Genomic DNA, 144,179 nt, shown 5'->3' on the forward strand with positions numbered 1-144,179 from the left:
TTTTGTGGAGTCGTCCCTGGTCCAGAGCAGTTTGACAGGCTTCAATAGGGAGCCCACCCTTCGCGCCCCAGGATTTCTTCTAGGGCACTTGGGGGGCCCTACCTCCGCCTGTCAGCTCTTCTCTCTCCCCTTTGCCTGGGGAGAGGGTTCCAAGCCTCCAGACAGCTGTTTTTCGGCTGTTCTGGGGCTTTTATGGAACCGGGGATCGGGCGCTCATAAAAGAGCGTCTTCAAAGCTCGCGGAGCCAAGCGGAAGTCCTTGTTTTCTCATATTGAGTAAAGGTAATGGTTTTTCTGTCCAGTTGTGTCTGATTCTAGGATGCGGTGTTCATCTCCGTTTCTTGGCAACGGGACCCAGCGTTGTCCAAAGACATTTTTCGTGGTAATGTGGCCAGCCAAAGGCCCATGAAACACTTCCATGTTATCTTCCCACCAAAGTGGTACCTATTAATCTACTCCATTTGCATGCCTTCAAATATCTAGGTGAGAAGGAACAGAGGCAGGAACAGCAGCTCACCTTGTTGCATGATGCTTGGGTCTCAAACTTGGGCTGTCAGCTTTCCAGCTAACAAGCTCAGCATCTTTAACCACTGAGCCATCACATCCCCTTTCTCAAATTACTTTTTCAAAAAGAAATTAAAGTGAAGAGTATGTCGATTACCTGCAGTGGTGGGATTCAAGTAATTTAACAACCGGTACTCTGCCCTAATGATTTCTACCAACAACCAGTTCACCAAACTGCTCAGAAAGTTAACAACCAGTTCTCCCGAAGTGGTGCGAACTGGCTGAATCCCACCACTGGTTACCTAGTAGTGGAAGAATAAAGCTATCCTAACAGACATATATGGGATTGCCCTATTAATCTGAAAGACAAATGAAATGAAATGAAAGACAAATTCTTTAATAAAAGACACATAAAAGGCTCTTCAATCACTTTAACGTTTAGTTATTTCCCTACAGAAGACAAGAATAATTAAAATAAACATGAGTTGGAAAGACATTTTGTGTACAAACTATAAGCAAGAAGGAAGTTATAAAGCAAGTTATTATCCCACACAGCACATGTGAGATGTGTTTTATTACATTTTTAATTTTTGTAAGAATTGTTTTTTAAATTATTGCCACAGTGGTACTATATGCGATGGTATAATAAATTTAATGAAAAGTCAAATACTGAGATTATTTTGCTGCAAACTACACTAATTAATTGCAAAGCTAACTAATGATGTTAAATATATGAATTAATTGGTTGCTGTATTATGTACATTGCAAAAGAGATTGCAATTACTGTAATTGCTGCAGTGATTTAAATCATGATGTTGTCAATATTTGTCTAGGAGCAAAGTAACTGTTCTAAATCGAGGTTAGGCTAAAGTTTTTTTTTTTCAGGGAGGGTCACATTTAACACAAAGAGGGGAAATGCTGCGGTATCTAGAAAGATGATAAAAAGTGTGAGTCTATATGCTGGTTATAAATATGATTGGGCTAAGATCTTCTGGGTTCTCTCCTTCCCAGCTTATTTCTATTTTAGAGCTTCCACTAAAATTGATCTTGGTTTTTTTTCATTTCAAAATCAAAAGTTATTATTGGTTTTCATCAGTTGTGATTGGAGGCCCCAGAGATCACAAAAATAGGGTGTATGGGCCCATATAAGTTGTCCATCACAAGTGTGAAAAATGGTCATAAGTCCGTTTTTTTCAGGGCCGTTTCAACTTTGAACGGTCACTAATCAAATGGTTGTAAATCAAAGATGACCTGTATAGAGAAGATATACCTGCCTCTGCATCTGTTTCCTCCCATCCTCACCAGTGGTGGGTTGCCCCCGTTCAGACCAGTTTGGAAGAACCAGTAGTAAAACCAGCGGGAGGCTCCACCCACCGACCTGGATGTCATCAGGAAGCTTCTGCACATGCGCAGAAGCATGTGCATGCAGTCCTGTTGCGAACCAGTAGTAAATGTAAGTAGAACCCACCCCTGATCCTCACCCTTTCTCCAGAGGATAGTTTCCAACAGTTCAGCATTTAGAAGGAGCACATAGTAGGAGCCATTGCTACAGGCCAGCCAGAGGAGGTGGCTGAATTCCTGAGTTCTTTAAAAATACTTTATTTGAGTATAAGTACACACACATTTACTTAAATCAGGAAGCTTCCCACTGTCTGTTTTTTTTTAAATACAAGGCAGCAAATCTGAGATTAAGATTTAATCTATTGTCGTCATGTCTCGTTTGGCCTTTGATGATATTGTAAGAAAAGTAAAACATACTGGAGAAAGTTAGAAAAGAACATTCCACTGATTACGGGATTCAAAATTCTGGTGATGTTTATTTTGGAATTACTAAAATGAGGAACATATAAACAACTTGTAGAGTTGCTATGGACAACTCCTGAGCAAATCCTGCAGGTTAAAACATGGACATGGAGAATTGGAACAATTTGTCAGGTTTCAGGACTCTGTGCCTGTGAATACATAGATAAAGTTGCTGAAAAAAAAATGTGTATGGATCAGCTTCTGAAATGATATTTCACAGCTGTGGAATATCACCATTTTGTTCTTTCTGAAGACAGAAAAAAACAATTCTGTTCTTCAAGATTCTTAATTGTTGTAAGGATTGTGTCATGAAAATTAAGAGGAATCATTTGTCCTTGAAAGCCTAAATGGAGTTTGAGATGAAGACGAACAGAGCTGAAATTTGCCTTTTGCATACAGGTAACCCTCAACTTAAAAGCATTCATTTAGTGACCACTTGAATTTACAATGGCACTGAGAACAGTGATTTATGACCATTTTTCACACTTATAACTGTTGCAGCATCTCCATGTGATCAAAATTCAGATGTTTGGCAACTGGCATGTATTTATGATGACTGCACTGCCCCGGGGTCATGTGATTATTTTTTGCGACCTTCTGACAAGCAAAGTCAATGGGGAAGCCAGATTCACTTAACAACCGTATTACTAACTTAACAACTGCAGTGATTCACTTAAAAACTGTGGCAAGAAAGGTCGTAAAATTGGGCAAAATTCACTTAATAACCGTCTTGCTTAGTAATAGAAATGTTGGGCTCAGTTGTGGTCCTAAGTCGAGGACTACCTGTATAAATAATAAAGATTTTATTAAAACTGCTAGCAATCACAAACATGTTACGGAAATGCTTACTAAGCCAGCAATAAATGTTAGAGGCAAGGGGAATTGCCAATAAGCTGCACATGTGTTGAAACAGGCCATGAAAGTTAGGGAATCCATTAAAGAGGATAAAGGCCACCGAAAAGGGGGATCAGAGTTAACCAGTTGCCTCTCTCTCCAGCTCCTCTTTCCATAAACTACCTGTAAATTGAGAAGGGTTCTAGTCCCAAGTCTAACTAAGATGTAGCTGAGGTGTAGCAATGCCTGCAATTAGAGCCATGTGTTAAGCTGAAGCTATGATCTACGGGCAAATTCCAAAGGAGCTACAGTGACCTGAAATATGACTTTTATTTTCTCTCCGTCTTCTGAGGCTTCTCCCCATCCCTCATGCATCCCTCGACCTCCCTCTGGGCTCCAGATGTCTGTCATTAGACAAGCAGAGGTCTGAACATTCCCTTTGATTGTTCTTGTGTTTTAAATGGTTGCTTCTCTGGAAAATGGTCAGAAAACAACTGCCACTTTTTCTTTACTTTTTCAAAATCGTTATTTGCTAAAAGGGCACAGAGAGTTGATGTTGTTGAGAATTTCTGTTGTAAATTGAAGAGGAACAACAATAACAAAAAAAAAAAAAAAAGGAGGCGAGGGCTGCAATTGATAAAAGCCATGATCTGTTTTAAGTAAATCATGTCACCCAGGTCTTTAAAAAAATAGCCTTTTCTCTGAAAAGGGGAGGAAAATACACAAATCACAAGAGGGTCCTGGATTTCCAAATTAAAATAAAAGGTCTGGATTCAGAAGCAGCAGACAATAACAGATCAAATGAAACTTTCAGGAATACACAATTAAAAAGGGCACACACATATACACACAAGTGAGGTTGACTCAGAAGAACTGTGATTACGATTTTACAGAACTGCTTCTTCCTGAATCATTGGATCCATTTCAAAAGTTTTAAAGTCTTCATTAGAAAACCAGGTTCTAATTTTTGTCAGGTATGGTAACAACTGACCCAGAGCACAGTTTTCACACCTGAAAACTTTTGCGAGTGCCATAGCTGAACCGAACGTTACATATAGTACTTACCACTGTACCACTCTGCCTCTTTTTCGGTCTGAGAAGACAAGGGCTGCTTATCCATTCCAGTTAGGCTTTTTGTAGCTTGAAAAACAATGGAACTTCTCAATGGCTGTCTTTGGCAGACATAGAAATATCTACTTTTTTTTTTTTTATTACTGATGATACAAGCCTTAACAATTTCTCTAACTTGCCTATCCAGCTCCAAAACTGCATTCCTGGGACTGATAATCTGTCCTTATAGTAACCCACTGATTAAAAAATCCTTTACCTGAACTGGAAGTTGAGGATTATTTACTCCCGTGGAATGTGCTTCATCTCAGCCTAGACATAATAGCATTAATTTAATATTCCTGGCATATTATGTTTCCTGTTACCGCCCAGGCTGCCCATGGCAAAAAGCTAGGAGAGGTGAACACTAAATTGCTCTTCAGTAAGATCATCTGGCCTTTGTCTCTGTGCATTTAATTTTGCACAGTAAGCGAGAAGAGGACGTACTTGCCTTTCAGTTCCCATGTCTTCAGGGAATGAAAAAAAATATTTAATATTCCTAGTCCATCACAACTCCTTGGGACGGAATCATTTGATGGTGGAGAGGGTGCTCTGCATGGTATTTCTTGTTCTGCCTATTGCACAAATCAAGCACAACTTGGATCTATTGGACTTGAGCAAGAGAAAGTTTAAGGGAAAGGACAAAACAATTAAAAATAAGAGGATACTTTGTTCTCTGGGTTTTGGTATTCTGATTAGAAGGACAATGGAAACATTGAAAATTGTGAGGTGACAGTAAAGTGGAAGAGTGCGGGAAGGCAATGGAATGGTCACCATTTGAGACTGTGGTTCCCCAAATCCTTTGCCATTGGCCACGTTGGCTGTGCTTAATAGCAGCTTAAATCCAAATTCTGGAGATTTTCTTTGGCAGAGGTATCCCACGTTTTCATGATTAATTCTCAAAGCCATTTCTCTCAAACACAGAGAGTATATAAAGAGCTCTATATCCCAAGAAGGCTCCAGATCAGGGGTTCTATTCATCAGGTTCTAACAGGTTCTGGTAATGGAAATTTTGAGTAGTTCGGAGAACTGGCAAATACCACCTCTGGCTGGCCCCAGAGTGAGGTGGGAATGGAGATTTTGCAATATCCTTCCCCTGCCATGCCCACCAAGCCATGCCCACAGAACTGGTAGGGAAAAAAATTGGATCTCACCCCTGCTCCAGATGTTCCTTTCCTCTAAGGGTATCTCAAGAGGAAGCGTTATAAAATAATCCAAGATGGCAGAAATAGCTGCATAATTGAATCCCTACCCCTTTTTATTGGGCCCTGTTTTCCTCTCAGGAAGACCACATTGAGAAGGGATGTCTCAGCCAGCTGGCTGAAACTGTACTCATGCATTTATCTTTTATGTAATGGGATGTGAGAATAACCTTGGGAGACAGGAGGGAGGGATTCAGCCTAGACAACTGTCTGATAAGAGAAATTGACGTCCAAATCTGAAGGATGGGGGTGGAGAAGGAACTCTCCCTAGTTATCTGGAAAGTAAAGGCAGAAGAGGGGAGAAGCACTTTCAAACTTGCATAGTTCTGTTTCTGTAAGCTTACAATAAAGGTAGTATGAGTACTTATTGTTTGGTTTCCTGCCTGAATTGTCTCAAAGGACTAAAACTTTAAAAGAATATGTCATCTTAGGCTACCAATGATGTATACAATCATTGTATAGAATGTGCAAAGATGGAAAGATTCAGCACTCTCCTAATGATTGGTGAAAAATAATGGAACTTGTTGAGGTGGCTAAATTGAGTTCTTTGATCAGAGAAAAGACAAAGTCTATGTTTATTGCTGACTGGAAACCCCTTACAGACTATTAGTATAAAATGAAAAAAAAAGAGAGCATATGATTTATGATTTTGATGATTGGTCAGGACAGATTATAGAAAGAAGAGAGTTACGTTGTAACCATAGAAAGTAAATTTATAGTTATACTTTTTTTCTTTACTATTTTTTTCTTTCTTGCATTTTAGCTTCTCTTTGATTTCCCCCCCCCCCCCACTTTTCTTACTTTATATTAGTTTGCATTTTTAATCTTTCTTTTTTAAAAAAACAATCTAGTAAAAGTATTTTAAAAAGACTTGGTGCATAAGAGAAGCAGAGTGGTATAACAGTAAAACTGTTGCTTCTTGTCTATAATTGCTCACAATTGTTCATCTCTCAATTTTTTTTCCAGTATAATTTTCTTTTATTTTGTGTAGTTATAGAATCGTCCTTTTTCCTTTCTTTTTTATTTATTTATTTTATTTATTTATTTGTTCAACTTGTATGCCGCCTTTCTCCGAAGACTCAAGACATCAGACAATTGACGTCATGGATATTGAGCAGTGTGGCATCTACATAGAAAGAAATGAAGTCAACTCAGAAGAGGGTCTGTGTTTCCTATATATCATTGCTTATGTATCCAATACAACGTATATTTAGTATACAGCTATCTGTCATGGTTGTTTAACTGTACAGTGGTATACAGATACCTGAATCTGGTGAAACCTCTCTGCATGTATTGAGTAGATGGGGAAGTGTATACTCTAGTTCAGGGGTGTCAAACTCATGGCCTGCGGGCTGGATGTGTCACATGCTGGCCATGCCCACGCCCGGTTTAGCTAAGAGGAAAAAAAGACATAATATGTCATGTGACAATGCCGTGACGATGCGAGTTTGACACCTCTGCTTTAGTTGCTTGATTTGAAAAATAAGCACAAAAGGAGGCAATTTTACAAACCAAGCTCCTGGAGAGGGAAGGTTTAAGTCTTTCTCACCTGTTCATTTAGATGACAATCATAACTGGTCTCCTACATTTATATAGTAGACTTAGCAGAGAATATCTGCATATGATGCTATTGCCTGTGATCACCAAGCCTCTTGGATCAGCTGAGATCAGGCTGGGGAACTTCTAACAACTCAAGAGCTATTCTGACTGTGGCATGGTATGTTGAAGCTTGCACACCAAATATGTAATATCTGTCAGGCCAAATTTAGAGAGCTGAGAAGTTTTAAGAGTTAAGAAAGAATACCTTACAACTTTCTAATACTGAAGCACTCAACCAGCTTCTTAAAATTCTTCCCAGTCCTCCAAACTGAATAAAAGCTCAAATGTTATGCCTTATCTGCTTGAGAAAGGGGACACTGTGGCTCAGTGGCTAAGATGCTGAGCTTGTTGATTGAAAGGTCGGCAGTTCAGCGATTCAAATCCCTAATGCCGCGTAACGGGGTGAGCTCCCGTTACTTGTCCCAGCTTCTGCCAACCTAGTAGTTCGAAAGCATGTAAAAAATGCAAGTAGAAAAATAGGGACCATCTTTGGTGGGAAGGTAACAGCGTTCCCTGCGTCTTTGGCCTTTAGTCATGCCAGCCAAATGACCACGGAGACGTCTTCGGACAGAGCTGGCTCTTCGGCTTTGAAACAGAGATGAGCACCGCCCCCTAGAGTCGGGAACGACTAGTACATATGTGTGAGGGGAACCTTTATCTTTACCTATTTGCTTGAGAAAGGAGCCCAGGGAGCAAAATAATAGTAATAATAATAAAAAAAAATGGCAGACTGCATATTTCAGGCTGTCCTATTTGTCCCCCTGCCTTAGATGGTGCCAACAGAACATCTAAAGCAAACAACTATTAACTTCAATTATCTTCACAATCTCAAGCAATTTTACACATATACCACAAAATTCAGGCAAGAATGACAGAACCTCATGAGATTCCAATTCCCTTTTTAGTTTGTGTTCTTTATTTTTTATTTTCTGTCACAATACTGTAGGATAATGGTGCTCGTTGCATCAAAAGATTACCACTCAATATATCTTGTGGATATGCATTTATTCTGAACAGACGCCAGTGGGAGATTACAACATCAGTTGCCTCTGATAGAGTCTACAGGTAGTCCTTCACTTACGGACACAATTGAGCCCAACATTTCCATTGCTAAGCAAGATTGTTACTCAATGAATTTTGCCTCATTTTACAACCTTTTTTTTTACCATAGTTGCTAAGTGAATCACTGCAACAGTTAAGTTAGTAAGGTGGTTAAGTGACTTTGGCTGGATTCCGCGTTGACTTTGCTTGTCAGAAGGTTGCAAAAGATGATCACATGACCCTGGGACACAGCAAACATCATAAATACATGCCAGTTGCTAGTGTCTGAATTTTGATCATGTGACCATGGGGATACTGCAAGATCGTAAGTGTGAAAAGCAGTCATAAGTCACTTTTTCAGCGCCATTATAACTTCAAACAGTTACTAAACAAATGGTTATAAGTTGAGTACATACATGTATTGATCTTGGGACAGGATATGACCAAGACATAAAGAAAGAGTAACATTAACATTCCCTTCTCATTTGAACCCCTCTTCAAAAAGTCAAGAGACGATGAGAATAAAAATGGAAACATTTCACCTCACATATTTATCTATCATATTTAAGAACCACCCATCTCCCTCACTGAGATCTTGTTAATTGAAGCACTTTTATGAACCCAATCAGAAACACTTAACCAAATGTATATTTTTCTCAGTGCTGTGATTGGAATAAAAAAATGTTCAGATCATGTTCTTTAGACTTGTCTGACATTCAGAACACCAATGAGTCTGTTACTTCATGTAACAGTAAAGCAATGTAAATATAAATACTTGTGCCCAAAGGAACAAACACATTACCTAAAGATTTTTTTTTAAACAAAAGAAACCATTTATGTGGTTGAAAGAGATCAGAACCAAATAATGTTTGGGCAAACACAATCTCCCTTAATGAAATGCAAATTAGACGGAGAGTACTGCCAAACAATGTTTTTTTTCCCCTTTCAAAAAAAATAAATGTTTTCCAAGGTTTCCTATTTCTCTCTCTCTCTCTCTCTCTCTCTCTCTCTCTCTCTTTCTCTCCTCCTCACTCTGCCTTGGATAAGTAGCAATAGCAGAAAAGTACATTGGACTGATGACCAATCTGGGAAACATTAGCCAGCTCCTAGTCTTAATGAATTGAGGGGCTCTTTAAAAACAGCAACCAAATGCTCCGTTCAGCCTGGCTAGGACTCAAATGCTTTCAGCCCCACTAGGATCGCAGCCAACCATTCTTAGTTTGTTTTCCTGAGGTTAGCACACCAGTGTTTGCAAGGAGGCTTTGGAAAAAGCTGGATCTAAGACCCATCAGATCAAAAGGTTGACAGCCTTCCCACATGGGACCCATGAAGGATTCCTTGGGGGAGGTCACAAAGTAATTTTTCATCTGTATTTCGCCCTATGTTTATTTGAGAGACAGAAATAGTTTTTGCTTGGAGGATGGCAAGATGATGTACCCTTGGCTATTCTGATTAGACAATAAGTCTTTGAACAGAATAATTTCTTGGGAGCTGCCATTTGTGATCTATTTGTGAGGCTCCACATTTGGTAGGAGAATAGATTTATCCAGCCTTTCTTCCTCCAATATGTCCCCATCCTGATATATTTCAGTTTGCAGAATTCCCAGACTTGAAGGTCAAAGGAAGCCCTATGTTTCCTTTGATCCTTCCTTTTTTTTGGGGGGGGATTATAGTTTCAGCTCCCCAAATTGGGAAAGTGGCCTTAAACTTTTTCAAAGCTGAACTCACCAAGATGATATTAGTTTGCTCGAAGCTTTTGGTATCTCCTCTACCTCCTTATTCAACTCTCGCTTAATTAGCTGTCTTTGGATATTAAGTAGATATTATCATACATACAGATAGTCCTCGACTTATGACCACAATTGAGCCCAAAATTTCTGTTGCTAAATGAGACATTTGTTAAGTGAGTTTTGCGCCATTTTACAACCTTTCTTGCCATAGTTGTTAAGTGAATCACTGCAGCACTGCAGCTGTTAAGTTAGTATGATTGTTAAGGGAATCTGGCTTCCCCATTGGCTTTGTTTATCAGAGGATCACTAAAGGTGATTACATGACCTGGGGCACTGCAACTGTCATAAATACATATCAGCTGCCAAGCATCTGAATTTTGGTTACATGAGTGCCGCAATGTTGCAATGGTCATAACTGTGAAAAACGGTCACAAGTCACTTTTTTTCAGAGTTGTTGTAAATTTGAACGGTCTCTAAATGTTGAGATTAACTGTAAGAGGCAGAGGGAGTTGTTCACACCTTATTTACACCTAGGCACCTACAGAAGTGAGGGAGTGGGACATAGCCATTAGTTCCATTCCAGTTGCTTATATGCTGTTATTCATAGAACATAAATGGTCGCACAATCAGTACAATATCCATAGATAAGAATCTACATGTGAATGGTTGAATACATTAGTGTTTGCATGATCAGGGCCCTTCTTCATGCAGTATGAAATGACATGAAACACATTCTCCACTTATACATTTCAACTGATTGAACTGCAGATGTTGAGAGTGATGGATTCTCCACTTATACATTTCAACTGAACAACTGCAGATGTTGAGAGAGATGGAGACACTGTGCTCTGTCCTTCCAGGGGTGAAAAATAATGTGGAACAAAGGGGTGCACAGGTAGCTGGAGGAGGAGCTGTAGAAGGCTAGACAAAGACGGAGCAGTTGCATCTTTAGCCATCTTTGGCAGGAATATACCTGGTAACAAATCACATGGAACATGCCACGGCCAACTCACCACAGCTAATTTGCAGTGGTCAACTCACCATGGCCAACTTTCTGCAGGACAACTCGCCTGCCATGGGACAGAGTTACATTAATATCAAAGAAATGCAAAAGGAGGGACAAAATGAAATGTGAACGACAAAAATTAAAATAATTTTTAAGTAGTTTAAATAATGAAATCGAATTGTTGAATAGTCCCACAGCAAATTGGCTGCAGCAATTTGGCCATGGCAAATTGGCCGCAGCAAGATGGTGAGTTGTCCCATTCTGGTGTTGCCTCCCTGCAACACTGCTGACAGTCACGACTGGCTTCTGTTCAGTACCTTCTCCCTGCATATGATTTGAGAGGGGAAAATGTTGGAAAAATGAAGGGCTGCGAAAGGGGCCGTTGTGCTGCAGCCTCCATGGGGAGTTCAGGTGACAAAGGCTATTAGGTATGCAGGAAACATCCAAGAAAGCAGACTAGAAACTTGAGCTATGTGCTCTGTTTTAAAGCCTAAGGACTGCCATAGAACTAAGGTTGTCCTTGGCCCCCCTTGCTCCTCTATAGAGATTGGGGGAATTGAGCTGTAAGAAAACAATGTGCTCAATCCCTGTACTTCAGATATGCAATTATTCAATCTCTCAGTGGCAACAACTGGCTCTATATAGCCAGATTAATTTGAGTGCAAAATAAATTCCATAATGAGAAGCAACTGCAGATGCCCCATAAAGCTATCTTTGCTGGCAATGCTGTTGCCAAACTGCAATAAATTTAATCCTGGTAACGACTTTCTAATTACTTTAATCCCTCTCATAGCACATCACACAAAATAAGAAAGCTTCATCTGAGTAGTTTGAGATTTTGATTTTTAATATAAAATAATTTTTCTTTTAAGCCACATTGTCCTTCCTTCCTTCCTTCCTTCCTTCCTTCCTTCCTTCCTTCCTTCCTTCCTTCCTTCCTTCCTTCCTTCCTTCCTTCCCACTGATATGTTTTCTTGCAAATGATTGTGGGGAGTCATCAGTCTGGGTTGTTAAGATTACATCCTCCCCTTTCTTTGAGAGAGAGGTACACTATGTGTGGGAGGATAAACCTCATAACCGTAATCTGTTCTGACAAAGCTGATCAAGTCATTGCATGCTTATTTAGCTACACAAACAGTACTTCATAGTAAGTGGCTATTCATCACATTTAGCTCCACTCTGTCCTTTTCTTGAATTTTTTGAAAGTATACAACTAGTTGTGCCAGGGAAGAAATGCTACATGAACTACCTAGCATGGATTTGTTTCTCATGTGCTAGATGTGTGACCAGAAGTGCATCTTTTCCCAGAGGCATAATTAGAAATAAGTACACCTACCTTTCTCATGTCAGGATTGAAATGGCTAGTGGTTCTCGAAACCATTCTCAGTCAGACAAGTACACAGGATGTTGACTGCTGGCTTGTGGCACCTTGTCCTGTACCAGCATTAGAGGCTGAATATGCCTGGTTTGTGGGATGCGGTGACTCAGTGGCTAAGATGCTGAGCTTGTCGATCGAAAGGTCGGCAGTTCAGCGGTTCGAATCCCTAGTGCCGCATAATGGGGTGAGTCCCGTTACTTGTCCCAGCTTCTGCCAACCTAGCAATTCGAAAGCATGTAAAAAATGCAAGTAGAAAAATAGGAACCACCTTTGGTGGGAAGGTAACAGCATTCCGTGTGCCATGACCACAGAGACGTCTTCGGACAGTGTTGGCTCTTCAGCTTTGAAATGGAGATGAGCACCACCTCCTAGAGTCGGGAACGACTAGCACATATGTGCGAGGGGAACCTTTACCTTTACCTTATGCCTGGTTTATGCACAAAACAGCCTGGAAAAACAGAGATCACTGGAGGTTTTTAAGAAGGCTCTCCAGGTTCTAATTCTAAGCAAAAACCCCTAGAAAGCAAGTAAAATAATGAAGTAAGGAGGGATGGGAAGGAAGACAAACTCAAACACCAAATAGGAGACACAGGAAGCATACCCGGAGTCAGGCATAACGATCTCAAGTGCCTATATACAAATGCACAAAGTTTGGGGAACAAACAGGGCAAATTTGAACTATTAATACACAAAGGTACTGTAGATATGACATAGTTGGAATAACAGAAACTTGGTGAGACAAAACCAGAGGTGGGATTCACTTACCTTCCCTACCAGTTTGCAAATGTGAACGCGCACAGGAGCTTCATCACTTGAGACTTTCAAGAAAAGATTGGACTGACCATTTGTCAGAAATGGTGTAGGTCTCCTGCTTGGGTGGGGGGTTGAATTAGATGACCTCTAAGATCCCTTCCAACTCCGTTAATCTGCCTGTCTGTCTGTCTAAGAGACTGGACAGCCACTTGCCTGAAATGATAGAGTCTCCTGCTTGAGCAGGGTTGGACTAGAAGATCTCAAAGGTCCCTTCCAGCTCTATTCTGATTGATTGAGGATCAGAATGTGGCCACGATCGTGTGGACATCAGCCTTAGTCATGACTTATTTACAGTGTAACATAGTTCATTCTTATTGGCCTTGTTATACATTGGGATTAATATTGCCGAATCTTTTGGAAGATAACCAGTCTGCTCGGTGAATATAAATAGGGATGCTGACTGAGGCACCCACCAGCTGCAATTCTTTTTCATTATTTCAGGCAAACACCTGGAGCCTTGTTCATTTAAAAAAAGCCTCGGTGGTGCAGCGGACTAAAGTGCTGTTACTTAGCTGCCAGCTGCCTGCAATTAGTGCAAATTTGAATCTCACCAGCCTCAAAGTTGACTCAGCCTTCCATCCTTTCGAGGTAGATAAATTGAGGACCCGGATTGTGGGGGCAATAAGCCAACACTGCTTTGTGGGGGGGGGGGGGACGAAAGCCCTAATAAACAGGTATATACAAAAAAGTATGCAGGCTATTGCTATAATACATTGTAAGCCGCCCTGAGTCTACGGAGATTATTTATAAATAAATAAATAAATTTAAATAAATAAATTATTTAAATAAATAAAATTATTAAATAAATAAATTTTAAAAAAAGAAGCAGTAGCAAACCATTTTCATATTCTTGCCAAGGAAACCATAAAGACCAGCTCACGATGCCACCAGGAGTTAAGCTTGTCTCAATGAAAATTCACTTTTAAAAAAAAAAATCTCTGCAGCCTTTTATTTTAGAACCACAAGCACTTCTCACACATCCTGGGAACTATTGGCGTCCACAACTGACATTTTGATGGAAAGTGTGGATCAGCAGCAAAAAATTTATGTGTGCTGTTTGATTCTACAATAACAGTCATGATTTTAATCTCCCGTCTCCTCAGTTCCTAGTCTGAAGAGAACTTTCTTTGGGATCCCTTTTTCTGAGATTCCCCTCAACTAAAGTGCGATAAATCAGGAAGTCCACTGGAGAGATGGTTGTGTAATGAAAGCAGGACACTCATTCACTCTCCCAACCAAATGTACCATCTTCATTTTGTACCTGCCAGGCCACCACTGCTCTTCTATGGGATTTTCACTGACATATTCTTTTCTTGAAAAATGAAAATGTTAGTAGCAATTGCCTTCCCATCAATGTGAATGAAAATGGATAAACAAGCCAAAGAAAATGTTGGTACAGGCCTCGTTTTCTCTCATTTGCCAACCAGGCTTGAAAGAAACAAGAGCCTGGGTGCAGGGGGGGAGGAAAAAAAAGGAGAGGAAGTACTAACAGCAGGATGTACACAAATAAGCCGTCAACCATATGTTTCCTATCACAAAGGTCAAATGCTAGGTTCTTAATTAAGAAATCTGAATTCTATGTCATCAAGACAGCCTGGGGCAATAGGTTATGTTCTCCCAAATGTAACACTTAATTGTTTACTAGCAACTTACGATGCTTTGGAACTTCAGGCGGTGGGGATATTTGGGACAGCAATTAGATGCCTATTTGAAGAAATCTCTTTGAGGCATTGGATATTGTCAAGCAAATTCTCCTGTATTAGGCACAATTAAGGCTGCGGTTGCCAAGCCACTAAACAATTCGCCCCGACTCACCCTCAACAATCAGCCCAGAAAATATGAGGGCCCTCTGCTGATGCTGAAAACAAAGCAAAGCAAAGACCCTTTTTAAAAATCTTACAGTTTCAGATTATTTTAAGTAGTGGGTGTTTAGATGTCTCAATATAAATATATCTCATCCTTATGAACAAAATGTGAAACAGGCATCAAAAAGGGAATTTCAAGGCTAAAAGCTAAGCAACTTTCTCCAGTCTGGCAATTCCAAATGAGGAGAGATATATTGGCTGAAGAATTCTGGAGACTGTCCTTTCAGGGGTCAGTGGGGAAGGCATTAATAGATGTATGTGCTGTTAACTTTTTGTGGGATTTCTGAGCAAAAGGCTGCACTGAAAGTCAGCCTCAGGTATATTCCTTGTCATGCACTGGAGTTTAAACCTTGATCAAAAGTGATCATTAAAAATAGATTCCCAGGTAAAACCACCCAGAAAACACAATCGAATGAGTGAATAATACTTTATTGTAAGTCAACACTAACAGAACCTTGCATATCTGAAAGTACAAGAATTTGGGGAGGTGGGGGGACTGTTGCCTTTTCTTCTTCCTTTTTAAAATATTTTTTTTAGAGTTCACAAATACGAAGATAAAAGACCAATGCCAACTAAGAGAAATATGAAAACTAGAGAAAAAGAGAACTGATGGCGAAAAATGTAAGAAACACAGATATACTGCATAAAAGATGACTCCCCCTCTTTCCAAACTAATATAAACAACTTCAGTAATTTAACACCATTTCCAATATGTCCATAAAAATCTTATTCCCAAATCTCATCCCTTATCCATAATCAAATTATAAAAGTTCATCATTCATTTCTAATCAACAAGTCTATTAAGAGCTACCAGAAATAGTAATTTATTTAACCTTAATCCAATGATTCCATTTTGTATTCCAATTTATCTCTTTCTGTAAGAGCAAAATAAATTTCTCCCCATTTATAAACAGATCTTTAAACCTTTAAACATTGCTGATCATTTCTGATCAGGAAGAAATTCCATTAATAACTATTATAAACCATAACATATATATTAACCCTGATCAAAGAAATCCAGTCTGAATTCCTTTACTTGATCTTTAATCCCATCAAATCATGTCTCACAAACTGATTTCTCATCATTTTTTCTTTATCTTCTCTTAGGGACAACTTTGTTAACATGTCCTTTTTGTAAATCCAGGCTAAGTGGCTTTCCAAGTCAATTGTCTGATTTATTATTTGTATGTTTCCTTTAATTATTAAGATATCAGCTGATTTCATTTGTTAAGCCATTGTGGCATTTTTCTCCATATCACTCCTATATCTTCATATTTTTCAATCTATTTTTAGGTCTGTAACATCATTTTCGTTATCACCTTTTAATCTGGAATCAGCCTCAGTCTCTTTTTTTAATTCAATAAATCTGTTGTTTTTGTATGCTCTCTGTTATAGTTATGAAAAATCTTGTAAATGATTTTTGGGCACTTTGTTCCCAAACAAGCTTAATTTCTTCTAAAGTCAAAGAATATTACTCCATTGTATTAATGGGTCTCTAACCATTAGTTCTGTCTGGTTCTCTTTAGTTAACCTTCAAGTGCTCTCTTATCATCTGTTTATTTCCCAATCAACCAAACTTTTCAGTGGGAGGATTTCTTACAATTAATTTCAAAATGTTCATTTTTTTTTTACAAAATTTTAAATATCGCACAGGAAATATTCTTTTAAATTGATCTTATGCTTTAACTTTCCAAAAATCAACATTCTCATCCTCCTTTTGCTTTTTTTCTCAAAAAATTAAATTTTCCTTTTTAATACTTAACCCATGTTAGATGGGTTGATCTGTAGTTTCCTGTTCTGTTCCCCCCCTCTTTTTTTTTGAAGATGGGAATCACATCAGCTCTTTTCCAATCCTCCATTAGTTCCCCAGTGTTCCAAAGAAAGATATGGTACAATGGTTATGAGATGACATCTTCCAGCTCCTGTAAAACTTCGGGATATAATCTTTCAGATCCCGGTAATTTATATTCATCAAGATCAGTCCTGTGTTCTCTTACCATTGTCTTGCTTATTTTAATTTTTATTTCTAGTTGTCTTTTAGGAGCCTATCCATTCACCAGCTCCACTTTTTGCTGTGGTCATCAGCTCTGCAAAAGTGGAGCCATCTTCAATCCTCTATTGCTGTCCCCAGAAGTCTTGAACTTGGGTGAGGAGGTGCCTTCTGAGCCTCTTTCTCCACTGATTGTGCAGCTATGGGCTAGGCCGCCCTTTTGCCTGGTCATTCCCTAGGCAGCATCTCATTCCTACCTACCATTAAAGGTAAAGGTTCCCCTCACATATATGTGCTAGTCATTCCCAACTCTAGGGGGCGGTGTTCATCTCCGTTTCAAAGCCGAAGAGCCAGTGCTATCCAAAGACGTTTCTGTGGTCATGTGGCTGGCATGACGAAATGCCAAAGGCTCATGGAACACTATTACCTTCCCACCAAAGGTGGTCCCTATTTTTCAACTTGCATTTTTAATGTGTTTTCGAACTGCTAGCTTGGCAGAAGCTGGGACAATAACAGGAGCTCACCCTGTTACATGGCACTAGGGATTCGAACCGCTGAACTGCCGGCCTTTTGATAGACAAGGTCAGCATCTTAGCCACTGAGCCACCACATCCCATTATATGTAAATATAATATAATAATAATATAATAATATAATAATATTATAATATAATATAATATAATATAATATAATATAATATAATATAATATAATATAATATAATATAATATAATATAATATAATATAATATAATATAATATAATATAATATAATATAATATAATATAATATAATATAATATAATATAATATAATATAATATAATATAATATAATATAATATAATATAATATAATAATAAATAAAATATGGTATGTAACATACCATTACAGTTAGTCCAATAACTACAAAAAGATATAGAGATGATGACTCTGAATAATTTGGGAACCATATATTATATACACAAATATCCTAAATGATTTGCATTCTGTGAAAGTCTACATGTAAGGCCTGGTGTGCTGAAAGTGTTCTTAAGCCTCTCTTGGCCTCATAAAAAGACATCTGTGTGGATTAGAACAGCCAGAATTTCACACAAACCAGGCACTTCACAGTTGCCTCCCAATCACTTTCTTCATTAAATGAGGACTCCATGGAAGGTGCCTTGGTCTGAATGTTGAAATGAATATCTGAAAGTTATTGCCATTGACATTAGAACCCTTCCTTTCTCTGGGGCTTGACAATGACCCAGCAGGCATGAGCCCACCCCCTGTGGTTAGCCCGTTAAGGTGAGCGCCATCCTCATTCTTGGCAAGGCATAACCTTTTGCAAGCGCCATTTCTTAGTCAGGGAGTCCAAAGAAAACAGAACTCCCGGTTGGTATTTAATGGAAGTCTGCAGAAAACTTGTCAAAATATACCACTTCATCTGTCAGATACGTTGGGACAAGACCCCTACAGTAGTTTTCAGAAACTGAGCTCAATTACTTACACTTTAAATTATCTTTAATTGTTGCATGTGAGCTACAGGGAGAGAGAGAGAAAAAAAATCTTCCTCTGAACCAAGACCCTACCTATTAAGGATCACCTCATAATTGCAGCTTTAATAAGTATACTGTAGCAGGTCAGTGGTGGAGGTTAGCATGGGTTATAACTAGGTGAAGCCCACTGCTTAATATGGGTAAGTGAAAGTGACACATCACTATAGCTAGATCAATTACATGTGGGTAGTTTAGACTGTAAACTTTCTAGTGCGTGTAATTACCAAGCCAGATGTTTTAATTTAGACTTTTTCCTTCCATTCTGCCTTTGCCCTAAAATCCAATTTCTCCTGTCATTCTTCTGCCTCTGACATGCAGAAGAACAAATCACTGGCTAGAATAAAAATTCCCATCATTTCCCCTACACTCCTATTGCTACTCCAGATGGATGCTAAGATTTGCACAGGTAAAACAGACAGGGAAGGAATGCCAAAAGAATTAGGATGAAAGTTTGCCAGCTTTCATTTTTCTTGCAGATCAAGTGGAAAACTCCATCCAAAGAGGTAGATCTGGTAGAAGAGGCAAATGTAACAAGGGCAATAAAAACCCACAAATGTTTGTTTGTGTATGTGTTTGTGTGCACACACATGTGAAGCTTATAGAACCCACCCAGAAGGGAAAACATGAAAAATTGACCAGTGTTGTCAATAATGCAAACAGAACAATTCATCCTCTTCTCAATAAAAAGGAGAAAGAAGTAAATATAATATAATGAAGGGAAAAAAAGTATCCAAAACTGCTAACTGGTACTGCTCCCTTTAGGCCATTTTTTTCCCTGTCAATAAGATTGAAATTTACCCTCATTTCCTCTACAAGAATCTGGGAAGATTCATTTATTACCACCACTGAACTGAGAAATACTATTTATTTGATGCTTCCCTTTAGATTCATGGAGCCCAGATTAGTTTCTGACCAATAATTATTTCTTAGCATAGGGTCTGTCAGCCTCCTCTGGAACCACCTGTGGTCTGCCGAACAAACACCACATGCACACACTCATAGGTGAAGCTATCCGGTTTAATTGTAGTTTACACGGTGGTCATACAGTAAGCGCTGAAGTTTTCTGATGAAAAACAAAGTCGGAGTCGCCCGATTCCTCCGCTTATCTGGCTTTATAGAACGCCCCCAAGCGCCCCACCCTTGCTCAATTGTGCATTTAAAGTGACCGCGCTATTTACTCCTTCAGTTACTTCCGGATCTCGCTGTCCCTCGTATTGAAGGGCGTTTGTTTCCTTTGACATCGTTTTATTGACCCTGTCCCCAGATTCCCTATACCGTCCACCACCTGATATCACCGTGCCCTGCTAAACACTACAACACCCCGCTTCACCGTGTCTCTGTTCTTCTGTCTTGTCACACTCCCCGGGATCATGTGTCGAGGGAATGGCTGACACTCGACAGGAGCACACAAGCATACATTGTTATGTTTTGCTTCCCTCAACCAGAAATGAAATTACAAGGATGCTAATAGCCCAAGTAGAAACTATGATGAGAGCAATTTTTCATTTTTTTTCCCTATTCTCTGAGAATACCTTCTGTTATGATAGCTGTGATGCTAGAAGCATGTTTGGAACATACTCTTCTGAACATAGGGATAGCTGGAAAGACAATTTTTCTTAAATTGGCTCAAATACTAGGGGACTTTTTCTCCAGCGTGAGCCTGGTTTTATTCTGCTGGAGGCAAGTTAGGGCCTGCCTGGTACAGATAGCTCACAACAAATACATTGTCTAAATACAATAGAACACAGTGTGCAACCAGATATTTCACAGTAGAGGACAAATCAGGAATGTGGAGAAGTAATAGACGAGAGTTCTTCCTGACTTGTGAGGTTGCTCCAAATCCTTAAGAAAATGAAACTTTATTCATAAAGCTTCAAACACTGTTGGAAGGGTTATACAGAAGTGAAAGGGGTAGCAACTGAATAATCGTTTATCCTTCTACATAAACTTTCGCCTTCCTTCCTCCCTCACTCCATAAAAAAAAGAAGTTTTCACCAGATAACATCTGGGGTCTGCTTGACTTTCAAAGAAGGGCCTTGGTACCACAACAAAGGCATCTCCACATAATGAGGGTCTTCCAGTTCTGGAGCTCTGAAGAGAGTCCTCTTTGTAGATCCTAAGTTTCAGACAGGTAAATCTTGAGAGAGATGTTCTTTCAAATGTCAGTATCCTAAGTTCTTAAGAGCCTTAAACATCCTTACTAAAAACTTGAAGTCCAAGTAGTAATAAGTAAGTAGCAGTGCAATCCTTTAAGACTAGTATTAATATTAAGGTGCTAGTTCTGAGGGACCATTTCTCATCAATCATTTCTTATCCTCGGTATGTGTTGGGCACATTCCAGGTCTTTTCTATTAAAGGTGATTTTATTCTAAATTCTATTGTCATTATGTGGGACTGAGACAGCATGCCACCATGCTTCTCCACTCCTGGAGCAGCATGCCCCAGAGATAAGGAGTGTGCCTTCTGGTGTTCTGGAAAGCTCTGAAATCTGACTTTAGTCCTTGGTCTGGGATTGATGTATTATTGTTTGTTTAGAACCCCTGATTGTTCTAGTCTGATTGCTTTTTTTGGTTTGAAGGCTTGCCAGTTTTTATAGGTTTTCCAATTTTGTGCACCTCCCAGAGGCCATGGAATTGGGTGGCTCATAAATACAAAGAAAGAAAACCAATACATACCCAAAAAGTATAATACCTTCAGATAATATCTTGACTGCTGGGTTCAACACTAGCTGCAATATCTAACTTATTTGGGAGAGAGCCACAGAGAGTGAATTGTTGTTGTTGTTAGTTGCGAAGTCATGTCCGACCCATTGCGACCCCATGGACAACGTTCTTCCAGGCCTTCCTGTCCTCTACTATCCTCTGGAGTCCATTTAAGCTCACGCCTACTGCTTCAGTGACTCCATCCAGCCACCGCATTCTCTGTTGTCCTCTTCTTCTTTTGCCCTCAATCTTTCCCAGCATTAGGCTCTTCTCAGTGAGTCCTTCCATCTCATTAGGTGGCCAAAATATTTGAGTTTCATCTTCAGGATCTGGCCTTCTAAAGAGCATTCAGGGTTGATCTCCTCTAGGACTGACCGGTTTGAACACCTTGCAGTCCAAGGGACTCGCAGGAGTCTTCTCCAGCACCATTGTTCAAAGTGAGAGTGAATTACAGTAATGCAAATAGAAACGTACTGGAATATGACTACTGCTGTGGACAAATTATCTCTGTCCAGGAAAGGTTGATGTGATTAGAATGCATTCTGTGCCACCAAATGCATTCCAACCTTGAGGGATTTGAATAAAGGAGGACCCCAAGGCTTCAGGGAGAGCAAACCCATCCAGAGCTGGAGACTTACTCAATTTTTGGTAGCCAGCTCTTAGTGCCTCCCTCTGGTCAGAATTCAGCTTCAGTTAATTAACTCTTAACCTTGCTATAAAGGTCTAACCCAGGAGGAGAGTTTTACTAGGAAAACTGAACAGTAATTTTACATCGCACTAAACCATGTTTTCTTTAACCCTGTTCATAAACCATAGTTATGTAACTTGTGTAAAATACTAACCCAAAATGCAGCAGAACTACAGGAAAGCATGACAGAACATGTGAATTAACTCTACAAAGCCTTTTCTTCTTTTAAAAAAAATGTCGCTAAGTATCATATTATGGATGCCTGCAGAGACAGTTCTCATAAGATTATAATCTTGGAAAAGTTCAAGGAGAAAGAGAAAGAGGATAGACAGCAGCAAAACGGATGGATTTTATTATAACAGTAATAAATGCTCCACTGAGAGACCTAAGGCCAAGTGAAAGAAAGACAATTCTAGAGAGAATATTTCCGTCAAGTCGCTAAGAGTCAATACAGGTAGACCTCAATTTATGACAACAATTGAGCCCAAATTTCCATTGTTAAGCAAGGCAATTGTTTATTGAGTTTTGCTGCATTTTATGACTTTTTGCCACAGTTGTTAAGCGGATCACTGCTGTTGCTAAGTGAATCATACCGTCATTAAGGAAATCTGGTTTCCACCATTGACTTTGCTTGTCGGAAACTGGCTGGGAAGGTTACAGATCATGATCACCTGAACCTGGGACAGTACAACTGCCATAAATACATGTTGCCTGCTAAGTGCCCGAATTTTGATCATGGGAATCGCTGCGATGATCCTAAGTGTGAAAACTGGTCATTAGTCACTTTTTTGCAGTAGTGTTGTAAATATGAATGGTCATTAAATGAATGATTATAATCAAGGACTGCCTGTACCAACAATCAATAAATGCATCATATATACCATGTTTCCCCAAAAGTAAGACCCTGTCTTATATTTTTTTGAACCCCAAAATAAGCGCTTGGCCTTATTTTCGGGGAGGTCTTATTATTTTGGAGCACGTGGAGCAAGATGGGGCTCCTCTTGCCATCTTACCTGATTTCCAGCTCTGCATTTAAATATTTTTGGGGAAGGCTTATTTTTTGGGGGAGGCTTATTTTAGTGCATGCACTCAAAAGCCCAATTAGGCTTATTATCAGAGAATGTCTTATTTTCAGGGAAACAGGATTTTTTTTTTTTTTTAAAAAAGGGGAAATTCCTTTGAAGTACTATAATATCTAAGGGTTGTGTTATAAACTGGCCATGGAAACTGCATGACAGGTTCTGAATTGAAAAATAGCAATAGCACTATTACTTAGACTTATATACTGCTTCATAGTGCTTTACTGCTCTCTCTAAGCAGTTTACAGAGTCAGCATATTGCCCCCAACAATCTGGGTCCTCATTTTACTCAACTCAGAAGAGGGAAGTCTGAGTCAACCTCGAGCCAGTGAGATTTGAACTGCCAAATCTCAAGTAGCCTGCAGCACTGCATTCTAACCACTGCGCCACCATGGCTCTTAGAAATTAGATACAAGAGTCACCTGATTGATAGTTTAAAACTTAAGTTCTGAAGATACCCCTGACCTTTATCAGTTACTGAAGGCTTGGGGAGAGGGGAAGATTAGGGAGCTTGTGCAGCTCACTAGCATACACAGATTTTTCATCAGCCGGAATAGAGATACGGAATAATTAATATGCTTGCAATTGATAATACAGGAAATTATGTTTTAAACTATGATATCCAACCATCTGGTATGAGTCAGATGCCCGATGAGTCAGTGAGGTTTATCAAGATGGGACACTTAGGTATAATAAACTAAAGTAAGGTAAAGTAACTAAAGACTGAAATGTTGAGATCAGCACCTAGCTGACAGCTCTCAACAAGATACAAAACCAGGGTGCTGCTACCCTACTGAGATTAGATTTTGGGATTAGTTTCAGCATTAGGAATGTGAGGACGCCTCAGGTAAGTGCAGAGAGAAAGTATCAATTTTCAATACATTTTTTAAAATTCAGATTTTCAAATGCTTTCTAGTTTTGCTGGAGCATTAATATCATACCTTCCCGGGGAAAATATAGCTAGACCTGATGTGAAGCATTATGTAGCAGAGAAATGGAACAGACTTATCTAGTTAAATCAAGAGTATGAGAATAGGCCCAAATGTGCACTTCTTTTTTAGTATCTAGTTTCAGCCTACCCTCTATGAAAAGTTCCTTGGTACAATGTTCCGATGAAGGGAATTATATTAGTGCTAGGCAGATTTGATCTGCAAAATGTGCTTAAAAGCACACAAGAGCCCAAATATCACACCTGTCTGCAACACCTAAAAAAAAAAAAGGGGGGGGGGGGTTCCAGGATTGTATAGTAGCTGTAGAAAGCAGCTGTGTAATCCTTTTTGTAACAATCACAGAGCATTTCTGCCTGCTCTGAAGTACTTTTGGGAGAAAAAAAATGTGAAGCAGAGCACAATCCTACAATTACTTTTCCATAGAGTCTATTGGCTATCAATGCACCAATTTCTTTGCACATTCTGGGCCCCTATGAAAAATGGATCAACATTGGAAACCATTTGATGTTTTCATGGATGATATCATGCTTTTTGGTTCGTGGTCAAAACCTAGTGTTTATATACAGGTAATCCTTGACTTGCGACTGGTCGCTTACCAGCCATTCAAAGTTGCAACGAACTTCCCCAGGGCTACTTACAACCTGGATTTGAAGTTCTGATAGCTGCCCCCCTTGGTCATGTGATCACATTTTGGGTGCTCGGCAACCAGCTCACATCTACAACTATTAGAAGGATCCTGTGAATATGTGACCAGAATTTATGATGGCTTTTTTGGAAACTAGTTTTTACTTCTGGTTTCCAGCAAAAAATGCTCATTGGGGACAACAGATTCACTTAATGACCACCATGTTCACTTTGTGACCATTCATTCACTTTATGACTGCTGCATTTTGCTTAACAACCCATTGCCAAAAAAAGTCATAAAATCGGGAGCAATCATGTGATGGACATGACTGTAATTCCAGGCTCATTTATGGTCATAAGTTGACGACTTTCTATATTGTGGTCTTGATACAGAGATACCTGTATAGTTTGTTCTCTGTAAACTTGTCTGACTGAATAGTCAAAGGCTAAAAGTGGTTATCTAAGGCTATCCTTTAGGCAAGTGATGCAAAGAGTCTGGCTCTCTGGTTTTCATTTCCACCTCTAGGCCTTTATTTATTTTATAATATAATTTGCATACTGTTTCTGTGTGAAAGGACTTTAAGCAATTTTGAATTGGAGTTTTTGGAGTTTAAGGAGACTACAGCAAGATAAATGCGACAATTCTGGTGTAATCAGACAATAGAGAAATTGCATTGAACTGCAGCAGCTTCTTGGACGAGAAGCAAAATGTTTTCAAAGTAAAAAAAAATCAAGAAACTCCAGTTGCCTTTTGGAAAAAAAGCACCTTTGGGACAGCCATGGCCTGGATGATTGAGAATCTCCACAGAAGGTCTTTCAGTTCTATCTTTTAACAGTGTCACTGGGGAGAGTCAAGAAAATGATTTTTTTTTCACTGTAGTAGGTTGTCTATGAGAGTATATGAGTGGGAGAATATTAAGAAAAGGATCTCCAAATTTTGGGCTTAGACAATTTAGAACTACGCCGACTTCAGTCTGACCTAAGCATAGTACATAAAATTATCTGCCACAATGTCCTTCCTGTCAATGACTACTTCAGCTTCAACCACAACAATACATGAGCAAATAATAGATACAAACTCAAGGTAAACCGCTCCAAACTTGATTGCAGAAAATATGACTTCAGTAACAGAGTGGTCAATGCCTGGAATGCACTACCTGACTCTGTAGTTTCTTCCCCAAACCCCCAAAACTTTAACCTTAAACTGTCTACTGTTGACCTCACCCCATTCCTAAGAGGTCTATAAGGGACGTGCATAAGTGCACCAGCGTGTCTACCGTCCCTGTCCTAATATTCCTTTTTACTTACTCTTTTCATGTATTCAAATTATGTTTATAATTTTATCTGTTATCTTATATATGCTTGACAAATAAATTTATGATATGATATGTTCAGTAACCTTCCCCAAACTGGGGCTTTCCAGTTATGGTGCTCCAATGTAGAACCTTCATATAGGACTTGTTGGGAACTGTCATCCATCAGTAAATAAAGAAGTGTAATAAGATATGTCTGCAATGGTTAAAGTGTTGTTTGATTCTGCAAGTATTCTTGTCTCCAAAAGCGTATTGTTGTTATTGCTCAGAAGTACATTTGGGATAATTCTCTCTGTTGTCAGAAGCAAGGTACACTATTGTAATAAGGTTACCATCTGCATAGTTCAAAATTTGGTTGAAAGTTAGAAATCCTAGATGACTTTGATCTCCAGCCTCAGAGTAATGAATATGATGTTGGAGAGATACATGATGATTTGGCTTTTGTTCTTTCACTTTCCTTTTTATCTGAAAGTCACCTTTCTACTGGTATTGTTCTTAGGGACATTCAAATGCTAAGTCATTCAGAGAGTGCTGGTAGAGAGGCTTTTCCCTGACCTTTTCAGAATACAGCTCTGAAAATTGATATTGTTTCTAAACCCATTATCGAATTCCCTTTTGAGCGCAAACGTTTTCCCTACACTATTATCAGAAGTATTTTTTTTAAAAAAAAACAAAAACCCATAGGTCAGTTTAAAGGCAAGTGGCAAAATTTCTGTTGCTGAAACAAAATAAAATAGAGAATAAAAGAAGATGTAGTAGATTGGGGGGGGGAGAAAAGGGAAGGTGTTTAGCAGCACAACGGATGCATCCAAAATGGCCACCACTTTCCCACACGTATCAGTCAGCCTTTGGTGTTCTCAGGAGGCCAATGTGAATTCATTGGCCTTTCAGATCAAATGTCTGCTATGTAGAAGTGGGTAAGAGAAAAGAACGGTAGGAGAGCGAGGGGAGGAGGGGGGTTGTTTGTGCTTTTACAGCACAATCATTAACATCTCTAAAGCTGTGTCTTGCAATCTAATCCATGTTTTTTTCACTGTAATGGATGGTCACACACTGATTTTATCTGCAGACAAGGAAGGAACTGCCGTTGTAGCCCTTTTCTTGGAGAAATGGATTAGTAGGTGCTCTTATCTTCAGGAGGAACTGGAAATCATCTGGAGGGGTAGAATTATAGGGGTGTTCTCTAAATCTTAGACCAATATAAGTAAAAGGAAATATCAAACTCTCATACTAAGCCACCCATCCAGCACATTCCCTCATACTATTTTTTTTTTTGGAAGAAAAATGCCTCAAATGCCCCAAGCGTTTGGATGGGACTGAATGAGAACTGTAGAAAGATCGTATAAGATGAAAATGACGGTTGAATGTAATAAAGGAATTTTGTGAAAGGCTGTGGTTAGACTGAAGTATTTGGAAATTTAGCACTGAATTAACAGGAGAGGCTCTAAATCATCTGAGCATGGATTTTTCACAATGCTGAAGAGTAGGACAAACAGATACACATGTATGGATATACATGACTATCATGATACACATCTTTGTCTGTGTGATTCCCACCATCCATTTTTGGAGGACACTTACAGTTAAAAGAATGATCTGACTCACTATTTTAAGCCTAAGTGCCCCGTGTTTTAACTAAGTGCCCCTTCCTTCCCCCAAAGGATGGTAGGAATCACACAGATATAAGACTGTCACAACCTAGGTGTTTTGTGTGTGTGTGTGCATGGGTCAGTGTATCCTAGTCTCCAGTACAGTTATAAATTCAAGCTAAGATGATTTAGAGAGAAGCTAAGAAGATTTAGTTGTTTTGAAGCTTCACAGCAATTCTTGTATGGTACAAGATGGAAATATATACCTATATTTATGATTCCTTACCCCATGGCATCAGATGATTTCACCCAGCAGCTTCACATAGATATTAAACACAAAAGAGGAGAATGTTGAATGCAAGATTGATTGGAACTGTCTCTAAAGGAAGGAAGAAGAGAACCAGCCCAACACAGTACCACCCGCTCCCAACTCCCAATCCAGTCCTGAAGGATATCATTATCAATAGAATCAAAAAGAGGGGGGAAGGAATAGTAGTAGTTGTTGTTGTTTATAGGGCATTTCTGAGTAGAAAAAAAAGTTGAATTTGCAGGGAAGGGTTGTTTGGTGTGGTAGAAAAACACAAATAAAACTATTTTGAGGAATGTAGGAAATTAAGTTGGTTAATGGATTATGCAGATCTTTTAACCATGTTTAAAATAACCCCCCCGCACTCCCCCGCTTTTGGCAAGTGACAGCAAAAAGGTTAAGCATCACTGACCTAGATAATATTCTTCCCCTCCTCCTTGATGCCAGAATTAAGACAGCATTTGTCTTGAATGAATGATAGGCAATTCACTACCTTGGTACCACAAACAATTACACTCAGATAGAGGAAGCCATTGAAATACAAACATTAATTTAGCAACCATTCAAAGTTACAATGGCACTGAAAAAAAAAGTGACTTATGACTCCTCCTCACACTTATGACTGTTGTAGCATGGTCACATGATCAAAATTCGGATGCTTGGCAACCAGCATGAATTTAGGATGGTTGCAGCATCCTGGGGTGATGTGATCATCATTTGTAACTTTCCCAACTAGCTTCTGACAAGCACAGCCAATGGGAGAAGCTGAATTCATTTAACGACCACATGATTCGCTTAAGAATAGCAATGGTTCACTTAGTAACCATGGCAAAAAAAGGTTGTAAAATCATGTACAACTCACTTAACTTGCTTAGCAATGGAAATCCTGGGCCCAATTGTGCTCATAAATTGAGGACTATCTCTATGGCATTCTAGTTCAGAGTGACACCTGGGTGCCATACTATTTATTACCCTTCCCTGCTTATATATTTTGTTCATAGAGAGGAAGCTTTTCTATTGGTCTCTTCTATCTCGACAAGAGGAAGCTGACTGGGAAAACAGCAGTAGCATTTCTCCAGACTGAATTCTACTGATGATCCCATCAGTGCTGGAACATATAAATGCCACACAGCTATAGACTGCAGACATCATGTGCTCCTGTCTGAAGAGTCATATAAAAAGAGTTTCCTTAAAATATAAAATTAGTTGTTTGCACTTGATGTCAGTACATTCTTATTTTTAGGAATTAATTGCTGTTAAAAAAAACTTTAGAACTAAATACATATCTTTTTTTTTCAGACCACTGTGTAGCCAAAAAAAGTTTTCTAAGGAGTTTCCTTTGGGGAGTAAATTGACATTTTAATTTTTTTAAAAAATCACATTAACTTTTTCAAGTTTCTAGCAAATGGAAAAATGGCTTTTTATTATTTTATGACACACACAAACAGACACACACACATATACTTTGCTCTGGATGTTTTATGACTGCAAAAACAGAAATTGCGGTTTTAACTGTTAAGACTTGATGCAAAGGGCTATGGAACCTTTTATGTAACCTGATGGCCTGAATAATTATCCAAATATTTTGCTTTCCACCCTTTCTAAGTTTTTGCATGAGGGGGAAAAAAAGTATAGGCAACCTCTCAACCACAAAATAACAATAATAAAAAGACCCCTTCACAAAGCCTACTCTCATTACTACAGTAGGTCCTGTAAGAGGGAATCTTGGTAGCAAATTTCTGCAGGGTATCAGAAAAGGACCCTTATCATCTACTGCTCGGGAGAAGAGGGAGGCCTGGGGACTGGGCAGTTGTGTGGAAAAATAGTATTACCAACTGGTCATACTAGCAGTAGCATAAAATAGCCACTGAAGGGCCTCCAGACATAGAGTTCTCTGGAAATTACCCTTAGTGTATCTGAGACGAAAAATATATATCAGACTGCTCTTTCCACTCAGCTGAATAGAGCCCAATGCATTTGACTATCATTTCTACGTATCAAAAATCTTGAGATTCTCTAGAATGGCATCGTAGAGACAAAGACAATCCATTAGGAAGTGTCAGTTTGGGGGAAGCTAGTGCAAATCACGTTATTATTGTGCTTCTACCACATATACGTCTGCAAAGGAAATCTGAGATGCTGAGGAAAGATATGGTAGATTTCTTATCCATTCTCCAAGGATACTTTCCCACTTGAGAGATAAACAATCTACAATCTCACTGCTGTGGGATTCATTTTATTTATTTATTAGATGTTGTTCCCGCCTTTATTGTTTTTATAAATAACTCAGGATGTTGAACATACATAATTTCTCTTTTTTCGTCCTTTTTTTCTCCACTATAATCCTGTGAGGTGCGTTGGGTTGAGAGAGACTGGCCCAAGATCACCCAGGCTGGATTTCATGCTTAAGGCAGGACTACAACTCACAGACTCCTGGTTTCTAGGCCAGTACCTCAACTACCACATCAAACTGGCTCTCAAACTGAGATTACATAGTTAATATAATTAAATAATACATAGATTATTATACACTCTATTTCTCTTAGCTTCCAAGAACGTCTACCTAAAACTGCTGTGTCTTTTTTATGTTGAAGCAATATACACCCTTTATTATAAAATAAAATAAATAAAATGTTTGTGTGTGTGGAGAAATGAAAATCAGAGAGCCCCTTCTCTGCATCTGCTCTGCGTCTTGTAGCAATCTGCTCTCCAAACATGACAACTGCCACCTTGGTTTCCAAAAGATTGCCATCCCTAATATGGACCAAGTGTCCTTCTGTCCACCCTCCTCCTGGGAAGCCAATAGCGTATAAATATTGGCAGTCAATCAGTGCCGCTTCTCCAATCCTGTTTTACAGATACAGGAGGGGAAAAAAAAGTCAGTCTCTCAAAGAGATCCCTCTGCTTGATTTAAAGAGCATAATGGAATAGCTGTAGCATCTTGACTATAGCAGAAAAAGGGAAACCACAAATTAAAAGAGATGACAGTTCTTGCTAGTAAGTAACCACCTAGTTTGCACCTGGAACATTAATAATGTATTGGCAGTCTTCGATTTATAACCACAATTGAGCCCAAAATTTCTGTTGCTAAGTGAGACAGTTGTTAAGTGAATTTTGCCCCATTTTGCAACTTTTGCCACAGTTGTTAAGTGAATCACTGCAGTTCTTAAGTTAGTAACAAAGTTGTAAAATGAATCTGGTTTCCCCATTGCCTTTGCTTGTTAGAAAATCGCAAGAGAGGATCACATGATCCCAGGACAGTGCAACTGTTATAAATAAAAATCATTGCCAAACATCTGAATTTTGATCATGTGACCATGGAGATGCTGCAACAGCTGTAAGTGTGAAAAACAGTGATAAGTCACTTTTTTCAATGCTGTTGTTAAGTTCAGACAGTCAGTAAATGAACTATTATAAGTTGAGGGTTACCCATACAACGTTACCCTATATTTGCTCATATTTTTAAATAGAAATCTATGAAGCAAAGCTGAACTTTGGGTTGATCAGTTCAGCCGCATAGGAGTTAATGAAGGCCTCCAGTGTTGTCAGACACATATATGTGACATCAGTGCACCCAGGTGTATCAAAGCCTCTCAGTACTTATGAGGCATGATCTCACTAAAATGGTCACCAAAGATAGACAGACAGACAGACATGATAGATGATGATAGATAGATAGATAGATAGATAGATAGATAGATAGATAGATAGATAGATGATAGATAGGCAGGCAGGCAGGCAGGCAGGCAGACAGACAGACAAATAGACATGAAAATAATATGACTGAATGGGAGCAGAGATAAAAAAAAATAACTTTTGCTCTTTGCTCCAATGGTCCTCCAGATTTTCACAGCCTAGATATTATAGCCCTGATAAAATGACTGTAGTTCTGGATGGATTGTCTTTATTCAAGGGTCTTCACATGCAGGATGAGATGTGTGATGTGGATAAACAATAATAATAACTTTATTGTCATTGTACGTGTATACACAATATACCCATAAAACGAAATTCACCTAACACCCAAAGACCAGATCCAACACACATAATTTGATTTGCTTCCCATTCCACTCTATGATGGCACTCAAGGAAGCAATAAAAGGATAGCTCAGCAGAGGCTCTGGCAATGGATTCCATAGGATTCTATTCCACATGACCATTTGTGACCCTGACCAAATCATCTAGGGCCCACTTGACCTAAATCCCTGTGGAGGGCTTGGTAGTAACTCCAGCAGAGCAAGATCAGCATCAGAGAGATAGGACCCAAAGTATTCAGACTCCCTTGGGACACATAGCTGAAGACTTTGGAGTAGTTGAATGCAAAGGACTGGATGAATCTTGTGTAACACTCAATGTTTAAAATAGCTGTCCTAGTTTTGCACCTTCCTAATGGAATCTTAATAGAATCCTAATGGGTCTTAATGACTATAGTGTCGACACATGTTTTCCCAGGAGACAAATGAGGAGAATCAAAACTAGTGTACTATTTAGTAAAATAGGGGACTCCTGTAGAAGACCATTGGGATCAAAAGAAAATGCCGCCAAATCAGCAGTTCCTTCAATGGGGTGGTAGGCAGCAAGGAAAATCATCCTACTTGGATTAACTACTTTGGCTGCTTCAACATTTTTAGCCTTTGGCCATTGAATCAGTCGGAGGAAGTTCCAACGCTCAAGTGACCATGTTCTGCTGATTAGACTTTAATTGAGACTTTTGCCAAATGTGGATCTGTCACCATTCCTAATAACCCCAAGGAAGATTTTAAAGGCAGCCGAGGGAGACGGCTCCCCCGGTATCTGCTCTGTGTTCTGATTCTCCCACCAGGTGAACACAATGCCAAACAATGTCTTGCCAATGCCTGCAGGCTGAAGCCGGGCAGCTGGCCATTGAGGAGCCAAGACCCCGGGGACTTCAAAGGGAAGAAGTTAATGGGATGCTCTATGCTGTGGCTCGTGGTGCCTGGGGTTTCACAGCTGGGCTCTGGCCATGTGATGATCACTCACTCTGCTTGCTCATTAAAATTGTGGCAGTAAAGGAACAGAATGCCCTGTTAGGAGGAGATTTATTGGATAACTCTTCCCTCGGGGACAAGGTCAGGCCACTACAGACACTACAGAAGCCAATGCAGTTTTAACATGGATCGACATCCCAAAGTGGCAAAATTAAATATCTGTCCTCAGGGAACATCACCCCCCTCTTTACCATGCCTTTTGTCATTTCTTTTCCCAGTTATGTACATTGGAGGGATTCAAGAAGCCTCTGTGTTGGAGTGGGAAGGGACCAGTGACCTTTTCACATCACTCTCTCAATCCGTGAAAGCAGAGGAAAAATGCCTGCAGTAGAAGAGCAAAGCGGATGCCTTCGTCACGGGCAAAAATGGCCTCACTTCATCCCATGCAGCAGAAAGATGTTGGAATGATTTCAAATACGCCTGGATCAGGATGGCTGCCATCTGCTAAAAGTCCAATATCGCACAACAAAAGTTTGGGGTGAAGCAGATTCTTTTTTGGGTAATGATGATTTCACCAAGCCATATTAAATCCCTAAAATTATAAATCCCTTGTGTTCCCTTATCTGAAAATGATCTAAATAGCTTATTCCAAAGAAAGAGCTGACTGCCTCTCTTCGCCAAAGAGTCAGAAAGGGGAACAGAGGATATACTGTATATGGAAGGATCCAATATTGATTCCACTTAACTAACCCAGATTAATACTACATCTTCCACAGTGGCAGTCACATTCAGGATCAGTACAGGTAATCTTCAACTTTCAACAATCCATTTAGTGACCATTCAAGGTTACAATGGCACTGAAAAAAGTGATTTATGACTGTTTTTCACACTTATGACGGCTTGCAGCATCCCCATGGTCACGTGATCAAAATTCAGATGCTTGGCAAATGGTTCATACTTATGACTGTTGCTGTGTCCCAAGGTCATGTGATCACCTTTTGACAAACAAAATCAATGAGGAAGTCAGATTCACTTAAGAACAGTGTTACTAACTTGTCAGTTGCAATGATTCACTCAACAAATGTAGCAAGAAAGGTTGTAAGATGGTGTAAAACTCACTTAACAAATGTCTCATTTAAAATAAATTTTGGGCTCAATTGTGGTCATAAATTGAGGACTACCTGTAATTTATTTGTTTAAGTTTTCTAGTAATCCATGGACTCCACCAATGGCAGAAAATATGGTTCATGAATTTCATGGTACTAGTAAACCCAAGAATTTTTCAGCCATTTTGTTGCCTTAGCTAGCAGAACCAATAGTCTATGTCAGATGTAAATGCCTTATTCCCTAATGTGTAAATAATGTATATATGGGACATCGGGGGTTAACTTATTCTTTGGTTCCTAATGTATTCATAATTCACCACTCCCATTCTTGGCTCCACCCTTTGTATATATAAGGAGCCACCTTCACCATTTTCCTCGCTTCTATCTGTGAATATTCAGTGAATATAGAATGCCTGTTATAATTAAAGAGAAATATATTTAAACCTCTAACTCTTATTATCATTATTGAGTCTGATCCTAAAAATATTGCAACAAGCTGGTAGCAGAGGATGGTTAATTGACTCAATAAATACTTAAAAATGTCTAAGAAAGATAGGCCCAACACCAGGACCTACAGCAAAGAAATAGAAACTGAACAAGAAATAATCAACGAATCCGCAAACGCGATTTCGAGAGAATCCGAAGAATACACCACTGAAGAAGAAGAACTAATAAATGAAAATAATGACCAGGAGGAAATCGAAATAGAAAATAACGAACTCAGGTCAGAAATATTGAAGCTATTAAAAAGCCAGAAGAATGATGAAAGCCTCATCGCGAATCTCCAAGAAATGCTGAATAACAGCGGAGCAGCGAGAGAGAAAAACATCGTTAAAGAGAGACCCAAAGACCAAAAAACTGTGAGTGATATGACTACAGAGAAAGTCGTTATGAAAAAGAAAAGATGTGATCCCGCGCGAAATTTTGAATGGCAGCCATCTTGGTTTCAACAAGCCTCCAAAGTGAGCGAAGCAGAGCCAATCAAAATGCTCAGTTCAAAATTTCTGGCGCGAAAAACGTTATCAGACAACGAAAGTGAAAAGGAAGATTCAAACTCTTCAGAAGAACCAGAATCAGAAAGTGAAGACAACTTAACGAAATCCCAAGTAAAGTCAGCAATGAAGACGCTTTTTGCTGCATTTGGGCCAAAATTAAAAATTTCCAAAGCGCCAACGAAGAAGCAAGCGAACAAGCCGATACCTCAAGACCTGCACGCTCCCATCCTGACTTCGAGAGCGACGACGCCCGAGCCCAGAGAGCCATGTCGATTCCGCCCTACACCGCAGACCGTATCAAGTACCAACGCACCCAAAAGAAAGAGAAGAGCAGTCGCCGCCATCAGAACTCCTAAAACCGAGCCAGAGACCGACTCGTCTGAAGAGGAGCGGAGCGAGCGAGCTGCAATGGAGAGAACCTTCCACGACGACGCCAAAGAAGAAATGAGCAACGCGCATGTGCGAAACTACGTAGACGGTCCGGAAAGACTTGAACTGGCCAGAGAACCGTGCAGACTCGTTGCGAGCATCCCCATGCCGTTTTGCAATTTCCTGCACTTGCGAGACCACGGACTACCTCAGGTTGTAAGTAATGGACAAAATAATGTGGGAAACTTACCCAGTGACTTCCCAAAACTTAGAGTTGATGGCATTAATTTGCAAGAATGGTATCAACAGCTTCAGGTTGTCTTTATGAAAGAAAATTTACTATTCTTTATCACTAGTCCTCCAAGAAGACCTTGGACTTTAAAAATAGATTGTTTACATCATAGAGCATTTTTCTTAATAATATCTAGCGTGTCTCCTGCAATGTATCATAGCATCAAACCAAACCTAACTGTTTCAGAAATAATTCAATGCATGTTTAATCTGTTTCACAGCGATAGTGTAGCTACCACTACAAGAATGTCTAAGGATTTCTTTTCTTCCAGAGTAAAACCAGGGGTTTCCATAAGTGAGCATTTGATATCTCTAAACAAAATAAGAGCTGAGCTGCATTTGAGGGGGGAAGTGATTTCAGATCAAACAATGAAAAGTGTTATTATCAATTCACTTGATTCATCATGGGATAGTTTTATGTCACACTTAGACACCATCAATCTAGGATATTTATCCATAGAAAGTCTATCTAACAAATTGATAGCAGAAGACAATTCAAGAAAAAATCGTTCCAGCAATCACACAGAACACAAATCTTTTAGGAAGGTAGCTTTCCAAGAAAAATATAATGAAGCTTTTAAATGCCATAATTGTGGGTCCAGGGAACACAATAGAAGAGACTGTCCCAAAATCTCAAAGGAGAGACATAGGTCAGAATATAGGAGCAAATACAATTATAGACAGTCTTCCACAGATAGACATAAATATAGAAGCCCACCAAATTACAGAGAAAGTAGAGGGGGTAGAGAAAATTCAAAAGAGAGAAAATCTGGTTCACTGAATGGACTAAATAAACAAGACAGCACTAAAACACAACAAAATGAGAACAATAATTGGCTTATTGATTCTGGGGCAACCAACCACACCACTAATAACAAAAATATATTGTCTTCATTTACAGAAGATAAGTTTGTAATAAAGGTAGCTAATCAAGAAAAGGTTCAAGTATTAGGCAGAGGAAATGTGACCTTGCCTGGTCTAGGAAAAATAGAGGGGGTATTGTTAATCCCAGAAATACCTCATAACATACTAAGTGCCATAAAACTAAGCAGAGATTCTGACATCAATATAGTTTTCTCAAAGGGAAAAGCAACTTTAGAGAAGGATAAAACAAATGTAGGCACTGTGATGATTAAAGGAGGCCTACCCTATCTGATAACAAAAGAAAGATGGTTACATAACATTGATTCAAATATGGAAGATTGTATTGAGGCAGATGATGAAAATATTAGTAACAGTGACAATGATGAATGTAAAATATCTCATGATCACGCAAATACACACAATGAGAAGAAACCAAGAATAGGTAAACCAATTCATGATGAGTGTGCTCACATCTTACATAGGAAGTTAGGACATGCAAGTTTTCCTGTAGTACAAAAAATGACTGAACACGCAGAAGGTGTCAAAATAAAAAATTGTGAAAATTATTTGGAATGCTCAGTATGTAAATCCACTAAACTAAAAACTAGTCCCAGGCCAAAAAAATCCAACAGATCAACTAACAAAATTTTTGACTTAGTACATATGGACTTAGTTGGTCCATTAACTCCATCAATCACTTATAGAAAACGTTACTTCCTAACAATAGTAGACGATTACAGTCGCTATGGTTTTGTTTACACATTAAAACACAAGGATGAAACCTTTCAGAAATTTAAGGAATTCTACAAACGCATAGAAACACAACATAATATCAGAATAAAACAAATTATGACAGATAGGGGATGTGAATTCATGTCTAAAGAATTCTCCCAATGGTTAAAGGATAGAGGAATGCTACATTTCACGTCTAGTCCATTTTCTGCGTTCCAAAACGGGATTGCAGAGAGAAAGAATTCCACACTACAAACCATGATTAGGTGCACATTAGAGGATGCTGGTTTAGGCAAACAATTTTGGTCAGAAGCCTTACATTATTCAAATTACACTCAAAATAGAACCTGGTCCAGTATTGTGAATAAAACACCATATGAGGTGATGTATAATAGGAAACCTAAATTAGCACACATGCACATATTTGGAGTCACTGCAGACGTACACATACCTAAGCAGTTGAGGAGAAAGGGAGAAAACGTATCCAGAAGATTAAGATTTATGGGATATGAAACTGGCACCAAAGGGTACAGATTCATTGATAATAATAACAGATTTATAGTCTCCAGAACAGCTGTGTTCCATGAACAGGCCAATTGGTCTAAATTACATCTTAATGAAATATTTCCAAATAAATGCAAAGATACAAAATCTTGTGAGGAAGGGACAATAGAAAATCAAAATGTCAACAAAAATAAAAACAAAACCAAAACTTGGACAAATAGTCAGCACAAAATAAAGACAGACACATTAACAAAAAAGGAAGCAAGATATTTGCATGACAACCATAGCAAACCTGAAAGAGCTATTAGAAACAATAGAAATCAAATACCAAATAAATACAGAGATTACATAATGCATATGGATGGTGAACAAATAACACCTAATACATATGAGGAAGTATTAAAACTCCCTCGTGAAGAAAAGGAAAAATGGGAACTAGCTATGAAAAAAGAGATGGAAAGTTTGCAAGGATTAAATGTATTCACACCTGCGACTGCACCTAAAGATAAAACAATTATAGGTACCAGGTGGATTTATAAAATTAAGAACCTAGAAGGAGGCAATACTCTATACAAAGCTAGATTGGTTGCACAAGGTTATGCACAAAAATATCCGGAGGACTATACTGACACATACTCCCCCACAGTGAGAACAGAGAGTGTTAAAACAGCTCTAGTAGTGGCATCTGCACTCAATCTTGATGTATTTCAATATGACATACAGACTGCGTATTTACACGCAAAACTAGATAAGGAAATATATGTAAGAGCACCTCACAGTCAATACACTAATAAGAATGAAATTTGGCTATTGAACAAGAGTTTATACGGATTAAAGCAATCTGGCAAAAGATGGTACGATTGCTTGGTAAAAGTACTTAAGACCATGGATTTCAACGCTACCACTGCTGATAACTGTTTCTTTGTAAAAAAGAGTGATGATTACATTGAATTTGTGTTAATTTATGTAGATGATATTTTATATATAGGAAAACACAAGGAGAGAAGAGAAACCTTTGTAAATAAGCTAAACGAACATTTCTCGTTGAAATCTCTAGGTAAAGTAAACAAATACCTTGGTGTACAAATTAACAAAACTAGAAGGGGATTCAAACTTACTCAGAAAGATAAGATTATTGAACTTCTAAACAAATGCAATTTAAACAATGCCAAACCCTGTGACACTCCTATGCAAACTGATTTCCTTAGAAACACTGATGAATCTTCCCCTGAATTCAAGGACAATACATTTTATAGATCAGTCATAGGTTCACTTCTTTATATATCTAATTGGACTAGGCCAGATATTGCATTACCACTCAATTTATTATCAAGACATGTTAGCAAACCAACAATGTATCATTGGGAAGCTGTCAAAAGAATTCTAAGATATCTGAAAAGTACATTAGACTTTTGCTTAGTATTAGAACCTAGTAATGATAAAGAACCAAAGCTTACATGTTACGCAGATGCGGATTGGGCTGGAGATATATCATGCAGAAAGAGCACTTCTGGTTATATTTTCCTATTAAATGACTGTCCAGTTTACTGGTACACTGGTAAACAAGAACTGGTAGCCACTTCAACCACAGAAGCGGAATATGTTTGTTTGTCCAAAGCTGCAAATAACCTTGTATGGTTTAATGATTTGATTTCAGATGTCTGGAAAAAACCTGCTTTGCCTTTTGTTATGCATGAAGATAATAAAGCAGCCATTGAAATATCTAGATCCGATGCCATTGGACAAAGGTCCAGGCATATAGATATAAAATTTAAGCATGTGAGACAATTGTCTCAAGATGGATTTATCAAAGCAGTGCATTGTGATACCTCTGAACAATTAGCTGACATATTGACGAAGCCTCTACCTTCTAAAAAGCACAAATATTTAACTTCTAAATTATATGTCTTATATTGTCCTGAATCTGAATGTAATTGGTGTTGTATAGCGAACCGGCATTTAGAGGGGGATTTGTCAGATGTAAATGCCTTATTCCCTAATGTGTAAATAATGTATATATGGGACATCGGGGGTTAACTTATTCTTTGGTTCCTAATGTATTCATAATTCACCACTCCCATTCTTGGCTCCACCCTTTGTATATATAAGGAGCCACCTTCACCATTTTCCTCGCTTCTATCTGTGAATATTCAGTGAATATAGAATGCCTGTTATAATTAAAGAGAAATATATTTAAACCTCTAACTCTTATTATCATTATTGAGTCTGATCCTAAAAATATTGCAACAGTCTACTCTTACGTCTTCTTGAGTGAAATATCTGAGAACCTAAATAGAACCTACAAACATTGTGGTGGCCTTAAACAGTCACAAATTTATTAGGCAGGATTGGACAGTTATTCCCGAAACCTGATTCCTAAAATGGCTTCAATTACCAGTGTGGAATAATTAATTTATGGATTTGAATGACTGCTATGACAGCATTATTCACTTACTTCATTGCAATCTATGTTGCTGACTAATGCTCATATCAACACCTCTGAAGCAAGCATCAGGCCCTTCAACCATCTGCACATTAGTTTGATTTCTCCAAGGAGAACCTTTCCAGACCATTTGATCTAATTGAGGTAGTGGAGAAATTATTTTAATGCCAAAATACATTCCCTTCCCAAATCACTCCTCTTGTTCATGTTATAAGACAATAATATTTATGAAGTTCCTGACAGCTAAATTTTAAGGCAGCAAAGCTCCATTCTTTAGTGTTCGTTGCTTTCTCCATAACTTGATTTGGAGAAACCATGTTCTAAATGTTATTTAGTATCCTCCTTAAATATCAGGCTTGGCTTCCTTCATAGCTATAAAGTCTGACCTAACACTTTCCATATGAGATTTACTTACTCCATTTTCTTCTTTGAATCTCACCTGGGTATAATGTATACATAATACCTCAATATTTATTAAAACAACTCCCCAAAATGGAAACAAACATTTTTACAAGCATGTGTTCCTGCTTACTATCAAGAGCCAGAACTTCTTGGGAAAAATGGTGACTGTAAACGACTAAGATTGTACTTATGTGGTTTTGATGAGACCTTTTTGGAGAAACCATGTTCTAAATATCGCCTTTATTTTTCCTTTCTGTAAAACATATCGGCACACAGTAAGAGAAAAACTTCTGCTTATAATTAACTAATTGCCCAGATATGGACAATCAATTAACTTTTCAGTGTCTTTTTTTGACATGAAGACCATCAAAATAAGTATGAAATAAATGGTCATCTAGATCAGTGTTCCCCAACCTTTCTGGCTCTGCAGACCGGCAGTGGCTGTGATGGGAAGGGGTGGTTTTGCATGGGCAACCTAATATAAGCATGTGTAAATTGAGCCTTGTGCACTTAACCACTGCTTCCATGGCCCAGTTCTCAACAGGCTGTGGACCGGTACTGGTACTGGTCTATAGTCTGGGGCAGTGGTGGGTTTCAAAAACTTTTATTACCGGTTCTGTGGGTGTGGCTTGGTGGGTGTGTCATGGCTTGGTGGGCGTGGCTTGGTGGGTATGGCAGGGGAAGGATACTGTAAAATCTCCATTCCCACCCCAATCCAGGGGAAGATTACTGCAAAATCCCCATTTCTTCCCAATCAGCTGGGACTCAGGAGGCAGAGAATAGATGGGGGTGGGACCAGTCAGAATTTTTACTACCGGTTCTCTGAACTACTCAAAATTTCTGCTACCGGTTCTCCAGAACTGGTCAGAACCTGCTGAACCCCACCTCTGGTCTGGGAGTTAGGGACCACTGATCTAGATAACTTATAAAAAAACAGCTGATAGAAACTACCTTCCTTCTGTCATTAAAACATTGCTAGTGTTTTTGAAAAACTTTTTCAATAATAAAAAAAAAAACATTGCTAGTGAAATGTAGTATTCATCGACAGGTAGTCCTAAAGATTAAAGAAATGTTAGGATTTATTTGTGTATTAACACAGAAATATTGCATGGGGTAAGGAAGACAAAGAGAGGCATGGTTTTATGGAAGTTGTACCCTAAATCAATTGATTTCCTTTCACATGGTTTATTTTCTCCTTCCAGGATTTTATTTCGGGTTCTTCATAAAACCACAGGGAATCAATTTATACCTTTGATTTTCATGTGTAAACCTTGCATATCTACTACCGCCATCAAATTTTTATCGGATGCTTCACCCATCAGGAAGGGAAAAAAAAAAAAGAACGAATAAGCATTTGTGTGTTTAGCCACTCAGAAAAAATGGGACTGAATACTTCCATGGCCAGTGATGCAAGACAGCCATCAGAGTTGCACACAAAAGAATGACAGAGTCACAGGGGGTACCATTTTATTGAATGGTACCCCCCCTCTTTTATTGAGAGAGAGAGAAAACATTTTTTTCCCAAAAGAATTTCTGAATTTGTATAGAAACAAGAGAAGCTTTTGATAGATCCATTTCATCTCTACTTTGCTCATGTTTGATACCTCAGGGAGATGTCCTTTGTATCCTTTGAAAAATCATGTTTTCATTTCATGTTTGCAGGCAGTTCTGCTGTACATCCAGCAATACAGTTTTTTATTCATGGTTTCAGATTAACAGAGTTGGAAGGGACCTTATAGGTTATCTAGTCCAACCCCCCGATCAAGCAGGAGATCCTACACCATTTCTGACAAATGGCAGTCCAATCTCTTCTTGAAAGCCTACAGTGATGAAGCTCCCACAACTTCCGAAGGCGAGCTGTTCCATTGGTTGACTTTTCTCACTGTCAGAAAGTTCCTCCTTATTTCTAGGTTGAATTTTTCCTTGGTCAGTTTCCATCCATTATTCCTTGTCTGGCCTTCAGGTGCTTTGGAAAATAGCTTGACCCCCTCTTCTGTGCGGCAGCCCCTCAAATATTGGAACACTGCTATCATGTCTCCCCTGGTCCTTCTCTTCACTAGACTAGCCATGCCCAGTTCCTGTAACTGTTTTTCATATGTTTTAGTCGTCAATCCCCTAATCATCTGGTTTCTCTCCTCTGCACTTTTTCTAGAGTCTCCACATCTTTTTTATAGTGTGGTGACCAAAACTGGATGCAGTATTCTAGGTGTGGTCTTACTAAGGCTTTATAGAGTGGTATTAGTACCTTTCTCTGCCCTGCCCACTTCACAGATGCAGTAGTAGTCTGCAGTAGTCTGAAGTAGTCATAGCAAATCCATTAAAACAATCAACCTTTTTTGACACCTTCTGGCATTATCTTGAAGAGCCTTTCCTCTTTTATTAGAGTTTTCTCTCTTTTTAGTGTTTTAACCACTACTTTTTTTTCTTGGGTTTCAGCTGACTGAAGGGCTGTGCCATGTTTCTTCAGATTCTAAGGACCACCAAATGAGTCACCCAATGCTCAAGGTATATTTTTAGTTCTACAGTTGTGCCAGTCCTAAGCTTGGCTGACAATGAATAAACTAAGGATGTGTGAAACCCACAAAAGGAATTTCTCTAACCTCAAATCATCATTTTCTAGGGGGAAATTCTTGTGCAAATTGTGTTTATATTGCAATCCCTCCACAATTTATTTATATATATTGTCTTCTTATCCATAACATGGTAGTACACAAACAGCAATAAAGAGCTGTTGCAGAAATTTCAACTAAATAGCATTCAGAATAGAGTACAACAGGGCTTCGAGTAAACAGAAATTTTGGAGATCTTAAAAATAATAGAGCAGTTGAATTCCACTTTCTGGAAAAAAATAACACAAATTACAAAGCAAAGAAACCAGGTGGATTTATAATGGGAAAGAATCTCATAGCTCCAGCACTATATTTGCAATATAATCAACTGCTATGAATGCATATATTATCGCAGCCTTTCCCAATTTGCCACCCTCCTGATGTATCAGGACCATAAACTACAGAATTACCAAGGAACAGGGATGATAACAGTTGCAGTTTGGCAGATCGAATCTCACCAGGCTCAAGGTTGACTCAGCCTTCCATCCTTCTGAGGTGGGTAAAATGAGGACCTAGATTGTTGGGGGCAATTATGCTGACTCTGTAAACTGCTTAGAGAGGATTGTAAAGCACTGTGAAGTGGTATATAAGTCTTAAGTGCTAGTGCTATTGAAGTCCAAAAGACCTGGTTGGACAGAGTTGAAATAGGACAGTGAATCATAAGCTAAGCGTGCCAGCAATTTCAAGTCATTATTTCCGGTAAAATCCTAGATGGATTCAACATTTTGCTAATTGTCACTTGCTCTTCATTATAGACTTTGTAAAATTTGTAGTCTTCTACTCCTTTCTTATAATCACACTTCATTATAGAAAAAAGAGTGTACAGATGAACATTTCACCTAAACATAAATATTCATGCCCAAATAGATAAACATGCAATCAGCTATTTCATACCTATGGCATGCATTGCCATAACATCCACAGATTCAGTAGTATTGAGAGGATCTAGCTGTTTACCTATGTTAGAATGCAATGATAGATACAGGCGTATGTATGTATGTATGTATGTATGTATGAATGTATGTATGTATGTATGTATGTATGTATGTATTTATTTAAGAGATATATATGGCTGCCCAACTCAAGAATGTGACTCTGGGAGACTTAAAATAATTAAAAAATGAATAGTCAATTCTGTTATTTCAAGGATAAAGACAAGCTGTTAAGAAATATTAATCAATATGCTAATCAAAATACTACTGTAGGTTGTTAAAGAAATTAAGAGTGTTAAATTCTAATGTAATTTGTGGTTAAATGCAATGCAAGAATTGCATTTAAAAATTGCGGAATGAGAATCAGGATTGGGTCATTCACTTTCAGGCATGGGAGTCCTCGACTTATGACCACAATTGAGCCCACCATTTTTGTTGCCAAGTGAAACATTTATTAAGTGAACTTTTCCCCATTTTACGATCTTTCTTGCCACAGTTGTTAAGTGAATCACTGCAGTTGTTAAGTTAATAACATGATTGTTAACTGAATCTGGTTTCCCCATTGACTTTGCTTGTCAGAAGGTTGCAGAAGCTGATCACATGACCCCAGGACATTGCATCCGTCATAAATATGGACCAGTTGCCAAGCATCTGAATTTTGATCACATGGCCACAGGGATGCTGCACCAGTCGTGAGTGTGAAAAACGGTCATAAGTCACTTTTTTCAGTGCCATTGTAACTTTGAACAGTCACTAAATGAACTAAGTCGAGGACTACTTTGATTTCTTTCTCAGCCCAACTTATCTCAAAGAGTTTGTGATCGTGTACATATAAAATGAAAACAGACACCTGCCTCTCTATGAGCATCTTGCATTCCTAAAGAAAAGGTGGAATATAATATCTACCCAATGAATAAATAAACAGACATGAAGTCACTGGGCAAGTGATAAAAATTTTGCATATAAAATTAGTTTGAAGTGCTGTACTGGGATGGGTTCTACTTACCTTACTACCAGTTCTCATCGCATCCGCGGTCCGAACCGGGGGCAACTCGCCACTGTGCTGTACATAATATAATGGAGTATCAATTCACTATCTATCTATCTTCAACAACATCATCAGCATCAATTATCAATCAAAAGGAAGGAAGGAAGGAAGGAAGGAAGGAAGGAAGGAAGGAAGGAAGGAAGGAAGGAAGGAAGGAAGGACAGACACCTGGATTAATACAAAGAAAAGAGCAGAGCAAATAAATATACCTTCAAAGGGAACCTAAAAGTCGATGTATCAAGGGTTTCAAGGCAGAAGACACTGTTGAGCACAGGAACTATCTGCAAGATAAAACGATTGTATACAACCATTGTATGCCTTACAGTCTTTACCATCAATTTAGTTTCAATTGGTAAAGGTGGCACTTCAGGTATTGCAATTGTACAAAATCATATGCAAAAGTTCCAGGTTGGCTTAGCAGTTAATCAGCAATAGCCTGGTTGCTTCCACAGAATGGTACCATGCTATCCAGAGACCCCAGTCAGAAATTGGCCACCACAATTGTGTCTCAACTGCAGCTTGTAAATCAGTTACAACTCTGCTAATCTTCTATACTCATTTCCACAAGCAAAAAGTTCTTCACTCTTTCTTTCCTACTGCTGCTAGCTTTTGAAATCCCCCAACTGTGAGAATTCATTTCTATTTTAGGACCTCAGGACCCCTTGCTTAATCTAACCAACACAGTGGTGGGTTTCAACCGGTGTTACCACCGGTTCGCTTTGTGCGTGCAATTTGCGTGCAATTTGCTCGCATGCACGCCAAACTTGCGCTCTGCGCAAGCGCATTCTATTTCAGAACAGCTGAGGCATGGCAATCCGCTCTGCCATGCCTATCAGCTGGGCTAAAAATGAGCAAATATAGGTAGGTATAGAACAGGGGCGGGTGGGAGGGCCCAGCTGATAGTCGGAGCGAACTGGTTCGCTCTCACCTCACCATCGCCGCTACCGGCTCTCCCGAACCAGGGAGAACCGGTAGCAACTCACCACTGAAATGACACTGAAAATGAACAGAGAAACAGAATAGCCATCCCTATTTCCTCTAGCAATCTGTTGGTCTTTCCCTCAGTTTTAATATTAAGCTGAACTTTAGATTTAAATGCCACCAGTTTGCCCTGATGGAAGAATCGTTTTCAGTATTTGGTCATATTTAAGAAAGCGGGCTGGTTGTTCTTTCTTTCAACACTTCTCTCTAATTTATGCTGGTTTTGTCAACCTTCAAAGGATCCACAGATGCTGCCAACTGTAGGTAATGAAACTTGAGCCTGGATATCTATATCCATGAGCAAGGTTTTCAAGGCGTGAATGTGTTTCATGGCATTCCTATAAATGAATTTTGAGAGGTGGCAATGGACTGCAAGATAGCCCTGGCAGATAACTGATCTATTGCAAAATGGCTCCATGTTATGAATTTCTTCACAGAGATGTCACAATAGAGGCTATCTACTGGCTTAGAGGCATTTTTGAATTTCAGATTTTCTTGTATATTTTCTTAAGAGTGAAAGGCTTTTTCTGTGCTTCCCGCAGGTCATTACAATTCTTTTGAAGTGGAATTTGTTCAAAAGAGTTAAGAGGTACTATTGGTAGAATGGTTCAGCTTCTTAAGTTCTTGCGATGAGTATCGCCAAGGTTGCTGGTTTCTTAGTGCTGCTTGAGAAAAGCTGGGAGGAGGGAGGGGGAGTTAATAGCATGTTGTTTGCTTAAGTTCTCTCAATTAGCAAACAATTCTTGCTGAAAGAGGGACCCAGAAATTCCATGCCCCGAAGTAACAGCCAGTGCGCGCTGCAAATGTTGCAGCCCCCTGCGAGGAACATTTTCATCTCTCTAATTCTGAGCATTACATCATGCCAAGTGCATCCTGGGAGATATTGTCATGCTAATGAGGCAGCCCGGGAGACCCAATTCTCCTGCTCCTTCAAGAGACATTCCCACCATGCCCCGGTCCTCTAGTTTATTCAAGCCCAGCTGAATTGCCTCCTGAGAATAAAAGACAGAGCCTTAATTAAGTACCACACTCTGTTCCCAATCACAGCTTGATTGTTGTGCCAGCTTGCTTCTTTGCTAAAGATGAAATGCCCGAACTTCCTATACTAGCTTCACACAGGGGAATAGCAGTAAGGGCCTCCTCTGCTGGAATGAAATTTTATTAAATGACTGTGCTACTAGGACAAATCCTAATGAATCCAGGGCTTGGTGGAATAATAATAATAATAATAATAATCAGCAATTCTAGCTTATTTTATTAAGAATGGCTGGATGAGTATTTTCAAAGTAAGGCCCATTTTACAGCTGAAATAAGCATAGATCTATTATATCAGGAAAAGGAACACATATAAACAAAAGATAAAGGTGATAAGCTCTTAGTATATTTAACTTAAACCTAAATTCATTGAAGAACGTCTCTCATTTATAAAGGATATTTCTTTCTGGAAATATGGATGATATGATTGGTGTACAGTATTTACTGTACATTTATATTACATTTTGCTTTTGCCTAAAAAACTCAGGCTAAAAAAACAACAACATTTTTTTTTCCTTCTCCATCTTGAATTTTATTCTCACATAAAACTATCTGGTATTCTAGAGAGCTTCATAGCTAAGTGGAGTTTTAATTCCAAATTATCTCAAATTTTAGTTCTTCATTCTGGCACCTATTTCCCCCCCTCCTTATTAGCCATTTTTGCAAAGCTGACATATAAAGCAGAAGGGCTGTTGATATTGCAGTGGACAGCACACCATCCATTTTTAAAGAAGTAAATGAAATTTGCAGTTTAGTGGTCCCTGGGAAGACATTCCAGGCATCATAGGATAATTTGAGTTTCCTCTCTAAGGGGGCAAGATAATTTTCTCCACAGATGGGGAAAACGTATGTTAGATTCATCCTTTAACCTTTTTGACTTCGATTCTTTGCAACATCCAGGCTCACATGTCAAAGAAGGCCAACAGTGGGTGTGCAAGGAAAAGTCTATGGATTTGCATGATCCAATGCTCCCCCAAGCATTTTTTCAACATGCCCAAGATCTTCCGTAAAGAATATCCTTTCTTTGCAGGGAAATAAGAGAAAATTGTATCCAAGGTGTCTTTTGAAGATAAATCACAGATTGATTTGCTAGTTGTAAAACATAAAGTGCCTTTCCCAGGAAATCCTCCCTTATATATCTTCTTAAGGAAAAAGAGAGGGAGGGCGGGAGAGAGAGAGATTATAAAATACATAAATGATACTTTGGGTTCAAGCATGCATACACACTGTCTGATTTTCTTTATCTGAGTAATTTATATTTGCTTTACTCCCATCTGGCAATTGCTATAAATTGTAGATAAGAAGTTGTGGCCTCAATCTCACTGATTTGCATTTCTCTTTATTCCTACTTCCCATTCCTTGCTATTAAAAGCTGTTTGATGGCAATACAAAGACCAGAGTGCTTCACTGCATGCACATTTTGTTTTTTTTAAATGCTTCTGAGAAAAAAATAAAGGGGTCAGCTGGAGGTGTGCATCAGAATACAGACCGACAGAGTTGGAAAGAACCTTGGCGATCTTCTAGTCCAAAGACAATTTTTCCACAGCCAGAGGAGTGGGGATCTTTTTGGGTTTGCTCACTCACCAGCTACTCAACTCCAGCCGTGTGGCCTGATTCCTAAAAGGCCATGGGGGTCGGGGACCCCTGCTTTGGAGAATAGGTCAACCCCCCTCTTCTCTGTGATAGTCCCTCAGATATTGGAAGTGTTATTATGTCACCCCTAGTCTTTCTCTTCTTTAGAGAAGAGATTCTTTAGAGATTCTTTAGACATACTCTGTTCCTTCAACTGTCCATTGTATGTTATCTCCCAAAGGTGCTTTTTCAAGAGGCAACTGGACTTTCTGCTTTTTCTTTGAAGACATTTCGCTTCTCATCCAAGAAGCTTCTTCAACTGCTATATATATAGGAAGTAGCCAATGGCAAGCCACTTCTCAAAGTCTTGCCAAGAAAACTGCAAAGACTAGTCCAGGCAATTGCCAGCAGTCAACACTCATTCAAAGGACTCCCATGCCACCCCAAAAATTAAAGTTAAAAATTAAAGAAAGAGCCTTGGTAGTACAGTGGTCTAAGGCACCCTGTTATTAAGCTGGTTATTAAGACCAGATGCCTGCAATTACTGCAGGTTCGAATCTCGCCAAGGCTCAAGGTTGACTCAGCCTTCCATCCTTTCTAAGGTAGGTAAATTGAGGACCCAGTTGTGGGGGCAATAAGCTGACTTTGTATAAATATACAAAAGAATGAAGGCTATTGCTTAGCGCATTGTAAGCCGCCCTGAGTCTCTGGAGAAGGGCGGCATATAAATCAAATTAAAAAAAAAAGTACTATATCATCAGAAATGCCCCTCCAACCTCTGGAAAAATGTGGAGTATGGAGAATTGTGCCTATTCTGCAGGCAATAAAGGAGGAAGATAGTTTAGTAGCCTGGAAGCTGTTAAATTCATTGGTTGGAAGCAGATCTAGAAACTTAATGGTGGGGTAAGTGCTTCACAATTAATCATTGGTACATTTGCTTATCTGAGGTAGCAGATCAAGCAGGGACTCAGGTTAAAAGTTGCCCCTCCTTGTGATTTATTTTAATCCAGGGATTTTGCTTATAACAATAAGCAACTTTTCTTTTTTTAAAAAAAAAAAAAGAAGTGACTTTAGCTTTTGTAATAAATTACATACTGTTTAAAAAGAGTTCCAATATTTTATCCATAGATGTAATAGACAGACACATGGTTGTAGGATGAGTCATGTAATAGTACACATCATTACAGCTTGGTATGTAATCTATGTTTCTGTAAAGGCAAATAATATACTGACATGCAAATACCAGTGACAGGAGACAAGGAATGAAAAAAAGAAAAAAGAAAAAAGAAAGATGATTCAAGATGCTCATGGTGCAAGATGGTGCAAGATGCTCATGGTGTTTTTTATATGAGAATAGAAATTGCAAATATATATTTTAGTCATCTCAAATTGATTGTTCCAAAAATGACTTACAGGTGAAACTCGAAAAATTAGAATATTGTGCAAAAGTTCATTTATTTCAGTAATGCAACTTAAAAGGTGAAACTAATATATGAGATAGACTCATTACATGCAAAGTGAGATAGTTCAAGCCTTGATTTGTAGTAATTTTGATGATTATGGCTTACAGCTCATGAAAACCCCAAATTCACAATCTCAGAAAATTAGAATATTACATGAAATCAATAAAACAAGGATTGTACGTAGAACAATATTGGACCTCTGAAAAGTATAAGCATGCATATGTACTCAGTACTTGGTTTGGGCCCCTTTTGCATCAATTACTGCCTCAATGCGGCGTGGCATGGATGCTATCAGCCTATGGCACTGCTGAGGTGTTATGAAAGACCAGGATGCTTCAATAGCGGCCTTCAGCTCTTCTGCATTGTTCGGTCTCATGTCTCTCATCTTTCTCTTGGCAATGCCCCATAGATTCTCTATGGGGTTCAGGTCAGGCGAGTTTGCTGGCCAATCAAGCACAGTAATCCCATGGTCATTGAACCACGTTTTGGTACTTTTGGCAATGTGGGCAGGTGCCAAGTCCTGCTGGAAAATGAAGTCAGCATCCCCATAAAGCTCGTCTGCGGAAGGAAGCATGAAGTGCTCCAAAATCTCCTGGTAGATGGCTGTGTTGACCCTGGACTTAATGAAGCACAGTGGCCCAACACCAGCAGATGACATGCCTTCCCAAATCAACACAGACTGTGGAAACTTCACACTGGATTTCAAGCATCTTGCAGTGTGTGCCTCTCCATTCTTCCTCCAGACTCTGGGTCCTTGGTTTCCAAATGAGATGCAAAAGTTGCTCTCATCAGAAAAGAGGACTTTGGACCACTGAGCAACAGACCAGTTCTTTTTTTCTTTAGCCCAGGTAAGACGCTTCTGACATTGTTTGTTGTTCAGGAGTGGCTTGACAAGTGGAATACAACATTTGAAGCCCATGTCCAGGATCCATCTGTGTGTGGTGGCTCTTGATGCACTGACTCAAGCCTCAGTCCACTCCTTGTGAAAGTCCCCAACACTTTTGAATGGCCTTTTCCTGACAATCCTCTCCAGGCTGTGGTCATCCCTGCTGCTTGTGCACCTTTTTTTTCCACACTTTTCCCTTCCACATAACTTTCTATTAATGTGCTTTGATACAGCACTTTGGGAACATCCAACTTCTTTTGCAATTACCTTTTGAGGCTTTTCCTCCTTATGGAGGGTGCCAATGATGGTTTTCTGCACAACTGTCAGGTCAGCAGTCTTTCCCATGATTGTGATTCCTACTGAACCAGACTGAGAGACCATTTAAAGGCTCAGAAACCCTTTGCAGATGTTATGGCTTACTTAGCTGATTAGAGTGGGACACTTTGAGCCTAGAATATTGAACCTTTCCACAATATTCTAATTTTCTGAGATAGTGAATTTGGGGTTTTCATGAGCTGTAAGCCATAATCATCAAAATTATGACAAATGAAGGCTTGAACTATCTCGCTTTGCATGTAATGAGTCTATCTCATATATTAGTTTCACCTTTTCAGTTGCATTACTGAAATAAATGAACTTTTGCACGATATTCTAATTTTTCGAGTTTCACCTGTATATATAATTGCTTACTCTTTTTGCATTTCAGTCTGTCTTTCCTACTATTGTCCATGTTGGGAGAAGCCTGGGATGGAGATTTGGGTATTAGGAAAATAAAATATGTATCTTTTTTGATGTCTCTTCTTTTTGTATCAGCAGAATGAAGAGCAATTGGTTGAAGCATTGAATGATGCTGTTGATGATTGATGATGATTGCAATGTTATGTTTCTAGTACATTCTTTCAGCATTTTTAGTCCTATCATTTGTTACCTGTATACAAGAAGCAGAAATTTGATGTTCTTAAAATACATCATTTTGGAATCAATTTCATAAATGGTATGCATGTATGTTCATTTGGAAATAAAGCAATTCAAATATTTCTACTTTCCCTACATTACTAGGATTCAAGCCAGCTAACATGTAAATACAAAAGACTGTAAACAAGGATCATATTCAGCAAACAAGGATAGTTTGGTCAAGCCGGCTTTCCTGAATGCTCTGCTCCAAGAGCCAACAATTGTCCAGTCTTAGAAGGCATATAGTGAACAGCCCTTTACAGGGTCTGTGAAATGTATTGGCTTGGTCAATGATGATGGACAATGCGAAGATCATGTAATTAACCGTTTATTAACAACAGCTGTGCTAACTGCCACAGCTATAACTGAAACTGCTTGGAACTCTGCCTGACAGCTCTTATCTAGCCAGCTGTCAGGTGGCTTAACCAATCAATGAACAGAACATTACTTTAACCAATCAACAAACAGAACGTTACTTCCTACTTCAGCAGACTTAATACATTGCACCCCTTTCCACCTGGATGGCGCATGTGTAGTCCTGGAGGTATGCCAGTTGGCACTGGCTTCTGATCAAACGTCTTAACCCTGCCTCACTCACAGACTCTTGTGAGGAATTACTTTCCCCAGCAGTTCTAATAACTACAGGTACGTTACTGCTTTCGACCTGTGTTTCAATTTCTCCCTCGGGGTTTGTATTGTCCGAAGTAATCTGTCGGCTCAAAATCTGCTGCTCAGCGTCTGGTAGCTTCTCAGCTTCTGGTATGCACCTTAACCCCGGGCTGAAACTTTTTCCTGCCTGGTTCTCTCTTTCTGTTATATTGTGTTCAGTACCTCATCTGACCTGTAGCTGGTCTTGGTGACGTCTCCAAACCTTGCTTTGTCCCATATCAACCTTATATGAGCATGGACCTGTAATATCCACCACCTTACCTAGTAACCATAACGGCTGACCCCCATAATTCCTGGTGTACACTTTATCACCCACACCAAAAGGTTTAGATGTCCTACTTGAATCCAAAAGCTTGGCAGGGGTGTAACGGGGGTGTAACCTATCCAAAATTGTACTCAGCCAGCTACCCATCAGTAATTCTGTCGGACTCCGATTGGTAACCTGACAAAGGGTGGTGTGTTGCACTAACATATACTCCACTATACGGTCATACCATTTCCCTGGTGCCTCCTTTGCGGATCTCACAGCCCTTTCTACAAGGCCATTACTGGCCGGGTGGTAAGGAGAGATAAGAGCATGCCTGATACCTAATTGGGCAAGGAACAACTCAAATGTGGTAGAAGTTAATTGGGGCCCATTATCTGACACCAATAGGTCAGGCAACCTGTGGGTTGAGAATAGTGTATGAAGGGCCTTTATGACGGCCTCTGAGGATGTTGAGTGCATAAGTATCAGTTCAATCCATTTAGAGTACGCGTCAACCACCACTAAAAAAATTTGACCATGAAATGGCCCCGCAAAGTCTATATGAACACGGGCCAGCGGGATCTTCCCATTCCCTGGGCTTACCCTTAGGGACATTGGCCGAGACTCTTGACAAGGGCGGCAAGTGGCCACCCATACATTGATCAAGAGTAGACCACCAGAGATAGGTTCTAGGTAGAGCCTTCATTCAGACTATTCCTGGATGTCCGGAATGCAATGATTTTCCCACAGAATCCCGTAAAGATTTTGGAATCACCACCCTGTATCCCCACAGTAAACAACCCCCCATGGTAGATAATTCCATTTTACGGATAGTGTACGGTTTCCACTTCATGTCCTTCAGCCTTGTAGCCACCCCCTTAGCACCCAGTCCATGACTGTGGAGATCTCTGGATCATGGGATGAAACTCGAGCAATGTCAGCCACCATCAAAACAAAAGGTGAATCTTCAATCATCAGGACTGACGAGGCGGGAGCTGGGTCAGAGAGCAATGTTGGTACGGGGCACTGGCTGAGGGCGTCAGCATGGGCCAGATTCTTGCCTGGCATGTACAGGAGCATGTAGTCATAGGCGGATAAAAACACAGACCACCTGGTGAATCTCGGGGATAGGAATTGCGGAATTTGATGGTCAGCTGCTAGTAGACCAAGCAGAGGCTTATGATCCGTCACTAGTGTAAAAGGTTGACCATATAGGTAATGATGAAACCGCTTGACTCCAGCTACCAATGCTAGAGCCTCCTTGTCTAGCTGTGAATAATTTCGCTCCGCTGAAGCCAAAGTCTGGGAGAAAACTGCAACGGGGGCTCCACGGCCATCAGGGAAATGGTGATTTAAGACTGCTCCCACCCCATAAGGAGAAGCATCACATGCTAGTATGAGGGGTAGGGACTCGCAGTAGTGAGCGAGGACAGAGTTTGAAACGAGTATATGTTTGACATTAGTAAATGCAGCGACTGCAGTTGAATCCCAGTTCCAACGTGTCCCCCAGTTCAGCAAAGGTTCCGCAATAGATGCCTTGTGTGGTATGAAAATTGCATAAAAGTTTAAAAGGCCTAAGAAGGCTTGAAGTTCGGCCTTGTTGGTGGGAGCAGGGGCATGTAAAATAGCGTTCGTCTTAGACTCTGTAGGGTGTATACCCTTACCATCAATTAGGAAACCCAAGAACTCGATTTTGGAAGAAGCTACAATACATTTGCTTCGCTTAACTTTGAGCCCCACTCTCTGGAATTCGGTTAGAACTGATCTGAGTCTTTTAAGGAGTTCGGTGGTGCTGGTGGCCAATACTAATACATCGTCAAAGTACAGTACAACCCCGGGAATTCCATTAAGTAAACGCTCCATCATGCTCTGGAAGATTCCCGGGGTGACTGAAACCCCAAATTGGAGGCGGCGGCAACGGAAAGCACCCCGGTGTGTCACTATAGTTTGTGCGTCCGCTGTTTGGTCATCCACAGGCAGTTGTTGATATGCCTGTGCTAAGTCTAATTTAGCAAATACGGAGCCACTACCCAAGGAGTGCAACAAATGTTGCACAACAGGAATGGGGTATGCATGCGCCTGTAATGCACGATTAATTGTTGCTCGGTAATCTGCGCAGATGCACACTGAACCATCTGCCTTCATGGCAATAACAATGGGGGTCTCCCATGGTGCGTACTCAACAGGCTCCAGGATACGTTGTGCTATTAATTTGTCAAGTTCAGCATCCACCTTTGGTTGCAATGCAAACAGTACTCTTTGCGGCTTAAGGCGGCGAGGCTGCACTTGAGGGTCAAGACTGAACGAAACCGGTTGTCTGGTGTATTTTCCTAATTCCTCAGAGAAAACTGAGGGGAATTCATTACATAACATGTCCAGTTCAGATAATGAGATGGCATTAACCCCTTGTATAGTTAGACCTAATGCATCGAACCAATTAAGGCCCAACAGGCTGGGAAATTTTCCTTTCACAATGACTAGTGATAATAATCCACTAAACTTCTTAAATTGTACTCGGAATGTGCCACTTCCAACAATCGGAATGTTGACTCCTTGGCAATCTTTTAGTAGGAGATGGCAGGGGTCTAGTTGTCGTTTAGCCAGTTTCGGAACTAATCGTTTAATTGTACTCCATGACACCAAGGATGTAGCAGAGCCAGAATCAACTTCCATGGTGCATAGTTTCCGTTCGATGAATACTGTAAAACGAATCTTCTGCTGGCTCAACATATTTGGTGGTGTTACTAAATTCACATCAGAAGAAGATCGTTGGTTACTATTACGAACTTTAGATGGATTAGGATGATATTGTCGGCCCCCATCATGCAGCACACGTGATTCGAACTGTGGCTGAGGGGCTCTGCATACTCTGGCGAGATGACTTTTGCGGCCGCAGCGGCGGCACTCTGCGTTTTTAAAATGGCAATTAGCGCGCAGGTGATTTCCTCCGCAGCTGAAACATGCGTTCGGCCCCCTTGATATGCTAGTTGGACCAGAGTTTTGTTTTCTAGACTCTTGAAGACAGCACACTTCAAAGTCACCATCAGAATCTGACAGATTCTCATTTGTCTCATTTACAGACAATGAGTCTTTTTCCATCTTAGGTGTAGTATATCCATGGGGCAACTCAGCTAGTGACAATGCTGCCAGTTCTGCAGCACATGCCTCATCCAATGCCATTTGAAATGTGAGGTCGTGATTCGTAATCAGACGCCTTTTAAGACTTTGGTCCCTGACCCCACTGACAAGTCTATCTAGGAGATAATCTTCTAAATCAAAGAATTCACAATGCCTGGCCGCCCTCCTCAGAGTCGCAACATATTGATTAATAGTCTCTCCAGGGGCCTGATCACGATGATAAAAGTGTTGGCGGCGGGCTATTATTGAGGGGGCTGGTGCGTAATGTTTTTTTAATTTTTTTATAAAGTCTTCCCATGTTCCCGAATGTACAGATTGTGGGGCCATTAATGTCATTGCAGTATCAAACATTTCAGTACCGCAGAAACTTAGGAAATAAGCATATTTGTGCTCAGGCGTCAGCTTTGTATAATCATTTGCAATTAAGAAACATTCAAAACATGCCAAATAAGCCTCCCACATCTCTGCACTGGGATTGAAAGGAGGAAAGGTCTGTGCGGACGCCATTTCCTCTTCTTCTTCTTTTTTTTCCCCCCTAACCGACTCACATTTTTCTTCTTCAGTTTAAATCTCTCTTTTTTCCTTATTACTATGACCGGTAGATCGACCAGTTGATCCTCGTCGCCAGTTGAAATGTATTGGCTTGATCAATGATGATGGGCAATGCGAAGATCATGTAATTAACCGTTTATTAACAACAGCTGTGCTAACTGCCACAGCTATAACTGAAACTGCTTGGAACTCTGCCTGACAGCTCTTATCTAGCCAGCTGTCAGGCGGCTTAACCAATCAACAAACAGAACGTTACTTTAACCAATCAATGAACAGAATGTTACTTCCTACTTCAGCAGACTTAATACATTGCATCTGTCTTTGGAAGAGTATCCCAAATGCTAGCATCAAAACTCAGATGTGCTGTTCATTTTATCTACCTGGATGGAGCTCCTAAAACAGATCTCAGATGATACTAGTGTGTGCCAGACAGACGTGTGAAAGTAGAAGTCTATCAAGCATTCCATGTAACCAAAATTTAGGGCTTTAAAGAGCTAGCACATCATTGATGAAGTGGGAGGACAATTATGAATTTTAGAGAGATGGTTAATGTCTAAAGAATGCAGTGTGTAACCTTTTCCACAAAGTTTGCCACAATGATTATGGCATACCCCAGGAAGGAACTAATGCTGCTCAGTATGTAGACAGGGTGTATTCTCTGCCAATGTTGCTCCATTGCAACTGCCCCATGCCCACTTCCATATTCTTTTGACATCTGCATGTGGCCTTTCCCCCACTCTCACCAACAACCCCCATATACTGATCTAGTGACTGCTTGGGATGACAGGAGGAGCAACATCCAACTTTGGGGTGCGAGGGGTCGTAATTCTAGTTTTTTAGTTTGATTATATTAGACCTTGGCTCAAATGCTCCTGTTCCCTTGTAAATGGACTTGTACCATTTTAACAAGGGATGCAGAAAGTTGCCAAAATGTGCAGAATATTTATGGAAGCATGGTGTGTGTGTGTGTGTGTGTGTGTATGTGGGTGGGTGGGTGGGAGAGAGGGGGGGAGGGAGGGAGGGAGGGAGGGAGAGAGAAAGAGAGAGAGAGAGAGAGAGAGAGAGAGAGAGAGACAGAGAGAGAGAGAGAGAGAATATTCCAGGAGAAATCCTCAACTTCGACACAGCAGTCTTCAGATGGAAGAGATAAATTTTAGTTATTTAAGTCATGGCTTCAAGAAATGAGATATACCCTAAGAACTGGGGAGTTATGGACTATACACTATTTAGACTGAGAAGCTGCAGGAAGCCCCTCCCATATTTCTTGGCATCCAACTGATGAATTTTATCAGCCTGCAGCAAGAAAGGGAAGACTGGATTCTTCCTGCCAAATAGCAGCCGGAACCCCATGGTCTGAATCATTGGGGTGGAAAAGGGAAGGAAGGGGAAAAACCACTGACTTCCTCTTTGTGCTAGGTATGCTGCTTGGACACTGGGGATTGGTGAATTGTGAGGAAGGGTGAAGGCTATGTGGGTATAGTGAATGGGAAGGGATATGCGTGGAATGTAGATATAATGTTGGAGGTCAGAAGGGCTCCTGGGATTCTATAAACTATGTAAACACCACTTCTAGGAAGGTTGATCTTCTTATAATTCAATATCCAGGTCTCTAGTTTTGGGGCTAACAGTCCCATTTGAATTTTTGAAACCTGCAATGAGCACCATCCCAAAAGGGCTATCTGTAGAGTTTAGTAATTGTCCAACTTGCTAGCACAACAAAATACCTATTTCTAAGAAAGATAAACTGGTGAGGCTACATTTTGCCCTCCTGAAAATCACCCAGTGCCTGATTTCCTTAAATAACTTCTAAGATAAGTAAACAAATTTAAAACACATTGTTGTGATCTAGGCTTCCTGAGTCATTAAAACACATGAGTAGTCCCAAAAACCTCTTTTATTGCAACAGCTGTGAATTACATTCAATCATATCTGAGTCCCAATTAGTTGCAAAAAGTCCTAACCCTAATCCTAACCCTAACCTTTATCTCCCTTGACACGCTGCCAAAGACCTACTTGGCAAAGCCACACGGAGTCCAGAATCAAACAGAGATGCTGACTGGGAACAGAATTAACAATGTTGCTTTCCTGCAAAGGGCCCACGTGCCTTTGCTCCTCTTTTAAGCCTTATGGGAGGGGCCAATCATCACCAGGCCTTACTCCCAAATCGTCTCTTTTGTTTTAACTGTTCTTGCCTTCCAGCAGCTCTGTGCATGCGTGCACTAGGAACAGGCTCCTCCTGTTCCTCTGCCTCTCTGATGTCCAACTCTGGAGGCTCCGGAGTCCGCACATAACTCCCAGATGGCCCTGGCTCTATCTCTGCCTCGGACGCAGAACCCTCATCCGGGCCTTCCCCAGACTCCAGGACTGGTCCATGTTCCTCCCTAGCCTCCTCACTGACCGACTCCACTGCCAGCTCTGCAGGCTGCTGGCGGACCACAACACACATATCTTATGCCACCAATACATAATAGCTTCTCTCAAACTGCCGATATATCATTCCACAAAGCTCATTTTCAACTAATGAAACACTAATTTCTTTCTCTTACACCCACCCACCCACACCCATACACATACATATACATGTGCTCCTTTGAGCATCATAGAAAACACCCCTTCCTCTTTTTCCACATCTTCATCTGAGGATGGTCAGCTGAGCCATAAATTCCCTTTGCAAATAATTTTAGCCTATTTTCATAGTGTTCTTCGCATAATTTCATACAGAGGGAGAGAGAGAGCAGTGAAAATTGTGTAATGTAAGTAATTCCAATAAGTTGAACAAGGTTTTGTATGTATTTAGTTAGATCAAGGCTATGCTTTTCTCATAGGATAATGGGATGTATAGCATGCATGTAGCCTATGGAGTTGATCCTACATCTGCTGTTACCGGGTGATTCAATTTTGGCATAAGGAGGATCTTCTCCTAGGTGTTCCCAATGTAGGCTGTAGGCAAAGTAGGCCCACCCTGTCTAACGATGAAGTGGAATTTCATGACAAAATGTGTTTGATTCATCTGATGGTGAGCAATTTTCTAATTCCCACCTGTCTTTCTTATTCTGCCTTTTATGAACATGCCACATTTTTAACATCATGGTGTTAGTCTACTAGAAGAGTAGTTTGTCTTAAAGCAAATATTTGAGACTGAGTGCCAGGAGAAGAAAGTAATTATAAGGAAAAAGAGGAAAGGATTGGTTTTTCTTCAGCAAAGTATGACTGGGGGTGGAGGTTGGGGGCATGGGTAGACAGAGAGAAAGAGAGAAAAAAAAAACTCAGAAAACCAAGTTGTCATTGCTGAAAGATTTTATATTTCTGTAGGAGGCAGATACGTTGGAGAAAACCTAACATAAGCCTCTGAGGATACATCATAAAAATCATAATGGGCTGCCAACCAGGCGTATCCACCAACTCCTGCTGCAGTGACTCATCCTGAAAATGCTTGGTGGAAATATATGACTGCTAACTGTCTGCAATGGTGAAGGCATACCACAGAAAACCGTGAACCGCTTTCTGTGACTGTATTGCAGATCAACCACCCTGAGAGACCTAGCAGGTGTGTCATATGCAGCCTTTCACCAAGGCGATAATTCCTTGATGTCAAGTCTTCTGGGTGCTACATTCTAGGAAGCCTCGGCTTTTTAACCCACTTTAGATGTTGCCAATGACTTTTTTTTTCTTTGTGTGCAGTTTAATTTTCTTCAGTTATACAGCTGTAAGAACAATTTGTAGAATTGACAGCAGGGAGAGGTTAAAGCAGTGATGGCAAACCTTTTTGGCACAGAGTGCCCAAACTAGAAGGTGTGTGTGCATGCGCCAGAGCGCTGGAAACCTGATGACCAGCTGGCCAGCATGCGTGTGCACATCAGAAACCCAACGACCAGCTGGCCGGCATACATGCGTGCCTCGGAAATCCAACGACCATCTGGCTGGTGCACATGCACGCCTCGGAAACCTGATGACCAGCTGACTGAGCTGGGGCGATAGCGCACGTGCCCACAGAGAGGGCTCTGCATGCCACCTCTGGCACATATGTCAGAGGTTCACCATCATGGGTTTAGGGTGACTTCAGTCAAAAACAAAAGAGCCAGTGCCATTTGCTTATATGTGTTTTTGGGGGGTTTGATTTCAAGACACAAGATGGTACCCAGGTTTCCCTATATCATGCAGCTCCAGAAGAACTTCATGAAAACGGAGGTAAAGACTATCCCCATTTTTCAGGCAGAAATGAGATTGAGAAGGAAAGTGACTATGGAGATTCTCAGTCATCCAGGTCATGGCTGTCCAAAAGGTGCTTTTTCAAGAGGCAACTGGACTTTCTGTTTTTTGTTTCAAAACGTTTCACTTCTCATCCAAGAAGCTTCAGCTCTGCCTGGATGGTGGGGAATGGAAGGATTTATACTCCTTGCAGTTGTCTGCTATCTGCAAGGAGTATAAATCCTTCCATTCCCCACCATCCAGGCAGAGCTGAAGTAGCTTCTTGGATCAGAAGCAAAATGTCTTCAAAGAAAAAAGAGAAAGTCCAGTTGCCTCTTGAAAAAGTACCTTTGGGATTGAGAAGGAAAGGTTTCCCAGTAGCCTGCTACTAACATCATTTTAAAATTTGAATTCGAGATTGTTTGATTTCACTTAGCATTTTTATAAATACATACTTTCTTAATACAGATTTGGAGAACCTAAAAAATAACGTAATTTTGTTGTGGGAGGGCAGTATTCTGACTCACATTTTTAGCAAAGATTTTTTTTTTACAAATATATTGTGAAGAAATAACTACCACACTGGGTGGAGGTGAAGGTACATAGTTTTTGAATGTACAAGGTGGCTAAGAGATCAGTTCCAGCTGTGTATAAACCTTAAAAAAACTCACATGTCTAGTGTTGTGTGGGGGAGTTTATAGAGAAACTTCTTCCATTCCTTGATCTTTCCTGGAATAATGTGAAATGGAACAATTTTGGGAAGTGCTACTGAAGATAAGTCATCTTTCTGCAAAACAACAGAGTTCCCCTTTCACCATACTCTACTAGAGTTCCCATACCCAAACTCTTAAGCAAAACAGTCTTAACTTTGAAAAAGGTCAGGAATAACCAGTGCAGGAGGGCATCTAGTTTATGTCAATAACCTAACAATCTGAACTGACTCCCTCTTTTAGTTAAGCTCAATTCGAGTCTGCTCAACTCGAGTCTGTTCAATAACTAAAGTATTTTGATTCCAGAACTTGTTGTATCAGAAGGTGCTAAGAAATATAATTTTCTACTAAGAAACTGTGTTTTCCAGAAAGAGTGATTTATGAGGTTTCTGGAGATAGATAGACAAACAGACAGAAGACCAGACTTCTTGGGTGGTAGTGAATGGCGATCCATGTGACTTATCTTTTTTTTTTTTTCCCTAAAGGCAAGTATCTGGTTTTGGGGTTTTCTTTTATTAAGAAAAGTTGAGGAAATGAGTGGTGTCTTTGAAGAGTGGAGTTCCTTTGAGATAAATCAAGTCACCAGACTGATGGTTAGAACAGTCCAGAGAGAACATAACTCAATGGTAAGGCATGGAAAAGATCTAAGGTTGAGTTTTTATGTGGCGAGGGCTAAAGTTGAGTATATGTGGGAAGAAATTTCCCATATTCTAATTAATGCCATGGAATTACCCCAATTATAGATTATTTCTACAGCTTTTTACATCCATACCGGAGAAAGTTCTGCCCCACTTCTGCATAGTTTGTGTAGTGTATCGGATTATTGCTATTGATTGTTAAAGTAGGCCTGTGATCTCCCACTATTCTTTGATTACCATGGGCTCCCTGAATACATTAGAATTCTCAAAGATTCTGTAGAGATCATTCTTCTGGGAGTGTCAGTAAAACAAGCAGGAGAAAAAACGTACTCATGTTTCTTATGCCATTTGTTTAATAAGTGGAAAAGCCAGAATTATTTGCCTGTTAAGTGCATCACAATTCATGGATTAGTCTGGGAAATGTAAATTAGCTTAGTTCATATCAAAATGCCAATCAAATTAATTTCTTTTTAAAAAAAATAATTTTTATTAAACATTTCTTCAAAAAACAAAAAAGACTCTTTAAACAATAGTTTATTTCCAACAGTTTTGCAACAGTTAAACATCAAATTAATATCTACTTGCTGATCAAATGGATCAAAGAAACAATGAGATTGCTAGAAGTGGAATGTCATCCTGTGATGGTTGGAATTATGTTTCATGGAAAATGTTCTTCCTCCTTATAAAGGTTAGTAGAGAATAACATCATGGATTGCCAAGAATGGTTATTGTTTCAAATTATTGCTCCTGTGTCTGATATAGGACAATTGCTGTATTGACATCAATAAACATTACATATATTATTGGAACAAGGAAAATTTAAATATATTCAGTTCTGCTAATTCCATTCACATTCCTACATATTCTACTATATTCCCAATTACTTTAATTTGTTTCTTATTTCCACATAAACTAACCCATTCAAAGCCTTGGAAAACATATTGGGGGAATGTTTAAAAAGAAAATTTCCATTTAGGAGAGGACAGATCATTAAAGTTCCTTCCATATCGGATTTCCAAAGAGCACCTCACTACATGGGAATAAAACAGCTCCTCCGAAATAAACAATGCAGGAACAATGTTCTTGCTGTCTAATTAATCCCATTTGGACACCTGAATGTGAACAGTTTCCTTGGCACTGTGGTCAGAGGTAAATTTCAGTGGAAGCATCACAATTGATTGTGAGTGGGAGAAAGACAACTCCCTTAACTTTTCCTTAGAATATAGCAGCATGGATGAAAAATCTTCAGTTTTTTTCCAGCACTTTATTTATTTATTTATTCGATTTATATTGCCACCTATTCGCCCATAGCAACTCAAGGCGGCTTACATAATATAAAAAACCACATTTAAAAAACAGTAAAATTCAATAAAAAATCAAATAAATTAATGTAATAAAATCACCCCTGACCCCCACCTCCCGCCCCAGCACAGCTGATCACACGAGCCATTTAATGGACTCTATCCCGTTCTGGGTTCCCCAGGCCTGCTGGCAGAACCAGGTCTTCAGTGCCTTCTGGAAGAGAATTAGGGTCATTCTAATTTCTGGGGGAATGATGTTCCAGAGAGAGGGAGCCACCACGGAAAAGGGCCTTCTTCTGGGTGTATCTCCCACCAGGTGTATCTCCCTACCGCAGCATTCCCTGCTTCCCTGCTCTAATAGGTCAGGTAGATATGACCGGCAAGAGATGGTCCCTCAAATAACCTGATCCAAAGCCATGAAGGGCTTTAAAGGTGACAACCAGCACATTGAATTGCACCCGGAAGCAAATTGGCAGCCAGTGCAGCTTCTGCAGAAGATGTGATATATGTGTACACCGGGATCTGCACAAAACCATGCGGGCCGCTGTGTTTTGCACCAACTGGAGCTTCCGGATGTTCTTCAAGGGCATGTAGAGCATGTTGCAGTAGTGTTGCAATAGTCAAGATGGGAAGTGACTAAGGCATGAGTGACTGTGAGTAGGGATTGTTGGTCCAGGAAAGGGTGTAACTGGTGCACAACTCGCAATTGCACGAAGGCCCTCCTGGCCACGACAGTCACCTGCTCTTCGAGCAGGAGTTGTGAGTCTAGGAGAACCCCCAGATTACGCACAGGGTCTGTTTGGGGTAGTGCCATCCCATCCAAGACCAAAGATGACAATTCTCCCTGAGCCAATGAACCCCAAACCCAGAGCCACTCAGTGTTGCCAGGGCTTAATTTCAACCCATTGATATCCCTTTGTCTGATTTGGCACTGAGATGATGCAAATTTGAATTTTCCAGATTTTCTCATTGTTGATAAACTAGCAATTAAAATCAGGAAGTAGAAAGTGGTGGTGTGGGACTTATATGTGTTATTATATTATAGGTTACTATTGGCCAAGAGCCATTATATCCAAACTCAGTTGACTGAGAACCTGAAGAGTAGGAAGATGATTTTTATATAGGGAGTCCTGGATTTACAACAGTTCGTTTAGTGACCATTCAAAGTTACAATGGCACTGAAAAAAGCAACTTATGACTGTTTTTCACACGACTGCTGTGGTATCCCCATAGTCATGTGATCAGAATTCAGACACTTGACAATTGGCTCGTATTTATGATGGTTGCAGTATCCCAGGGTCATGTGATCCCCTTTTGAGATCTTCTGAGACACAAAGTCAATGGGGAAGGCAAATTCACTTAAGAACCTTGCTACTAACAACTTTAGTGATTCATTAAACAACTGTGGCAAGAAAGATCATAAAATGGGGCAAAGTTCATTTAACAACTGTCCCGCTTAGCAACAAAAATTTTGGGCTCAATTGTGGTTGTAAGTAAAGGACTACCTGTTTTTATTTCTATTCCTATAGTAGATACAGAGATTTATTTTGTAGCCTCAGCCACTTACTGGATTCATTTGTCAGAATTCCATTGTAATGCACCCATAGAAAGCAGAACTCTGAGGCAGGGAGATTCCTCAAAGAACAATGTATTGAATACATCATATTGGCACAACTCACGAAAACCAACTCTGAAAGTTCCCACAGTTTCCACCTAATTAAAAAGTGAAAGTTCCCCCTTCCCCCAAGTCATCAGTCACATTGTCCAAAAGATGTGCTGGCCGGTTGCTTGGTTACTCCACTCCTCCTCTCCCCAGTACCTGTTGGATTGTCCTTGGTTCCCAACAGGAAAACCTTTTGTTTTGACTACAAACCCAAGCTATCTATTTTCACCCCTCCCTGTCTCTTCTTCTGCCTTGTGGCAACCCTGAAGCCTCAAAGATGACCTCAGCCAGGTTCGCTTTAGGGTTAACAACAGTATCATGATTAAAAAAAAAAATTGCTAGTTTGTGTAATTTTGGTTTGAACCATATTGGTTTAAACTTGGAATGGTGGACAACATTCCAGCAGTTAGCATGAAGGATATATTCCATGCATAATGAGATAGAAATATGGGGCTTGAATGAATAGGATCAATTGGAAATAATCCAGAGTCAGGCATATTTTATCCCATCTTGAACACAGATGCTCTACTTAATGCTGATGTGGAATTTTTATTCCCTTACTGTTAGGTAAATAAAACAATATTTTAAAAGGAATATGTCTAACCATTGATCATCAGTATTATTTAAAACAACTTGGTAAGAAACACTGGGCTTAAATTTGTATGGAAAAACTAACCTCAAGCATGTTGACAATAATTTCTTTCCAACAACATGGAAAATATTTAAGACTGTTTAGAGCAGCTAGATAACTAGGAAGATGTAGGGTGATATTTAACTTGCCTTCTTATGTATAACCATTGAGGTATTTGCCTTCACACCAAATTACAATTTTAGTCCATGTCCTATGTTTACTGGTAGGAAATATGCAAATATTTCATGGCAACCAATTTATATTTGTGAAACTAGTTGGTAACTATCTCTTCCCAAGTACTACTGCTCATCCCATCATCCCATATCTAGCAGAAGAGGTATGGCATGGGACCCATCTGCTAAGAAACTACATCTAGTAGGACCTAGGAGAAAGGGTTTTTATGACATGGTGCCTGCCCTGTAGAAATATCATCTCTCCCCAAGATGAGACTGGCCCCATCCTTGATGTCCTTCTGGAAGTCCCTTAAAACCTAGTTATATAATCAGGCTGGGAGGTCTCACAGAAATAGAGATTTAATGAGGTGATTATGTTGCATGTAACATCTCTCTAGCCCATTGTGGGTTTTTTTTTTTTCAAAATCATATTGATGTTTTAATTGTAGAGTGTTTTTTGTAGTTACTGTTTTTTTAATGGTTTTATTCAGGGCTGCTCAGAGTTATGAATCTGTGAGAAGGATGGCATATAAATCAAGTCAATCAATCAATCAATCAATCAATTGAAGGTATTATTCATTAGGCATTGTTTTGTAACTTGTAGTTCCAAATGAAATTTGCCACCTCACAGATTAGAGAGGTATTTGTTAAAGCGCCCACAGAGATCAACTGCAATTTACTATCTAATGCTATTTATGTTAATATTCAGATGGTTTACTTGCAGTTGCAGCCAAGAATAATCTTTCGTTTGAAGATAAACGATCTTCAAAAAAAATGTGGTGGGTTGTAAGAGGGACAGCTTTAATTAATGTGAAAATTATATCATAGATGTCCAAGTCTTGTGTGTTTAATTAGGTTTGAAATTCATGTGTATTGATCTGGATTAGAGCATTTCACTTTACTTTCTCTGTTATAAAAATCTGTTATTGTATACAGTTCAATTAAGACCTAGATTCATTCTGCAAAAAATAAATACATGAAAATAAATAAATGACTTCTTTACAGTGTACTACACCACTAGCTCATAGGCAGATGGAATTACTATTCTAGTATCTTTTTTGCAGGTTCCATTAGCACCCTCGTTTTTCAGTCCTGCTTTGGTGCCTCATTGTGGTAGTGGTGATGTGTACTCCTCCTACAGTTCTTTGCTCATTCCTCCTAGGAACTGCTCTTGCCTCCCAATGAAGTCGCTCAGCAAGACTTGAGGGGGAACATAGTTCAACCATGTATATTATTTCCTGTCAACAATTGTGGGTGTATCACTGGAAAACCTGAAATACCATGTTGGGGATAGAAAGTTCTGTAAAAAGCCTATCTATGTGGTCTCTAGGAGTCAAACAACAGCTAAATGGTACATAATCAATATATTATTTCCTGAAGAGATAAACATGCAGCTAGATAAACAGCTCAATCAGTGTAATCTTTGGAAGAACTGCATTATCTTAAAAATAATTAATTTTGTCCTCCATAATATAAAACCATATGTGTTAGGAAATAAAGTATAAATTAAAAATATTGATTTCATCAGATCATACCATTAGATATTTTGCCGTTAGCATTCTTCATAGCAGATATAACATTTTGGTTGTTGCTATTTCTCCTGAGAGGCCAATAATTTATGAAAAAAATTACCCTCATTTTCAATATCATTATTTTACTTGATTCAATTAATATTCTGTTATCAAGGATGTATCAAGACTATATGGAGGGATTAAGTTCCAATTCTGGTATAACTTGTTTTCACAGATACTCAAAACTTAATGCTTCACTTTATTTTTGAAAACGTCTCATTTAGTCATTTTATTCTTCTTTTTCTACGAGGTATAAACAGTAACACGATTTTGAATATATGCCTTGGAATATCAAATCCATGGAGATTTATTATATATATATATATTTGTCAGCAGAAAAAAGGCCCAGAAACTTGTGAATGAGATTTCACAGAACTAGGGCTGTAGAACAACTTAGTTTACGTAGGTAAAACCTGGCTAGAAAGAATATGCACATAAAAGCCTAAGAAAAAGAAAAAGACACATTGTACCTTTACAGGGAGGATATCTGAGAAGTGGGTGTGGCTCACTGATGACGCCTTAAAAGGCAGAAATAGCTATCTGAGTCTCCCAGAGAGCAACACAGAGTTGCAGTTTGTCAGCAGAAAAAAGGCCCAGAAACTTGTGAATGAGATTTCACAGAACCAGGGCTGCAGAACAACTTAGTTTACGTAGGTAAAACCTGGCTAGAAAGAATATGCACATAAAAGCCTACAAAAAAGAAAAAGACACACATATATATATATGTATATATATATATATATATGGTGTCTTGTTTCAATTGTTGTATAAAATGCGAATCTTTTAATAATAGTACAGTCACTTTGCATCAGAGAATGTAAGAACGGAACAACAAAATGAAATTGTTTTATTGAAACTTGTTAATAACAACAAATGAGAATCAATATAAATAAAAATAAGATCCACATAATTTAATCTTATTTATACCTGGTTATTTTGCAACTTGATATGGCCATTTTATTTACCAGAGACAATCATTTTATTGCATCCATTAAGAACAATAAGAAACTTTTTATTTACTTGGCTATTTATAACTAGACGCCTATGAAAATTATCTCTAGGAAGATGATGGAATCAGAGAACATTCTTCTAATTGCATTTTAGAGAAGTAGAATAATTTGGTCCAAAACAGAGGAGCTTTACCGCAAAACAAAACACTCTGTTTTTGTTTTGATAAATGATGTTTTCCTGCAATGATAGTCATTTACAGATGTTTACTTCAACTGGAGGAAGGGTGTCAATTTGGTTAGTACAAGAGGTCAGTTTAAAAAAAAAAAAGGAGGGGGGAATAGAAATAGACCTTTTTACACTTTAATCCATTACTTCCAGATGGCTACTAGGCTTCTCTTGATCTTGGCAAGGAATTATTCCTAGAAGAGTAGTAACAGTAATAACAATTGTTCTGGTGAAATAAGAGTTTGTAAGTGAAAGATGCCAATTTCCTTCAGTCTAATTTCACCTATATTTGAAAGTAAAAGAATAATAAAACAGTTTCCCCAAACTGAAAAGATTGGCAACTCTGCAGTTAGCTAAATGTCCCTACAGACTCCATTACCAGATGACAAATGCTTTAAGATCAGATAAGAATATTAATCCAATTTGGAATTCTCTTAGGAAAATGAGGACATGGCTGGGTTTTTAAAAATTGTGGTTTTTTAAAACTTTATTGGCTTGTTTGTTTTCAAGCTAAACCAGCATGAACAAAAAATGATGAATTATTTTTTTTTTGACAGATCTCAACAGAGTAGCTGGTATTGGGACATATTAAAAGAATAAGGTTCAGAATCATCAGGCAGATATTGTCAGTAAATGGCCTTTTCAAATGCATCAGAATAATTTAAGAATCTGTCTCAAATGCCAACTTTTACATGAGTGAAGGAGAAACTGGAATTTATAAACAAGCTTTTAAAGCTGTAGTTTTCAGTTTTTGTAAAGCCAAAATGGGTTTGGATGGCCCACTAAGTCAAATATTTGGGTTAAATATTCACACAATGTATGGCTGGTTACAGGTAAGAGAACAGCCTGAAGAAACTTGTTATTGGTGTTTCAGACTGACTTGGCCATGCTGATTTAACCTATATTTTCTCCTTCCTTCAGAGAACTTCCAGGGTGGGTCACAAATTGTTTAGAATTAGAGTTCATGAAAACATCTTTTTTTTAAAAAACCCTATTTGTTTTAATGGCGGAGAATTAAAAAGTCAGGCTGTAGACTTATAGAACATAGAAAATGACCTCTGGGGATTGCAAACCTCAGGGCAAAGCCAAAAACTATCCTCTCTTGTTTGGAGGATAGTATGGGGGAAAGTGGTTTTTGAGGTAATCTTGGGTATGCAGCAGGGGTGGGTTCTACTTACCTCCACTACCGGTTCACAACGGGAGTTTCTGCACATGCGCAGATTGTTCATGATGACGTCCAGGTGGGTGAGCGGAGCCTCCCTCTGCTGGATTTAGATGAAAAGAGGCCCTAGGCTATTCCACTAATGAGGCCCTTTCACCTATAGTGAAAGTGTAATTTTAATTTTGCTAACAATTTGAATGTAGGCCCCTCTTGATCTTGAGGCCCTAGGCTGAAGCCTAGTTAGCCTATAGGACAATCCGGCCCTGCTACCAGTTCATAAGAACCGGACTGAACTGGGAGCAACCCACAACTGGTATGCAGGATCCAAAGTTTGTCTGATACAGGATAAAATACATGTTAGCCAATACTTGTTTTCCATGCCATAACATTACAGGTAGTCCTCAACTCACAACTTTTTGCTTAGTGACTATTCAAAGTTACAACAGCACTGAAAAAAGTGACTTAGGACTGTTTTTCATACTTACAACCATTGCAAAACCCCCATGGTCATGTGATCAAAATTTGGATGCTTGCAACTGCTTCATATTTATGACAGTACAGTTACAGTGTCCCAGTTAAATATGAGCTAGCAGTGTGCGGCCGCAGCCAAAAAAGCCAATACAATCCTAAATTGCATTAACAGAAGGATACAATCAAGATCAAGTGAGGTACTAATACCACTCTATAAAGCCCTAGTAAGATCACACCTAGAATACTGCATCCAGTTTTGGTCACCACACTATAAAAAAAAATGTGGAGACTCTAGAAAAAGTGCGGAGGAGAGAAACCAGATGATTAGGGGACTGGAGACTAAAACATATGAAGAATGGTTGCAGGAACTGGGCATGGCTAGTCTAGTGAAGAGAAGGACCAGGGGAGACATGATAGCAGTGTTCCAATATTTGAGGGGATGCCACAGAGAGGAGGGGGTCAAGCTATGTTCCAAGGCACCTGAAGGCCAGACAAGGAACAATGGATGGAAACTGATCAAGGAGAGATTCAGCCTAGAAATAAGGAGGAATTTTCTGACAGTGAAACAGTGGAATTTTCTCAACCAATGGAACAGCTTGCCTTCGGAAGTTGTGGGAGCTTCATCACTGGAGACTTTCAAGAAGAGATTGGACTGCCATTTGTCAGAAATGGTGTAGGGACTCCTGCTTGGGTGGGGGATTAGACTAGATGACCTACAAATTCCTTCCAACTCTGTTAATCTAATCTTATTCCAGAATCATGTGATCACTTTTAGTGACCAAGCAAAGTCCATGGGGAAACCAGATTCACTTACAACTGTGTAATTAACTTAACAACGGCAGTGATTTACTTAACAACTGTGAAAGGCCATAAAAAGGGGACAAGACTCACTTAACAACTGTCTCAGTTAGCAACAGAAATTGTGGGCTCAATTGTAGCCATAAGTCAAGGACTACCTGTATAATATTATACATAACATGACATTATAATCAGAATGAAAAACTGGAAGAAGAGCCACAAGTGAGACAATGGTCAGATAAAAGATATCCAAGTCTGAGGCAGAATTGTTTATCATTAGCTGACATCTAGAAGAAAGAGCGGAATACAAAGAGACAAATTCAATCATTTTAAGCCACTCTTTGCCAATAAGATGCCTTCTGGATATATTCCCACTGTAAACATCAGAATTCTAAGCTGTTGCCAAGAAATCTTAATTATTTTATTTATTCAGTTTGAATCCTCCCAACACCAAATGATTCACAATATATCAAATAGTATGCAAACTATAATACTGGGAGTTGCACTATGAAATAATGGCATTATTTTGATATGTTGGACAAATTGAAAAGGAGTCCTGAGAAATTTATTTGTACCCCTTCTGTTCATTCTACCCAGTAGGCGCTCAGACTTCCTGCCCTACTGGCATCAGAGATGTCAAGGAGAGGGTGGCAAGAAAGGGTGTGCTTAATCTTTCTTCCATCACTATCCCAATGAAAACGAACCTTGCACAATCTGGAATTAAGCCTGTCAAATAAATCCTCATTATTGCCAACAAGACTACTATCTGTGGATTTACACATTGCACTTAGCTATTATGAGGTTTGTATAGTTTTGGTTTGGCTTGTTGTGGGACCTCAGCCACTGTGGTTTATACATTGTATTTCTCCTGCAATTGTGGCTTACTCAACAAACAGTGGTTTAAATAAGACATGTTTTACTGCTGTGTGCAAAGTAGATTAGTTATGAGGGAGGTGTAATTTTGCTCCAAGCCTAAATCCTGTTTTTCTTATTCTAAAACATAGTTGATAGAAACTCTGCATTTTAAACACTTAGACACAATTAATTTCACATGTAATTTAACCCCAAGACATGAAGCTTGTGCTTCTGTTGTTTAAGAATTAGAAACAGCCTGTAGGGAAATGATTTCTGTTTTGTGTTGAATTGTCCTTTCATTAGCACTCTCTTCTATCTGATGCTATAAAGCCATAGAGATGATGTGCCTTCAATTTCTTCCAGAAGGAGAAACCCAATCTCACTGCTTTGTTCTGCTCCTTAATTTAGTTCAAATGCATTCATTTGCTTCCATGCTTCTGTATCAGCCACAGCAAGATGTCACAGTTGCCTTTATTATTGCTATAGTCGAGGTAACAGCAAGAATAACTGTATGATGTTTAGTTAGCCTCCTGTTATGATAAATGTCTAGCATGTGTGGAAGTTGGCAGAGCTCAAACTTAATATTGTAAATAATAATCATCATAATTTAGCACAAGGTCAAGGATTCATGGAATCAGATCATCAGGAGGTGGTGTTGAATGTTAGTAAAACAAGGCAATTTCCTGTTCCATTTTTCACATTCATATTCGCATACTACTACTGCTGCTACTTGTACTAATAACAGTCAGTGGGCAATTTTCCTCTGGATGACTGAAAATACATGAATGTAAAGATTGAACAAGCTCCGTGAAATGAACCACAACATGTTAAAGCCATGTTGGCAGCTTGATTCACTCCGCCCCTCCCAATTTTACCAAAAAGATGCTGTATCACATCATGATCATGTGTAAAATATTTTGTAGGCTACTGCCCCAACAACCAGAAAAAACATCATTAGTACTTACTATATGTTACAGAACGTACTACCTCTGAAAATGGAAATCATAAAACATGTAAAAGTGGAGTGGAAATTCAGCAGTTGAGAGGTTTTCTGCCCAATTTTAATTTCATAATCTTCTTGCCATAACAGAAGTGCTCTTTGTATCCTTGATGCAGTAAAAAAGGAAATTCAGATTCCATTTTTTCCCTCATTCACAATTTCCTTATTTGTGTTTCTCCCTGCCATATTATCAAAATTCTGGTCATGACAGAACGATTTGCAGCAGATCTGCAGGCATGCAGAGTCTTCCAGGACTATATAAATATATATATATATATATATATATATATATATATATATATATATATATATATATATATATATATATATATATATATATATATATAAAACCTTTGCAAATTCTACCAATTTTCTTTTGAAGAAAGAAAGCATGTATCTAATACCATTAACCAGCCTTTTTCAGCCTGATACCCTCTGGATATATTGGACTCCTGTAATTTCCATATTGGTTTGAAATCACAAGGGCTGAAGTCCAATAAACTAAAAGACATCACATTAGGGGAAACTATTATAATTGGTTACAGGACTTAACTTGTCAGGGTCCTTCAAGTCAGGCTAAATTCTTGTGAATTTCTTCTTTCTGATCAATGCTTTAGTGGACCCATCTTTATTTTGTTTAGTACTGTTTGACTGATTCTTCTTAGACTTCATGTTATTCTTACTAGCTATGTACTGCAGGGTACTTCTGCTGACTGCCAGCTGCCAGAAGTTTGTAAGTTCGAATTTCACCAGCTCAAGGTTGACTCAGTCTTCCATCCTTCTGAGGGTAAAATGAGGACCCAAATTTTGGAGGGGCAATATGCTGACTCTGTAAACCGCTTTGAGAGGGCTGTAAAGCACTGCGAAGCAGTAGATATGTCTAAGTGCTATTGCTATAGCTATGTCCAAATCCAGATTTCAAAAATAAATTTTATTTACTTTTCCAGCACAGTATCTCTATCTTGTTTTGTGCCCAAGAAAACAAAACTATTTATCATTTTTACTTCTTTACTGTGAGCAATGCTAAGCATGCTGGTTGACATTTATTTAATATTTATAAACTATTTTATATTTATAACATTTAATATTCATCCAGATGTTTAATTTCCCATTTTTATTTTCATAGTGAACTCTTCTAAATCCTTTTTCAATGTTTGGTTAACAAAATTGTGTCATCTGGGATTGTAAGTAGTTTGCCCTCTTGTCTGGATTTCAACCATCTCTTCCAGTCTTCCTACTTTTATATTTTTGTATAGTTTAACTTAAACAGATAATGGAAACAATATACATCTTTCCATCAATCCCTTTCCTATTCTGTTTCTCAACTTTAGCTATTATAGTAGTCTCTTTTCATTATAAAGGTTAATCAGAACATAAAGACAGGCAATAGATCAACTATCCAGCTGCATTTAAACTAAACAACTATTCTGTTTAAAGCTGCAGGAGAAGAGACAGAGTGCTAACAGTTCTATGTCATTAAACATAGACCAAGATTACATGGCCTAGAGAAGGGGTGTCAAATTGATGGCCCGTGGGCTGGATGCGTCATGCGTCATGCGCAGGCCACGCCCACCCCAGCTCCGTGAAGGGGAAAAATGCCGCGAAACGTCACATGATGGCAACGTGACGTGGCGAGTTTGACACCCGTGGCCTAGAGACTGCAAGAGATCAATGTATTTTCCCTTATGGAAAAATTATGGTGCAAGAGAAGGTGCAAATTAGCAAACCATTGCAATAATTCCTATTCCAAGAAAAAAATTACTTAAGATATTTGAAAGAGCTACATATGAAGAAAAAAAAAGCCAGGTAGCCCTTGACGATATGTTTAGCGATGGTTCAAAGTTATAAAAGCACTGAAAAAAGTGACATGACCAATTTTCACACATATAACTGTTGCAGCATCCCCATGGCCATATGATCAAAATTTGGACATACTATTTATGACTGTTGCACTATCCTGGGGTCATGCAGTCACCATTTGTAACCTTCCTGTCAGCTTCCAACTAACAAAATCAGTGGGGGAAGCCAGATTCACATAATAATGGCAGTGATTCGCTTAACAACTGCAGATTCGTTTAACAACTGTGGCACAAAAGATTGTAAATTGTTAAGTAATCACTTAACAATTACCTCAGGTACAGGGGTGGGTTTTACTTACCTTTACTACCAGTTCGCGATGGGGCCGTGCAGGTGCTCTTTTGCGCAGAAGAGTTTTCATGACATCAGGGTCAGTGGGTGGAGCCTCCCGTTGGTTTTACTACCAGATCTATAGAACTGGTGTGAACCGGGGGCAACCCACCACTGCTCAGGTAGCAACAGAAAGTTTGAGCTCAATTGTGGTCATAAGTCGAGGACTATCTGTAAGTAGATTCAGAAAGTTGAGGGTATACAAAAAATATTGATTACAGCAGGTTTGGAGCATTATGTATCAGGCTAAATAATGGAATATGTTAAGACAAATAGTTAGAAGGAAAACTGAAAATCTAGACATTTTGGGAAATATCCTAATTCCTAGATTTGCTTAACATTAAAAGCCATGTTCATTGCTGGTAACAAGGCTTGGAATATGCTACCAAATTTTAATATTCTGATTTTCTACCATTAACCAACACTAATAGGATTTTCTGGTTTCTTCCCTCCCTTTCAGTCCCAATTAATCAAAGCCCTATCTGAAAGAATGCGATTGAACGTGAGGTAGAGCTTAGCAAGAAAATTAGTTCAGGCTGCTTTGCGCAATAAAAGTATATTTCCACTTGCAGCAAGAAAGACATTTGTGACTCAAAAACCATTTGTTCGTTAAAGGCAAGTGTGAACAATTTTGATAATGGCATTAATCATTATTTTTCTTTACAATCAACTTTTTGGTGATGTGGGTGAATTTGCCCACTATGCTGCAAACATACAACTTGAGTTTTTAGGAAATAAATATAGTAATAGGCATAATACAAGAAGCAACACCTCCAAAGTTCATGCTATGGGCGTTCAGTGACTCCACAGCAGTGGGCTACCTACTGTATTCTGTCATGTCTGAGCCATGTCTTGGTCTACTGGAGAACCCTTGATTCATAGCACTCCATGAAATAGCCCGTGAGCCCTTCCAGCAATCCATGTGGTATCAAGTCTGCTTATATTGGCTGCCCTAAGCAAACCACAGTTAACTGCCTTCCCCTAACCACATGTTCAGAGCAGAGAGACGAAAGAAGCAAGGAAAAAGAAAACCCAATTCCCTTTAGAATTTAGCCCTCATTAGAGTCTGTATATTAGGGCTGCCTCTAATAGCAGGGCCATGTATCTTGGCTGGCAAATTTATTAATCCCCCTCCCTTTAAAAAAAAGAAAAAGAAAAGAAAAAATGGTGGGCTCCATAAAGCAAAGGCAGCATTGTGGAGAAAGATGGGCCCAGTTCGATGAAGGCAACAGAAATGAAGCATTCTGCTGGACAAGGTGGGTGGTATGTTTGCTGACCAGAAACAACACCTGATTGAAGGTAGTGTGCTGATATATTTCCAAAATTTCAGGAGTGGAAAGGAATAGAGGAAATAAAATAAAATGAGGAGCCTATATGCATCACATTAAAAATAAAATTAATGGAATTAGCTGTGGATTTATATTCTAGGATTAACATACCGCCAAATTATACAGGAGTGTGAATCTGGATCTTAACTAACTGAAAAGAATCTATCTGAAACAAGGACACACAATCTGATGTCCCCTAGATATTGGGGACTATAGTTCCTACAATCCTTTGCCATTGGTTTGGCTTGTTGGGATTTAGTGAAAAGTAGGTGATGCAAAATGAATCTGTAGTTCTAACCTGGATCAAAGGATTGTTGTGCATGTAACAATTTTAGAGTGAAGGATAGTTACCAAATTTCAGAAAATTCAAGAATTTTCCATGGTGTTTCCATTCATGAGCTAGTCAACTGAAAAGCAGTTGGACAAACAAAAAGAAGCTTCCATCTCTATCATGAAAGGTGTACATCACAGAGGTGAGGTGGGCAGGTAAACTGAGATGATTATATTATTTCTCACATCCATGACAAAATATAAAGTTCTGAACTGGGTGTATATTTCTGCTGTGGAAGAAACACAAGTTATTTTTTTCTCAGCTTTTCCACCACATGAAAAACACTTTGCCACAACACTTTCTCAGTACCTTCTATAGTGTTATTCAGTTGCAGTCTTAGTCTCAGGCAGTTCACAAATGAAAGAAGTGGCAAATGAAAATAATGCTGCTTTTGGTCATTTGTCCTCCCCATATCTTATCATTTGAGATCATCTGTTCTCTGGAATGAGATCTTCCTGGAAATTCTAAGTCTCCTACTCCAGTAGTTTAGTTTAGTTTAGTTTAGTTTATTTGATTTGTATACCGCCCTACTCCCGAAGGACTCAGGGCGGTGAACAGCCAAACAATAAAATACATAGATACAAAAAATTTAAAAACCAGATAAAATCAAATTAAATCATTTTGGCCCAGACAGATTAAAACACCCCAATAATTTAAAAACAGATTAAAATTTACATATTTAAAAAAGGGAAGAGATTAGGCCAAGCCCGCCTGATGGAATAAAAAGGTCTTCACAGCACGGCGGAAGGTGCGCAGATCCGGGATCCTCCGTATCTCTGGGGGGAGCTCATTCCAGACGGTAGGTGCCCCCACAAAGAAGGCTCTCCCCCTAGGGGTCGCCAGCCGACACTGTTTGGCTGACGGCACCCGGAGGAGTCCCTCTCTATGAGAGCATACTGGCCGGTGGGAGGCTATTGGTGGTAGTAGGCGGTCCCGTAGATAACCAGGTCCTAAGCCATGGAGCGCTTTAAAGGTGGTAACCAAAACCTTGAAGTGCAGTAGTACTCAACCTGTGGTCTTGAAGAAATGTTATGATTTAAATCTTGAGTTAAGTCTTGATGCTTTGTGGCCACAAAAGGTATTTAAAGGGAATCCGTAGTGAAGAAAAGATTGAGAAGCACTATCCTATGTCCTGTTAGCATTCTATAAATCCTTGAAGTCTTGGTTGTTATCCCATGCCTTAGATTGAAATGAATAGAACCTCTTGTTAGTTGTGTCTTTGTTTAAGATTATATAGAGTGACCAGATCCCATCTTGTTCTCTTTCACTTATTTATTTGTTTGTTTTATAATGCATTATATCGTGAGTTCCTCAGATTCATCTGGAGTTGACAGACCCTAAATTTAATGAGTTAAATGAATAAATGCTGTGACTTTTTGTATAGCAACATCTCATGTTGAACATTATTTAGGGATCTTCAGAGACCTTGGAAGGTGCTATGGTTGAAACTTCAGTCACTCAGTTGAAACTGGTTACTTAGCACAAATCTGAATGCATCTTTTATTTTCTTATTAAACAAAAATAATAAGAATACAGTAGCAGTGAAATAAAAGGATGCAGATAACACATTTGATATTATTAAAATATTTGCAAATTGATAGTCTGAATTAATGATAGACACTTGAGTATAATATAAAATCAAAAAGAAAAGCCAACTGAAATGTTGATAATGAACAAAATTCAAAAAATTTTGGCTATATTTTAGAGACCTTTTTTCTGGTCCTCTATCAAAACCATATTAGGAACTCACTATCAAATATTAATTATGTTTGTCAAATGCTCTTTTTCTGCCTTCCCCCTTGGGCAGAAAGTTTATAATTCTTGATACCTTGATAAAGTGCCTTGGAAATATAGTCAGACAGTTTATGTCTGTTCAACATAAATATTATTAATTTCAAATCAAAATACAGCAATAGTAGGAACTTCAAACTCAATACCCATTGACACCCAGTTAATGTGGCCATGAGTGAGTCAACCCAGATAAATAAGTAGTACTAAAGGAACATAACTCTCTGTCCATTGTGTATCACGTTTCAAGCAAGGCTATCTTTCAAAATAGACCATATATAATTATGTGGATCTCAATCCTTTGCTGAAATAATGTTAGGCATATCTGAAAAATTCTGGTTCTTTCATTTCTTCTCTAATCACAAGACCTGTTTCCATAACAAATATGACCTTCACTTTCTTCTTTTGCAAGATATTGAGGGTGATTTATAACACATTGAAAATTCATTATTTGGCCTTCTAAAAATGCTTAGAAACAAACAAGGCTATGTTGGGAGAAGGGTCGCATATCCTTTTTAAGCCTATGTTGTTCTTTTTGTTACACTGATTGGATTTTCACTCTTTGATTTCAGTGATGTCCAGAGTCGTCGTAGTCACTTTTACCACACACAGTTGGTTTCCCATGTGGAGAAACAGTCTTTAGTGGGTTCCTCATCTCAGTGCAAAAGCAAACAAATGAGGAAACTAAACAAGCCGAATATGCATTGACTGCATAAATGTACAAGAAGTGCCAAAACTAGAGGAGTTCTTTTTGCACTGTTGACATCAGCCAGGAAGATCTGTTTGTTATCTAAAACTGCACGCTGGAAACCAGATGCACAATTTTTCTTTCTCTAATAACTTGGCCAAATGGCAAAGTTTCTTAAACAAATTGGAGTGTTTTCCTTTTTATTGATATCTAAGCTGCTGTGCTGCTTATTGTCAACTGCAAATACATATATTGCAGTTGTGTGGAACATTTTCTAATGTTGCATACTAAGAATATAGGAATCTGTTAGTTTCCTTTTTTTAACTTTCACAATTTTTAAAAAGTCCAGATAGTTCCCATGCCTTTAATAAGGGTAAGTGCACATTTTTTGCCTGTTCTGATTGAAAAATGAACCAGGTAAATTTATGTGGAATTGGATGAAAACTAAAGTGATATTACATATAGGGAGATAGAGATAGATAGAGAGAGAGATAATATATAAGACAGATGTAAATATATAGAAATACAACTCAGCAATATCCTCTGGTAAAACAGTATCACTTTGAATCTGTCTTCCCTCCTGAATTGTTTGAGAGTTCATGACCATCAAAAGTATTGTACTCTTTAGAAAGTGGAGAGGACAATGTACAAGGAAAGAGGAACAGGGAAGATTAGTGAGGCAAGGGAACAAAAGGAAGATCACACTGATCTCCTACCTCCAAACAGGTTCAAGTCGAACTTAAAAACTACAGAGAAACCAAAACTCTACACTGTATAAAATCATAACATATGGTTATCTTTGAAGTCACAGTTCCTAAAGAGGAAAATCAAGTTATCAGCAGTAGCTAGTATGAATATAGACTATTGGTTGGGGAGAGATTTCTTGGTGCTTTATTGCATAAAGTGTCAAATGCAGAGCTGCTTGTTTAGCATAAAGTGGGGGTTTGTGTTTGGTGCAATGCATTTCTTTGAAGTTGTTTTAAACACAATAATTGAGGCTCAGCTGAAATGGGTTCCATAGTGTCAACGTCTAGGACTCAGCAATAAATCATTGATCTCCTGACACTTCACAGTTTGGCTCTAGTCCTAGGCTAGACTTGGCAATAGGCTCACAGGCACAGCTCAGCTAGAGGGGAATCCATACAAAACTATTGACTGCCCAATGCCATGGAGAAGGTATATACCTTTGGTAGACTTGTTGCATTTTTCTTTGTGGCTTTCCCACAAAGTCACAGTCTCTATTTGGCTTTGAAGTTCTTGCAAGTCACATAACTCCCATTTCTCGCCTGCAATTGCAAGCTCCTGACCCAAGTCTCACAAACTCAGTCCAGTAAGAGGCCATCCATTTGAAGATATCTTTTGACAGTATAGAATAATAAAATTACCAGATCTTGTGGGCTTCAACCCAAAGGTTCCTTAAGAAATTAATGATCTGCTATACAAAATATGACAATGTAAGTAAGACCTGTCCCTCTATCCCAGACAATTGGAAAGTAGTTAAAGGAGCACCAATTTTTTTAAAAAGATCCCAGGGTTGGGGAAACTACATTTTGGTCTTGTATCATCTATCCTGAGCAAAGTGCTATAAACAGATATCAAATGAATGAATGAATGAATGAATGAATGAATGAATGAATGAGGGACAAGACTTTGGCATACAGATTCTGCAGAGAAATTCCCTGCTTCATAAACTTTAATTGTTTAGAGAAAAACAAAAAACAGGTGGATGGAACTTTGGATTTTCACAGAATTTGATAAATAGACTTTGATAAATTTCCTCATCAATAGTTCTTGAGTAAATTTAGCAGTCATGGAACAAGAAGAGGTTTTTTTAATAGATTGCTACCTAATTAAAAAAAAAAAAACTGCCAGAAAGTAAAGATCGAAATCTTTAGAAGAAAAACCCTTCCCTCCACTAAGAAAATTGACCATTTATTTCCAATCTTTACTTTCTGGCAGGGTTTTTTTTTAAAAAAAGGGTTGGATGCTTTTTGACTTGTTCATAAGTGATCTTGAATTATGAGTAAGCATTGGGTTGGCCACGTTTTGTATGATATCAAGGTATTCAGGGTAATGAAAACAAAGGTAACTGAAGAAATGTTTTAAATCATTAGAATGATCCACCAAATGGCAAATGCAGTTGAGTTTAAGTAAATGTAAAATGATATATATTGGAACAAGATCTCCAAACTTCATACATATTCAGTGATGAGGTCTAAACTATCAGTAACCAAACTGAAGGGGAAAAAAATCAGGATTATAGTGAATAACTCAGTGAAGAGATCAATTTGTTGAGCAGCATCTGTAAAAAAAAAGGCTTATTTTATCCTAGAAATCATGAGAAAAAGAACTGAAACAAAAACTGATAATAAAATATTGTACAGGTAGTCTTTGACTTACAACAGTTCATTTAGTGACCATTCAAAGTTACAACAGCACTGAAAAAGTAACTTATGACCGTTTTTCACACTTACGACCATTTCAGCATCCTCATGCTCATGTGATCAAAATTCAGACGCTTGGCCACTGACTCATACTTACGACAGTTGCAGTGTCCCAGGGTCAAAGTGATCACCTTTTGCAACCTTCTCATAAGCAAAGTCAATGGGGAATCCAGATTCACTTAACAATGGTGTTACTAACTTAATACCTGTCGTGATTCACTTAACAACTGTGGCAAGAAAAATAGTAAAATTGAATAAAACTTCACTTAACAAATGCCTCATTTAGCAACAGAAACTTTGGGATCAATTGTGGTCATAAATCAAAGACTACCTGTACAACATTGAGACGCAGTTGTATCTGGAACATAGTGTAAATTTCTGATGGACACAATTGAAAAATACTGTAGATTTAAGAGCTGGGGAAAAGTACAGAATGATCAGAGTGTCAAACATCCTTCTTATTTAAAAAAGGGGCTAAAATTATTTAGGACTGTTTATCCTAACAGGTGGCCGAAGAAAGAAATAATGAGGTGAATATAATTAGATTTATATTAGAATATAATATAATTGGCATGGAGAAAGGAAAGAGGAAACTTTCTGCTTTTACAAACACTACAATTGGAGCAGGATTGGAGAGTGAGGTGTCATCCAGTGAAGCTAATTAGAACAGACTAAAGCAAGAGCTCCTTCATAGAGCACATAATTAACTTGGGAGAATTCATTACCACAAATTGTGCTGATGATCACTTACTTGGATGCCTTAAAGGGGGAATGGTTACATTCATGGATGATAGGTCTCTCAAGAGTTCCTGGCCTTGAAACATTAATTTTTCTTCCAGGTTAGGAACAGCATGTTTTCAAATGCTAGTTGTAATTGAAAAATAACAGGACAAAATATGTATCTCTCTTTCTCTCTCTCCGCCCCCCTCCCCCCTGCCAACATGTATAAATTACTTTATTCTAGTTATGATAGAAATACTGCTTACTTGCGTATAATTTTGTTTTTTTAAAAAATATTATTTATTTAATTATCCCTTTGTGGCTCTAGTTTCTGCTTGTGTGTGAACTAGCTGGGCTTTTTTCATATTTGAATTGTGAAGATTTTTGTGCCCAGTCATTTTATTAGCCAAAGGTGTGCATTCATAACTTGTTGAAACATGGTTTTAAAAGTTCCATATAATCATTAAATTAGGATATATTGTCAGGAATCTATAATTCTTTAAAGGGATGGAACATTTTATATTTGGTATTTATATATTGTATCATTTATTACCAAGAGCCTTGGTGGACAGCAGACTAAAGTGCTGTTAAATAGCACCAGCTGCATGCAATTGCTGCAACTTCAAATCTCACCAGGCTCAAGGTTGACTCAGCCTTCCATCCTTCCGAGGTAGGTAAAATGAGGACCCGGATTGTGGGGGCAATAAACTGACTTTGTATAAAAAAGAACACCACTGGGGGGCCGAAAGCCCTACTAAGCAGGTATATACAAAAGTATGAAGGCTATTGCTTAACGCATTGTAAGCCGCCCTGAGTCTCCGGAGAAGGGCGGCATATAAATCGAACCAATAAATAAATAAATAAATAAATAAATAAATATTATTATCATCTCTGATTTATTTTCTTCTTTGATTCCTTGTTTATTTTAATGCTGTATAAATTGTGCAGCCTTATAAATCTTATAAATACATGCACATAAATAAATAAAAATTCATGGCCATAAAAATGCCTCACTCTGTCCCACATGTACATTTTGATGTGCACTTCTGACCCTCCTAGTGATTGAACATTTCCTTAAAATCTAAAGCTTTCTTATTTCCAGCATTGGGTATTTAGTCCCCCAGCTTGAAATTCTGATCATGTATATCCTCCATCTCCACTGGGATTGTGTGGGGTCTGGACCACTTCTTGTATTATGCCTTCTATTTATATCCTACTTCATGAGAATATATCATTATGAGGAGACTATGTCATCCATCTTGTATGATCAGAATATGTCATTAAGGGTCAAGTATGTCAAATCCTCTTCTCCAAACTTTGATGGTCAAATGGCCAAAAATCGCTAAAAATCAACAGCATCCTTTCCTGCCATTACTGTAATCCTTAGAACCGACTCTTAGGACCAAAGTGGTTATCTCAGCCCAACCAGGGTTGATTCAGGAAATGCCTTGAAGAGTCAGTAACTCAAACCCTGTATATTATTCCCTCTACGGTCTCTACCACAACTTAAAATGTGGCCTGCAGGAACCAAAAGATAGTCTGGTGTTTTTGACATTGCATTTTGTAAAAGTTAATTAATGGCCTGGTGTCATTTATAAAACAGAATAATAGAGTTGAAAGGGACCTTGGAGGTCTTCTAGACCAACCCCCTGTTCAAGCAGGAAACCCTATAACATTTCAGACAAATGCTTGTCCAACCAGACCACTGTCAGTGTTCAGCCTTGATAAAAAACAACCCATGGCTCACAGTGCTGGATGAGCCCAGTCTAAAAGTGTATCCAGAAGTGAAACTATACCCAGAAGTATATCCAGAACCTAACACTTGATGACGTTACCTGATTGGGTAATGAACATCTGCAAAAAAACAACCTACCTCAGAGAGCACCAAATTTTCCACCCAGAATTGATTTGGGTTTACTATTTCTCTCCTTCCTCTCCCTTCCTCACTGAGACTAGTACAGGGAAAGGCCTTGCTGCTGCTTGGATAAGCCCAAAGAGCCTTCATTGGGATGCCATTGACTTGAGCCTTTTTTCTTCCAACAGGCTAGAGAAGACTTGCTGTTTCAAGAGCGACTGTAAGCTGGGTTGTGTGATTGCCACCCAGATCATGTACAAGGGGAGGAACTGGATGACAGGCAAAGGTGGAAGAGGTTGTTTGTTTGTTTTACATCTCTTTTACATCGCTCTCCTATACAAGAAAATGTACAGGCAGTTTGTGTGGTTTGCAGGCTAAACTAAACATTTTAACTTGTCAATCAGCCTGTTGTTTGTTGACTTATGATGGGCAGATAGAGTTTTCCAGGAGAAATAATGGAAAAACCATTTTCCCAGCTTTGTCTCTAATATTTCTTTGGCATCAAGAGTGAAGGTCTCCCCTCCTCCACCACATCACACACGCCTTCAGTTAAGAAACATTATGAAAATAAACCTACTCAATCAAACTCCAGCTCTTTAAAGAGACATGTATGTGTTTTTAAATCATTTAACTTGTTTACAGCAAGAAATTCAAAGCCCTTCATTTCTGTTCTTTGCCTGTGGCACACCTGAGGGGTCTTTCTTTGAGGAGGTTTACCAGGTAGAATTTGTTTCCTCTTTAAAGTATAAAGTCTCTCTCTCTCTGTCTCTCTCTGTCTCTCTGTCTCTCTCTCTCTCTGTCTCTCTCTGTCTCATATAAAATTGAGCAAAATCAAAATGCTCTTACACGAACATTATTAATATCAGTTCTAGGAACTGGATGTTCTCGAAGAGGGATTATTTTTGTCTTAATTTGTTACTTCTTTGTTTCATTAGCCAGTAACCACTTTGTATCTTTTGTTGCAGAGGTACACACACACACACACACACACACACACACACACACACACACTATAAAGCAGGATTAGGTAGAGGTCCATTTTCTGCATTGCCTATTGCCAATACAGAACCATCATCATTTCCTGAATGGAGAAATGGATGGCACTGTCCATCCATTCTCACCCCATTGCAAAGGCACCCCACACCCCACAAAACATTATTTTCTAATTTTGATTCAAAACTGTTTTCTAACTGAGCTATCTTGAATCCTTCTGGACAGATGGACTTCAGATCTATATTCCATTCTAGCTCTAGGTGGTTGACACAAACCCTTCCCTTCTCATGTCCAGGGCAGCCCTGGGGTTGTGGGAATGTCAAACTGTTATCATCTGTTGGTTGACAGTAGCTGGTCATTACTTCTTCCAGAGCAGACTATTTTGCTCAAGGTGGTGAAGCATATGCCTCTTGTTATCTTATTCTCTGCTCATGGACCCTGCAAAGCATCTCTTTCTATCCCCTGGTTTTGTTTTTTTTTAAACTCTGCAAGCAGTAAGGCTGCTTCTCCTTTGTTTCTGTGAAGCTGAATGGTTATTTCTTCCTTGTTAGAAAGTTTCCCTGGACCTTCAGACAAAGGCAGGGACCAAAGCACATAGCCTATTCCCCTGTTTCTGTGATTATTGTAGCAATAGAGCAATGATGCTACACTAAGAGAGGAAAAAGTGTCTTTTTTAGTGTCTTTTGACACTAACAAGATGATGCCCATTTAGCAGCTAACAAGATGATACCTATTTGGTCTAGAAATTGTATAAATCTGTACTGGAAGGATTCCACTCTCCCTGGTGAAGCTGGAAGATATTCCAAGGCTCATTTTTATCACTGGAACTTCAAGTAGCCTTAGCAACCCAGACTAATTCTGACCTACTTTAACTGGCTTGTCAGTGAGGACCATCCCTGTTACTACTATAGTTCAGGAACTAGTGAATTCTTATCCAGATTATGAAATTCAATGGTGAAAAAAGTAAGGTTCTACATTTAGGCAAGAAAAACAAAATGCACAGGTACAGTATACGTGGTACCTTGCTCAATAGTGGTGACTGTGAGAGGGATCTTGGAGTCCTAGTGGACAGCTATTTATATATGAGCCAACAGTGTGCAGCAGCTGCCAAAAAAGCCAACACAGTTCTAGGCTGCATAAACAGAGGGATAGTATCAAGATCACGTGAAGTGTTAATACCACTTTATAATGCCTTGGTAAAACCATACTTGGAATAGTGCATTCAGTTTTGGTCGCCACGATGTAAAAAAGATGTTGAGACTTTAGAAAGAGTGCAGAGAAGAGCAACAAAGATGATTAGGGGACTGGAGGCTAAAACATATGAAGAACGTTTGCAGGAACTGGGTATGTCTAGTTTAATGAAAAGAAGGATTGGGGAGACATGATAGCAGTGTTCCAATATCTCAGGGGCTGCCATAAAGAAGAGGGAGTCAAGCTATTCTCCAAAGCACCTGAAGGTAGGACAAGAAGCAATGGATGGAAACTAATCAAGGAGAGAAACAACTTAGAACTAAGTTAGAAATTTCCTGACAGAACAATTAATCAGTGAAACAACTTGCCTCCAGAAGTTGTGAATGCTCCAACATTGAAAGTTTTTAAGAAGAGTTTGGACAACCATTTGTCTGAAATGATATAGGGTTTCCTTTCTAAGCAGGAGGTTGGACTAGAAGACCTGCAAGGTCCCTTCCAACTCTGTTATTCTATTCTATTCTATTCTATTCTATTCTATTCTATTCTATTCTATTCTATTCTATTCTATTCTATTCTATTCTACTCTACTCTACTCTACTCTACTCTACTCTACTCTACTCTATTCTATTCTATTCTATTCTATTCTATTCTATTCTATTCTATTCTATTCTATTCTATTCTATTCTGCAAAGCACTGTGACAATGAATCAGCAGCTGCTGCTACTATTGCAAATGAAGATGGATTATCTGATATATGGTCAAGATATAAATGCCATGTGGCTTCATTCTTTCCTTTGTATTTTGCTTGTGTCTACCATGCTTTTGGACTAAGTTCAGGGTATTGCAGGTCATATCTCTATCTCTATCTCAGACTTTGGGCTCATAGCTATAGCCAGTGTGATCTAGTGGTTAAAGCACCAGGCTAAAAAGCAAGAGACTGTGAGTTCAAGTCCTGCCTTAGCCATGAGAGCCATCTGGGGAACCTCAGGCTACTCACTTTCTCTCAGGCCATTTACCTCACAGGGTTGTTGTGGGGAAAAGAGGAGGGGAAAAGAGGATTAGATGCATTCATTGCCTTGAGTAAAAATAATAAAGGGGATATAAATAAACAGATAAATAAATAGGTACAGATAAATAAATAGAAACTGGACAGCATGTCGTGGGCACTCATATCTTTGAAGGACCTTCAGCTCTGCCATTATCAGTTTATCGATTCTATGAACTGTCTAGATATAGATTACAATAACTTTCTGTGTTTCCACCTTTTTGTGTGTGTGGCAATGAAAATGATTCCATCTGCATCTCCTCTCCTGATTTACCCTGTGATAGCTACAAAAAATGTAAAAGCAAAATATATGATTTTTAAAAATTCAATGAAGTAATCAATTAGAATGCAAAATAAATAAAGTTCATTTTGATTCTGGATATTGTGTAACAACTTTTCGCCTTGACACTGAGCAATCACTCATGATGAACAGGATTAAAGTTCATTTTAGAGGCCTTTGTTCATATGCCTTCGCAGTCTCAAGTCGGTTGGGTGGCTTTTAGATAAAGTTAATCTCATTTAGAGAAACTGGACTATCGTTCCCCTTTTTATCAATTGCGTCCCAAATAACAAGCAGGCTATGAAAATAAGTTTGCAAGTAATCAGCTTCAAATATTATATAAGAACAAAGAGAAAATAAAGGAGAAATCCATTTCAATCTTTTCTTGAGGACATTCCAGAAACAATCAAGTTTAAAACAATACAAACTTTTAAAACAATCCTGCCCATTTCAAATTGCATGTTCCTATTTGCTTGTAGCTACAGGCTTAATTTGTGGCTATTTACTTTCTTGATGTTTGTTTTTTCTTTTTAAAAAGAGATTGTTCCCTGGCCACCTTACTAGCTACTCACAAGTAAACCCCTGGCTTCCAGAACATCTATTCTACACTCAAGAAAAGGTTCACAGATATACAGTGTTTCTATCTCTCTCCCCGCCCCCCCCCCCCATGGAAAAAGCTTAGCATTTATTTGCTAAGTTGTGGATTCAGAGACCCAGCCCCTCCCAAAGATAGCCCTGATCTGCCTCTTAAAAGTGAAACTGGGTTCTTTCCTTCGGCAAAATTTCCATCTCTTCACCTTGACATAGGGAATGCTTGTTTTTATTTTTAATTTTTTTTTTTTTTAAAAAAATTTGGTCAGGAAGAAAAAATTAGATGGAGCCACCTTAAATACCATAAAGCTCCATAAGCTCCCCACCCACCCCTTTTCCATTCCTATGCCCAGAGCACCCGCGGCACTTTAATTACCTGGCCGGCCTCGACGTCATTTGCTGGACCACAGTATTTGTACTTGCTCACTGTACCTTCTTTCTTTAAGACAGATTTGTCCTGTTGATGAAGACATGAGTTATTCAAGTAGAGGCTTTCCAAAAAAACCATTTCAGATTTTTAAAAGGCTGAAGGAAAAACCTTTGAGACGCCAAACGGTGTGTTATTTATTTTGCTTTAGCAATGGTGGCATTCCCTCCCTCTTTCTGCTGGTGACATTTAATTCTGCAAGCGGAGAAGGGAAGCCAGGAGCCAGATGAAAACCTCAATGTTTCAACAGGAAGGTCAGCAGGGAGGGAGAGGAGCTGCCATGGAGCCCTCAGGCCAGGCTGGAATTCCAGCCCTGGCTTCAGCGGTGGAGGCACCTGGTTAGCTTCTGTTCCAGGAATAGTTCCTGCAGAAGTCCCATCAAGATGAATGGGGGAGTTGTGCAAAGATGCATCCATATGCGCGTGTGCGTACGGACGGACGGGCATCCCCATTCATTCATTGATCCCAATAGAAGGTACAAATTTTGCATGGACACAGGGTTGTTTTTTTGTTTTTTGTTTTTTGAATGCAGAACTTCAATGATGCTTTGGAATTCCATGGCTGCCAAGAGATTGCTGGTGGACTGGACTAGATATTTTATCCATAATATTAAAAGATTAAATAATTCTGAGTGGCTCCTTCAGAGTTCTGACTTCTATGCTTTAAAACAGGAATGACACAAAGTATATTTTCTGGGCTCTATACAACATACAGCATTTCTTTTCTCCTGCCCACAGTTGTCCCCTGTCTGAAACCATACTTTACTGGATTGTTGTTTTCTTGCCTCCACCGTGACATTTTCCAAATGCCTTCCCTTCCATGGCTTCTTCCTCTTTCCTTGTCTCTATCTTGCCCCCATGTCCTATCCATTTTTTTTCCCAGGCAGCTTTTACCACTCCATAATAACTTCAAATAACATACTACTAATAAAATGAATGTATTCAACTTATTTTGCAAAGCCCAGGGCAAGATCTTCTAAGATCTTCTTAGAAGATCTTCTTAGAAGAGGAGTTCTATAAATTCAATATAATAAAGGAGTTCTATAAATTCAATATTATAACTAGTGAATGCCAGAGTCACATGCAACTTTCTGGGAGACAAAGCCCAGAATCTAATAACAAGTAATTGCTTACTAATTGGGATTATGGAAAGATTCAACTCCAAAAATTGGATATGAACATGACTTGATTAAATCACTGAACGTTATTATGTTTCTGAACTTGGTACACCTTTTTTTTAACTGATTCAGAAAACCATGTTGAATTATAGGTAGTCCTCAGCTTACAATCACAATTGGGACCGGAATTTTGGTTGCTAAGTGATACAATCATTAAGTGAGTCACCACATTTTACAACCATTTTTACTGTGATTATTAATCATGCTGTCATTAAGCAGATCCAGTTTCCCCCAATGAGTTTCCTTGACGGAAGCTGTCTGGAAAGGTTTGCAAATCACATGTGACCACAAGATGCTGCAACCATTGTAAACACAAGCTGGTTGCCAAGTACCTGAATTGCAATTACATGCCTGTGGGGATGTGCAATGGTTGTAGCTATGATGGGTCATATGTTAATTTTTTCAGTACCATCGTATTTTCAAACCCAGCAATAGCTCTTAGACTTACATAACGCTCCACAGTGCTTTACAGACCGTCTCAGCAGTTTACAAATGTCAGCATATTGCCCCGGTCAATCTGGGTCTTAATTTTACTGACCTTGGAAGGATGGAAGGCTGAATCAACCTTAAGCCAATGAGAATCAAACTCCTGGCTGTGGGCAGAGTTAGCCTGCAATACTGCACTCTAACCATTGTGCCACTACTGCATTCTAACCACTGCGCCAAATGTGATTAAACTCACATTTAATCCTTTGAATCAAAGTTTTGAAATGTATTAATTAATAGGAATTAATTCAAAGCACCGAATTATACTGAACTACATCCAGTTTGAACCAATGGTCAAATTGGGGTCAAAGCCAATTCATACATCTCTATCATTAACTCCCTTACCATCCAATGGAATTTATGTGGAAGTTTTTTTTTCTTTTTAATTTACTTACTTACAATTCGATTCTGCCTTTATTCCAGAAGCACACCCAACTCTTACACTCCACTTTTAAAACGATCCTTTTAGGAAGAGAACTATGAAAGACAGTGACCTACCACAAAGATTCATGAATCAATGTTAATTGGAAGCTGCATTTCTCCATCCCACTATTTTGGCTACGATTCAGCTTTATTCTTAGCTATGAAACTCACTGGGTATTTTGGGGTCTATCAAATCACTCCTGCATTCTGAAAGAGGTCAGTTGCCAATTCAGAGATTTGACAGTTTGCAATCCTGAACCAGTTAAGCAGCAAAACCTGCTACAATAGTTCTCGAGACTGGAGGGATTTGACAGACATACTACTTTTCTTCAGTAGAGGACAGTGGTGGGTTGCTCCCGATTCTGTCTGGTTCTTTAGAACTGGTAGTAAAAGTGGCAGCACCCATTGATGATCTGCACATGCACAGAAGCACGTGTGTGCTCCCGTTGCAAACCGGTAGTAAAGGTAAGTAGAACCCACCCCTGGTAGAGGGCATCTATCAGCTAGACACCAGTTTCTTGACAACAATCTTCTTCCATTAAATTACCAGCCCACTGTGATCATCTGTGATCAGCAGATACATTTTCTGAATGATTATTGCCCAACAATGTGGTTGACGTTGGCCGTTTGCACGGGGAATACGCCCTCTTTAGTGTGATTGTGCTAAACCAGACAGCTTTGTTGGATGCAGATGTTATGACATGAAAACAGTACTAGCAATGCAAAACTCCTGCGCTAATTGAATCCTTCTCTTTTGGCTTCTGTTTTTAACCGACTGATGACAGATGTTAGAAAGTAAGGCTCTGAAAAGCATTTGGGGAAAAAAAAGTGCTACTCAAAACATATTAGCATGAGTGAAGTAACTCACCTTGAAGCATTAATCAGTTGTATCCTTTGGAAGGTTGTCCATGGTTGTCTCTGTGTGTGCCTACATGCACAGACAATGGTAATGGGACTACTAGTGAAATGAAATAGCACACACGTACACACACAGATAACCAATGCAAGCCTTCATAATAATTGTGTAAGCCTTCCAAGGTATTTATTGGTTTCAAAAAAGGCATTTCACTCATGGCAACACACTTTGTGAAAACATCTCTTTCCTAAGGCTTCGCACAGCCCTTCTCGAAATTACCATCTGCAAAAGGAAGGGGGGAGCTGTATATGTCGAGGTATATGGCTCCACCAACCGGCATGTACCCCAAAGTCCAAGATGCAGAAAAAATACCAAAAAACAAAACAAAAAAACCCACCCTTGCAAAGGCTAGCTCACTTTCAAATGCTGGTGACAGGATTGAGGCTAAACCTCTCGGATTCGCCCCCCCCCAATACTTTTTGGCTGCATTCCTGACTCTGAAATCTTGGAAGGGGGCAGCCGGTTGTCAAGCCCCTTGCAAGCCAAAAATAATGGCTCGAGGGTTTTATTTGACTTGGTAGATCACCCGTTGTGGCAGGCCCTGATTTATAACATTTTCCTTTAAATGTTCCCAAAGGAATATAACCTCCAAAAAAGCAAACACTGATCTCTTTATAAAGCCAAGATTATTTTATAAGCTGCGGGACACGTCTCCCTGCTCCTTTTCAAACATGTCTATCGGTTGTGGTTAGAGAAAACAAAAGTGGAAGGAAGTCTAAGAGGAATAGATCAACTCCGAAAAGAACATCTTCTGAAACTGATAGCAAAAGGATGAAGCTAAAGAACAAGGCAAAGGGCCTGAAAGAGATGGGTTCTGAGGTGATCCCAAAGAGATAATTGCAAGTTTCAACACAAGCTGGTGCCAAGGTTTTGTGTTTCAGGCCTTCTTTAGTTTCAGGGAGGGCCATATAACAAAGAGGAAGAGGGTGACAAGAAAAGAATGAAAACTGGAAACTCTCTTGAGAAAAGTAAGACCTCGTTTCAGGCTTCCCATGGAGAAGAGTCACTTTAAAAAAAAAAACACTATAATAAAGCCATGCAATACTCACTCTGCTTACAACAGAGGTGTCCAACCTTAGTAACCTTAAGCCTTGTGGACTTCAACTCCCAGAATTCTCTAGCCAGCCATGAGGAGTTGAAGTCCACCAGTCTTAAAAGTTGTCAAGGTTGGACAGCTCTGGCATACAGAGTCACACAAGTGTACTAATGTGGCATCATCACGACTGGTCAGAAAAATGTGGGTTGATGAATGCCACTTTTCCCCACCTTTTAAAAGGCATCTAGAAAATGATTAGATTATGAAGGTGGGAGCATGGAGCATGGAGGCCACATTTCTTCACATCCTGATCTAAAAAAAAAAAAAAAAATCTAGCCCAAGGATGCTTCTGCCCCCTCAGATACCACCAAAACCTACATGTGGTTAGTAATGCAGGTTCTATTTCATTTGGAATTTGTTGAACACTGTTGTTTACAATAGACGTTGTGCTTTTTCATCCTAATTGGAAACATTTTGCATTAAATCCAATGGGTGAAGCAAAGAATGTAGAGTGTAACTGATCAGCTTTTCAATCTGAACTTGGTTTTCTGTGATCTTAGGGATGTCACTTAGAGCCCTCCCCATAACTGTGGCCCCACACCCTCAATTTAATTCTATTTTCAATAAAGACACCAAAATCCACCTTTGCTTTATTGTCCCCGGGTCTTAATCAGTGGTTTGAGAATATTCCATTAAGTTACCTTAAGATACATTTTACTAGGATAAAATTTAAAATTTCCAACTTATTACAAATATGTGATCCTACTTAACACCAAACATTTGAGTTCTCTGTGCATCCATCTTTACAATAATAAATGAAAGGATTCCATTTTCCCCCTTCAAGGTCTCTTCAAATAAAATTACTATGCCTCCATTCATTTATTTTGATTTTGAAATGTTATAAAGGAAGATTTGATTTCTACAGAGGTTTGCTAGCTTCCCTTTTAATTGCCTGCATGATAAAAGGTAAAGGTTCCCCTCACACATATGTGCTAATCGTTCCCGACTCTAGGGGGTGGTGCTGATCTCTGTTTCAAAGCCGAAAAGCCAGCGCTGTCTGAAGATGTCTCCATGGTCATGTGGCCAGCATGACTAAACATCAAAGGCACATGGAACGCTGTTACCTTCCCACCAAAGGAGGTCCCTATTTTTCTACTTGCATTTTTTACGTGCTTTCGAACTGCTAGGTTGGCAGAAGCTGGGACAAGTAATGGGAGCTCACCCTGTTACATGGCACTAGGGATTTGAACTGCTGAACTGCTGACCTTTTGATCGACAAGCTCTGTGTCTTAGCCACTGAGCCACCATGTCCCTGCATGATACATATGGAAAAAAAAGGCTGGATGGACAACTGTGTGGGTGAGCGAATACTAGGCAGCTTAACTAAGAGCCCAGCTGTTGCTGGTCTGCTTCGTCTACATATCTTTTCCTTGATAAGAATTTCTTGTAAGATTGTCATTATTTTGTGGGAAGCACCTGAACCTTTAAAAGTGCACAACTGTTACTGTTAATTTACCTGCTACATCATCCCTGGGTTTTCAAAAGCCCCTGAATTATACATCACTAGACAGCACTAAGTAGGTGAATGGTTACTTGTTCTGCCCCAGCTCCAGATTCCCAAGGATATTGACACACACCAATGGTGTGTCAAACATATCAAATTTATTAAGTAGCAAGAATAAACCAAAGTCCGGCAAAGGTTGGCAACCAGCCCAGAAAACAAGATATGATAAGACTTTTCCAAAAATGCTTTGATGATAATTACAAGTTGTTTCCAGCAAGAAACTTACTAATGGCGAATGACTTAAATAGGCTAAGGGAGTGGCCAATTATCCTCAAGCCTTACTCTTGAGGAGACCTCCTCCTCCTGAGTAGCCACTCCTGCCTTTTGGCAGCCCTGCATGCTTGAGCATTGAGAGGAGACTCCTCCACTTCGCTCTGTCCACTTGAAGGAGCCTCTGGAGGTTCTGAAGGCCCTGGCTGAGTCTCTGCCTCTGGCACCACATCCTCTTCAGCCTCCTCGCCGTCCGACGTGAGTGCCAGCTGCGCAGGCTGCTGGCGCGACACCACACCAGTCTTCTCGTCGTCGGGATCAGCCACGATCTGCGCGGGCCGCTGGCGGGCCACAACATTACTGTTTTGAACACTGGAGAGTAGGACTTTTTTAAACAAGTCTTCTTGCAAGGCATTCCTGGGAAAGTCTTCATAGCAGATTGAGGTCCTTCAGCCAGAGTTGCCGTCATCCCTATAAAGTAGATCAGACTAGGAAACTCAAATTAGCATCTTGGAGTGATCTCAAGTCATGCGTGTCTGACTGTTGCCTTGGTAGTTACAACAATCCTATCCTATCCTTCAAGGTAATTCCTTATGCCCTCTATGGCTATTCACCTTCACTTTCTTATTTATTGCTAATAAAAGAAAGACGCAGTTGGTTTTTTAAAAAAATCATTATTATTGCTAGCCAACTTGGGTGCCTTTGGAAAGAAAGTCAGAATATACGTGGACTGGGTGAATGTATGGATAAAAAACAATATCCTTTGATTCTAGTTCCAGTTCATGTATGTTACAGGTTTTAATTCTGTATTTGTTAGTGCTCCCTCACATCTTCTTCCCCAACATTTCCCCCAAACCCAGAAAGTCTAAGGCCAAGCAAGCAATCATTATCTCTCCCATATCAAGATTTGGAGTCTGGGAAATGATGTGGTTTTGTGAGTCTTTGTTCTCACGCTTTCAGCACCCGAGGAAAAAAAAGTTAGCAATCACTGCCCTACTCCTTTGATCCCACAGTCCCCTTTTCCATCTTAATTGTTTGAATTCTGTTTTAGATACTATGGGGGCCCTATTAATCCTAATCTATGTCCTATCTATTATTCCTTATTTTCCTTTTTTGCAGCATCAAGTCTTTTATTTTTAGTTCAGCTCTATTTCCTTGGTAACCTTTGAAGATGACTAGCTAATTATCCTGTAACTTTTGCATTAATTGTTCTTTCCCTCTTTTCACCACTTGACAGCTCAATTTTACCATCAATGATTACATGAGTAGATATATAAAAATCAGAGAATGGACTTGATGTGCTCCAATATAAAATGGAAATGCCATTATCCAAATTGCTATTACAAAAATGTTTCAATGTTTTAGAGACAATCATCACTGAACAAATAAAATAGGTATATAATAGGTCATAAAAATAAAGCACATGTAAAATAGGATGTAGAATAGGATTAGAACTAAATGAAAATTCGCCCAATATCAAGCCATAACTTCCTTCGTACATTTGAAGTACATCATATGCACCGTAGCATTTGCGAGATGGATTATTCTTCTCCACACTCAGAGTGTCTTCTATAGGGAAACCTTTTTTTTTTTTTAGATCGTCCTTTGATCTCCCTACTCTGACAGGCAGTTTATTTAATGATTTCCATTCCAGCCAAGGTTGTTCTTGACCAGTCAGTAGACGGTTGTGTGGTTGTGCCCAGTTGCCCAGTAGTTTCTTACTTGTCTTCAGTGGTGGGTTGCCCCCGGTTTGCAACGGTTTGCAAGAACCGGTAGTAAAAATTTGTAGTAGTTCTGAAAACCTGTAATAACATTGGCTGGCCATGCCCCCAAACCGGTCCCTGGCCCGGTCGCCGCTCACTTACCCCGCCCACCTCATCAGAGGCTTTTTTATTTTTTTACTTTTAAAAGCATTTTTTCTACAACCTCTTCGGCCGAAAAATGCTTTTAAAAGAAAAAAAAAGCCTCTGATCATCCCGCGGCTCAGCTGGGATCGTCAGAGGCTTTTCAAAGCATTTTTTTTTACAACCTCTTCACTGATGAAGAGGTTGTAAAAAAAATGCTTTGAAAAGCCTCTGACGATCCCAGCTGAGGTGCCTGATCGGCAGAGGCTTTTCAAAGCATTTTTTTCTACAACCTCTTAAGGTTGTAGAAAAAATGCTTTTAAAAGTAAAAAAAAAAAAAAAAGTTGGCCACGCCCACCCAGTCACATTACCCCTCCCACCAAGCCATGCCCACAAAATAAGCCACACCCACAGAACCGGTAGTTAAAAAATTTAGAACCCACCCCTGCTCGCCTTCCATAGTTCCAGGGCGGTTTCTGGCGGCTGGTTGTTAAGAGGGGCAGAAGTTTTGAGGAAGCTGTTCCTCTATCTCAGTCTTGACCTTGAAGGTTGATAGTCATATAACAGGCATATTATACACTACATCAATTGTGCAAATAGATTTTATACATGGTGTGGTCACTAAGGGGTGACTTATTTTGACCTCTCCATTAAACACTAGCAAAATGAAACAGATATCTTTTTTGAGGTGGACTACCTTGTCTCAACCAGCTGACCCACACAGAAGCTACATGAGCTGGATTCAGGTTCCAGAAACAACATAAGGTACAGGGGTACTTTAGCAGTAGACAGCAAGACAGGAATCCCAGAAGGAGACAAATAATCACTGTTGTTCTTGCTTTGCCTCCAACTCCCTTCAATTAAGAAGGAAAGGGGTGGGGGTGGGGGAAGAGACCAACCTAACAAATCATTCCAATGAGACCCCAGGGTGAAAACGGAGTCTGCTTTACAATTGCTAATGAGGTGCCAAGCAATTTGTTACTCTTCTTACTACTGTATGTTTTATTTCTGGAGGAGATAAGTTCTGACTAGAGACTTTTTTGCCTCATTGAATTTAGGAGGGCTGGGAAATTCTATAACTGAAGCTGGATAATTTGAAGTGGGGAAAAAAAAGAATTTGGTTGATCCTGAAGCAACAAGAGCTGTATTTACCCTGTTGTTTTGTATTCATATGGAGGCTAACCTGGAAATAAACAGCCACTCTTCCCTCTCTGCCATATTTGTTAAAGTTTCATGGTGGAGAACTAACAAAAGCTGACCAGCATAATAACATATACAATCATGGATGGATTCAGACAACCTCGTCTTAGATACAAGAATCTTTCTCTCCCTCCCTCCCTCCCTCCCTCCCTCCCTCCCTCTCTCTCTCTCTCTCTCTCTCTCTCTCTCTCTCTCTCACACACACACACACACACACACACACACACACACACACACACATTAGGATATTGACAAGTGTGATGAGTGTTCAAAGAACATTCTTTTACCTGTCTAGCTGTCTATCATAGCCATAAACTGTCCTGTATATTTAGATGTTCTAGAAACGTCTAATCTTTAGAAAATAAATTATGGTGCAAATTTAGCTGCTAACTTTTGGGGCTGTTTATTTATTTATTTATTGGTTCGATTTATATGCTGCCCTTCTCCGGAGACTCAGGGCGGCTTACAATGCGTTAAGCAATAACCTTCATACTTTTGTATATACCTGCTTAGTAGGGCTTTCAGCCCCCCACAAGCGGTGTTCTTTTTTTTAATACAAAGTCAGCTTATTGCCCCCACAATCCGGGTCCTCATTTTACCTACCTCGAAAGGATGGAAGGCTGGTGAGATTTGAACTTGCAGTAATTGCAGGCAGCTGGTGTTACTTAACAGTGCTTTAGTCTGCTGCACCACCAAGGCTCTTATATGAACCAAATGAGGGTTTTTTTTTCCCCCTCATGTACTGCCATTATCTCTCAGATGAAAGGGCAGATAAAAATACAATAATAAATAACAGTACTTGTTGCTAAATATGTATAGAATTACAATATGAGCGGTTCCAAGCTTCAGTGCTTTTTCTATGCTAACATCATAGTCATAGAGTTACAACCTATATATGTTTAATAAAACAAACAAACAAACAAACAAACAAACAAACAAACAAACAAATATATGCCTCTGTTTCTATCTGACCAGGAGCTTTCTTTCTTTCCAGGTTGTCTGGTTTAGTGGTAACTGTCCTACCTACGGTTGAATTTTAGCAACACATTTTGTGATTGTCACTGCTATTTACAGCTACTATAACAATGTATTTGATGTTTTGTTAATAATTACAGGTCTATATTTTATTTTTCTTTATTAAATGTTTGTTGGAGATCCTTTGCTGCCTGATATGCTACCCAGCATGGGAGGATCTAATGCTAATGCTAAAGAATTAAATGTTTATGCTGTCCATATCTCCTGTAAGGTGACTCTGGACAAATTACAGAGTATAAAACAAGTAGAAAAATAATTAAAATATTAAAACTATACAGATTAAGATTAAAATGATTCTTCGTTTTTCTGGGTCTTAGGCTAAGTTTTGATTTGATATGTTGTCTTCTAAATGGTAATGAAAATGCTTCTCTTCCAGAATGCATGGTTGTTTAAAATTATGCATTGTTTTGTAAGATTTATGTTTTTCTAATTTTTTTTCCCTGATTATTATTAGTTTGATAACTCACGCTTTGGAACTGTTTTGTCTGTTTCTCATACTTCTGCCTCTTTCCATTTTGACTGATGTCCTGAAAATGTGCCCAAATTATGGCCTGTGAAGGGTGGCGGTAACCCGCTGACATGCCTTTTATGGCTTTCAGAGTGCAGTCGTAATGCTCTATATTTTTAGACATTTTTTAGTTTTCAGTATTAAGAAATGAAATGGGTGCCAGGTCTTCAAGACATCAATTTCATCCCTTAAAGACCTCCTACCCTCAAACTCAGTCTTGACTTCACTCCTTTTGGCATGTAGCCTTCAACATGCTGTGCAAAGGCTGACAGGACCATCGAATTGACAGATGTTCTGCAAATTCATTGTTCCAGTTGTGTAGAATAAAGCCAGATCAACATAACATACAACCCTCCCTTCTTAACTTCTCCCTTTCTTTGGTACTTTCGTCTGCATGAAGGAAGATTTGACTCCTGAACAAAACAGAAAGCAAGGAGATGGTAAAGTAAGAAAACACCAGCTCTGTGCCATACAGCAACTCTGGGAAGTTTATATAATACATTTAGGAGATGGGGGTAGGTGGGTGGGTGGAGAGATTTTAAAAAGTGACATTTTTGAAAACCAGCCAAAGGCAAGCAATCAAAAATGGGACACTGTCTCTTTAAGTGGAAGACTGCAGGAGCAAAGGGAAATTAATTAAGTATTGGACGCTGGTATGGCGCCATGGAAAGAATACACAATCTGGGATCTGCGTGCCAAATCTGAAATGAAAAGGAAGGTGATCCGTCATTTTTTGCTGTTTTTTCAAGACAGAATATATATTTTTGAAAGTTGACTAAGCAATTACCCAAATTAAAGAAACTGGAAAAGCAAACAGTGGTAAAAATACTTTACTTCTTTTCTTTTCTTCATTTGAGAGGTAAGCTAGTTCTTTAACACAAAAAAAGTGTGAGCTTTAACAGGAATATTAACAAATATAAAGAAGAGCCCCCCCCATTACCTTAATGTTTAGTGACAGGGTCCTGAAAGTAAGACTTCTGGTTTAGGGATTCCAGCAAACCAATTCTAGTAACATCAGTTTGTTCACATTCAGTTAAGAAACATCTACATAAATTCTAGTTAGTTGAATCATTCCTAAAGCATTGTGCTTCACCCTAATCAAGTTGCCTCTTAAGTATTTTTTCCTTTAAAGACTATTAATGTCTTTGATGAAAGGAGACATTGGCTATGACAGCCTGAGCTAACTTCTCTGCCCTCCAAACACACTCACTTGCCTACACACGTACAAGCTCCCCTGACTATTATAAGTGCCATTTGCTAACCTTTCATCGTAGGCTGAACTGCCTGGACACTAGACACTTCCTTAATTCTGTGGAAGGATTTATTATCCCAAGCACTTGTTCCTATAGCCTAATTATGTCTGATTCTCCAGAGTGTCCTTGTACCAGTTGTCAAATTTGTCTTTGCAGCACTATGATGTAGTTTTCTAGGCCAATCAAGCCTTTGGAAGGGTATTACACACTTGTAGGCTGGTATACGCTGGTGAACATGAATGCTTCATATAAAAAAAGGCATCAAAATACTCATTTGGAGACCTTCTAGACTGATGCAGTATCAGATTGCACATAGACATCCTGAAAAGAGTATTGTTGCAATATCAGGCAATATTCACTAGAGATTTTTAAGAAGAGACTGGACAGTCATTTGTCTGAAATGGTATAGGATCTCCTGCTTGAGCAGAGGGTTGCACTAGAAGACCTCCAAGGTCCCTTCTTCAGCTCTGTTCTGACTGACTGATTGATAAACCTCACATTGAACTCAACTGTAAAATCTAAATGCAAACCCCTCATTCTTTGGCTAGAAGAAAGCAGTCTAATTTGAAGTTGTGATTTCCTAAAAATCCACAGTGAGTTGTTTTGGTTTAGGCACCAACAGCAGCATTTTCACATTCTTTGGTTTTCTTGTTCCACAGTTAAAAGGATCTTCTGAACCATTGGGGAGAATTCAGTTTAAGATTAGCAGAAGTGATGGGAGACCTGATTTATGTTGAATAAAATTGAATGAGGGGAAACTCCCAAGGTGTGAGTTTTTAAATTTCCACTGTCACCTTGTCCAATGGTTCCTACTCTTAATGGAATGATAAATAAACCACACGCTACATATAAGAAAAGGCAGTGCTTTCAAAAGCAGTGGGGGTCAGGGGTCCCATGTCTATTTAAATCCCTTCATGTCAAAAAGATTCTGTATGTAGAATACCATGGAGGTATTCTAGTTCAGTAGAAGGACTATAACATGACTTTTTCTTAATACGTATTTCAGTTGGCTCCAAGATCCACATGGGCTATTTGCTCTGCTACCTAAGCATCTCTGCTCGGTGTAGTATTACAGAAAACACAAGCTCACTTACAACTTCCCTTTGACTAGCATTAGAAGACCTCTGCTGTTTCTAGGCAGTAAATGCAAGTTGTATTTTCTCATTGTAGCAGGAGGTGACTGATAAATCTACTGATTTGATTATGCTTTTAAAAACATTTGTAGGAGCACCGCACAATTCCGTCCTTTACTGACAATGTGTTAGCTCTCTTGCAACAAGCAAGCCAACCAACTGTAGCCCTGTTCATTCTTTTATGTTGCTTTTACTCTCAACTATCATCTGATTGGATAAATAGTGTTATGAGGGCATCCTGTTTGCTACTTAATCCCCTGATCAACTAACTGTACAACTGCTCCAAGGAAAAAAAAAGACAAACAGGCTATGACAACTACATGTACCCAAAGCAGTGGTGGGTTGCTCCCGATTCTGTCTGGTTCTATAGAACCAGTAGTAAAACTGGCGGGAGGCTCCGCCCACCCACCACGATGTCATCATGGGTGATCTGTGCATATGCAGAAGCTTTTGCGCATGCACAGAAGCGTGCGCGCACGCTCCCACTGCAAACTGGTAGTAAAGGTAAGTAGAACCCACCCCTGACCCAAAGCATTGGTTTTCTAAGCTTTACTTTTGAGAGTAATATGGCAAAACCCTTTTGGCAAGTGCATTCTGCCACAGACTCTCTGGAAGTGACATTTAGCTAGCTCACTTCTGTACTGTGGATGCTTTGTTCATTTAAAATAAACAAGCACATCTATTCCTCTCTGTCAAACATCGGAGGGAGTGCTTGAGACATGGGAAGCATTATCACCATAGGTGTTCATGATCGTTTCCACATTTCTTTGGAAATGTTGCCCAGCTGTGCCCAATCCAACTCTGTCCTGAAATGCAACAAATCTTGGTTTATTTGATTAGCTTGATAAGAGCTATCCTGCTAGTACGCATCTACAGCTTTGAACCATTTCTTATACTATCTGCAACTCTAGCAAAGGGCCCAGCTGATGCCAACTGCAACTGTGTTCAAATCTTATAGAAAGAGGTACGAGTGTCATTAACAAACCTATGGACTGCAGCCTTATTTGAAGTCAAGTTGCAAGACGAATAACTGCTTGCATGTCATCCCTGTGTACAGAGTATCACCTGGTAACTTTTTCTCCTTTTCCACTGAATATTAAGGCTTGATTAAATCATTTTCCTTCAGTTTCATGTTTAGCTATATATGTATGATTTCAGAGTTTGCACATACCTTGATATGTATGAGCAATATCAAGAATGTTATATTAGAACTCTGTGCAGTACCATATCGTTACTATATCTTTTAAATGCCATCTTCTGGACCTTTTTTGACTGGTCAAGGCATGTGAAAAGTCTAAGAGAGCACTTGGGAAACAGACCTACTAAAAACAAATTAAATTTTTCTGCCATTGCACTTCTAATTCGGCAGTTCAGGTTGTATAAATTGTGCAAAGTAGCGCAAGGGAATATCTGCCTCTTTGTTTTTAATGAAATCTCAGTGATGTGGACACATTCTTTAGGAAAAATTGTCCAATCATATGTTTGTTTGTCTCCTGTTCCTTGTAGTCTGTTTTAGATAGTAGAATGTAGTTGCTCATCTGGCATCATTTTTTTTTTTCTCATAGGAAAGGATGGTAGTAAGATGGGGAAAAAAAATCAATTGGATTCATATTTGAACAACTCTAGGATGGTGCTGAATTGCCTTCCACAGCTAAGTTACCAGAATAGATAGTTGCTATTCAGATTCAGCCATTTATGGATGAAATAGATTTTCTAGATCCACTTCAGTTGGATTTAAGATTGTTCTTGGCACTAATATTTCCTGTGAACTGATCTTTTCATGGAGTAAGACAAGAAACTGCTACCGTGTTACTTTTTCTGCATTTTTCAGAGATTTTTGATATTATCAACCATTATGCCCTCAAAGACTATCTTAGGCAGCATGATATTTACACTGTTCCTGTTGTATTTGTACAGCTATCTCTGAGGATGGTGCTGGAAGATTTCTGTTCAACTACATGGCAATTGGGGTACTGCAGGATTTATCTTCATCCCCGTAATGTACAAGATCTACATAACGTTGCTCCTGAGTCAATTCAGTCAACTACATAGAGCAATACAACATCAATGTGCTGATAAAAAACAAAGATAAAAATTAGATGTTATCAGCTCTAGGCTTGCAATGAAAAGATTTAGTCAGGGAAATAAATAATTGAAACACTATATAGAAAAAAACCCAGGCCGTTTCTTTGTGGAAGGTTTATCTGTCTCTCTAAGTTGTAGTCAACCTATTTTGGAAAGGGGATATTTTTTATAAAGAATCATAGCTTGGGACTGTTTATAGATAAATGTTTATCCTTAGAAGCACATTGTCATCCGTAGCATGAAGTGTCTACCACCAATTTAGGTGCTCCTTGGATAGAAATAGCCTCTCTTCAATAATCTACCTAATAACCTCTAGCCTACAGCAATCTGTTGTATATGTGACTTCCCTTAAAGACAAGTCTGAAAATGATTTTTTTCCCCCAAGACAAAATATGGCAGGAAGAATACTGACTGGACAGGGCATTGTAACCATATTGCATGTGGATTCCCTTCATTTGTAGCCTTTGTTTCCCTAATCTGAAATGGTAGTGTTAATCAGCCATAGCTTGAAAGCACAGTCTCTGTAGTAGAAGCCTGACTTCCTATCCAGATTCTAAAATATTTCTAATAGCTTACGTATAGGTACTCTCTCATGCTGAACTCTGGTGAGGGACAGCCCACAGGTGGACATTATCAGCTCTGGAATAAGAGTGAGAACCTCTAGTGAGGTCTATGGAGATTCTCAGTCATCCAGGTCATGGTTGTCCCAAAGGTGCTTTTTCAAGAGGTAACTGGACTTTCTGTTTTTTCTTTGAAGACGTTTTGATTCTCATCCAAGAAGCTTCAGAGCTGAAGGGTCCCCCTTTGGGACTCCAGTTAGGTCCTTTTTGTCCCTCCTTTATTATCTTTCTGGTACCCAGTAAAGATGCTGTTACTCTTCGAAACATTTTAACATCTTAGTATTTCACAATAGTTTGACATGATTGACTTCTACGTCTTAATAGAACTCTGCGGTTTATTTTCTTTTTACTATTTGTTATTGCTCACATGTACATTTTTTAATTACAGTTTTTAGTTTAAAATGTCTAGATGACATTTGAAATGGCTGCTTTAGGCTGATGTAAGCTATCCTGGGAAAATTCATTTCATGGGCTGGCTTAAGAAGAAATTTTAAATGTTTTAATTGGTTTGTATTTTTAATTTTGGGCCAAATTTATATATATTTTAATTGTTTTTAATATTTGTAGTTCATGTTTTTTAATTCTGGCTGTACACCGCCCTGAGTCCTCAGGGAGAAGGGCGGTATATAAATTTAAAAATAAAATAAAATAAAAATAAATTCATTTTATATTTAGCATGAAATAGCAGTCTGGAAATAATGGTTTAATAATGCTTATTCACATTTTATCACTCACAAAGGTTTGTTTGTTTTTATTATCTTGGTTGATTTCACTGGTCACCCAGCAAGATGAAGATGAAAGCTTGGTGTTCATAGCTGAGAGTATTAGCTTGCTTTCTCCTATATGGGGCCTTCAAGATGTGCTAGACCTGAGATCTGAAGACATCTAGAAAAGGGAATGGCCATTATTAATAATGCCTCCCCTACATTGGGAATGGCCATTATTAACCATCTGGACATTGGTAATACCAAGGAACCTTATTTGTTCTTTTGGAAGATAGCTATCTGCCCTCACCATATGCTACCTGATGGTTTTTCTTGTGCAGCTTTAGTGTAATAAACTTACAAAAGCCTGAAATCTGATTTACACAATCATTGGAAGCCAGTATCAATATATAGCAAATCCATTTGAGTGGGGAACACTAGCCGGTTAAGAGAAATCTAAAGACAGATATTATAATGAGGTATCTTATTTGTTAATATTGTGTGTGTGTGTGTGTGTGTGTGTGTGTGTGTGTATCTCAATGTACTGACAATCTGTTTACACAATAAAAACTAAAATGTTCACAATCTCCAATCATCAGTCAATACTAGGATGAATTAAATGTTCAATGTGCAGCTGGAAACCACGCATTTAGCACAGTACCTCTCACTTGTTTAGGCAGCTGAGATGGCAAAAATATTGTCATTTAAAAAGTACTTTCCTTGGGGTGGTATAATAGCAACTGCTCAAACCGGGGAGTATGCATCAAGTCCTTTTAAACTGTTCCCCCCCAGCTAGCTTAAAGAATTTTAACAGCATTGTGCTGCAATGAGCTGTGCCCAAACTACTGTTTTCTGGCCCACTGTTTATTTTATCCTTTACTTTTAATGAAACTCAGATGGGTCTTGTTTATGCTAAGCCGGGGCAGGGAGAGCTTGCTGGAATCAGTCTAATTAACTGCAAGTGAGTTTTGAAATTAGTGCATAGGAAAGAACAAATTTTTTGTAACTACTTCAAATTGAAGTCTTCATTTATTTTCATTTGGCCTAGACAAAAGAAATCTAGTGTTTTCCCAGCTCTGTTTCAATATATGGCCCTCCGATTATCCCAGTGGGGACTGCCTTCTGCTTAATCCAAGCTCAACTTTTATAGGAAAAAAAACACTGTTCCATTTTTGCACTGGGATAATTAAGAGAGTGAAAGCATACAGGGTTGCTTCAAGGAGCTACACTACAAAGCAAAGTACATATGAATAATAATGCATCCAATCATGTTTAGGTTTCATCAGAAGCCCCATGAAGGTGAGTGGTTCACACTCTCAAATGAGTATATTTAGGATTAAAGTCTTCACATATTTCTCTCATGCTTTTACCAAGCTCTTCAAGTCACTCCCAGGTATTAACTCACCGACTCTTATAATAACCTTGTAAAGACATAGAAACTGACATGGTCACTGTCTGTCTTAGCATTGATTACAGGTAATCATTGACCTATGACTACAATTGAGCCCAAAATTTCTGTTGCTAAGTGAGAGAGTTTTTAAGTGAGTCTTGCCCCATTTTACAACCTTTCTTGCCACAGTAGTTAAGTAAATCACTGCAGTTGTTAAGCTAGTAACACGGTTTTTAAATGAATCTGGCTTCCCCACTAACTTTGCTTGTCAGAAGGTCTCAAAGGGTCATCATGTGAACCAGGGACACTGCAACCATCTGTTGTGACCAGGCCCAAGTAAGTAGTAGGAAAATCAGTCAGTGAAAAAACAAACAAACTTTATTCGAACAGCTGAGAATTACTTCATTCCCAGCGTCTTTCAACTAAATTAAAGCAAATTCCTCCCAACACAAATTCCTCAGTCCTATCGCAAATCCAATTAGGCAAACTGCCAAAGGCCTTTCTTGGCAAACATTCAGAAGGCACAGACGTAGATGAAGAAGACGAAGCTACCAACGTTGTTTTCTGGCAAAGCCCAAATGCCATTGCTGGTCTGTTTTAAGCCTTATGGGAGGGGCCAATCATCTCTTGGCCCTACTCCCAAGTTGTCCTCTTTGCTTGAGCTGCTCTTGCCTTCTGGCAGCTCTTCTCATGCGTGCTTAGAAACAGGCTCCTCCTGTTTCTTTGTCTCACTCCTATCAGTCTCTGGAGGCTCTGAAGTCCACACCTCACTCCCCGATGGCCCTTGCCCCATCTCTGCCTCCGACGCAGAACCCTCATCTGGGCCTTCTCCAGCCTCTAGGAGTGGTCCATGTTCTTCCTCAGCCTCATCGCTGTCCGACACTGCTGCCAATTCTGCAGGCTGCTGGCGGACCATAACACCATCATAAATATGAGTCAGTTGCCAAGCATCTGAATCTTGATCATGTGACTGTGGAGATGCAGCAATGGTCGTATGTGTGGAAAACATTTATAAGTCACATTTTCAGTGTCGTAACTTCAGGTGGTCAGTAAATGAACTTGTAAGTCGAGGAGTGCCTGTATATTCTAACCTGCGCCACTGATATGAACAATTTAAAATTGTACCAACAATATTCAGGAATCGTTTGCTTTGCGGAACTCATCGGTACAGGATAACTATTGGCACAACCATTTAAAAATCGCTATGCTAATTGGCATGTTTTAAAATCGCTATTCTTAATTTGCTAGGGACTAAGCTTCTCTGTTAGAGATTTCCTTTCTTAAAAATAAAATCTGCTGGAGAATTGTGAAGTACTTGGCAGGCCACCATAAATGGCTGAAAGGCTGCATTTGGCTTGGTGCGTCACAAGTTATGCTGGCTGCAAGTCTTTCAGCTTCCAACTCCATATAATATTAAATTCACAGTAGGAAAGAAACTCATTCTACCCTTATAGTATTACAGGCTCGAAGTTCTAGGGATGGGGGCACAATTCTGAAAATATGCATAAGCTTAGGCGTACTCTGTCAAGCTGTCTGGTGTTTTGTTTTGTGTTTTTTTTCCCTCCTCCCTCTCTCTCTGAACAAGCAAGTCCCAAGTGTGTATTTCTTCGACTACTTTTTCAAGCTGCTTTTAACTTGGTGCAGAGATGTCAGTGTTAAAAAAAGGAAAAAAAAACATATAGAGAGACCTTCGAAATATATAGAATTATGAACACAGAGTTCTCTTCATTGTGGTTTTTCAGTGTAAAGTTTCATTTACTGGATAAAAAATAATGCAGGAAGGGCTCCTAATTCTGCTGTGTATGACAACAGGCATTTTTTTTTTGGTTGGGGGTGGGAAGACTAGGTCTTCTGTAAGCTAGTGAGTTTTGGTCTAAGAGCAAATTCCTCTTATGCCCTGCTTTGTAGCAATGTTAAATCTAGTTACACAATACCCTGATTCACTAAATGTTTTCATGCAGATTGCTTGGAAGTAACATGTGAGTATTCACTGAACTTTCTAATCCGTCCTGCCCCTTTCCTGCCCCCCCCTATCTCTATTCACTTTTGGTATATTCCATGTACCACAGGGGAGAAGGGAAAGGACATCACCCCAAAAAAGGGTGCTTCTTACTAGCCTCTGCTGGCATGAAAAGTCTCGTTTTTAACCCTCTTGTGCTGCTTTGCTTTAATACCTCCCAGAAGGATAATTCCTGGGAGTTCTCATTTTATCTCTCTAACGTGTTAAAGGGATTTAATTATGATCAAATTACATCATTTTTCTCTTTCAAGGACATCAAGAAGAGAAGCCTCCTGTGTAAGAAACATACACCAGTGGATTGTATGAAAACAGATAACCCTTAATCAATGCCAAATTTCCTCCCCTCTCCTCCCCTCCCTCCGCCTAATCACGAACAGCCCCAAACATTTCCTAAAACATGGAGAGAGAGGTCATACCTTAGTATTAGATTAGAAATCATGCAATATTATAAGATAAATGGAAGAAACTTGTCTTACTTTTTTTTTTCCTGAAAATTTTTTTCTTGTGCAGTAAAAAGACTTCTCTTTCTCATTCTCATCCACTGCATGTTTAAGAATATTATATGGTGGGGTTTTGGAAGTAACCTTAGAAATGGAGGGTTTAGCTTTTTCTGAAAGGTATCTCCTCCACTGTCTCCAGTGTTCTGTCTTGGTTAGACAGGTAGTCCTTGACTTAACAACAATTAAGCTCAAAATTTCTGTTGCTAAGCAAGACAGTTGTTAAGTGAATTTTATCTTTCTTGCCACAATTGTTAAGTGAATCACCACAGTTGGTAAATCAATCTGGCTTCCCCATTGACTTTGCTTGTCAGAAGGCTGCAAAAGGTGATCACATGATCCCGGTGTGGGAAAGGAGAACGTATCACATGATCCCGGTGTGGGAAAGGCGTACTGTTTTTACAGAAATTGTAGCAGGACATACTAACCTTTGAAAAGGTTGTGTATTATCTAATATCATAAATGTTGCTTGAGCTTAAAGTTGCACGTAGGAATGAAGGGAGGAGAGGCCCATGTTATGCTCAGAACTAGTTTTAGCTGGAATTTGCTGGCAACTAGAGACAACCCCCAGAAACTAATAGTTATTAGAGATAAATTGTAAATAAGGAGTAGGGAAAAATGTATTCATTTTAGGCACCTCGGATAGATTGTGACGGCCTGAGTGAGTACTCACCCAATGAGGAAAGGGTGGGAAGCAAACCTGCGATGGTGATAGGGAATATAAGGAAAATATATTGATGGCTTAAGGTGTGTCCACTGTACTTGCATGTGATTGGTGCACTTTTTTTGCAAAGTAGTAAATACACTTACCATTGTTTTCTTTTATAAGTTTTGGCTTGCAATCATTTCAAACTAGACAACGAATCCCACACTGGAACACTGCAACCATCAAAATACATGCCAGTTGCCAAACTTTCAAATTTTGATCACATGACCATGGAGATGCTGCAATGGTCGTATGTGTGGAAAAGTAAGTCACTTTTTTCAGTGCCTGTGTGACTCCGAATGGTCACTAAATGAATGGTTGTAAATTGAGGACTACCTGTACTTCCCAAAGGACTTCCCTTGGGAAGTCTTTCCTGAGATTTGACAAAAGCCTAGGGCATAAAGATGCTACATATCCCTGGAAAGATTAGTAAACAGTAAGAATTATATATTTCTGCAAACTCTTGGATACAGGAAGGGCCCATACCACATTTCCTCAATCTTCTGAATGCTATAAAACTTTTCTTCTCCTTTGGGGTGGGGTGGAGTGAAATGAAGTCTATTTTATCTCATGAAGCTGAATTAGAGTGGCAAGATTGCAGGCAAATAATTGAAGGCAGCAATATTAGACTTTTCTTTGCAGAAAATATTTTAATACATTTTATGGGCAAACAGTTTAAAATTTCACAAGTGCACTTATTAAAGGACTAAATAATAGTTTTAGTTCAAGTAGGAGCTGCCTTTGAGGAAATATAGACAGATTACAGTGGCTGAAAATTTTTGATACTTGTTCTTAAAATATGTATGCAGAAGAAACTCCCCACCTACCCACCACACCCCCGGCTGTATAAGCATTTATTTATTACATTTACATCTTTACCAACAGTCTTTTTTTTAACTTATTGAATTACCCAAGGAGGAGTGGGTTTTTTTTTTTTTTTCAGTACAAACTGTGAAATTTAACAATTTCATTGGAAAATTTACAAATGAGTTTTTTTTTTAAAAGTCTTATTTTCAGAAACAATGCAGAGATCTAAGTGTAGACTATCTTTTCAAGTATGGAAACTATCATAATTTTATCAGACAGAAAGAAAAACTGAGAGGGAGGGAAAGAATCTTTGTTCTGTCTTCTCCAGGTCCAAAAATTTATATTCTGATGAAACTGCATTTTATATCTATATAAAAACCTTCCATTTTAATATGTTAATTGAAAGAAAACACAACTAATTTTGTTGAAAGTACAATGAAGCACCTCCACTGATTTTATTAGATTTCACTCATTTTGGTGACAACGGGAAATAAAAAGATTTATTTGTATTTTGTCTGCTAGTGGTGATTTCTGAAAGAAACTTTTATCTTCTTTTGGTTTGCAAATGAATTTTTCCAGATTAAATAAACTCTCTAAAATAAATTAGCTGACACACTTGGGCAAGCTACTTTGGGCTGAAGCACATTCAGATTAGACTGTGGTGCACATTGTTTACATTAGATCTGTTTTCCATGAAAGTTCCTTCAATTTGGATTCAGTATTGCCAACTGTCAGTGGATTTACAAATAGCTAGTGTAGTTAAGTGTTTCTCAGTGAACTATTGGTATGTGTGTAAGATTACCCAATTCCCCTTTGCTATATATGAAAAAAAATGTTTATATAGAACAGCACAGATTTTTGTACAATTACTACAAGTTACAAAAAAACCCTTTGACTTCAGCTTTGATCCTATTGAAAACTATGAACTTAAATAAATCAAGAAGAGCTTATTCCAAGGGTACCCATGAATTTTAGGCTCAGGGGTCAGCATATACAACAGAATATGGTGTAAATGTGATAGAGGAAGGAAAGTAGCATTTTGAATAGCAGGAATGGATCACATTTTTGAATAGCAGGAGGTGGATCACAGAAAATAGCAGATAAAGGTGAGGCTAGAAACTTTCTCTTTAAGGTGCTAATTTTATATTTGCAGAATATCTCTTACCTGGACCTCATTCATTGTTGTTCCTTGTAGTGGAACAGTTTTTTTCTATCATTGTAATATTCTGTTCTCTCATTCTCATTTCATTCTGCTGTATGAATTTGTGCAATCTAAATTGCTACTAACCCTAGATGGTCTGATTCCTTATAGGGCAAATCAGCCAACAGTACAGGTTTCACAAAGTTTAAGTGTAGCAGGGGAGGGGTGGGGAGATTTAGATATAGAAGGAAAATAAATAATATTGATAGAAAGACATACTGTATGTAAAAAGAATATAGACCAGGGATGTCAAACTCAAACTCAGGGCTGGCCTGGAAATATCAATGGACTGGCCCATGGTGCCACTGGCAGCCAAAACGGGGCATTGGGAGGGGCGCACATGGTCCCCCTATGCCCTGTTTTCAGCCTGGATATCCTCCAGCACTTTGCCAGCCAAAATGTGCCCTGTTTTGGCCAGCAGAGTGCTGCAGGAGGCATCTGTCGCATCTCCCCCCAACTCCAGTTGGCCCGCAGAGGAGAACTACAATGCTGATATGGCCTCGAAATGCAGTTTGACACCCCTGTTATAGACGATGTAGTTAGAAAGAAGAAAACAATATAAGTAATAGAAGAGGGGCTTGTCTGAGATGTTTACTCATACTACTTTCTCCATCCAGGTTCAAGTCCCTTTTACCTCACTGTTGCCTTGGCAGTGACTGTTCCTCCTGTCTCCCAAAGCCATTCCCCCTTTATTCTACAACTGGTTTCTATGAGCATTTTCTAAACTTGAAGAATTTTGTTTTCTATTTCTATTGTCCACCTTACACAATGGTGGTATTCTGTTCCCCAGGCATCTGGCTCCACTGGGAACAGGCAGATAAACTCTAGCAAACAGGTTTTCATACAGATCATTTATTAGGGTATCCTCAAACATAGACTTACAATCGTGATGAGTCATGGTGAGTCATGGTGAGATTCATCCTTATTTCATAATCTGTCCCACTGCCTAGTGTAAAATGACGGTAGTTCTGTCCCCCTGTTCAGAAAGCATGCTTGTCTCTTCTGTGGTAGTTCAAAATGGCCAGGTTTTTGTTCTGCACCCAGGCAGAGAGCCTCAGTGGCCAATCACACACACAGATGTGGTCACATGTCATGGACTACATTTCCCATAATGCAATCTCTCTCTACATCTCCCACAATGCAATCTCTTAAGGAGACAGCTCTTAATTCTTAAGGTAACTAATTCACTATAACTCACTATCTGAAACAGCACAGGTGGAGTTATAGCTAAGAAAAGTAAAAGGCCCATCCAGCTTCTTTTAATTACAAAACAATGAGGAACATCTAACATATTAGGGAAGATATAATTGAGAACCCGAACAAAACAATAAAACCTCAGTTTCAGTTATTGGGGATGGTTGTCCCACTACAGGGCAGACCACGTTAAACCACCTTCAGCGTGAAGATTCTGTGTAGCTCCTTTGGCTGTTCTTTTTTTGGCCTACCTGAGTGTTAATTAGTGTCAGCTGTGGTAGCGGGTTGGCTAATCACGGAGACCACCAACTCAATTCACACAACTATTTTTATAACGCTACCTTTGCTCCACCATATCCCTCAAATTATTTAGTTAAAGCAATCCTCTTAGGAGATGTGGGGGAACATACACATACCAATCCTTTTACCAACACATACACATTATATACCCAGAGTATATATCACATACTAATGAGAATTTTACTGCTGATGTCCATCAAAAGAAAAAAAAAATTACAGAGCGAGGGAGAAAGAAGGTGGAGGGAGGCAGCTTCTGTGTTTTTGCAAGACTGATGGATAAGACACATCCTTTTATTAGTTCTAATTATAGAAATCCCCACAAATTGATGTTAAACATTTTCAGGCTATTTTTTCTGTTTTTTTTAAAAAAAAGTTGTGATGGAAAGGGGAAGAACCTCCACCCTAACAGGTCATGGGGTACTTTTTGCTCTCTCCTTGTTTGTTTTACTATTTTCACTGTTTTCTTAATCTTCAAGACATCAAGGAGGAGGAGAATTTGCACTGGGAGAAATGGGTGGGGTGAGGTGGGAGGGTTGCCTGCAAAAGTTACATGCCCTCTAACCTTCAGCTGAAAGCAAACATACAGCATTAAAGGGGGTAAATCATGAGATCCCAAGCAACTATAGCTAAAGGGTTAATCTGAAAGTCTGTCGTACAGTGAGAGAAAATTTTCCAAATGCTGCTAGTTATTACAACAACTCATTGTCTTGTTGCTGTAAACAGAATCAGGCTTTGAAGTTGGAAGATGGGATAATAATTGCAGCACCTTCTTGCTTTGAAGCATGTGGAAAGGATGATCAAAGAAGTTAAAAGTGATAGTATGGATAGTATAGTATATCATACTATAATATAATATATATGTATATATGATATGTGTATGTCATAGTTTATGATAGTATAAATAGTGTAGTATAAAACTACTATATCTTTATTACTGTATACTCTATATAGTGTTAGCGAACCTTTTCGGCACCGAGTGCTGAAATGGGGGTACGTGTGCGCCAGAAACAGGAAGAGCAGCCACCTGGTGCGCATGCACACACTGGGAAGATGAACTTCTGGTTTTCAGCACGCGCATGCACACCAGCCACATGGTGTTCCAGTTTCTGGTGAGCATGCACGTGCAAAGACCAGCTCGCCAATCCACATGAGCGCATGGGAAACCGGAAGATCATCTTCCTGGTGTGTGCATGCGCACTGTGTGGCTGCTCTTCCATTTCTGGTGCTTCCGCGCATGTGAAGACCAGCTGGCTGGCACGCTGGAACCCAGAAGAGCAATGGGCAACAGGTGACGGCTCACGTGCCTGGAGAGATGCCTCTGCATGCCACTTCTGGCACACATGCCATAGGTTCACCATCACAGCTCTATATAGTATCAACCTGATAGTGTAAAGAATCACAACTAAAACTTCTACATATCTATAGCAAGGGTAGGCAATCTATGGCATCCCAGAAGTTGTTGGAAAATAGGTCTGGACGTTTCTAGGAAGCATGACTAATGTCAAAGGATTTCAAGCCTGGTATTTGACAACTTCTAGAGCCCCATACAGAAGATATCTATACCCTTTATATATCTCCAAGAACCACAAACAAACTCCCCCCCCCACACACACTTTTGCAAAGACAATAGAGAGGGTAACAGTTTAAGATTATAATACCACCATTATTTGATGGAATGGCAGACAATTATTTGCATTTTACTTGCTGTTGGATACAGATTAGGGATTTGGCAATCAAATTTTCAGAAATCTGCTTTGTTACTACTGCCTGCTTTGGCAGTGCAATTTTGCAGTGAGGCAGTGAAAGGGTCAACTATATCGCACAGGGGTGAACAGGGGCTGACTTTTTAAAAAGGTAGTCTATATTGATTGTTTTCAAAAGACTGAAATGGGCAAGAGTGGTCTTCTTGGTCTTGCTTCACCTTTCTTTTGAAACCTTTGCATGGGTTAGGGGAAAGAGATAATATTCTTCAGTGATTTTCCTCCTGTCTAAACAAGCAGTTCTAGTTGATTGCTATGGGAAGAGAAAATTTGAAGTCCAAGGCTTTGGGGAGTGCTGTGGGAGAAGCATGGAATCAGGGATTAATAGTACTGAAGGCTGATTGAGATCCAAACAAGATACTGTATGTACTACCAAGAGCCTTGGTAGTACAGTGGTCTAAGGCACCCTGTTATTAAGCTGGTTATTAAGACCAGCTGCCTGCAATTACTGCAAGTTCGAATCTCGCCAAGGCTCAAGGTTGACTCAGCCTTCCATCCTTTCTAAGGCAGGTAAATTGAGGACCCAGTTGTGGGGGCAATAAGCTGACTTTGTATAAATATACAAAAGGATGAAGGCTATTGCTGAGCACATTGTAAGCCGCCCTGAGTCTCCGGAGAAGGGCGGCATATAAATCAAATTTAAAAAAAAAATGTAATGGGATCATCACTCATAAAGTTTCCAGTCAGTATATACAAAATATTATAGAACATCTAATGAACACTAAAGGAAGAAGATGACTTAATGGTTAGCAACATGCATGTTTATGACTCACTTAACAATTGGTTGCTTATCAGCCATTCAAAGGTTTTTTGTTTTTTTTTAATTTGATTTATATGCCACCCTTCTCCGGAGACTCAGGGTGGCTTACAATGCGTTAAGCAATAGCCTTCATACTTTTGTATATTTATACAAAGTCAGCTTATTGCCCCCACAAACTGGGTCCTCATTTAACCTACCTTTGAAAGGATGGAAGGCTGAGTCAACCTTGAGCCTGGTGAGATTCGAACCTGCTGTAATTGCAGGCAGCTGTGTTAATAACAGGGTGCTTTAAACCACTGTACTACTTATAACTTGGTTTTAGAGTTCCAACAGGGACGCACACCCTCATAGGCACATGATGACAATTCAAGTGCTTAACAAACAGCTTACTTTTATGGCCAGTTGCAGTGTTCCAGGATTTATAACAATTTTTTTTGCCATAAAATGGCCTTTTTGGATGGTTTCTGGCAAAAAAAAAAAAAAAGAATGCTCATAGGAATGAACAGATTCATCTTATGACCCATGGTATTCACTTTATGACCACTGCAAAAATATTGTAAAAGGGAGTCAGCCAGGTGGGTGTCTTGACTTATGGCTATCATGACTTATGACAGAAACTCTGGGCACTGTTATGGCCATAAGTCAAGGATCACCTGTATGTATACATATCACACACTCATGTAGTTTTGCCAGAATTTTGTTCAACAAATGAAGCTCTTTTCCCATCTTTCAATTAAAGAGGAGAAAGAACCTAGTTAAATCTGAAACTAATTTTAGCCATTCATCTGAAAATATAATTTGGAGTGTACATTAATCCCTTATCCTGTCATAAAGCTGATATTCCTTGAGATTTTGTTCTAAGTGCAGTAACTAAGTACAGTAACTGAGATATGTATGAAATGCTCAATTACATCTCTCTGCCCAGTGGCCAAAATTCTTTCTGAACTGAGGTTAAAAGATACAATGATCATATGTGTCCATTCATGATTATAATTTTTTATTTTTATTACTTATGTAGGAACAGTATTCCGAGCTAAAGTAGAAAGTAGGATTTGTATACAGTCTAACATTTATTACTAGTGGGCACTAGCTTTGCATTTTTGGTTATCCCAACATTTTTTTAAAAAAAATTTCCATCATTCACATATATATATTTTGGAACGGGGACTCTCTCAGATTCACAATGTAAACATTATTATTTTTCCCTAGCTAATAAAATTATATTTGTCTTCATTCATAAACAATGGCACTGTTGGGGTTGGGGATATGGACATGATGGCCTGAATTATGAAGTTAAAGTAAGGAAAGGCTCAGTATAGAATATCAGGGTTGCAATAAATATTGATGTATAAAAACCCCCCCCAACCACTGTATCCATTAAAGGCATCATCTACAAGAGATTTTCTTATATTAGACCAGATGAGATGAATGGCCTCTTTGTCACCCTATTCATTTCCATAGGACCACAGACTGGGAGGTTCTTAGAGGAAACCCCAAAGCCATTACACCAGCTGCACTACTGGCTCCAGATATGCCCAAATGTTCATGTTTCCTACAGCCAACCTTTTATAAAGTCGTCATTTCATATTTTCATCTGTTTACATAGATATTTCACCCAGGGGCCACTAGAAACAGCTTCTTGCCTTTGAACCATGGAACAGCCATATATATATATATATATATATATATATATATATATATATACACACACACACACACACACACACACACACACACACACACGAGGACCAAAGTGGGCATCACGATTTAGAAAAACCTATCCAAAAGCGCCTAAGAGCCTCAGTGGTGTAGTGGTTAGAGAGCAGTACTGCAGGCCACTTCTGCTGACTACTGGCTGCCTGCAATTTCGCAGTTCAAATCTCACCAAGCTCAAGGTTGAGTCAGCCTTCCATCCAGGGCCGGATTTTCCTATAGGCTAACTAGGCTTCAGCCTAGGGCCTCAAGATCAAGAGGGGCCTACATTCAAATTGTTAGCAAAATTAAAATTACACTTTCACTATAGGTGAAAGGGCCTCATAAGTGGAATAGCCTAGGGCCTCTTTTCATCTAAATCCGGCCCTGCTTCCATCCTTCCCAGGTGGGTAAAATGAGGACCCAGATTGTTGGGGGCAATATGCTGACTCTGTAAACCGCTTAGAGAGGGCTGTAAAGCACTATAAAGTGGTATATAAGTCTAAGTGCTATTGCTATTGCTAATGAACCCCTATGGTATCTATACCTTGATACATGTGTTGTAACCAATATCTATCTGAAATCAATGAAATAATCTCCAAAGGCAATCAACATTATTTCTGTGTGCCTGAGGGAACAGAGAGGATCATACTCACTTTACATAGTGATGAAGTGCCCCTAGGATTTTAACTTTTCTTGAATGAATGCACACTTCATTGGTGAGACCTGAGATTTAAAGAATCCTGGATAGGCTTGCATTTGCTGGGAGGTAGCACAGCTCACTCTGTTTGAGTTATCTTGCAAACAATGATAGATGACTGTCAGCAGCTTTGCCTTGTATTGACTGACAAGAATAGTCTTCTGCAGGTCTTTTCCACTAGTCCTTGAGGAGCCAACTGGGAAATAGACATATTATCCAAATCATCTTTTTGAATTACTTTTAGAAGTTTCCATTTATAGGGAAAAGCACATTTGGGTCCACTTTTCTACTCTATTTTGTTAAAACATTTCTTCCTGGTTGCAAAAAGAATAAGCACATTGCTCTGGATGAAGATCAGGTTTTTCAATGCTCTAGGCTTTTCAAACATAGCAATATTAAGATGCGTGCTGACTGGAGAATTCTGGGAGTTGCAGTCGCTACATCTTAAAACTGCCAAGTTTGAAAACATTACTCTAGGCAAACATTGGCATTATAATCTGATTTATTTCCATTTGTGAGGCTCAGGATTGCCCTAACTATACAGCCAGTACTTAAACTTCTATTTTGATACCCATATTAATATTGTATTTGTTCTCACAGAACAAAGTCCCTCCCCTCCATATTTTGTCATAATGATTAACTCTCTTCTGATGTTATAAACAATTAAAAGATTCTACTTACATTTCAGGGGAGCATGGCTAATCAATATATTGGCCACCATATATGTAGTGGGCAAACATACCAAGTGGATAACTTCTTTCTGGACATCTGGACAAAATAGAAGATGTTACATTAGGAATAGCAATCTTTCTGTGATGGGCTGCTGCATTACCTGTTGGGATGGGAAGCCAGTAGATGGGATAAATATCCAACATAAGCATTTTATATTTTTATTTTATTTTACTAATTGTTCTAGATCTATAAGTGTAAAACCTATAATGTAGGATTGCCTTCAATTTAAATAGTGTTTTCATGGATGCTGCCCTACAATTGTCTTGATGGTAGCATAAAAGTGCAGCTTTTCTGGAATACTTTTTTGATTTCCAGTCTAACCTATCATTCTGGGTACTTCTTGGTGGTCTATGACCTGAGCACTAACCATGTCTGACCTTGTTTGGTTTTTCTGAGGTCATCCAAAGTTTGCTAGATACTTTGGCTTGCTGTCAATAGGTTTTGAGAGCCAATTTGAGTTAGCAATTAAAGGCACCAGCCTAGGAACAGGAGATTGTGAATTCTATTCCTGCCTTAGGCACAAAACCAGTTGGGTGACTTTGGGTCATTCACTCAATCTCAGCCCTAGGAAGACAAACCACTTCTGAAGGAAACTGCAAGGACTTGTCCGTATAGTTGCCAGAAGTGAAGTTTGACTCCAAGGCATACACCCAAAAAAGTGTTTTAATAACAAACTATTAATATTTTATGCTTTGAAAACCACCTTTTATTGTTTTTTTTAAGAGAAGGGAGGAAAAATGCAGCATAACAATTTTGAAAAAAGTAATTAAAATGGCCAACTTCACATTGAGAATCAGAAGCATGTTTTTATTTGTTTCTTAAATCTTATGAAAACAACAGCTAAAGAAGAATGAAATCCATCTATTTCCGGAAGGATATCAAAAGGATATCCTTCCGGAACAATATCAAAATTCAACTTGTTCTGGTGGTAATATTAGCTAAAGCTATTGCTATTTCAATTCATTTACTGTGTATTATAATTGAACTGAAGTATATTCTGACTGATAAGACTACATGGAATTCAGTGAAATTATTGAGACTTTGTTCCCACAGCTGTTCTATCAGTTTATGGGTGTATGTTAATGTAAGTATATGTGATATGACTTATGTGTAGGTGTTTAGACAAACACAATATGATGATAACAACATTTTTAATCAGGAGAAATTTCCAGAGCCAGATGCTAGGAACAAACAGCTGGATGCAACTATTAAATTCTTTCAAAATGTTGGCTATTGTTGGAGATATATTTTTTCTTAACATTAAACATGGACCTCTGTTTTAATTTAATGCTGTGCAATTTACAAGAATTTTGTCACAGATTTAACATACAAGTGGAACAAAGCTTTGTGTTTTGATTTCTGTTTATTCCTTATTTTAGAATCCCCTTTAGATCAGATTTTTTTTTACAGCATCTTGGACATGCTGTAAGGTTTAATGAAGGGGGGAAAAAGAAAAGAAAAGCTGTCATAGAGGGTTTGAGTCACCGAAAAGCTGTGTGACTTAACACATTGGGAAGGATGTGTCTGTATTTGAGGGAGCAGGAAATGTGCTTTTCCATCATGCTTGCCAATTTTCAGTTTTCCAGACTTTGGCTTAAGGAAATCTATAGGCCCTGTGTGGTTTTCTGTGGTACAGTGGCTTATCCAAATAAAATGGGTACTAATCTGTAAGCTAAGAGGGAATTAAAGAAACTATAAATGTTTCCAGGGAGTGGTTGTCTAAAGGCCACAGTGGCATTCCACACCACATGAGGCATTATTGTGGTAAACCTTCCCATCAATTTGCATCATATCAGCGGGAAAGAGTTGGATTAATTTTACACTGTTGCACAGTTCCATAGGAATTTTGGTTTGCATTTTGGTTGACAGCTAGGCCAGGTGCAAACCACATTCTTCTTGAAGGAAGAATTGCTCAGAGAAAGAGAAATCTTGATTAAAATATAGTCAAAGGACAGCACTTGCATAGATCCCATTTCCCCCCCCCCTTTTTTTTAATTTGATTTATATGCCGCCCTTCTCTGGAGACTCAGGGCGGCTTACAATGCATTAAGCAATACCCTTCATACTTTTGTATATTTATACAAAGTCAGCTTATTGCCCCCACAAACTGGGTCCTCATTTAACCTACCTTAGAAAGGATGGAAGGCTGAGTCGACCTTGAGCCTGGTAAGATTCGAACCTGCTGTAATTGCAGGCAGCTGTGTTAATAACAGGGTGCATTAAACCACTGTACTACCAAGGCTCTTTAAGAAATATACACATGGTACCTCTCCCCTACAGAGTTTATACATTTGGAAGCAAATGATGAGCATGCATGAGCAGAAATATGTATTACTGAATGTTGATATATCTTGTAATTTGTTTCCTTTTTTTCTTCAGCTTTGCATGCAGGAGTTTTTAGATTCAGTCCCCATTACATGCAGAAATGGAGATTAGATAGATAGATAGATAGATAGATAGAGGTATAGGTATAGGTATAGGTATAGGTAGAGGTAGAGGTATAGATTAGATATAGATATAGATATAGATATAGATATAGATATAGATATAGATATAGATATAGATATAGATATAGATATAGATATAGATATAGATATAGATATAGATATAGATATAGATATAGATGTTTTCTGAGGTTTTCGCGGGTATTTGTATGTAGGTCTTTGGTTATTTGGGTTTTCTCCCGCGTAAAATTGGAAGTACCTTGGTGACGTTTCGACAAAGTCTCATTCGTCATCTTCCGGCTGGTGTCTTCGGCCTTATGCTTCTAGGAGCAATTGACATTGCTCACATTGCTCCTAGAAGCACAAGGCCGAAGACACCAGCCCGAAGATGACGAATGAGACTTCGTCGAAACGTTGCCAAGGTACTTCCAATTTTACGCGGGAGAAAACCCAAATAACCAAAGACCTACATAGATATAGATATAGATATAGATATAGATATAGATATAGATATAGATATAGATATAGATATAGATATAGATATAGATATAGATATAGATATAGATATAGATAGATATATCTAGAGACTGCCAAGAGTTGTAGCTAATCATGTCGACAGTATCAGCTAGAGGACCCTAGAGTCTGATTCCGTGTAAGACAAGTTTCTCTGTTCCTAAGACTAAATGACTGTTACACAAAGAGATAGTGATAACTTCATAGGCTAAATCCCAATATCTTTAGAGCAATGGTATTTGTTGTTCTGAGGATAACACCAGGACATTTTCAAGTGTATAACTACAAAAGAGAATCTCTAACATAACCAGTGAGATACGGTTGGACTTGTCAAAGGCCACCCAGAAAGCTTCATATCTGAACATTCAACAGGGCTTGGAAAGGTGACAGAGGTCCAGCTCAGAGGAGTTAATAAACTGGTGGTGTCAAATTATGAGCTCACCCATCAGCAGTTTCCATAGTCTCCAGAGTTCGTGTGGATGAATCCTGGATCTCCACCACATGGTTCGATTTATGTCTCACACCATGAAGGATGTTTCCCCCTTTTTTAAAAAAACCCATTTTGATTATGTGTAGCCATGCAGTGGAAGCAAAACAAGGCCGTATGAAGGAAAGGCCAACTTCGGAAGCAAATTAAGACTGACAGCCAAGCAAGTGAGTGACAGCAAAATCTGATGGTGTTCAGCAATTGCAAAAGTTGACATTTAAATTGCAGACAGACATGGTTTCATTCCAGGAGCTGCTTGCTCAGGCGCACAGTTTTGATCACTTAGAGGGAGCAGAGGTACGAGAGAAATCAAATCGTTCTCGGAAATCACATTTAATGTAGAAATCTGGTTAGTATTAAACTGTAATCTACAATTTTCAAGTGTACTATTCCTCAAGGAAAAAGCTTCCTGCTCTGAGGACTTCTAGAATTATAGGCTCCCTTCATAACATCACTTCTTAAGTCAGGCCCAACTAGCCTTCAGACTGAATTAAAGTATTGATAAGATTCGCTTCAAAATTAATGTGCTAGGATTTTTTTAGGAAAAAAAAATTGGACAACTTTCAGTTATTTTGATCAGTTTAAGTCAGGGATGAAATACAAATTTTTTTTACTACCGGTTTTGTGGGCATGACTTGGTGGGTGTGGTGTGGCCTGGTGGGTGCGGCAGGGGAAGGATATTGCAAAATCTCCATTCCCACCCCACTCTGGGGCCAGTTCTCCAAACTGCTCAAAATTTCCGCTACCGGTTCTTCAGAACCTGTCAGAACCTGCTGGATTTCACCCCTGGTTTAAGTTCACTATGGCAAGCATAGGTGAGGCCTCAATATAATAGAGGTACAAGCTGGGTTAAAGGCATCCTTCTCAATGGATTTCACAGTGCCTGTATTAGACATGGGCATTTAAAATTCACGAGTGTTAGGAGAATCTTCAGAATGTTCTCAAAGTTGAGAATATCCTACAAATCACCAGGTGGCCTTAGGCCTTACTTCTTAACTAGAAGTTCAGCCTAAAACTTGGTGAGTTTGATTTCTTCTGCCATATCCCTTATCTGCCTGCAATCTTCTCCCAACTCTATTATCTATATATTGTTGGATTTTCCACTTTGCCCCCATCTTCAATATTCTCTTAACTTCAGTGCTCATTTCAGCTGCTTGTTTCTTTCCTTTCCTTTCATTGCATTGCCTTTCTTCTCATACCTCCATCCCTACGGCCTTTCATGCCACTGCTTCTCTCTTTCTCTTTCTCTTTCTACTTTCCCTTGGCTGCCAGTCTAACCTGACTCCACTGTTGCTACTACACCATTAATAGAATAACTCCCCTCCCAAATTACTTGCATTTTAGTATGCTTAGTAGTTTTACATATAATTACATATAATTTTGGGGGAAAAAAAGTTCACATCCAGTACTTATTCTTTTGAAATAAATGGCTCAGGCAGGATAAATGTGAATGTGAAACCTGATAGATGTGCAGGAGCTCCAGATACAGGTTAGAATTTCTACATCAAAAATGAGTCACTGAATTGGGGTACTACTTACATACAACAGGGGTTTGTATGTGGGTTTTTTGCTTGTTTAATGAAGAAGCATACAAAAATGAAGGTAACTCTATTTCTTCAATTTTCTTCATGACAACACATGCAGATTTCTTTGTGTTCCAACTAGACCAACAATCTATTGTAAACAGCATCTCATTTTTCAGATTTTAAAATCATGTTCTGGTTAGTTATGAATGAATGAATGAATGAATGAATGAATGAATGAATGAATGAATGAGTCTATGTAATTTATATTCACCTACATTCATTTAGAATTAGTGTATCTGATTTATATTCACTTAGAACTATGGTTCCAGATTTTTGACATAAAAAAAAAAGGAAAAGAATAAATGACTAGGACATCCTATCTTATTTCAATACTCAAAAACTATTGAAAACTATTGAAATAATCTTTGTAACATATGTCTTTGATAAGCAACTTCAGCAGATTTTAAAGGATGTCAAGACAGGAATAATAAACATTGTGGGTTACATTACTGTGATACTCACTGAGACCAGTGGTGCCTCAGCTGGGCCAAGATCACTATAATCTGTAAAGCACAAAAATCCCAAACTCAGTTTAATCTGTAAAGTACAAAAAGTACAGGGAGACAACATGAAACCTTCAGGGTTCCTTTTCTGGGCTCCATAATTTTGGCTTCTGACCATTCTGAGGCATCTTCCTATTAAGGTTTGCTTTTTCTTAATCATTTCTAAAATGGTCAGCTGTTTTTCTATCAATCAAAAGTTTAGAAACTAAACAGAGAACAGTCTCAGAGTCTGTAGCTATCCAGCCAGCACACAAGTAAATAATTCAGCAGGATTCATTTATAGAAGAAACTTCTTTATATACAATAATATAAAACATGATGCACGTATACAATATCCATGCAGCTCTTGCAATGTAGTAGAGAAGAAGAAGAAGAAGAAGCAAGGACTAGAAGTACAAGCAAGGAGTAAGGACAAACGAACTCTCATATACACAGAACAGTTAAGCTAAGCCACGCCCAGGCTCCGAGCTGTCTGACATGGCTCTCAGTCACCAAACAGTTCCCATTGGCTGACTTGTTATTATGGTTATTCCAGTTAATACATTCTCATATACTGACAAACAGAAATTTAATTTGCCAAAGGGATGTCATCGAAAATACTATCCCACCACCATGACTAACACAGAATGAAGAATGAGTGTAGTCCTGTGCAAAGTGTACAGAATTGCTTTCTATAAGAATGGGTGCTATTAAATGTCCCCGTGTCCCTGATTCCGTGTATTGTTGATGGTCGAGAGCTTTTGTAGAGCCTCAATTCAAAATTATTAAACTAAGAACAGTTTTAGCCTTTAATAATTCTGTGAGGAAGCCATCTTCCTGTTTTGAAGTTTTTTCCCTGTGTAAAACAAGCTTTATTTTTTTTAAAAAAAATTCTTGGCTTGCTTTAAAATTTATTTATTCTGTAACCTAGTTTTCAAAATGGTAGAAGGCCCTATTCATATTCTTTCTTTTTAAATTGATACATCACTTCTCCCCAAAAATCCATGGGAAGGGTTGACCCTGAAGTCATAGAGAAACCAAGGAGAAGAGATTGCTCTGCAATGAAAACACTTTAGCACAAGTTCTTAAGCCCTTTCCTGTGAAAATGTAAGAAACTTATGGTCTCACTCCAACGAGTCTTTCTTTTATTTGTCCTTCTTTGGTAAAGAAAACGTATTTCCTTCCCCCATATAAATGGAAGATAATTACAAAATCTGCAGAATAATTTTTAACACCATTCTTTTTGACCAGTATCTGTGTAGTATCTTTGCAGGAGCAAGAAGTATATATTCAACTAAATGTAACGTCATTATCTTCTTCAAGGACTATCTCTGACCCAGAAGAATGATACAAAGATATGTTGTAATTACAGTTCCAACCCTCCAACTTGAACAGGATCTGTTGATAGAACCTTGAACTATAAATCTCCCCAATAAGTGGGAAATTGATAAGTAAATCAGTCAGGATATTTCACTCTCCTCTCTTTTAACAATAGCAATATAGAATGGTCTTTGAGCCCTGGAATGCCATATTGCATAATGAATATGAATGCACCTTCACTGCATGGGATTCAGTTGTATGAAATAGCCTTCAGATTCAATTCCCCCAGTTGTCAAAAAAGGAAGTCAAACTGTCTAATTTGGGTACCTACTGATGGATGTGTGTGACAGTACCTATCAAAGTCAGGAAGGAAAGGAATGAATATGAAACCAATTGGGCGAAATTGCAGCTGCATCATGCCCAGCTTGATTCTGACCTTTCCCCCCCTTTTCTTCTCCCCTCTAAGTACCAGATAAATGACAGATAATGACTCACTCATCTCAATCCATCGCACTAAGCTCCACAATCAAATCTTATTGCAGAGGCATGTCAAGTATGTCACTCTGAATCTAGTGCAAGGTAAGTGCCTAGAATTTCATCAATAACAGAATAACAGAGTTGGAAGGGATCTAGTCCAACCCTCTGCTAAAGCAGGAGACTCTATTCCATTTCAGACAAATGGGCATCCAACTGCCTCTTAAAAACCTCCACACAACTTCTGCAGGCAAATCATTCCACTGATTAATTGTTCAAACTGTCAAGAAATTTCTTCTTAGTTCTAGGTTGCTTCTCTCCTTGATTTGTTTCCATCCATTGCTTTTTTTTGTCCTGCTTTCAGGTGCTTTGGAGAATACCTTGACTCCCTCTTCTTTATGACAACCCTAAGACCACTGCTATCATGTCACCCCAATCCTTCTTTTCATTAAACTAGACATACCCAATTCCTGCAACTGTTCTTTGTATGGTTTAGCTTCTAGTCCCCTAATCAACTTTGTTCTTCTTCTCTGCACTGTTTCTAGAGTCTCTATATTTCTGCAATGCCCTGTAACAGCTATTTCCTTAATTAGGACTTTTTACAGCTTCAGCTTTTCAACTTCTCTGTTTAAATGCTCACTAGAACAAGAGGTAATTAGTTAGCTGTGCTCCCTTGTGGAGAGCTATTGTTGTAGGTATGGTTTTAATATACCCATAGTACTTGGCACTGAAGGTAATTTTCTGAGTCCAGAAAATCTTGAACTGTTTATTGACTAAGGGCAAGGAAAAGAACATTGAGATGGAGCTATCTGGCAGGAGACACACTCCACAATCCAGCTAAATATGTATTTCCATTGATTAGGACCTAGCCTTAACTAGGTTGAAAAGCTGCCTGTTTTAATATCAGAAACTGCTCTTCTCTTTTCACATAAATGAGTCAAATTTTCCATGTGGCTGACTGAGCAACCATGCCAATGGAAATATTGTTGTCATATCACAATTGGCCACAAATACAGCCAAGGAAAACACCCTAGGTGTTTATTGGCTATCCTCATCAATGGGAAAAGTGTCTTAATTTCAGATTTAGCTCAGAGAAATGACTGGAGAGAGATAAACATATTGAAACTGGCATGAATATGTTGTTATTGAAACAACTGGGTGTCCATGACATCGGAAATCTTTATAGTTGAATATAGTTGAATTTCATTATGATATGTTGTCAAAATATTTTCCCCTTTAGCATTTTTCTTATTTCCACAATGAAATTGCTCTCAACTGAACTTTCTGAAATGAATTAATTTTTGGTACAGTATTAGATGTCAAATTTGCTTTCAGTTACCATCTTAAGAAAACCAAAGGACCTTAGGAATTGATCTCATGCTTGGATGAATCCTATACATTTGCTCATTTTGTATAAATAATTGCTGCAATTGCCTTTACATAAGACTACTATTTTGCTGTATAGACAGGAACTTTATAATTGTTAGAGAGAGAGAATATTGTTGGAAGAATCTGCTACCCTTGAGAAAAAGAACAAAACAGTTTTCTTATAATCAACATTGGACTGGTTATCTGCCTTTTAATCTGTTCATTGGTTGGGGGGGTGGGGAGTTTGCATGTTAGATTTTTTGTTTTAAAGCCAGTTTTCAGTGCCCAAGTTGGTACTTATAGAGTGAGTTTCTGGATTTCATGAAGTTCTGCATGTAATTTCTGTAATAACACATTCACAGAAACAGTGTGTCAGGATGAGTTATAATCATTTTTTCCCAGGATTGGTGTTATGAACAGAAGTGGTTCAAAAATTATTGCCTGAACGACAACTATATAATTGTGCATCCCCAAATGGAAACACACAGAGAAAAAAGGCTTTTCAGATTACATGAATAGACTCGTAAATGTGTCTCTATTAATTTTAATCCTGGTTAGTAGATTTGAGAAAATCCTGTTTCCTGTGATTTCTTTTTCTCAAATGTTAATTTACTAGTCAGTATAAAAATGCTATATAACTCTAAAAGCATGAAAAAAAGCCTGTTTTCACTGTTGTGACTTGAGGGAAGTTAGTTTTGTTCTAAGTGGCCAATGAATCATTTCCATAATTGCCAGTCTTATAGAGTAACTAAAACTGAAGGTCAAGCACAAGACAGATAAAATGAAATCCCATAAGGTACACAGTGTTATCTATATTTTGAAGAATCATCATACCCAGGAGGATAATTGTATTACAAACCTGATTATGATTATATAACTGTTGATAGTTGATAGGCTTCCACTCTGATATTCCCATCAGGAAGCTGAAAGAATTCATGAACAGTGAGAAGGATTATGTGTGCCAAAACAATCTTCCAGCTTTGTGATTGGCAGTTAAGAGCTGGTGTAGTTTAGTTGTTAAGGTGTTGGACTAGGATTGGAGAGATCGGGATTCAAGTCTATCTTCAGCCACAGAAACTCACCAGATGACCCTCCCCCTTTCTATCTCTCTCACATTGAGAAAATAAACCCAATTTAGGATTATAAATATGTCTGAACATACCATATTTAGATATGTAGGTAGGTAGGTAGGTAGGTAGGTAGGTAGATAGATAGTTAGTTTATAGGCCATCCATTTCATATGCTTGACCCAAGGAAGTTCATAATTAAGTTTTGTATGTTTATGACCAGGATCCCAATCCCTTCAAGATTAAGCAATAATAAATATTTTAAGAGAGGGACAAATCACCCCTTGATCAGGTGAACAAACATGTCAGCTTGTGTTTATTCCACATTCAATCGGTTTGGCTTTTAATGAAGACATTTGAGGACTTTGGCAAGCTATCCTGAGCAAAATTGTCACTTTGGCAAGCTATCCTTAACAAATTTCTCACCTGGTGCATATGGTTTCCCTTTATTTTTATAATACTAAATTGTACCTTTTCTTTGTGAACTCAAGGCAGCAAGACAGGTCTGTGTGAGTGAGTGCGAGTGTGTGTGTGAGTCAGGGGTGAAATCCAGTAGGTTCTGACATATTCTGAGAACCGGTAGCGGAAATTTTGAGTAGTTCGGAGAACCGGTAGTGGTCATTGTGAGAAGTTCAGAGAACCGGCAAATGCCACCTCTGGCTGGCCCCAGAGTGGGATGGGAATGGAGATTTTGCAATATCCTTCCCTCTGGAACTGGGTGGGAATGGAGATTTTGCAGTATCCTTCCCCTGCAATGCCCACCAAGCCACGCCCACCAAGCCACACCACGTCCACCAAGCCATGCCTACAGAACCAGTAGCAGAAAAATTTGAATTTCACCACTGGTGTGAGTGTATAAGTATGGATGTGTATAGCTCTCCTCGCTTTCTCCTTGAAGAAGTATCTGTTAGAAACCTGTGAATGGGCGTCTGCTTTTAGACATGATCTTCTTGTACAGAAGGCAAGGAAGAAAGAAGACTTTTATGCAATGCAACACAAGGCCTGATCCTTGCACACTTCTGAAGAATGCCTGCAAGCGGTCGCTTACACTTCAAATGTGACTTTTCCTTTTTTTATTGACAAAATAACTAAGAAAAAAAGGCATTTTACCAGTCCATTGGTAAAAGTGTGAAATCTTATTACCTAACTTTATTTATGTCTCTGGGCAACAATCATATTGGTAACTTGCAGAAGGCACAAGGGTAAACAGCCCATAAAATGTTCTCTTGGCCTTAGTACATATTCATAGGAATATTTCTTCTGCATGTTTGTTTATATGTGTGTGTGTACCCTCTGCAATAAAAGATACAAAGAGGTTACTAGCACAGGGATAACAAAACAAAAAAGTAACGAGTTAAGGCAAAATCATTCCTCTTCAAAAACATCCAGTTCCTAGAACTGATATTAATAATGGCCGTGTTAGAGCATTTTGATTTTTGCTCAATTTTATGTTGATCTCCAGGCTGTAATTCTACCTATGCTGACATTGGAGTAAGCTTTCCTAAACTCAGCGGAATTGCTGAAATGTATACATAGGTTAATGCAGCTAAATGTTCAAGTAGCTCAGTCAATATTGCTGCAGATATTCAGGCAGTGAATACATTTCTTGATTGCAGTCAATGACCAGAAAAATGAGATGTTCAGCCAGTCATCTGAAACAGAACATGAGCTTCCAAGTGGGACAAAGGTGCACAGTTATAGACCCTTGAGCCGTGCAAATGGCTACAAGCTTTTAATGGCAAAAAAAGTTGTTTGAACAAGCTAAAAATGTTTAGAGATGGTTTATTACTGTTGTTGCGATATTTTAATAAGGGCAATGGATGGATGGATGGATGGATGGATGGATGGATGGATGGATGGATGGAGAAATTCATGCAGAGTGCTTTCTCAGTCTGTAGGATTTCAGGTTTAATTCTCCTCTTAAAGTGGGACTTAACTTAGCAGAATGATGCACACTACTGAAGAGCTCACAATGAACATGCATTTAATATATTGGTTTTTATAGTCCACATTAAAAGAACATTTTATTGTTTGTCGATTACATTTATGACTTCCCTTTCTGGCAAACCAAGATTGTTACCAACATTTCAACTTTACCATTATAAAGTGGTGTGGTGGCGCAGTGATTAGAATGCAATTTTGAAGGCTAATTCTACTGACTGCCAGGGATTTGATCCTCACCAGTTCAAGGTTGACTCAGCCTTCCATCCTTCTGAGGTGGGTAAAACAAGGAGCCAGATTGTTGAGGGCAATATGCTGACTCTGTAAACCACTTAGAAAGGGCTGTAAAGCACTGTGAAGCGGTATATAAGTCTAAGTGCTGTTGCTAATGCTATTTCATCTGTTTCTTTAAGAGGTGCTTGATTACCAGAAGTGCAGCTGGAGAACATTATCTCAGCTTTCCTGAAAAAAGCAAATTTCTGCTTTTTCAATGTTTCAAAAAAAAAAAAAATGGTGGCTGTAATCATATGTCTCTTGACATTGGGTCATCACACTGAGTAATGTGGGGGGAGAAGTATAACCATATCTATTTTTTAAAAAAAAAAAAATTAAAGACACCTTTCTGTCAATTCAGAATGAACAACCTTGAGATTGATGAAAATAAGGTTGGATTATTGGAGTTTCAGCTGGTGAAAGCTGGTTTAATAGTAGGATAGAATTATACCCGAAGAAGAAAGAGGTCTATGAAATAGATTTGTGGATTGATGTCTAAGGAGATTCTTAGTCATCCAGGTCATGGTTATCCCAAAGGTGCTTTTTGAAGAGGTAACTGGACTTTCTCATTTTTCTCTGAAGATGTTTCGCTTCTCAACCAAATGAAGAAGCTTCTTGGATGAGAAGCGAAATGTCTTCAAAGAAAAACAAGGAAGTCCAGTTGCCTCTTGAAAAAGCATCTTTGGGACATTTGTGGATTGAGACTGTCAAAATTCTGCCAACATTACAATTTCATATTGTGGTATTATTGCTATCAATGTTTGTCTTATAACTTGTGCTTTGCCAGTAATTGATTTCCAAGTGATCTGACCTATTACAACTTTATGCATTATGGCCTGAGTTTCTAAGTCACCACCTTTCACAGCTGGCCTGAAATAAGTGACAATAGACCTTTGGGAGATCAGGGGCCCAAGGAAAAGAGGAAAACGCACCTAGTCTGTAACTCAAAATTCAGGCAGCTTTCCTCAAACTAGAACTCTGAGATTTGAAATTTTGTCATCTCGGGGGAAGAATCAGGATTGCTGATCAGACCGTTTTCATATCTAGAGAGAGGGATGCAGGGGTGGGTTCTACTTATCTTTACTACCGGTTTGCAGCAGGGCCGTGCACTCTTCTGCGCATGCGCAGAAGCATTTTGATGATGTTGGGGTCGGTGGGCAGGGCCTCCCGCCGGTTTTACTACCGGTTCTATAGAACCGGTGCGAACCGGGGGCAACCCACCACTGGAAGGATGCATAGATTAAAGCATAACATCATAGGAATGGACTAGAGTTTTTGAAGGTGAATCAAAACAGGAACCCACGTAGTAGTTACAATGGCAAAGTTGAAAAGAAAAGGAACAAAGAGACAAGAAACAATCAAGCTGAAATATTTTGGCTTCCTTGTAATGCTTGATCCTTTTGTATAATATTTCTTGGATAGTATACCTGGAAAAAAATAAGTGGTTCTGAGGAACTACTGTACAAAATTGCATCTGAAGATGGTTCTTAAACCAGGAATTAAAGTGCAATCTTTAAAAAATACTTATGATTCTTTATTATCTATATCCACATCCAGGCACAATCAGTTCAGAGCATACGGTGCCTCCTCTATAAACATTGCTGTAATATCAACTTTCCTGTAGATTATTACATTCAAAAATTGGCATTCAGTGCTAGTGCTTGTGGTATAAAAGCCACTATGAGTCAGGACCCAGGTAATTCAGTATATTAGTTCTCAAGGGGAAAAAAAATGGTTTTAAGAATTAGTTTGTTGAAACTGTGTTGTTCTAAGTAAAAATATTATGAAAGCACAATGTGTTCTGCAAAAATTGATTTTTTGGCTATTTTTAAATAGCTATGAAAGTGAGCTGCTATGAAGAAAAGGAGCAAAATTAGGCCCGTCTCTCATTTTTTCATATGTATGCAAATATTGCAACTCACCCTTGAACAACGAAGGTTTCCAATTCTTGCCAGGATTTTGGTAGGATTAAATAATTGGGTTTACATTAAGACTAATGAGAATCTGAATTCTAAATTTATTGTTCTAGCCAGTGTTGTATTTAAAATAAATGACCCCAAATAAGTCTATAACTTTAAAAATTTAAATGCACTTTTACAAATGAAAATCTTGAAGGGTATCCTTCCTGATAAAATTATCTTAACAGTATATAAATTCACCTGAAACAATGTGAAAACATACCGCTATTAAAATTAGATTCACCTTGACTACATGTATCTTATCCCAAACATACAAAGGCAATCTAGGCCCTAGTCTTCAAATGCTACATCTGTAAATAAAACAGTAAGGCATTGATCTGCTTCTACTGGAATTCCAATCAATATTTTGATCTGAAAATCTTACTTGTGTTCTCTTAATTCACTTTTGGATGTGTTAGGGATCTTCATCTGAGATACTCTGTTCTCAGCCATTTTAGTTAGAATAGCTTTAAAATTAAAAAAGTGGCTTTAAAATTTCTATATCTACCAGCATCTCCATACAAATAGATGTGCCATTTTTCCCTGTAAACTATTTCTGGTAACAATTGGAAGGTAAGATAGTTGCTAATCATTATTGGGTGTTATCCAAAAATCAATAAATGATAACTCTTCAATAACCAAAATAGAACATAATCACTTATTTTTGTTCCACTGGTGGCAATTAGGCAATAATCAGTGCATCCTTAATCATTTCTGTGCATAGACAACTTGATCAAAATCCTGATAAAGGATCCTTCAGAATATGAAATGCATTAACCTGGTAATTACCACTTCTACTTAATGTCTACTATATTTTCCAGAATTTAATTTATAACCAGCTATATAATAGAAGTGAACTTCCAGTGTCAATGGTGTAATATAGAATAAGATGATTTGGTATAGACAATGATCACTTCTATCCTTGTTGATAGGGATTATTGTTCAGACATTATAATATATAGGAAAACCTAACCTATCAATCAAACGTGACCTGTCAATCCAGATTAATTAAATAGATGGAGACCTCTAGAGTTGTCAGATTCTGAAGAACAATCAGAAGCAGAAAAATGCTTTACCCTGTGTTCTTTTAAGACTCGGAGGAGACTAACTGCATTTTGTTTTTTGACTTTCATTTTTCACTCCTTCCCAAATCTGTTCTCTGAAATTTTGGTTGGCAATCTGGGAATTATTTAGCAAGTTAGGGATTTGTGAAACTACTATAAATTTTGATTTATGTTATAGATTATTATAGATTTGTACTATATAATATATAGACTATTGTCTCCAATTCTGTCCCAAATGTGCTTTTTTTTCAAAAGGCAACTGGACTGTCTTGTGGTTTTTTTTCTTTGAAAACATTACTTCTCACCCAAGAAGCTTCTTCCGTTCAGTACCACATTTTAAGAAAGATGTTGACAACCTAGACGTATTTAGAGATTAGTATGGTGGAGGGATTGGAATCATGTTGTATGAGACATAGGTAAGTTTCCCTCAGAAAGGAGAAGATTAAAATAGCAGTTTTCAAATATGTGGAAATTTGCCAAAGCAAGAAGAGAGTTGTTCCAGAAGGAATGAAAATATAAGAAAGCAAATTTCAACTAGATAATAGAAAGCATTTCCTAACGCTGAGATTGTGGAACAAACTGCTTTGAAAATGACATATTATCTCTTGGAAACTTTTTAAACAAGATGGACAGAAATATATGAGGGAGACTTTAACAATAAACTCTACCCTGAGCAGGGTGCTGCACTGCAAACATTCAAATAACCCTCAAATTGTATGGGAAGATTCAAGAATGATGTTGGATATTTGCAGAAAAGGAAAGAAAAGCTGAGTATCTTGGCAGTTCCTCTGCCTATAATTCTCTTCTTATTTAGCTCATGATGGAGTTATGTATATGTCAGACCACAGATTAGCATAGATAGGCTAAGAATTTTAAGCAATATCAGTATGATTTATAGCACTTTAATTGCTGAAATCTAAGTAACCTCTTCAGAAAAACATCCAGTATTTTAAAATGGCTTTGCTATAAGTGACAGTAGTAAAAAAAAAAAAAAAAACCACACACACACACACACACACACACAGAGATGAGAAGAGAGAAACATTCTGATTAAGCATTAGAAACACAGTTGGAATTTGGAGCAGAATCTGTTCTCCTGTTAAAATAGTGCAGCATAATATCCAAATCTTGACACATTTGTCTTTTAAGAAATATTAACATTATTTTTTAATTAATTAGTAGATTGCTCACTATTGGTGAATATAATGGAATGTGTAGATGATCTTGGGAAAGAAGTGCTTCCTGAAGAGATCAGAGAAGAGGGAGCCCCCAAGGGCTTAAGGGTCAGAGGAGGAAATTTAGGAAGGACCTCTCTCCTCTAACTGCTCAGATGGTTAAAAGTTGTGGTGAGAAGTTTATATGTTTGGACTTGCAGAATTCTGTTAATGTTTAACAAAGTAAAATTAACAGAATAACAGAGTTGGAAGGGACCTTGGAGGTCTTCTAGTCCAACATCCTGCTTAAGTAGGAAACCCTACACCACTTCAGACAAATGGTTATCCAATATCTTCTTTAAAACTGCCAGTGTTGGAGCATTCACAACTTCTGGAAGCAAGTTGTTCCACTGATTAATTGTTCTGTCAGGAAATTTCTCCTTAGCTTCTCTCCTTGATTAGTTTCCACCCATTGCTTCTTGTCCTGCCCTCAGGTGCTTTGGAAAATAGCTTGACTCTCTCTTTGTGGCAGCCCCTGAGATATTGGAACGCTGCTATCATGTCACCCCTAGTTCTTCTTTTCATCAGACTAGACATACCCAATTCCAGCAACCGTTCTTTATATGTTTTAGCCTCCAGTCCCCTAATCATCTTCGTTGCTCTTCTCTGCACTCTTTCTAGAGTCTCAACATCTTTTTTACATTGTAGTGACCAAAACTGGATGCAGTACAAGTGTGCCCTTACCAAGGCATTATAAAGTGATATTAACACTTCACATGATCTTGATTCTATCCTTCTGTTTATGCTTAGAACTGTGTTGGCTGCTGCACACTGCTGGCTCATATTTAAGTGGTTGTCCACTGGGACTCCAAGATCTCTCTCACAGTTACTACCATTGAGCAAGGTACCACATATACTGTACCTGTGAATTTTGTTTTTCCATTGAGAACTACACCTTGAGTGTGGTTGGTCAGCCAGTTACGAATCCATCTGGTGGTGATGCTGTCTAACCCACATTTTTCTATTTTATCTAGTAGAATTAATTGATCTAATCATGTTTCCTGTCTGGTTTACCCAGGAGGGCTGACATCAATCTTGCAAACTGTTCCTTCTCTTGTCTGATTGTTTCCTTGGCAAGATCTTTTCCCTTTGTCCCTCAAAGACATCCCAAAATTAGATTGCAGTGGATAGCACATATTAGAAGAAGGATCCCAAAATTGCAGAGAGCATGAGTGCCTTCGTGCACATTCATACACACTTAAAGCTTGAATTTGCTGAGGGATACTTCAAAAAAAGCATGCCATGTTTCCAAAGAGTTGTCCGTAACTATCAGTATTTCATTTCTTAATCCAAGGACAAAATGTTCTATCTGAGCTCCCCTTCATAGGTGTGGGAAAGGGAATGTTGTCTTTAGTGTTTGATTTGGCATAACACATCTTATTTGATTTTCCTCTATATAACCTAGGTCTACTTCTACTTTTCCTCATTCCATTACTACTACATTCACTACATCAAGTTTCAACAAATCACATGCATTTTTTTTTCCGTGGATAAAATACTTCATGACTCTTACTGTAATACCTGGAAATTGCCTTAGGTTTAAAAATTCAGGTCAATGCCTTCTGTATAATAATCAAGAAGTGCAAATCCCATCTTTGAGCTATATCTGTTGCACAATTGAGAAACTTTAGATAATTGAAATTGAATTTTTCAGAATCATGGCATTCCTTTAGGAAAGGAGAGAGTTTCATCTTTTTTCTTTGAACTGATATCACTAAAAGTATAGATCTCTTCATAAAAGGGGCAAAAAGAACCTGAAGACCGGAAAGCAAAACAGCAGAAAATGAATCTAGCAGGTTTGTCATTATACTGTTTTTTGAATTTGTCACTTGTGTTATTGCAAACCATAGAAGTAGTTGCCTCTTTGTAAGAAAACAGCCATATGAGGATTATAACTCGGATTTCCATTTATTTTTCTTTACACCACTGTTTCTCAAGCTTGGCAACTTTAAGATGATTATGATTGTATGTTGTCGCAAGCGAGGGGGGAGTTATTTTATTTTTTATTTATTTTTTATATTGTGTTTTTATTGCTTGTAAGCTTAAGCGTCGCGGTGAGCAAGTAGGCAAACATATACATTTTCTAAATAAATAAAATAACATATGGGTTTCAACTCCCAAAATTCCATAGCCAACTTGGCTGGGGTGGGGAATTCTGGGAGTTGAAGTCTGTGCATCTTAAAGTTGCCATAATTGAGAAACACTGCCTTGCATACTTGAACAAATATCAGAATTCCAGAAGTTCAACTTCCTTGGAGTATGACCAGTCTTTCCTGAATCTAATAATTCAATAATAAAATCATATTCCTGTCCTTTAATCATGAAAGAAATTATTATTTTCAGTGAAGCTTTTTACAATGGAATGTATGAAATATTCGTTAAGACAAACAGATATATAAAAATAAGTTTTCCTGGAAAATAATGTTACAAAAGAGTTGTTGTCTACATCTTTTTCTGTCTTGTCATATGGACACAGAGGCAAATATCTGCTGATGTATTAGTTGCTTGCTTTTGTACGAATACAGGAGATAATTTCTTTTCCTGTACTCAGGACTTACAGAGTCATGCACTGGAAGTATTAAAAATTTGTAATATTTCAAATTCTGGAAGACTCACACAGTATGTACAAGTAACTCACATCTTTTCACTGAATGGTGAATTGGGATGGAAGAGAATGGGAAGGGGACACAAAGGGAGAGGAAATAAGCATCACAGTCGACATCAAAGCTTCCTCTCCGGAACAATGGGTTGTGGGGCCTCCACCCTTTGAAGAACCTCTAACTAAATGGATTATCCCTCATAAGAGGGGGGTGGGAATGAAGAAACAGAGATAAAAGATGATAACGTTTTAGTTGCCCCATAGGAAATTTCTGTTAAGAAAACATTATGAAGGTATATTAAAAGATCTGCTTAGATTCTAGAATCAGATCAGGTTTCAATCCATGTGTAACCTTTCAAGTTGGTTTTGTAGTACTGAATTTGACTTGCCATTTCTTCTTTTGGGCAGATTACTCATGTTCAACATCTATGTAACAAGCATATTCAATATACTTTGTGCTTGGAATAAAAACACCATCTGAATTTGACTGATGCAGGTGGGTCAATTTCTACCTGTTACAAATATACCAAATTCACAAATGTCTTCAATAAATAGGAAGAAAACTTTCTTTTTTTAAAAAAAACCAAAAAATAGGTTCTTTTGACTGATTCATCCATCCAATCAATCCTCTTATAAAATAAAATGAAAATCCATGTTATAAACAGATGGGCATTGGAAACAATAGTTTAAATGATATAGCTAATGTTCTTGTCCATTATAAACCATTTTTTATTTTTAAAGAAGAGTGAAAAGGCATAAATAAACTTAGAATTGAAATCCTTATCTCAGTAGGAATTCTTATATCTCAAAAATGGTAATATATTTCTTTTGTAGAATGGAACTGCATTTTACAGTGTAAGATAATTTTCATATAATTCAAGGATTTGATTTGCATTAAAGCCAACATGTATTCAGCCACACAGTACTTGCAATGGCTTTCCTCCTGTAGAAAGTTGCAGTGAATTGGCAAATTAAGTTAACATCGTTTGAGGAAAATGAATGGGGAGTGGGGTAAAGCACACTTGAACAGGGCTCCTATAATAAGAAATCTTATTCTAGCAATTGAAATTTACTTCAGGTTTAGGTTTTTTTAATTGTGACGCAAATACTTTTTGGCCAATGCATAATTATAATCATCTTACTATGATATTTCTGTTATAAAGATAATAGTGCATATTCAATACATCCTGTGAAACATCTTGATGACAATTGACTGCTATGATTTTGATGTAACTTGGGAGGAAGAGATAAATTCCTCAGAAAATAGTTGAAACCTTCTTGCCCCTTCAAATATTTAACCTAATTTTGTTTCCTGGAAAAAAGGAAAGATACATGCATACATGTGTTTGTGTATGCTTACGCATTTGGAAAGTGAAAACAAAAATCCATTTATTTTGTATAATTATGATGCTGAAGATATTTGCAAGTCATGTGTTTGCAACGTAGCAAATATGATGGTTGCGCACAGGGTCCTGCATGAGACTGATACATTTTGCAGGAATAAGAAGGACTGTGCATGTGCCAAGTGGGAATATTGACACCCCAGTGCCTTTAAGTGACGTCACTCAGCAACTAATTGTAGTTCATAGGCTGGTTTTCATCAGGCAGCTCGTCTGAAATTCTCTCTGTCAAAATTGGAAAGAGAGGAGGGGCAATTCCTAAATTGCCTCTACAGGAGAGTTTTTCTTTCAGCTTTAGCTGAGATTTGACAAATAGGCTGGAATTAGGAGTAACATAAATAGAATCCAAGAAAGGTTTATAAATAAGAGAGACTTAGGGGTAAAACAAGAGAAGAGAAACTTGTGCTTATAATGGCTGAAAGCCCAATTTCTCCATTCTATAAGGCCAAAAATCATCAGACCCATATCTAAGAGTCATAATATATTTTGATTCCCATTTTAAAAATTCTATTGGTGACCATTCCCACAATAACCAGATATGGGATGATGACTGACTCAGAGATAATGGATGTGTGCCACCTTGGTAACTGCCAAAATATTAACAATGTGGTCTTCTATTTATGTTTTATAAACTGGAAAACATTTGTATTTGGGTACAAATTTGAGGGGGGGGGAGGAAGAAGCATTCAAAGAAACCACAGATTGGCTGCTAATTCAGCTTTTAGGATAGGGAAGCAATCATTAATTGACTCTCAGATTTTGACAAGCTCTAAAGATTCTCAAATGTAAACATGGCTCAGCTCATATCATGACAATGTCCACGAACAGTCAAAGCTGACCTGGCTGCATTTTAAAGTGAAACCAGAAGAATTGGAATTTGAAAAGGCGGTGATAGGGTAATGTTTCTTATTTCTGTTTTTCAGAGCAGAGGAGAAATTGCAAGGATGATAACATCCTATAATATTTGTGTGCAGACTGGCTCTGCTCTTCCTTTAATGGAAACTGGTGCCATATACAGGTGATATATACCCATAGTCCTGCCCTCACATCTTAAATTGTTTCAGTAGTCACACAGGTATTAGAGATTTGATCCTGCACCTTAGACAGCATAGAGGACTTTATATGCAGTCTGTATGGCTCTGTATTATTGGTGATACAGTGGAAGATATTGGAGCCTGAAATCACTCTATGTGGCAGATGGACGTTTTCTAAATTGAGATAGATAGATAGATAGATAGATAGATAGATAGATAGATAGTTGATAGATAGATAGATAGATAGATAGATAGATAGATAGATAGATAGATAGATAGATGCAATGGTGGGCTGCTACCGGTTCGGGCGAACCAGTAGTTCTGACCAGGGCTGGCCCCGCCCACCCACCCTGGCACCATCACGTCCTATATAATCGCCAGTTTTTTGATGCTGCACGCATGCACGCATGCTCACATTTGTGAACCGGCTGTTACAACTGGCAGCAGCCTACCCCTGGATAGATGGTAGATAGATAGATCTACTAAGGTTCCTGAGATGGCTCAGGTATTGATTCTACTTTACTCCAAGTTCAGGCAATGTAGGATAGAAAGGAAGAAGAAAAGAGGAAGGTGACACTAACACCTCAGCTACATTGGGCCCCAGCCTTTATGAGGGTTTCCCTTTACCTCTTCAATTAGCCTTAGTTTCCCTGCCCCCTCCTGCTGTAATGTTAGATCCTGTGATGGTATTCAGCCGGTTCGCACCGATTCGGCCAAATCAGTTGTTAACTTTTTGTGCAGTTTGGTGAACTGGTTGATCCCACCACTGGCTGGTCCCACCCCACCCATCCCTCCCAGCCACTCCTTTTTTTGCCTCGCCTGCCTTGGCCACTCGCCTAGACTCTATGGCTCCCTCACCTGCTTGCCTTGCTCGCCATTCTTCTCAGCTCACCTAGACCACGTGGTGCCCATAGCCCAGCTGCTCTCTGGCTTTATTTATTCCTTTATTTAGAGTTTGGTGCAATTAAATAAATCAGTTATGGTTTCCTTAACAAATACTGATTAAAGCGATATGAACTATTATTGGACTTTTGTGACAAAAGTTGTCACAACAGATCAACAAAAGTTGATCTGCGGCTTTGATTATTAGATATGGGATTATGGAAATAATGTTAACAAATGTTAATCTTAGAGTAAGAGTTTGATATATTTTTTATTTATATTTGTACCAAAGAAAGTTGAAAGTCATTCTTTTTCATTTTTTCTTCTTTTCCTCTTTCTTTCTTACACTTTCACTCTTTTTCTTTCCTGAGCCTTTTCTTTTTTCAAATCTGTTTTTTTATTTGTTTATCCCTTAGTTGTGTATTTCTTTATGTATGAAGGATAAAATACTCAGCCATTATAATTCTACATTCCTTACTTACAGAAACCATATCAAAATTTAGAATGAAATCCACTGGGAGCCATCTCATATAAGGCAGGCTCTGAGTCCCTCTAACCAAAAAGTGTTTATCGATAGAAGAAAATACTTGTAGCTCAGGGTTGAACTGTGGGGTCCTTGGTGCTCTTTGAGCTTGATGGTTTTCTTGCAGATGTTTCATTACCAAACTAGGTAATATCACCAATACTAGAAGGGAGTGGAGTTTGCTCTTATTTTCATATACTAGTGATTTACCCTGTCAGTGTTGACCAGGTGCTTCACAAACAGTATTTTGATTGGTGCCAGGTTTCTACAGCCTCCGGCAGAGAAGGACTATTCTGCACCCCTCCCTCAAATGTTCTTTAAAATACAGGGTTTCTCAGCATTCCTTTAGGAATCTCCAACATGCAAACTGTGGTTACTCATCCTAAAATGAATCCTCTTTACCTGGAGCTTCAAAATTTGCTGTTTGCTGGGAAGTGTGTAGCTAAAAGTCAGTCTACATTTAGTCTAACTTTGGGGATATTTCTTCATAACCAAACAAAAGTGTATTCTCTGTGCAGTTCACACCCCTTGCTCGCTGGATCTGGATGTCACTAAGCAAAGCCCACATTTTGTAATTAATCCCTGTGCCCCAGAGGTGGGTTTCAGCAGGTTCTGACCAGTTCTGGAGATTTGGTAGCGGAAACTTTGAGTAGTTTGGAGAACCGGTAAATACCACCTCTGACTGGCCCCGCACCCATCTATTCTCTGTCTCCCAGCTGATTGGAAGGAAATGGGGATTTTACAGTAACCTTCCCCTGAAGTGGGAAGGGAATGGAGATTTTACAGTATCCTTCCCCTGCCATACCCACCAAGCCATGCCATGCCCACCAAGCCACACCCACAGAACTGGTAGTAAAAATTTTTGAAACCCACCACTGCTGCACCCCATTTTGCCTGGCAGAGTGCTGCATGGGGCTGAGTGCTGTCAACACCTCCTGGCCATGCCCCCTGGCCACACCCACCCATGCCCACCCAGCTGGTCATTAGGGCAGACAACTGGTTGTTAAATTATTTGAATCCCACCACTGGTTAGATGGGCAGGGGTCTCCTCTTTCATACTCTTCAGAACATAGCCACACATGCATGCAACACTCACACCCCTTCCCATAGAAAACACCCCTTCTCAGCCATCCTACTGTCCAAGAAAACTGAATGAATTCTTCAAGAGTTGAGCTCAACCCAAGGGGGAACTTATTTATAGATGTATAAGGAGCAGGAGTCATTAAAATGTATGTCCCAAGCCTTATGTGAATTTGCTTATAGATGCATAAGCAGAATGTGGCAGCTCCCTAGGTGGCTCAGTGGCTAAGACGCTGAGCTTGTTGATCAGAAAGGTCGGTGGTTCGAATCCCTAGTATAGGTCTCCTGCATGAGCAGGGGGTTGGGCTAGGTGATCTCCAAGCTTCCTTCCAACTCTGTTACTGTTACTGTTAGAATGTCTCACAACCTTGATACATACGTAGCTGATTTATTCCATTTTCAAAATACTTGGTGCTAGGCATGGTTTGAGTTACTTTTCATCCTGCCTAAAGATCCTGTGATTCTTCATCATCTCCCTGGGGCTCCCCCCACTGGTCAGCCCCACCGCAGATTAATTCCGTATTATCTAACTTCAAAGATAACTCCTTCCTCCCCCTGCTTCCAGCCTCAGCGAGCATCCTGATTTTCTGCACATCAGCAATCCTGCCAACCATAACAACAAGTTCCTTTCTGTCTATTGTAGTGTCTTCAGCAGAAACATTTCTTCTCCTTTCCTTTCCCAATCCTCAGGCTTTAGAAAAGTAACCCCTAAATCCCTGTGTTTGCTCCGCAGCAGACTTCATGCTACTTTCAGCCTAAAACAAAACCTTTGACATATATTTCTGTTATGATGATTTTCCCTCTACAACCTTTTCCAAAATTTCAGCCCACTGCTTGTTTAAAGCTGTTCTTTTCAGTGCCAGGAACCTTATGTACATATATGACATATTGGAGGATTTTTTTTTTAAAAAAAAGCCATTGAAGGTCTTTTATTTGATTGCTAACCCCTTATTTATGCATCTCCACACTTACGTGGGCAGATGCAACATTTGAATCATACAATAATTGGCTCTGGGAAATCAGTAGCTCATACTAATAATATTGTGAGTGGCCAGAATGAAAAGACCTATTCCTTTGAATGATGGGGCAATTAATCATGTGTGTGGGCTAATGTGATGGTGCCAGTTATTGCAATGGGAGAAAAACTTCTCTCCTACCACCATGTCTCCTTCTGCCCCACTTAACTGGCAGACAGAAAAAAAAATCTCTCCTTTTTACTCATTAATATCTATCTCATTACTAGCAGTCTTCCAATATTTGAGAGGCTGTTGCAAAGAAGAGGGAGTTAACCTATTCTTCGAAGCACTTGAAGGCAGGACAAGAAGCAGTGGATGGAAACCTATCAAAGAGAGAAGCAACCTAGAACTAAGGAGAAATTTACTGTCAAAACAGTTAATCAGTGGAATGACTTGCCTTCAGAAGTTGAAGGTGCTCCATCACTGGAGGTTTTCAAGAAGGGATTGGATAATAATTTGTCTAGAATGGTATAGGATCTTCTGCTTGAGCAGGGGGTTGGACTAGAAGACCTCCAAGGTCCCTTCCAACTCTATTATTCTTTTATTATACCACTAGTGGTCTTTATTTTTGTCTTGTCTATCAGAAATGCCTTTAAGGTCTAATTTCTTTCAATAGACCTTAGAAATATAAGACCAGAGTTTTAACAATGTGTTTTCAAGGTGTAAGCAAATACCAGGTTCACATATAGAAAACATGCTGGGAACAAGTGAGCTTGCAGTGACACTTTTATCTTCTACTGATAAACAGTGTCAGTGACCTTAGATCAACAAAGTTTTATCAGTACCTCCTGGGCTGTGACCTTGTGAATTGCATTCCCACTATTTGGGGAAATTATCACTGTCATTTAATATTCAATTAATCAAATGTCTTAGAAAATATCACCTTGATTTCCAGGAAG

This window comes from Pituophis catenifer, unplaced genomic scaffold (assembly GCF_029215685.1).
Source record: "Pituophis catenifer annectens isolate HBS135680 unplaced genomic scaffold, rPitCat1.0.hap2 SCAF_2, whole genome shotgun sequence".
Taxonomy (NCBI): domain Eukaryota; kingdom Metazoa; phylum Chordata; class Lepidosauria; order Squamata; family Colubridae; genus Pituophis; species Pituophis catenifer.